Genomic DNA, 132,208 nt, shown 5'->3' with positions numbered 1-132,208 from the left:
CCTGTGCTTCATTTAAATCCTGTGCTTCATTTGCAATTTCAGTCACCCTCATTAGCCTCCCTAGTTCGAACTAGGGGGCTAGTGTAGAGATACCCTAAGAGATTTGCCCAACATTGCAAAGGATGTCTGTGTCAGAACAGGTATTTGCATCTGGATCTCCTCTATCCTAAGCTAATACCCAAGCAATTGGACATTTTTTCCTCTCACCAGGATGACCCTCATTCATCATGGGCCAGGGTGTTTTATCAGAGCAAAAGCCAAGTGAAAAGCTTCAAGTAGATCCTCGAAATCCTTGAAATCCAGCTTGACATCATCTGAAAAAATCGCAGAATAACCCAAAACCGTAAGTATCAAAATGCCCAGCTAACTATTTCTGAAATAGCGACTCAAAAGGGAGCTAAAAATGCATCTGATCAGCCCACCGAACTCAAAGATCACCTTGGTTCTGGGATTCAACCGCTGCTGAATGCATCTTCAAGCTCACTGTTGGTTAAATTGTAGGAAAACGAGGCAGGAACTGCTCAAATCAGATTAACCCCAAGACATTAATTATCTAATGATTACCTGCACAGTGCGTAAATTCATCAGACCAATATTTTACTTTTTCTATGGTAAGAGAAAAACTTAACAGTCATGAGATTCAAATGATAGCGATGCGTACTGAATTCGTGATCTAACTTCCCACCATTATAAATGAGAAATCGATGAAGCAATTACCTGTGACTCAAATGCATACCTGTGCCGTGACCTATACAGCTTCATTGTAACTAATATTGCTGAAGTATTCACTTGTATCCACTCTCTATAAACAAATAATTGGTTACTAAAGAAACGATTAACATTAAGGAAGACTGAAAGGAAATAGTATTGCACAGGAATGTCTCTCAACTTTGTAATTAGTGGCTGTTGCACAGTCAATAACATCTTGTATCTTGCAGAATCCTTTCTTCCTGAACTCACCCAATCATCAGCTTGAGTCTGTTCCAGGTGCTTCTCTTTCCGGAATGTTCATAATCTCTTCACACATGTCAAAGTCGAGAGCGGCCGCCTCTACATCACGAGATAAGGTCGAACTTATTAAGGTCGATTTCTTGCCACCCAATTTTGTAAAAGTTGAAGATCCATGTCCCCTTTGTGTGCAAGAATTCAACGTAGTTCGAAGTAGCGCATCCCCTTAGGGGAGACTGCCATCGACTTTGAAAGTGATGCTCTGTGGGTAGTTATCCCACAGTGCCTGTGCTGCTTTACATTCCGGGTTATGCCCCCAGTGCACTCTGGGACCAAAACTGCACCGTGGGTGGTTCTGGGTTCATGTCATCAGTGTCCCATAATGCTCATCTACTCCCCCTGCCTTGCTTGACATCAACAGGAAATAGTCTTTTCGTGCCCATTTTGGCCCTGGTTACCTGTGCAGATGCCATAGCAACAAGCATGGCCTCCCTCGTGAAACCCCTTGTGATGTTGATGTCTACCTTGGTGTGCCTAATGGTGGAGTATGTCAAGAGCATGTGTACTTCACTCCAGAAAGAGGACAAGGAGGAATCTCAGGATACCATTGGCCTGCTGTGCAGACAAGTCCTTGGGTTGAGTGAACTGGAAACATGGCCAGCATCTAATCCTGTAGAACACTCATTCTGGTGCCACCAGGCAAGCACAGACTGGTGGGACCGCATAGTGCTGCGGGTATGGGACAATCAGCAGTGGCAGCAAAACTTCCAAATGCACAAGGCTTCTTTCATGGAACTTTGCGCATGGCTTTCCCCTGCCCTGACACGCAGGGACACCCGAATGAGACCCACTCTGACAGTGGAGAAGCGCATGGCAATTGCCCTGTGGAAGCTTGCAACGCCAGCCAGCTACTGGTCAGTTGGGAATTAATTTGGAATGGGGAACTCTACATTGGGGGCTGCCGTTATACAAGGTGATCAATGCCCTTCTGTTACAGAGGGTAGTGACTCGGGGAAACTGGAGGGCTTTGCTCACAGTGGAAGGCTTTGCCGTGATGGGGTTCCCTCACTGCCGTGGGGCGATACACAAAACATACATCCCCATCTTGGCACACCTTGTTGAGGAGTCCATAAACCACAGGGGGTACATCTCGATGGTGCTGGTGGATAACAAGAGCTGTTTCACCAGTGTCAACATGGGATGGACAGGAAAGGTGCATGATGGGTGCCTCTTCAGAAAGCTGCAAGGTGGAAGTTTTTCCCAGGCTGGGAAATTAGAATCAGAGAGGTAGAAATGCCATAGTGTGACCAAGCCTACCCCTTGCTCCTGTGGCTCATTAAGCCATACACAGGCAGCCTGGAGCAGTTCAGCTACAGACTGAGCAAGTGCAGAATGGTAATTGAATGAAGCCATGCTAGCCGCAGAGACAGCAACTAATAGCTTCCCCCCTTAATCCAGGTTGCCATGCCAAATATCAGTCTTCTCCGAATCACACAGAGTGACAAGGAGCTGATGCTGATTGAATGTGTCCAGAAACCTGGGCCTTATGCTGCACTGCTTTGTGCTGTAATGAAACCAGGCCACTTACTGCTGGTGTGGCGTGGGAAGGTGTCCTAACTGTGGAGGGAGAAACAAAGCTGGTCACCCCAGCAACCTTGTGAGAAGGATCAGTGAGTTCCTATCTGAGAGCTTCATGATGATGTATACAGAGAGTTCCCACTCCATCTCCAGACACATTAACAAGCTGTTCCAGTTCCCCTACATTGTGTAGGCCCAGAGTATGCTACACATCACACCCAACTGCCTTAACGTGCTTGCTGTAGATTGTGAACTCACCAGAAGTACCTGACTGGGAGCGGGGAATTGTCACCAAAGTTATAAAAGTTCTTGGCTCTTGCCACTCACCAGCTGGCCATTTTCCTTATCCTCATCCTCCCCCTCCACCAGCACACTGTCCTCCATGCTACTACCCTGAGCCTCTTGGGAGAATTCCATGGTCTGGCTTGGGAAGCTGGTTGGGTCATCCCACCCTCCTGTTCCCCCCTCCAGGATTGCATGCAACTAGTTGTAGAAGTGGCATGTTTGCAGCAATGAACCAGACTGTTCATTTGCTTCCTGTGTCTTACGATAGGGCTGCCTCACCTCCTTTAGTTTAATGCAACACCACTGGACATCCCTGGCATATCCTTTTTCCACCACGCACTTTGTAATCTTCACATAGATTTGGAGTTTCTTTTGCTGGTTTGGAGCTCAGAGAGAATGAATTCTTCTCTGCACACCTCAGTGAGGTCCAAGATCTCCGTCACACTCCATCCTGGCGCTCTTCTGCACCCCTGGAACCTGGAGCCCATAGAACTTGAACTCATAGAACTCATGGCTACGTGTGCTGCTCAGATTTGCTGCCTGCTCTGAGGGCTGCTCGCAACGCTGGCCACACGGGAAATTAAATTCAGATGTTCACAGGGCTTTTCCTGTTCACCTGGAGAACAGTAGAGGCGCAAGTTCTGGCCAGAGTGATCCAAGAGGCCAAGAACATTGATTTTTGCAACACTGGGTCTTCACTGTTGTAAATTTGACCATGCAAGGTCGAATTTTTGTTACTCTTCATGAAAAGGAGGAGTATTGAAATTGACTTCAGTGGTCCTTAAAGGTGACGGAACAGCCTTGGTAGCGTGTATTCATTGTTTAGAAAATCAATCTTTTGCAGCTACATTTGACCTCAACTCCTAGTGTAGACCAGGCCATGAGAGAGCCTTGAAATCTAAAGTTCACCAGGAATAAGACTGACCCTATTTGAAATCAATACTCTTGGGAATACAGTCATTGAACAGTCACTGATGTATGGCAACATTCCTGTGTTAGTATTTTAACTGCATCTTAAATCTGTGCTACCTAGTCTACTATACCTAAAAGCACACGGATTTGAAGACTTGTGAGCTGAAGTCTGCATTTCATCCATGGGTCAGTCGTGTACACTTTCCCTACCCCGTCTGTGGTCCCTATTCCTGAGAGACGTTAATGGGGGCTCCATTCATCTTAGGATCCAGTATTCAAAAAGGAATTCAAGGAGGAAGACATCAAGTTGGACCCCCTCTGAAGAAGCACTGCCTCTTGCTAGCTGACTCACTTTCTTTATAGTACCAGCCAAATCCATGATAGAGACATGATCAGATTAATTCCAGGACATGGTTCAAGTTCAAACACAACCTGGGTTTTGAAGGCCAAGCTATGATCCGGCTGGCTTGTGTATTACAACCGCTAAGAGAGACTCTCCTGCACATCAAATTTCTCATTCCCTTCCGACCAAATTCAGCTCCCATTCAATTCAATGGAGCAGCTCTTGTTTAATTCAATGGGGCTCAGTCTGTCCCTCACATTGTTTGAGCCATTCATCCCCACTAAGAATGGGTAGGTGTAACTGAGGGCAGAATTCTGAGCAGAAAGTTTGATCTCTAAGGGTACGTCTAGACTACATGCCTCTATCATCCCAGGAGGCATACCTGGGTGGTCGACAAATGCCTTTGATGTCGACACCCGCGCGTCCAGACTACTGTGCTAAGCCGACAAACAGCTGATCGGCTCAGCACGGCAGCCATGTAAATTTAAATGAAGCGGCGATTATTTAGTGTTTGATTTTGTGATGCTAATGTGAGTGAAACCCAAACACTTTCTTAGCAAACTTTTCTTCCAGAAAATAGAGCAGATCGTGCACTGAACACACATAGGGGAGGTGTCTGTTAAGTAAGAAGCTGCTATTTTTAACACAATAACTTTACCTGTGTAAATTTCACACCCAGACACCATTTATATTTAATCAGTGGAAAATATCAGAGCATAAAATATGAACTTAAAAATCCTTTTTTTAATGCAAGAAATATACATGGGCAAAAAGGAAACTGTAGGAAAAAGCAAGCTATTTGTATCAGCATAGTCCCCTTAGTACATCCACCTGGAGATAGTTACCAACACAACAAATCATGAAACAGACTATTGGTGATGTAATCCATTCTTTTTGAATGATCAATAGTTTAGTGAAAGGTGCCAAGTAGTTTTTAACTGTGATGATGTGATCGCCACAGGAATTTTTTAGATGATCTGATATGTCCCTTATAAGGCAAGGAGTGATTGTCTGCGTGACTAATCTGCCCTTTCCTTTCCCCACTGAAGCACACCTTGCCTGTTAAATTGTCCTGTAAAGAACAGAGAAGGAGCCTATTTTTCTTTTTGAAATAAGCATGCTGGTGCTGGGGCGTATGAGTCACTCATGAAGTCACCCTGGCCATGTTCTGTAACATGCATATTCTTGTTCATCTTCCCACATGTCCATCAGTTTCTTTCCTCATTCTTTGCTTCTGTGTACCTCCTGCTTTGCATCGGGAGCAAGTGAAGGCAGGATCCTCAGAGCCTTAGGGTCAAGCTGCTGGAGTTGGAGGAGGCCTGGATTTAGCAGAACAAGTCACTGTGTAGCCTTGGACAGATCATGCCACCTCTGTTTCCTCTCTTGCTATTTTCTGTCTTGTCTGTTTGGACTGTAAATTGGTCAAGGCTTGCAGGGACCATCTCTCAGTGTCTTTGACCTGTGGATAGCTCAGCAGTGATAAGTAATAGATATGTAGCCGTGTTAGTCTGGCCTAGCTGAATGAATGATCATTTAGCAGAGTGAATAACCTCAGCTGGGACCTCTAATTGTTACTGTAATGCAAATAATAATGACAGAGCTAGTTCCTGAGAGGTGCTGACCACCCCCAAGTCACAGCAAAGTTCATTCAGAGGTGATTTTCTGCCAAAAAAAGTGGAGGTTAAGATTCCCCCAGTGTTGCATCTTTGAGTGTCCAGAGACTAAAATGAAACATAATACATCACTTTAAGGTCAGAAACATCCCGGACGGACGAGGGGAGAAGGGAGAGCTAGCTCCTGTGATTGCAGACTTACTGGACTCAGGGATCAATCAGGCCTTTTCCATCTTCAACGCTTGGGCGTTTAAAGTATTCAAAGAACAAGCAAACCCAAAAAAGCAGAGGGAGGCAGCTCTATGGCAGACCCTATCCAGCAGGGAACTATACTATAGATGAATATCAATGCTCCCAACTTCCCTAAGGCAATGGATGGGGTAGAAGATGGGTGTACGGATTAGCAAGGCTTAATTGTCTGGATCTGGCAGAGAAAAATCAACTGCCTGATTCTGTTCGGAGGTAGTGAGTAAAATCGTGGCCCCAATTAAAACTCCCAGGCTGTGTCTAGACTGCAGGGTTTTTTCGAAAAAAGTAGCCTTTTTTCGAAAAAACTTCCCCTGAGTCTAGACTACAGCCGCATTCTTTCGAAATTAAATCAAAAGAACATGGCTTTTCTTTCGACGGTGGCACTCCTCATTTCACGAGGAAGAATGCCTTTTTTTGAAAGTGCTCTTTTGAAAAAAGGCGTTCTTGAATGCAAACAGAGCTTTTTCGAAAGAGAGCATCCAGACTGCCTGGGTGCTCTCTTACGAAAAAGTGGCTTGCTTTTTCGAAAGTACTGCTTGCTGTCTAGACGCTCTTTTTCAAAAGAGGCTTTTTCGAAAGTATCTTTCGAAAAAGCCTCTTTCGAAAGAGGCTTGCAGTCCAGATGTACAGTGACTTCTATGGGGATAGAATTTCACCTGGCATTATTTCAACTGCAATGACAGAAGGACAGAGGAAAGGAGGGGGAACAAAAAAGTTGCTCAAAGAGAGTTTTTTATTATTAGTCTATGGGTATGTCTACACTACAAAGTTAATTTGAAATAGCACTGTAGTGTAGACGTACTCTATGACATCAGCCCACAAGCACTGAAACGAGGGGTTGACACCACTGGGAACCAAAGGGACAACTGAGCCCTTCTGTCTATAGTGGCTACACTTTTCCTAGCCTCTCACTTCCTTTGTGCGCTCCTATAACCAGTGTGATATTCAGAATTACCTGGCTGCAACGGAGGAGCCGAGGAAAGTGAACCGAGTCCACAGGGGGTTCTGCTAGACCAATACCTTATTTTTAGGAGCTGATTTGGAAGCTAACTCCCTGTGTATACAGGATGCGGAGCATCACAGGCAGGTTTGAGCTGAGATTTCTTCAGGGACCACCTCCTTCTTCACAGAATCCTTGGAAGAGAGCTCAGGAGGTTTAGTCCAACCCCCTGCCCAAAGCAGGACCAACCTCAACAATGTCCTACCAGGACAGCTGTGATCAGATGAGGTACTCAGGCTGCTGGACTCAGGGTTAAATGGAGATTTCTTCAACTGGACAATTTTGAGGATGTTAATCCAGGATTTTTTTTTGTCTGTATCTAGAATCTAGAGCTTTAGGAACTGAAATAGACAAATACTAACTAATGCTGCAATATACACACACATATACAAATATATAACTAATGGACACTCCTTTAAGTGTGTGTGTGTGTACTCCTTTAAGTGTGTGTGTGTGTGTGTGTGTGTGTGTACACACACACACACACACACACACACACACACACACACACACTTAAAGGAGTGTCCATTAATAACTAACAAAAATATAGTCCTATAATAATTACTAATGGACAGTCCTTTAAATGTGAAGATAGATAGATAGATAGATAGATATTAGTTACCAATGGACACTCCTTTAAGTGTGTGTGTGTGTGTATGCACACACACTTAAAGGAGTGTCCATTGGTAACTAATATCTATCTATCTATCTATCTATCTATCTATCTATCTATCTATCTATCTTGACATTTAAAGGACTGTACATTAGTAATTATTATAGGACTATATTTTTGTTAGTCTCTAAGGTGCCACAAGATTCGTCATTGTTTTATATCTATATGTACACACTTAAAGGAGTGTCCGTTAGTAATTAATATAGGATTCCTGGGCTCTCTTCCCAGCTCGGCCTCTTTATAATTTTAAGCAAGTCACTTTCCTCAGTGAGTGCCTCAGTTTCCCCATCTGTATAATGAGTGTAATTATCTCCTGTTCCCTACAGAGGCTGAAGGAGAAATTTGATGAACATTTCTAAAGTGTTTCCGGAGTGCTGAAGAAGCACATACTATCATATGTCATCATTAGTATCTCTCCTCTAAAGCTGTTTGAAAGAAGCCTCACGATGTCTTGTGAGGTGGGTAAACATTAGCTCCATTTTACAGCTGGAGAAACAAAGGTTCAGAAGGGGAAAGAGGCAACCTGAAGATAGAGCAGCAAGTCAGTGGCAAAATCAGTCTGCTTATCCATTGCCCTGCACTTTGGGCAGCCAAGACCTGGGCAAAGCAAGTTAAAATAGCACACTGTGGTGTAGATCAGTGTTTCTCAATCAGTGGTACGAGTACCCTTGGGGGTACTTGAGAGAAGTCTGGGGTGGGGGGAGTACAACGACACAATTGAAATTTGGAGAAAACTGAATTTTTGTTTAAAGTTTTACAGTACTTTATTATTTTTGTACTTTTTACACCCAAAAATTGTATTGCCTGCCCGGCTACAATTAAGTTGTTTAAACAAATGTGTTGCACTGGTAGAAAAAAAGTTGTGTGTCTGAAAACTGTAGGTATTGGGGCTAATTATAAGGGCTTTTTTTTTTTAAAGGGGTACTTTATATATAAAAAAAAAAAGGTCAAGAAACACTGGTGTAGAATAAGGAAAAGTCCAGACACTAGGGCTACGTCTACATTGGCATGATTTTCCGAAAATGCTTTTAACGGAAAAGTTTTCCGTTAAAAGCATTTTCGGAATAGCACGTCTAGATTGGCAGGACGCTTTTCCGGAAAAGCACTTTTTGCGGAAAAGCATCCATGGCCAATCTAGACGTGCTTTTCCGCAAAAAAGCCCCGATCGCCATTTTCACGATCGGGGCTTTTTTGCGGAAAACAGAACTAGGCCGTTTACACTGGCCCTTTCGGGCAAAAGTCTTTCGGAAAAAGACTTTTGCCCGAACGGGAGCAGCATAGTTTTTCCGGAAAAGCACTGATGATTATACATGAGATTGTCAGTGCTTTTCCGGAAATTCAAGCGTCCAGTGTAGACAGCTGGCAAGTTTTTCCGGAAAATCATCTGATTTTCCGGAAAAACTTGCCAGTGTAGACACAGCCTTCGAGTCTTGACTCTCAGTCCCTGTGGGAATCACTGGACCATATTCTTCTTTGGATAAAACAACTGTAATACGCTGGGTTTGTATTAATTATGATGATAATTTTATTTTTATTTACTTATTAGAGAAGCACAGGTTCAGCCAGAGAGCTATTTATAACCCAAAATCTTTCCTGCCCATTTTCCTTTCTCTCCCGTTCTATAAATGCTACTCAAAACACCATTATTTAACGCAGCTATTGGCAGGCAGTAGAGATCCTTATAACTGAAAGAATTAATGAAATCCCGGTAGGAATGTCCTCCGCAGTAATGGGGTATTCCGTGAGTGGTTAATTCTGCACTGCAAAGGGCTTTTAAACAAATAGACTCTCGATAACTGTGGCTGTTGGACAGAAATTCTGTGGCAGCGTGTTAGATCTGTGGTTGCCCAAATCCTTATGAAACAAAGCTTTCTGTTTCTCGGAAGAATCTGAACCTCATCCTAATTCATTGTTCCCGGGGTCATTCATTCAAAATGATTCACTTTCAGGAGACAAAATGAAACAGTAGCCCAGTTAGCAGTAGCTTAATACTACCCTCTTACTGAATGGGCTTAATTGTCTCCCTGCCTCCGAGACCCTTTCAATTCAACTTGCCAGAGATGGAGTGGTTTGGGAACCCAGTTCAATTTGTGATCCGCATCTTACATGAACACTGCTACTGTTTGGGGGAAGGCATCACATCCTCCGGTTGAATTGTTCTGTGGTGCATCCAAGTGTGTTTCCACATACTGGACTGTCGTCTGTGACAAGCTGTGACATTGGGCATGAAGGGCCTGATCCAGAATCCATTCAAGTCAATGGAAAAATACTCAGGGACTCAATGGGCTTTGGATCCAACCCCAGATTTTACAGTGATGGGTGCATCATAAATGTGCCTAATAGACAGTAAGGCTACGTCTACACTGGCATGAATTTCCGAAAATGCTTTTAACGGAAACGTTTTCCGTTAAAAACATTTTCGGAAAAGCACGTCTAGATTGGCAGGATGCTTTTCCGGAAAAGCACTTTTTGCAGAAAAGCGTCCGTGGCCAATCTAGATGCGCTTTTCCGCAAAAAAGCCCCGATTGTCATTTTTGCGATCGGGGCTTTTTTGCGGAAAACAGTACTGTGCTGTCTACACTGGCCCTTTTCCGGAACAGTTTTCCAGAAAAAGACTTTTGCCCGAACAGGAGCAGCACAGTTTTTCAGGAAAAGCACTGATGATTTTACATTAGATCGTCAGTGCTTTTCCGGAAATTCAAGCGGCCAGTGTAGACAGCTAGCAAGTTTTTCCGGAAAAGCGGCTGATTTTCCGGAATAACTTGCCAGTGTAGACACAGCCTAAGGGCATGTCGACACTACATGGCTCTGTCAATGGAGCCATGTAGATTTGTTTACTGGGCATAGGAAAATGAAGCAGCAATTTAAATAATCGCCGCTTCATTTAAATTTAAATGGCTGCGACGCTGTGCCGATCAGCTGTTTGTCAGCTCAGCGCGGTAGTTTGGACACTTTGTGACATCAAAGGCATTTGTCAACCTCCCTGGTAAACCTCATCCCATGAAGCATACTGGGGAGGTCAACAAATGCCTTTGATGTCGACCGTGGAGCATGCAGACTAGCGCGCTGAGCAGACAAACAGCTGATCGGCACAGCACGGCAGCCATTTAAATTTAAATGAAGCGGCGATTATTTAAATTGCCACTTCATTTTCCTATGCTGAGTAGCCTAATCTACATGCCTCTGTCGGCAGAGGCATGTAGTCTAGACATACCCTTATAGTGCACATACTCTCAAAGGACAGGTACTAAAGCTTACCATCAATTATATTGATTAGTTACATTAGTTAACTGACCATTTTGACACCCTCCCACACAGGGAGATGGTCTTGATTTCTAATGGTTTCCTGCCTCCTGGAAAAAATGCCAGTTTTCAATAGGAATTTCCTAGGTTGTTCACAGGGCTGTGATGACGCAGTCGGGGTCATTCACAACCCACAACCCAAGCACAGCAACCAGCAAGGCACTGACACTACATCACAACATGTGGGTGAGTCAGTGGGAATCACACATCACAGTGCAGGGGATCCTGGGATACAGAGCAGACAGCCCCCCCGCTACGCCATAGAGGCTAATTTGCTTAGGACATTTCCTCCTTAGATCATTCCTCTCTCTCTAGAAGCGTGTACACCATAGTCTCCACAGATTGCATGAAGAAGACCTAGGAAGATTTTTGGAGGTAGCTATGTTTTTCTTCATGGGTCCAGTTCATCCCTTAGATATGCAGAAAAGTAAAAAGCTCCTTTGGTAATGAAAGCTTAAATTCTGGGGAATTACACAGATCACTGAGAAAAGTCTAAATCTTCTGAATTAATGGCTTTTGATTGTTCCTGCTAATAACTTGAAATGTATCACTTGCAGCTTTACTAAATCCTCACATTTTGTAACCATTATAGCAAATTTACAGTGCAACACATGCAGAGGATAAAACAGTTCCCTGGTGAGCTACTCCCTTTGCGTAGTTGTCTCCTAACATGTATTGTCCTGAAATACCTCAGAGCTACGAGGACAAGAAGTTCCCACAATGGCTACGTCTAGACCGCACGCCTTTTTCGACAGAGGCTTTGTTGACAATATCTGTCGACAAAGCCTCTGTTGAAAAAAGAGCGTCTAGATTACGTTATGTGGATCGAAAAATCGATCCACTTTTTCGAAAAAGAGCGTCCAGGCTGCCGGACACTCTGTCGACAAAAAAAGGCACCTGGAAGTGCTTCTGGCAGGGAATGGGGGCAGCCTTTATTTCCAGGTGCTGCTGCCTGCCCTTTGCAGAGACACCTGCTTAAAGGGATCCTTCTGGACAGCTGTTGCTCTGCTCTTGCTTCTGGCTTGCCTACCTCCTAGAGGGAAAGCCAAGCTGCTGCAGTGCTTGCTCTGGTTGCCCTGCTTCCTTGGACACCACAGGAGTTTATTTGCAGGGTTTTTTGCTCTTCACCTTTTATTTGGCCGTGGAGCCTGAGCTGCTCCTAGGCAGGCCATGGCCCCACGCTGCCATACTGCAGCTTCTGCTGCATCTGCATGACTCTGTCATGAATCTCCTGTCTCATATGGACCCGGACTGCATTAAGGAGACCCTCCTCTGGGATGCAGGAGCTCTGCCCTTGCCCCCAAGCTTTTTTGGGGACGGACAGATTTGGAGGCACGAGACGAGTTCGGACTGGTGGGACTGGCTTGTCGTGCAGCTCTGGGACGATGACCTCTGGCTCCACAACTTCTGGATGCGGAAGGCCACATTCCTGGAGCTGTGTGCCTGGCTCACCCCTGCTCTGGAACACCAGGACACCCACCTGCGGCCCGCCATCCCCCTGCAGAAGCGGGTTGCAATCGCCCTGTGGAAGCTGGCCACCCCCGACAGCTACCGCTCTGTGGGACACCAGTTTGATGTGGAGAGGTCTACCATCGGGGCCGTCTTGAGGGAGATAAGTCACTTTCAGAGGACAGGCCCTGTTGAGTGGGGAGCTTGAGAAAGGGGGACTGCCAGGCAAGGGCAAAGGGGATTGGGGATGGAGTGGCACTTGGAGGCTGCTCCTCGGCCACCTCTGCACTGATGTGGGGGAGGGGGCGTCCTGACAAGGGGAGGGGTGGGTTGGGAGCGGGAGCACTTCGGTAACTTGTCGAACTTCCTGGTTTCTGTCTGTCTGTTTGTCTCGTACTGCGGGTGGTGAGGGCCATCAATGCGGTGCTGCGGAAGAGGCTCGTCCATCTTGGGGACCTGGACAACACCCTTGCCGGATTTGCCGCCTTTGGATTCCTGAACTGCGGAGGAGCCCTTGATGGGACACACATCACGATCCGTGCACCGTCCCATCTAGCAACCCAATTTACAAACCGGAAGGGCTATTATTCGATGGTGACCGTCCCATCTAGCAACCCAATTTACAAACCGGAAGGGCTATTATTCGAGGCCCTGGTTGACCGCCAGGGACACTTTTATGGACATTTGTGTCTGGTGGTTGGGGCGGGCACATGATGCCCGTATATTCCAGAACTCCTACCTGTACCACAAGTTGCAGGCAGGAACATTTTTTCCCCCAGTGTGCACAGCGGCCGACACGGCCTACCCCCTGATGCCGTGGCTCATGAAGCCCTACACTGGCCACCTGGATGCGAGCAAGGAGCTTTTCAACACGCATCTTAGCCAGGCTCGCATCCAAGTGGAATGCGCCTTCGGCCGTTTGAATGGGAAGTTCCGTTGCCTCCTCACACGGCTGGAGATGGGCGAACACAACAGCCCGGGGGTGGTGGCTGCACCTTGTGCCCTCCATAACCTGGTGGAGAGGAAAGGGGAGGCCCTCATTCCAGAGTGGGGGACAGGTGCTGATGGCGAGGACAGGCCATTTCAGCAGCCTCAGACGGCTGCCATCCGCCAGGCTCACTAGGCTGGGGTCCAAATCTGAGAGGCCCTGAGGGAGAGATTCTCAGAAGGAGCCCACTGACTCTCCCCAGGGCCTCCCCTATGGGGGGTTTGGCCTGGCCCACCCCTACCTGTCCCTCCACTACCCTCGCCCTCTTCCCATAAAGAATACACGCACACCTGGTTTTCTTTGTACACAGACATTAGTTTTTTATTAGAAATACTGTCAGTAAAGAAAATGTGCTAACTGGTAAAAAAAAAAAAATTCTCTGTGTACTGTTCAAATGTGTAAAGGTAAATCTTTCACTCAGAAATAAAGATTTTTGTTATATAACTGAAATGACCTTTACCTAGGTTGACGGGGGACTGAAAACCTGGAGGGGGGAGGGAGACTCAAGTAGGCCGCTGCTTCCCTGAAGGGTCCTGCCACCTTCCTGTGTCCTGGCATCGCCATGGCCTTAGGATCAGGTGGAGCAAGACCTGGTCCTGGCCTGGGGGGGGGGGAGGAAGAACAGCTGTTGGGCTTGTGAGGGTTCGGGAGCAGGAGGGGCTAGAGGGTCTGGGAGGGCTGGAGGGACTGGGGGGAAGGGGAAAAAGGGGGGGCTGGAGGGGAAGAGGGGCTGGGAGGGTTGGGGGAAGTAGGGGGCTGGAGGGGAAGAGGGGTTGGGGGAAGTGGGGGGCTGGAGGGGAAGAAGGGTTGGGGGGAAGTGGGGGGCTGGAGGGGAAGAGGGGTTGGGGGAAGTGGGGGGCTGGAGGGGAAGAGGGGTTGGGAGGGTTGGGGGGATGTGGGGGGCTGGAGGAGCAGGGGCCTGGCGTGCAGGAGGAGCGGTGCCCGTGACAGGGGCAGGCAAGGTGAAGAGCTCCCTCATTGTGGCACAGATATCACTGCTGGACCAGCTTGTTCAGCATCCTGGTGCGCCACTTGGCCTCTGCCTGTGTCCTCTGCTGGAGGGTCCTGTTGAGGTCCTGCAGGGCCACTACGTGCTCCCTCAGCAGGTCCGTGTAGACATGCCAGTGCCTGCGCGCGCCACGGGTCTGGGATGGTGGTGGGGCGGGTGTGGTGCTCCCCTGTTGGGTAGAGGGTCCAGCTGTGGAGTAAAAGAAGAGGAGACAATCAGTGTCCGTGTGCACCCCTGCTGTCCCCGAGGGCATGCCGTGGCTGTCAGGGGCTCTCTTTTGGACAGGAGACTCAGGGGTGTTGCACGTGACATCGTGTGTGAGTTGGGCAGCGGCCTGAAAGCCTCACAGGGGCCCCACAGTGGCAATGGGAGTAGATGGCCCCCCATACTGCCAACCCACCCATGTGTGGTGACCCCTCAAAGCATTCACCTGATGATCCCTCCCCCATGTCCACAGACGCCTGGGAGGCCTCTAGGATCTCGGTGCCTGCTGCCTCCTCTTCTTCCTCCTCCTCCTGGTGCAGCTCTCCTGCCTCTGCTGCCTGATCTTCCTCCCTCAGGAGGGGTCGGTCCATGATGTGGTGGGGTAACCCAGACTCCACCACATGCAGTGGTCTGGGTTTCCCCACCGCTCAGGATCTGCTCCAACTCCTCGTAGTAAGGGCAGGTCTCGGGGGCTGCCCCGGAGCGGGAGCTCTGGTCCCGGGCCCTGGCATATCCCTGCCGCAGCTCCTTTACCTTGGCCCTGACTTGTGCCATGGTGCGGGGGTGATGCCCTTTGGTGGCCAGTCCCTGGGCCAGGTACTCATAAATGTCTGCATTCCTGCGGCGTGTTTGCAGGGCCTGCAGGGATTCCTCCTGGGACCAGAGCTCCAGGAGGTTTTTGATTTCTGGCCCTGGCCAGGCTGGTGGCCGCCTTTTCATAGAATCATAGGACTGGAAGGGACCTCGAGAGGTCATCGAGTCCAGCCCCCCGCCATCAAGGCAGGACCAAGCTCCGTCTACACCATCCCTGACAGATGTCTATCCAACCTGTTCTTAAATATCTCCAGAGAGGGAGATTCCACCACCTCCCTTGGCAATTGATTCCAATATTTGACCACCCTGACAGTTAGGAATTTTTTCCTAATGTCCAATCTAAACCTCCCCTGCTGCACTTTAAGCCCATTACTCCTTGTCCTGTCCTCAGAAACCAAGAGGAACAAATTTTCTCCTTCCTCCTTATAGAATCATAGAATCATAGAATAATAGGACTGGAATAATAGGACTTTTGGGTCCTCGTCTCTGTCCCGCGAAAGGTCAGGGGGGCCTTGAGGCTGGGACATGGCTGTCACGACTGGCATGGGTGCTCTGGCTAGCTGCCAGACAGCAAGGCCTGTCTGGGTGCCTGTGCCTTTAAGAGGCACCACAGAGGTGCTGTACCTGTAAAGGCTAAACTGTCCATCAGAGCTTCTTCCTGGAGGCCTTTTTTGTCGACAGAATTGGCTCCCTGCATCCACACTACTTTTTGTCAACAGCTCTCTGTCGACAAAGGCGTTCTTCCTCGTAAGAGGAGGTTTACCTCTGTCGACAGAACGCGGTGGTAGTGTAGACGCAGATATAGTTTTGTTGACAAAAGGCCACTTTTGTCGACAAACCCCTGTAGTCTAGACACGCCCAGTGTCTCCTGCGTTCATACAAACCGGCAATGAAGGGCAACCAGAAACACTAGCGACTGGAGCCCAGATCATGGGGAAATTACATAGGAGGACCACAAGTCAGCTAGTATCTTTGGAGATTTTGTGGCAGCATGGTGGTGATGGCTGCCTCCCATGGAAAGGACAGGATCTTCCGAACCTGAAAGTCTCCTGAGATGGATGTTCCAGTCTTTGAACATATATGGAGAACCAAGGCATTAATATGGAAGCCTAGCATGCCTGTAGACCTTAGGACTTCAGTATGATTTCTTCAGCCTTCCCAATTACCTTTGGGCCAGTCATCCCCCACTTCACTGCACAGGATGGAAGTTTGCTATCATAGTGCCGACAGGGTCAGCGTTATCTTATAGCCGTAAAGTCCCACAGGTTGATGTTCATGTTGCTCTAGAGCACAGGTTCCCAAACTGTGGGGCCCCCCGGGGGGCCATGAAGAAATTCCGGGGCGGGGGGGGGAGACACAAGGCGACCCAGCCCCACTCCCCCGGTCAATCCTCCTCAAGAAAGAGCCTGGTTCATCCGGTAAAAAAATTCAGAAAATAGCATGTGAAGTGTCCTGTATTTTCTGTTTTTCCTGGCTTGGGTGTCCGCTGGAACACACATAGCTCAGGCTGGCTGGGGTGGGGGGGGGGAAAGGAGGGAGCACCCCGGGCAGACTTCAAAATGGCCATCCTAAAAGGGTAATGCCTGCTCTGCTCTTAAAAGGGCAACCCCCCCCCCCCTCCGCCCGGAGTACGGGCATCTTTTTTTTTTACACTGGTCCCGAGAATTAAAGGGACCATGACTGTTTTTTGAACCCGGTCGGTTCCTTTATTTTTTGTCTCAAATTTTGCTGCTTTTTTGGGGCTGGAGGTGAGGGTTTCTCAAAAAGGGGGTGTGATGCTGAAACGTTTGGGAACCACCACTCTACAGAGTGACACTTGTTCCGCGTCATTCGCACAGCCACGTCCTCCTGCAACCATCATGCTCCAGGAATTTGCAACAATTGACTTCAGTGAGTGGAGAGAGAAGATCCAAGGTGCTCAAACCCCCCACCCTTCAACACAATGTTGATCATAGCAATGGATTTTTTGTGCCCTTTCAACATCTCATTGCAACAGTAGAGAGGAGGATCAGTCATAGATTATAAATCAACGTACATAACAAATTCAAATGCATAGGTTATTTAGTTGGATGCATTCACTTCTCATCAACACCATTAGTTCTAGGTAGGGATAGTTTACATATCAAACAGTTAAAGGTGTTTTTCTGTAGCCTCAAAAATGAGTAAAACTTCAACGTACATTAACTGGGTTTTATGTTTAATGAGAGATAATATTGTTAAAGGGCTTCTCTGAGCCATCTCTTTAACACAGTGCATCCACCCAGCCCAAATGGAACCACAAAACCATCACTTTCCCCCCTCCCAGACTTGAGGCAAGTTGCAGTGAGATTATGGACTAATAATGATAACAACCCTGCACTCTGAATGCCTTCCTGTTGAGGATCTGTGAAAGTACTTTGCAGACAGGGGTTGAGCCATAGAATGTAAATAGCTTCCACTGCAATTGTAAAGCAACCTGTGCGCAAGCCCTGTTGCCCTATTGAAATCATCAGTCTAGCTCCATTGATTTCATTTGGGCTAGGATGTCTCCTGAATTCCAGTTCAACGCTGTATGCCAGAGGTGGGGAATCTAAGGCTTGGGGGCTGGATGTGGCTCCTGGCTTGCCTAGATCTGGCCCCCAAGGCTCAGGACTTCACCACCAGCATTGGGAGCCCGGGCTGGCACTCCAACCTCCTGCGGTCCCCTCTGGGGCTGGAGTACACAAAATCTACTAGCCTGGGCCTCCCTAGGCTCTGGTGTGTGAGGGGAATGTGGGGACAATCTTTCTCCTTCTCAATTGGGGTCACATCAGTGAGGGTTAGGTTGTTTTTAGGGGTGTTTTTTGTTGTTGTTTTCTTTGCTTCTCACTTGCGTGCAGCCCCCAACCCAATAAAGATTCCCCACCCCTCCTCTATGCACTAAACCACGCTCCTTTTCCTGTGCAATGTAAGGTCTGTGTGAGTTTGGAAGAGACTTGGGTCCTTCTCTCTACTTGCACCATCTCTGCAAAGGCAGAACTGCTGATCTATTTAGAAGTGATCTAATGTTGGTCCTAGCTGTGATGGATTGAATACTGTGTTCAAATTGTAGGCTGCCACTTTAAACTCCTTGGGGGCTGCCTGATCCCCCACTTGGGGGCTTTGTCAGGGGAAGCTGTGCTCTGGCCCTTGCAGCAGACAGTCAGTAACCAGCTAGAGTAAGGTAGAGTGAGTTGTGGCTCTCTTGAAGGGCTAGTTTTGTGGCTCTGTTCTCGTTGGTTGTCATTCAGAATTCGAAGAAATGAAGTCGTTATTTGCAGCCTTCCAGCAAGAATATTTTATGCTTTTATCTAACTTCTCACTCTGTCTATTGTGAAACGTACCACCACCTGGCCTCTATGCCCCCTCCATTCTAATAGCAAGAAAGCTGCAAGGAGCACAAATCTGCAATATACCAGGAAGGAGGAAATGGATGTATTTGAGCAGGTTCTCCATATGTTGAACTATTTCTCACGAGCAGACTCATAGCAATCAGTGCTTTTGATGAGATACAGGATTTAGTTCTTTCGTGGCAAATTCTCCACTGCTTATACAATCCCACTGACTTCTATATGGTCATAATTTCACTAGGAACTTTTTCTATATGTGACTTGCAGGAGTGGACTTTAGTGTGCAAATATTGTTTTGTGACTGATTCATTGTCGTGTCACTATGTGGCAGCGCACGCTAACCTCACTGAAAAATCAGCAAAATGCTTGTGAACTAAGCTACCAAGGAGAAAAAATACTTTATGATAAAAAGATCCCATCTAATGCCTGAGAACAAATGTGACTACTAATGCCTATACAGCTCTATGTAATTTTTGCCAATTACACAGGTTTAGCATATCCACCCTTAATAATTAAGTAGGCAGACAGAACAAGCTTTATTTTATGATAAATGTTTGCATGCCTAAGGTGAACTAAGATGCACGAGGCAAAACTGCACGTGTGTGTGTCTGTCCACCTGACAAGGTATTATATTTTGAAACATCTTACCTAGCATGTCTTATTGCCAACATGATATACATGGGTTGATTTCTCAAAGAAAATATTTTGTTTGCTTATGATCCGTTGAAAGGAAAGGTATGTTTCAAATATAACACTATCACAAAAACGACACTTTATATACATAGTTTTTTAGCGCACTATATTTTTTATAAACAAGAAGCAGAATAAATCTTAGAGTGGTAGCTGTGTTAGTCTGTAACTTTAAAACAATGAGTAGTCTGGTGCCACAGTACTGTACTACAAGAAGCAGAATAAAAATATGAATATTGTCACCAATTGTTTTTCTTAAATGAAGTGAAAATACATAGGTAAGCGAAGCCAAAAATCTGCTTTTATTTACACTGAAGTAAATCTGGATTAACATTGCTAACTCTGTTAAAATTAATGGAATAAATCCAAATCCAAAACTATTGTGAAGATCAGAATCTTGCTCCTAAGACTTGTATTTGCCTATAAAGTGCACACCTATGGTACTATATGTATAATAAAATTAAACTATATCCTTCTGATTTTTGAGCAGCTCAGATGATCATCTGGAGATAACAGATCTGCAGCGGAAGGGAATATTTAAATAATATAATTTTAATAGAATAATATCAAGATTATTTGGCACTTAAACAGTATTAAGTAAATTTGTCATTATGTAATCTAACCTAATGAAATAATTGTTATAAGGCTAAAGTTAAATAGTGAAGTATGATAAACATTTCATAAACCACAGTTCTATTATGTGACTTTTGTAAACCAACTCCCAACTCTTCCAGGGCATGATTCTGTGAGCTGCTAAATACCTCCTGACCACTGTCAACTCCCAATACGGCCTATTTTCAGCATGAAGCATTTTTCTGGCCTTAAAGGCAAAAGGTTCCATTAACTTTATTGGGAACAAAATCATGCCAGTGGCCTATTACAAAGCAAACATGCCATTCCTATTGTTAATTTAGGCAGGTGCACCCTAATATCTACTCCAAAACTGGATCTGAAAGGCAACACCACAGAACAACAAATACTGGGACTGAATTAAAACAATAAATAGCAATTTACTGCATTATTATAATATGCGTGTATGATTGTTCCAAACACTCCTTCTCGGGTGGGTGAAAGTAACTTAAAATTTCTTACAGGTACTGTCCTATTGTAATCTGAGTCCCTGTCAGCTCTTTTAATATCTCCCTGCTGGCTTTTGCCACAGCTCAGCCAGCTCTTGCTGGAGCTGCACACCAGAGTGCACCTGCTTTCACCTCTGCTCCTCCAATTTCAAAACTGTTAACAGTGAAGTACTATAAAAATCCATGTCCTGTTAAGCATTCTGATAGCATAAGACCAAGCACAAGGGAACTGCAAAGGAGACAATTACTAATAAAACTGCAAGCTGACACTACAGAAGGCAAATAATGGGGGGAAATGTTTATTTCATAAGCAAGACCAGGTTTTGCAGCTACAATAGGTCTGCCAGGATTTTAATTATGCACTAGGCAGAATCAAAGCCTAGATCTTGAATCTCTGTTTACATCAGCCAGGGAAAGTAGCAGTTTCCTAGTGAATCTTACAAACAGGGCAGGCTTTAAACACAAGAAAAACAAGAGGCTATTCAAGGCTCTAAATCCTATGCATGCGTCACAAAACATAGGTTGCTCTGTCCCCTCTGCAGTATTTCATGGGTGACTGAGGCAAGGTTTAGCATAACTTATTTGACTTAACTAGTTACAACATATAAACTAGACATAGTGTAGTCATATTGCAGTGATTTAGGTGGCGTGCACTCTCTGCATTTCTGCAACTGGTTCTTGACTCAGTGAGCATCCATGAGGAATGTGGCACTGCCTAGGGATCTGAAGGCTGCATGGCAATTTTAAGCACCCTGATCATATTTAGCCATGTATTATGTATTCCCTTGGATTGAGAAGTAACCTTTCGGTGGGTGTAAATTAATGGCCCGATCACCACTTCCACATGAGGTGGAGGCATATCCCTTGCCAATAATGAGGGCAGCCCTTGTAGGTAGGGAAATCATAGTAGCATCTTAGCCAAGAGGGACAGTTGTGCTCAGCATGCTAGGTGTCTCCTGCCCTAGGGGTGTTTGATGGTTCTCCACTGAGGGCATGGATGGCTTCCTCCATGGGTCTCAGGCGTGACCGGGACCCAAGGCAAAGTGCACTGTTCTTTTCAGCTGTTTGCACGCAGCACCAATGGGAATGCTCTAGCTCTGTACCCCCATCCCCTCTTTATGACACGGGCTGGCTGCTCCTCTGGACTCCTGGCAGGCTGTGCATCCCTGGCCGGGAGCAGCCGAGGCTGCCCTGCCCCAAGAGCAGGGAGTTCAGTGCAGACTCCCCACGGGACCCAGGTGCAGCCTGCCTCAAACCATTACGCTCCAGGAAGCAGCCAGCCGGGAGTGGGACCTTCGCCTGCAGGCAAGCACCGTACCAGCGAGCAGGAGTCACCGCGTGCACATGCAGCGGCATGGGGAGGGGAGGAGCCACCCAGGGTGGGCGTGGCCATTTCAGAAAAGATTCCCTTGGAGAGGGCGTGCGAACGTTTGAATGGGCAGAGGAGGAAGAGGGCGGGGCCATGCGGGTGGCGCGGATTGGGCAGAGGAGGAAGAGGGCGGCGCGGATTGGGCAGAGGAGGAAGGGGGCGGGGCTCTGCCTGAAGCCGGCCGTGGAGGGGGGGGGGCGTGTCTCGTGCGGATGCCGATGCCGAGTCCCGCCCCGCGTCGCCGGCCTCAGTCAGTGCCCGGGCAGCGGCGCTCGATGCGGCAGTGGCAGCTGGCGCAGGAGCAGGAGCAGGAGCGAGTGGCCGAGACTGGGCGCTTCCCCCCTCCCCCCGCTTCGCGAGGAGACACCCGGACTGCGGGAGGGATTCGATTTTTTTAAAAAAAAAAAAATTTTTACCTCAGAAATAGCCTCCCCTCCCCCCACCCCGGCTAACCGCCACTTCCGGTCCCATTCGCCCTCTCGAGCCGGGTCCCGAGCCGCCGCTGGCTGCTGCGAGGATCCCAACCCCCGCCCCCCTCCCCTCGCTGCTGCGAGGGCCCGGCTCCCCGGGAGGATGATGAACTCCCTCCTCTTCGGCGAGATGGCCCGCGCCTTCTCCGCCGCCGGCCCGGCCCCCGGCCCGCTGGGGCCCGGCAGCCCCGCGGCTGCTTCCCCGCCGGTGACCGCGGCGCTGCGGAACGACCTGGGCTCCAACATCCACCTGCTGAAGGGGCTGAACGTGCGGTTCCGCTGCTTCCTGGCCAAGGTGCACGAGCTGGAGCGGCGCAACCGGCTGCTGGAGAAGCAGCTGCAGGCGCAGCAGAGCGAGCGCGAGCGCCGCTTCCGCTACAAGACCTTCTCCCGGGACCAGGCCGTGCAGACCGACTCGGGGCCGCCGGCGGCCGGGCACGGCGCGCTGCCGCCCGGCCCCGCCGCCGCCGCCTCCGCCTCCCAGCCGCAGCACTACGGCCGCCTGCCTGGCACCATCTGGAGCTACACCCAGGTGCGCCGCACGGGCGGCGGCGGCCTGGAGACCCTGCAGGGGCCCGGCGTCTCCTGGACCCACCCGGACGGCGTCGGGGTGCAGATCGACACCATCACCCCCGAGATCCGGGCCCTCTACAACGTGCTGGCCAAAGTCAAGCGGGAGAGGGACGAGTACAAGAGAAAGTGAGTGTGGGGGGGGAGGGGAGCGGCCTGGGATGAGCGTGGGGAGATGTGGGTCGCCCTCAGGCCCACAGGTGCTGGAACTTGAGGTGCTGCTGCTGCATCTCCGGCATGGCAGTGGGTTCCGTTCTCTGCTGGGTTTACAGTTTGGCTGAATGGGTCTCAGCATCCCCACTACGTACATTGTTCCAGCATCACTGCTCCAGCCCACTTGTGGGGTTTTGGGGTTTTTTTTTCCCCCACGGGAGGGAATTGATGGAAGAAGAGGGTTTGGGGGATCTCTCAGGGCAGACCTACCAGGTTGAGGACTCTTGAGACTCATGAGAGGATGTGGCTTCCTTTTCTCCAGACTTCCTGTCTAAGAAGAGGTGAATGGATTGGGAAAACTTGGTGGTGTGAGGGACAAATTCTCTCGAGGGGCCTCCAACTGGGATGATTTTCCAGGGGAGGGAGGGTGGTTTTTGGAAAACCTAGAGGTCCTTTGGAGGCTGAGGGCCCACTTTCAAGCTTTTCTATATAAGCCTGTCTCAAAAGGTGTACTGCAAGCTTAGCATACTTTCTTTTTTAAGAAACCATCCTTAGCTTGGGATGCAGTCTGCTTTAATGTTTATTTACACAACTAGCCCTCAATTTATCTTGAGTGATGAGAACAAGTTAATTATTTTATTAGTCAATTTCACTTTCTGTTTCTTGTGAATTGGTTCAGTCCTGCAATATGTGGGTAAACACTGCAGGGGAAGGTTTGCATCCAAACAATGCTTGGTGTTGTAACTGAAATGTGTTGAAAAACACAAACAACCGCCCTCCCCCACAAAACACACATACAGGTTGAAAATTTTAAATTAATTTTAAGTTTTTAAGATTTTTACATAAAATTAAATTTGTCCAAATAGGCATAGCTGCATGTATACAATCTAGCATATGTGCACCCAGAATTAGGGGACAGTAAACATTGGTAGTTTGGATCCCGGAGACAGATTGTTAAATGCAATAGGGCACCCACTGCTAAATTGTATTGCCTTTTGGTTTAAATGGGGTCTGCCTCTGTTAGTTTGGTTTTGTAGGAGGGCAAATTAAGACAGACAGGGTTCTGGCTGTGTGGCATACAGCACATCCTAATTGCAGTGCTCTGGCTGGATTAGTGTTCCTTATTAGTAGTTTGTCACATTTGTGGTGATGTCCTTGCAAATTTATTGATTTTAAAAAAACCTTTAAAATGTGGAGGTGCGTGATACATGAAGATACCTTTTGAGGCTGATCTAGGTCAATGATTCTCAAACTGGGGGTTTGAGAGAACTCCTCAGGGATTGAGAGGTTATTCTAGGGAAGTAAAAATGTGGGTTTTTTTACATAAATGTGTTAACTACTGAGATTTTTCAGTGTTTACATGTTTACATGTGCGGGGCGGGGGTAGAAAGAGAGGGTTCCTGTGAAGCTGCCTGCCTCCCTCCCCTGTGCTGTATCAGAAGCAGCAGTATGTGGGGGCAGGAAGAGGCAGGAGTCGAGTGGAGCTCGCAGGGTGTGTGTTTGTGGGGGGAGGATGTGGCTCTGCAGGAGCTGGTTTGTGCAGGGAGCGTGCTTGAAAGCTGGCTTCTTATTTGTGTGCCCCCGTCCCCTATGCTGAGCAGCCACAGGGGCAGGAGGGCTTCCTGTAACTATGTACGGTAACTGATGAGCCCAGGCTCATTGGTTAACCATGTAGCCATCATTTATAATGGTGTTTAAATATGTTTTAAAAAGTGGCTTTTCAGTTATAAGAGGGGGATCCTACTTGGATGCTATATGAAAAGTGTTACCAGAACAAAAGTTTAAGAACTCCTGCTCTAATTTGTTTCTATATGTCCTCTTAAAGAGGCTGTTTCTAAGTAAAATTGGAGACTATATAAGGTGAAGCTGGAAAATGGCTAAATTAACAACATTCAAAATGGAGGAAAATATATTGTCTTAAATTGGAAATTATGCAGTAAAATCACTTGTAGATGAATGACAAGTGCTATCTTTCTTTGACTACTTTTAAAAATAATCTTCAACTCCAGGTATTTCCTTGCATCTGGCTGTGTGGTCCATAAAATTAAAATGATCTGGGAAATCCCAGTTCCAACTGGTTACTGCTGTTAAATGGTTTTCAGAAGTATGAGTTGTCTGGAGTGGTGACTCAGATGTAATGCTGAAAGTGGTTGATGGCTTCAGGGACATCACTCATTTAGTGAGGCACCTTTTTTTTTCCTTTTTTTTCTTTGAGTCATGTTCAGGTAACCCAGTCTTATCTATTACTTGCTCAGTTATCAGTAAATTGTACCACTTATGATTATGGTTATGTGACAGATGTCTGTACACTATGAAACTACTATCCCATTTGAGGATGTCTTTTAGAAACAGGGTAACAGACCTTTAGAAATGTCAGTGGAAGCTTATTGCTGTGGCAGGAGTTGATGTCAAAATGTGATTAGAAGAGAGCTTGTGTGTGTGTGTGTGTGTGTGTGTGTGTGTGTGAAAAAAAAAAAAATATTGTCTGCAGTACTGTAGTAGAGACATCATATCATGGCCTTGTTTTGTTTTCATGCTCTCTTCTAAGAAGATGGAGTGATGACACTGGGGGGAAATTTATGTATTCAGCCATGTTTCGTTTAAGAAATGTATGCCTAGGGTGTGGGTCATGTTATCAGTGTCTAAAGCTAAATTTCTTTTTTTAAATAGATGAACAGTGGTTTTCTTCTGGAAGAAGAGGCCTAAAGGGGTAATCTACACAGAGTAGATTAACTGCTTTAACTGTGTTTTAGAAATGGATGAAGTTAGAGGTACAACCTCTAGTGTTTATATCTGTAGAACTGCTTGTGATTTCATCCTCTTTATACCAGTATAACCTCATACGCTGTATGGGGGTTACTTCTTTAACTAGATCTGTTTCTAAACTAAGGCAGTTGAAGCAGTATAAAAATCATGTAAACAAGTGCTAAGTGTGTGTGGTTGTTGTTGTTGACACCTCGACGACTCTTAGACTTTTTTAAATCAGTTGGAATGAACAGCTTAAACACCACAAACAGGATAAAAGTATAATAAAATATTAAATTTGCATTTAAGCTCCTTCAATATGTGTGTCAGTTACTAAGTAACTGATGAGTACAATTTTTGTTTGCTTTCTGGGCTCCTTTTGCTTGTCTATTTATGACCTTCATCTAATCAAACTTAGACTTTGTGACCTGCTCTTTGTGATTGATTCTTTCTTGCGAAGCATCCAGCAAATTGCGTGATTAGAAAATATGTATGTGGTTGACTCTTGCATTCAGTGCCAGTAATAAAAATAGATTTCACTTTTACGTGTACTATAACAGTATTGCGATTAGGGATGTTAAAGATTAGTCGACAATCCGATAAGCATTTGCTTATCGGATAGTCTTTTGACTAGTTGATTTTCCCCCCCCCCCTTTGCTGCCTCTATGTTATATGGCAAAAATGGCAGCTTTGTAGCACTGCTGGTTTGAAACCCTGAGGTGGCATTTCAGAGGGGCAGCCGCTGCACAGCTGATCCGCGAATCAGCTATGCCGTGGCTACTCCTTTGAAATGCCACCTCCACTATCTTTCTTGAAGTAGAAAGATAGAGCATCATTATATGGGAAGGGTGCTCTAAACTATTTTTGGCAAACTTCAGCTTCCTTGGATGAAGATAATTCTAGTATTTAGTTATCAGATGTATTACAGAACTCTTAGATGCATTTGTCTTAGGACAAGATGGTGGATCCTTGAAAATAAGTGTCTTGCACACTCATGATGGTAGTTAGTTCTGAGCCTTTTTGATGGGATTCTGTGTCTTACACTCTGTAAGATATTACTCTCTTATGCAGAATGTGATTCTGCAAGTAGGATTTTGTTGCCCTGTCACCTTTCCTCAACATTCTAAAGGAGAGATTGGGAAGGAACAATAAGGCTGTAAAGTGTATTTTCTGGTGATCTTCCTTTACTTGTTTTGTGGTTAAAAATAAAATGAACCCCATGGGTAACACACAGTTTTTAAAATTGTTACTTCAAAATGTATCAGCCCCAAAATATACATTTATAGGAAAACACACTGGTCTCAAGATATGTGACTGATGACTACATTAGTGAGTTTTGCAAATACCATTGCTAGAGGTTGTGTTTGTTTGTTATACAGTAGTCATAAAATCTCTGTGCCAAGCAACCCATTCACGAGTCTTCTAAGTCTGTGACAACAATATTGTCCACTGTTGAAATAGATGACAATTTGCATGACTGGATTGCAAGGCGTGGCCAGAACAGCTTCCTTTTGAACTTCAGTTAAGTTCATGTGTAGCCTGTTTAATGGTGCTGAGGGGGAGGAGAAGATTCATGTTCAAAATTAAAACTGCCTTCTGCACAAATATATTCACATACTCAGGTTTGTGGGGTGGGGGTGGGGGAAGGGAGAGGAGCTAAGGGGGAATGGCTCCTGAGCCCAGCTATGCACAAGACCCAGGCTGGGGCTACTGGCTGTCACCGTTACCCTATAAATCAGTGCTATAATCACAGGTGGTGTACTCCCAGTGGCTCGCAGGGCTCATGGGGCGGGATGTGTTTGTGGGGGGGGGGGGGGGGGGGGGAGGGAACAGCATGGCATGCTGAAAGCTGGTTGCCCCAGCCTTACACCTTCTATCTGAGCCCCACCCCTTCTCGGAATGCAGAGCTCTTCCCCTCTCCTTCCACCTTGCCACTGGGTCCAGCAAGTATGTCAAGCCCCTGTACATGCTCTCAATCCATCTGCTTTATTTTTCAGCAACTTTTGGTAAAGAGGGAAAACAGTCTTCAAAAATCTGAAGGTCATCAAAGATTCTTTATTAGATAAGATTCTACAAGCTTATGGACCTAAAGCAAATTTTGAAATTACAAATGGCTTCTGTTTATTTAAACGTCCATATACCATCAGGAGAAACTATACCGGGAAACTGAGATTCTCTGGTTTGACTGAAACAAAAGACAGAAGTATGTAGCACTTTAAAGAGTAACAAGATGGTTTATTAGGTGATGAGCTTTTGTGGGCCAGACCCACTTCCTCAGATCACCTCATCACCTAATAAACCATCTTGTTACTCTTTAAATTGCTACATACTTCTGTCTTTTGTTTCAGCTAGACCAGACTAACACAGCTGCATCTCTATCACTATTCTGGTTTGACTGTGTTTAAAGTAATCACTTTTGTAATCTTTCAGTAATAGTCACATGAAATTTTACTTCTAAAAGTTAGAAATAAAACTTGCTATTTGTTTTTCTTCCTTTGACAAAGGACACGTGCTTGAGATGTAAGAAGAAAAATAATCTTCCAATAATGCTTTTAAAGGCAGTGCACCTGTAGATGTTACATGAATGTGAATTTTTAAATTGGATCAGTGTGCATGCACACACAAGTATATAAAATAACACCATTTGCCTGGTTACCCAAAGGATGATCAGCAGTTTAATTGCAGTGATATGACTGCTGTATAACTAAAAGGGAATTCTGGCTTCTCTGATGAGCATCACTTGTTATAAGAAGCATCCTGTTTCAGAAAAATAGTTAATGATTTAAAATAGTAAAAAAAGTATAGTTTAGTCTAGTTACTGAGTTACATAATAATCTTTTTAATAAGCTAACACTTCAAGGTCCTGGTTAAGTTTTAGTAACTGAAGTATTGTAGGTGGGATCTAATCAGTGTCATTCAAAGAAATGAACTTAACCATATACCCACACAGTGAAATGCATTCTCTGGAATGGTAGGAGAGCTTTTCTCTATTTGAAGGAGTGTTACAAATCAAGGCTAAACATAGTGACATCCCATGTTATAAAAAATTATGCACTGCACAGAATTTGGTTTCTAGTATGGTATTCAAGGCAAAAATGCACGTGTTGAGTTTTTGCTTTATTTTGAGGCAGGTAACGCTTTAGATTGTGAGATTTGTGTGTGGAAGTCCACCATTAAGATTTGAGTGCACTGCTGTGCATTGTGACTGTCCAAGTATTCCTGTGTGGGGCCAACACAAGTTTGCTGACTTTGTGGAAACTTCCTGAAGCCATTCCATATTCTACTTTCTGAAATAGCTTTTAAAAAAACTTCTGCAAGAAACCTGCTGATCATTCTGTCCCAATGCTTTCATTTGAACACTTAGATGGGTTTGTATTATGTGTCTAAAATTTGGTTCAGATATTTAGTCTACCAGATGTTGCGGTTTACTCTTGCTGCAGTGGAAAGAAACTTAACAGTTGAGTTGGAATAGTTTTGACACACTTTGTCTTTGACAAAGGAAATCTCTGCCCAGCTGCAACAAATTTTAGATAATCTTTTCTTTTAATCTTCAAACTGAAAAGACCTTCCTGGAAAAAAAAACCCTTATCTATTTTTAAAGGAACTTAATAAAATGATGCTTAGGACAAACCCTGGAGGAATGTCTAAACTCTTAAGTTAAAATATCAAACATTTACTACGTTGTTAGGTCCCCATAGATTACAATATGGGGGGAACAGAAGAATTTCTTCAGGGTACTAGATTTTTCTCCTCTCCATGTTTGTTGCAGATCTAGTAATACTTACTACCTGTAAACTAATGTATGTCCCTTTAATGTGTAATCCCAGTATATTTCTGCTCTCCTTTTTACACTTTAAAAGGTCCATTTGGCTCTTCAATAAAAATGCTTATTTCATTAGCAGTGGGACAAACTGAATTGAGAACTTCCTTCAACAAGGGTGGATGAGAAGTTCTGAAGTAAATGCCCATGCTTCTGAAATTGAATGTTAGTGTTAAAGGAATTCTAGAGGTTGGCAAGAGAGAATTTCTGCTTGAGGAAGGGACACAAATATCATCTGATTAATGCGAAAAACATTAGCTGTGCTACAGAATATATCATTAGTTATTGTTATTACAGGTTGTACCTCCATAATCTAGCACTCTCTAGTCTGGCAACATCCAAGGTCAAGCAGGACCACAGATGCTCTTTATCCACAGCGCCTAAGGGCAGGAGGGCCAGGGCAGGGCATCAGGGTTGGCATCCTGGCTGGGGGCAATGTGGGACTGGGACCAGAGCCCCACAGCAGCCTCCAAAATCCCCAGGAGTGCGGGGCTGATTCCAGAGCCCCACAGCAACATAGGACCAGAGTGCCTGCGGTAAACCCCCGTAGGGACGGGCTGGAGTACCAGCCCCACTGCTGTGGCTATGCAGGACCAGGGCTAGAGCCCCAGACCTGCGAATGCTGCTGGCTGCCCCGGGACCAGAGCCCCATGGCAAGAGCCGCAGCCTGTGCTGCCCAGGGAGCCAGCAGTAGCTAGGCAAGCAGCCCAGACAGGCTGGGGAGGAGGGGGGAGGGTAAGGCAGGTGATGAGCTTGGGGGCTGGTGGCAGGAGACCTCCCTTGGTCCGTGTGGCAAATTCTCTTGTTTAGGACTGGTTATGTCCCAATGATGCCGGATCTGGGAGGTCCAACCTGAAGAAATTAGAGAAGCAGTTTTTAGGCTCCTTTAACTCTGCCCTTGATCACTTGCAGTTTTTAGGCTTTTTTAATTTGTGGACCCCTAAACAATTTTAAATGGACTCTCAAGTATCTTCAGGTTGAAGACCACTGATTTAGACTTTTGGTAACCTGGATGCAAGAAATGTATTTGTCTCTGAATTGTGCTACTATGCTATCCTTAATGTTGATGTTGGATGTTTGTTCAGTATTTTATTAACATGATTTTTTGAGAAATCTGTATCAAATCTTTGATTCTAGATTCTAATACAAATAGAAACTAGAGTAATTAGCCAAGGAATAAGGCACATCCTTTTAGAAAGAAGGCGGGGTACTCTTCCACTTCAGTCCTCCCTTATTTATGTTGTAGTGCCATGAGGACTGGGTTCTTTATCTTGAAGAGTTTAGTCATGTGTCTTGTTTAAATTAGACTATCCTCCCTCAAATAGCTTTGTACATGGGTGATCTCAACAGTATTATATGGTACATAGATGAACAGTGTAATTTTGAATTACACTACTTAAATTTCCTATTGCATTACAAACTTCTCTGGGCCCTTTTGTTTGCCCACTTGAAAGTCATCCATGGTTTGCAGTTTATTGTCCCCAACCACCTCTTTAATTGTCACTAAAGGGATGATTGGAGCAGGGGTGGGTCTTCTGGAGCTCTGGATTGAGGGCATCCCTCTTATATTCTCATTAGGCTAGTTGATCTAGATTCCGTTTCTTTGAGGGGGTGGCTGCATCCATGAAAAGCACTGCCTTCTAGGTTCTTTTTTGTGTGTGTGTAAGGTAGCTCTACAACTCAGGACTGTTCATTTTTTTTGGGATGTCTGTCCCACAAATGGCCAGCTTGGTGGGGCTTCAGGGTCAAGTGTGTCCCTGCAGCTGTCAGGTACAAAAAGGAAAAATCTATTGATGAGTTATGGAACATATGCTCTGCCAACTATGGTCTGGGATTGTGGTGGGCTTGTTACATCTGGGGTAGCTCTCTCTCTGGGAGGTGAAAGGGGTATCTCCCTTCAACACAGCTGGCGCTGTGAGATGGAGGCAACTAGGGTATTCTCCTCACCATGATGCCCCCCTCTAGGAAAGCTCTACTTGGGCTCCACACTGGTGCCAAGTTTCCACTTTTTTCCCCTGTTAAGCCTAGAGCTTTTTCAACAGGTTATGAAGCTATGCTTCCTCTATCCCCCCCATGAGGCTAAGGCAGGGGTGAATTTTCTGGGGCTCTGGAATGGAGGGAATCCCCTTTATATTTTGGTTAAGGTGATTGAGGGAGACTTGAACTGGGTTCCATGCCTTTCAAGGGGGGGGGGCTGCATCCATGGAGAATGCTGCCCCCCTAGTTTATAGGTTTAATATACCTTTCAATGTTTTGACAGTCCACATAAGAGAGCTCAGGATTTCCAAAGGCTGGAAAATTGGATTCTGAAATACACTTGATAGATTAAAACAAGTTATTTTAAAAACTTTAAACCCAAATTGTCTTTGAAGACTTGCACAATTTAGGAGTCAAACAAAAACAAACCCTGAAACAAGATATTTCTAGCTATTCATTATGTGTAATCATAAGTTTAAATTGGTATATAGTAATGCAATTCAAGTGCTTGGCTTTCTGTAGCTAAAGAAAGAATGAGACTGGTGCAGAGCTCAGCAGCTGCTTTTTTTGTGGTTCAGATTCTTGTGGTGATACTCTGCCAGGATTTAACATTGGCTTCCTGCATGGTTGTTTTTGTCCCGTTAACTGCTTGCTGAAATATTCTCAGGGTTCTGTTTTTAAAATGTGTAGGTTCTAGATGACAGTAAATGCAAAGAGGATGGAGAAACCTTTTTTCCCTATTCAGATATGAACTGGAAGTGTTTATACCCTTTCAGTTAAAATTCTTAAACTAAATTAAAAGTGCTAAAATTGGGGGGCCATTAGCTGAAGCCATTTTGCAGCTTGGAATGCCATTAAAGTGTTTCCCCAAACACGCCTCCTTTGCTTAGTAAAAGGTTATCTAGAACTGTCCTGTAACTGCTGTAGTAACAAACAGATCAGCAGGCTTCTGCTGGGATTTGCCTCAGTGAGCAGGGCAAAGAACCAGCATATCCCAAGGCTGTGCTTACAACGGTCAGTTCTCAAACTAGCTTCTCTCTCAGATACTCTGATGAATCCTTTTCTCCTCTTCCTATGTCACGCGGAATCCCCACTCTCACATGATATCTACATTTATTATTAAGATCTTAGCATGTTAGACAGAAAATCCTCTTCTTGCAATTTATATGCAGACTTTTTATGGGAAAACTCTCCCTTTTTAACCTCAGTTTTGACAAGCAGAACAATATAAGATTATTGTAGTGTATGCTGGCTGTAAGATGAGCACATAGGCCTAGAGTTCAGGTATAATGTTAAGAAACTGTCTTGTTTGGGATCCATGAGTGAAAGTGACTAGTGACCCAGAAATCAGTATTCATTTTAGTTGTGGAGAATTTTTATAGGAAGAATTGGTGGGTTTCTTCTTAAAATGAAAGAAGGGATAATGCTTTTTGGCTAATTCTCAGACTGAACTTTATACAGGTTGTCTTGTTGCACCTGGCTCTGTCATCTAATGCCAGTATGTAGCAATCCAGCGATTTATCAGATTTTTCAGCTTGTTTACACATGCACAGGTTCAGAATTAGTGCGCAAGAAGACAGAACCTTCAGGAATGTTGTGTTGGAGGAACAGTTATACTGCTTTTTGCAATAGAGTGGATTCTTCAGGAGCAAGATCCTTCACTTTATAACTGTCTTTGCAATTATGATACTAATGGCATCTGGTTAAAATAATTTTTAACAATTTCCATCTCCAGCTATAATATTGAAAAGTGTTTAAAATCTTGCTATTGTCTTGTATGTATTAACTGAGTTGTTGATCCATATATTTAAAACATTACATCAGTCCTGCCCTGGGTCTACTTCAATAACAACATAGAGAGGCTAGAAAGAATGGCGCTCTGTGCACATTAATGATGTGTCTTGCTTATTAGTGACCACAGAACTTCTATCCAGTTGAATTGTTACTGTGTGAAACTGAATCACAGATGATGCATGTCTTGAATCTTTTTGTTTGGGCACTTCTGCCCCTGCATAATTCATAACCACGTGACTGACAATGACTGAAATATCCTGCTAGAATTCACGTATTCAACTTGTCTCAGAGATCACTGCTTGGAAGAGGGTTTAAACGAACAGTCTAGTGAAAGAAAATTAGTTGCATCTGTCAGGATGAATGTTTTTATTTTAAAGTTTTTATGAACGAGAGCTTGCAAATAAGCCTTTGTGTTTGGATGAAGCCTCTGGTTAGATTGATGAAACCCAGTATTTTTTTAGGGCTATAACTCTATTGTATGCTAATATGCCCAGTCCTTCCAGCCCTGTCATCTTGGAAATTCCAAGGTATATTGACTTAGATCCCATAGATCTAGACCCTTTACTAACACACAATTTGCATCATTGCTGTTTGTAATGTGGTTAATCTGATGGTAATGACAATGGAGTAATTTTGGATATGTATTAAAATGATAGCTGAAAGCAAAGCATTATGGACAATCTGAAAAATGTAACTTAATTTTTTTTCTTTGGAGGCTAAATTCAGGATACATAACTTTGTCGCTGCCCGGTTTCAATTGTTTCAGAGCTGAGAGTTCAACATGCAGAGTTATTGAGAAGTTGTTGGCATACTCCGTTAGTTTACAAAACTAACTAATGGTACAAATGCAATCACAAAGAGTTACTCAGGTATGCAGAATTTTTTTTTTTAAATTTGGGCAAAGGGAGAGGAAGCATTGACAGTATGCTGGAGCAGTCAGGTGTAACCTAGGCTTTATTTTTATTCCTAGGCTGCGTCTGTGTGATAGAAGTCAAATGACTTACTCTTTGTTTCCTTATTTGTAGAATGGGGATAATGCTTAAATGCACTTCTCGTAAAAGAAGGTGAGATTCTTAAAGGAAAAGCAATTGAGTATAATGATGCACAGTAAAACAGTTTTTCTGCTAATCTGCATTTTTATCCACAGTGCAACAGCTACTAGTTGTTAGTGGCTGTTAAAGTTTTATTGTAAGGACTCCGCTACACTGGAAGTCAAATCCCATTTGGAGGGACGCTGCTTGTGATTTGTCCTTTAAAGAGGCATGTTTTGAGGCTGAAATAAGGTAGTTGTCTCCCTACTTATTACTTTAAAACATAACAATCCCCTCAATAGTAACATTTTATCAATTTGCAGATTAAAATATTCTGCTCCATAAATTCATTTGCCTCTTTTTTTTTTTCTTGGTGCTGGATTAGTCTCTTTTGTACAGCATATTGTGGGAGTTTAATACATTTCATGTAGTTGTTGAAACTTGATATAGCCTCCTCCATCATTTATTTTATTTAGTAATACATATCAGATTATTTCCCTGAGATTCCAAAATCACAAGAAGATATTGCAAGGATAGGCCATATTATTCCTGCTGCTTTGAAATAAGTGCACATGTACAGAATGTGTAACTGCTGTAGAAAGAGGCAACTTTTCAGTTCTGCTTTCAAAGGCACAAATCAGCTTTATTTCTAAGAAATGCATGGATTATTTATTGTGTTACTCGGTTTAGAGCAACAGGGGAGAGAGTAGTAGCTTGAGCTAATTGGATAGGATTTATTTCCTGTGCCATGCTACACGGCTTTCCTGCTCAGTGGACTGACTTTTTTGTATTTTATTTATATATATATACATCTGGGTTTTGGACACATGACTTGAAGTGTAGCACTCTTGAATAACATGCAGTTACAAAACACAAGGGAGTGAATAATTGTCCCTGGTCTCCTTGTCTATCTGTACATTAAAATAAAAAGAATCCCAGACTGTAATCCTTGTTACTTAGTATTAATCTTCCTTAGGATCTTTCATTGAACCCTGTTAATTTCACACTAGCACAGTATCAAGATATTCTTGATAATTCAGAAATAAACAATTCCTGCACAAGTAATTCACATACTTCTTAAAGTGCTTGTTCATGTCCATTCCGGTTGAGCTGGTGTGCACAAGTCATGAGCCCAGATGGCAACCTTTTCCCCAGTGATCTGATGGATAAGGCATCAGCCTCCGGAGCCTGGAGGTGGTAGATTCAAGTCCCACTTGTGACCTGAGAGTAGCTGAGCAGCCACTACTTTTTCATAGGGTCAGCCCCCAGAGTAGTGCTGTAAGTGGCACTATATATGACCCTGCTGACCCTCCCCTGCCTTAGTCTTTTCTTACTGTCCATGATGATGTCAGCAAATCTCTTGCTTTCTCTGCAAGTGTCATTCCCTGGCTACAGTTAGTTATTCATTGTTCTTAGTTCAATGTCACAAGCCCAAAGCGGCAAGACTTGTAGTTCCTGCTGTAAGCCTATGCCCAACAGATACCCCCATGACTTTTGGCTACGTTTTTTGGCAGAGATTGATCAGGCAGCTCGTGAAATCTTTCAAGGTGTCTACAAAGGAAGAAAGACTTTAGCCTGCAGCAGTTATTGATGGAGGCAGTACACGGGCCAGTGGCACCAAAACAGCCAGACTCGAGTTGGTTGGTGTATAGCACCCTGGCATCTGTGTGGGATATGGCATGATCTAATGCCACCCCAAAGAGTCCTAGTACTGCAGCAAGATTCACTATTGCTGCACCATGCTGGAGGGGTCTTGGGCAGACTTTGCAGCACTGATTGAGGAAGGGAAGGCGGTGGTGAGACTGGCCCTCCAAGCCTTCTTTGGATATGGCTTATTCTGCAGCCTGTTCCTTATCTACAGGCAAAGTTATGCATATATTGGTGTGGTTACGGTCTTCAGGTCTCCCTCTGGAGGTTCTACGAGCCTTGCAGGACCTCCCTTTTGATGGCTTCTGGCTGTTTTCCAAACAGACTCTCATCTTCACAGCTTGAAAGATGTCAGGGTCAAAATGTGCTCCTTGAAGATGCACACCCTAGCCATGCAGCACAGTCCCTTCAGACTGTTACAGCAGCGACAACACTGCCAGTTCCAGTTCCACTCTCACCTTTGCCAATACTTACTGGTGCAGGGACTGCAATGATAGACAGAGAATCCCTTTCAGGTCAGGAGGGCCTTGCTTCTGGCCCGACAAGTACCAGCCCGGCTCCAAACCTGGATTTTGATGGGAAGCTTGAGGACTGTGGACCAGTCTCTATCCTGGATCCTTTCCCATGTTTTTGCAGCCACTTATCCTGCTTCTACCGGGCATGGAACCTTATTGCTTTGGACCTTTGGGTCCTTCGAATGGTAAGCATGGGCTACGTGCTCCAGTTCCACTCCGCGCCACCCACTCCATTCTCTTCCCTGTACCTCTTCAGGGACCCCTCTCATGAGCAATTCCTTCAGCAGGAAGTTCAGTCGCTCCTCACCATGGGGGAGGGGGGGAAGCACAATAGAAGTGGTTCCTCAGGAGTTCGGGGAGAAAGTGTACTTAATATTTCTGGTATTTCCCTATTCCAAAAGTAATAGAGTCTCGGCTCCAACTTGGATCTTTGCAGTCTCAACAAGTTCCTGTTGAAACTGAAGTGTTTTGCATGCTTTCACTAACCTTGAATATCCCCTCCCTGGATCCAGAGGATTGGTACACACCCCTGGATATGGAAGATGCCTATTTTCATGTTGCCATTTATCAGCCACACACTTTCCAATTCATGGTAAGTCAGGCACACTATCAGTTCATGGTGCTTCCCTTTGGCCTATCCACAGTCCCCCATGTGTTCACGAAGTGCATGGCGTTGGTGGCTGTGTTTCTCCACAAGAAGGTAGAGAGGTACCTGTACCGCTGTGACTGGCTGTTGAAAGGTTGCTCCAAGGAGGAGGTGAAGGCACACATTTGCCTTGTCAGGGACATATTCTAGAGACTGGGCATTCTTCTCAACTTGGAAAAGTCCACATTCATTCTTGCCCAAATAATAGAATTAATTGAGGTGATCCTCGGCTCTGCAACAGCCAGGGCCTCCTTTCTGGACACCAGATTCCAGGCCGTGTGCTGACTTATATAGTCATTGTACCATTGTCACACGACCACTACTAGGAACTGCCTCAGCCTCTTCAGGCATGTGGTACTGTATATGTACGTAATTGCGCACACCAGATTTGGCTTTCTTCACTCTGCCATTCAGGTCAAGAGAGCCTGAACTAGGCAATAACCATTTCACCGAATGTCCTGTCTGTCACAATTGCATCTTCTGTTTGCTCTTGTCTCTGAAATTAGCGTGAAAATATTCACTATAGATAACTGATGTAAACATAATTTATTTGCTTCTAACTTGTTTAGATATTTCAGAGAATTTTTAAATGTGCTGATTTTTTTCCTGCTCTTTTTTACTAAGTTGTATAACCTCTAGTTTTTCCAGCAATTATAAGAGTACCAGAGATGAACTGTCGAAGTGAATCATACGGCATTACTAGGGCACCATGATAATAATCTACTGTATTCCACCAAAAAAACGTGGAGTCTGGTGGCACCTTAAAGACTAACAATTTTATTATGGCATAAACTTGCCTGAGTTGCTACTTTCTTTCATTTCATGTATCTGATTAAGTGGGTTGTAACTCCCAAAAGTTTATGCTGTGATAAAACTTAGTCTTTAAGGTGGCACCAGACTCCTTGTTTTGCTGAAACACACTAACACAGCTACCTCTGAAACCTGTATTCCCCACTACACCATAATCAAGCACCTTCCCCTCTGCCTGTGCTAGGCCTCTGGAAACTTGTTTCAAGCTTTTCAGTTGTAGGAGGTCTTAATTCAGAAATTTTTACACATTAACACTTGCAAGCATGTTATTTCCATATGTTGTATATTCAGCTGCACAAATACTAAATACAAAATAGTTCAGAATCACTGGGTTAAGTTTCCCATCTCTGAATAGTATTAGAGGTTGGAAACCGACTGCAAAAAAAAAAAAAGAAACTTTGCTCCCCAGTTTCCCAAAATACAGAATGTTTGTGCATGCACAATGTGATAGCTATCATTAATATTGAAACTTGATATGAATTCTAGTTATTACAGGAGGATTATTTTGATAGTTTGTCTCGAGCACTGAGATTTAATTGCTGCCTTTTCCTTCCCAGAAAACAAAGCTGAACCAGTTTAATATAATTATGTACCTTTATACTATTCAGCGATATGTTTGTCCCCTTAAACCTTGCAGTTTAGATAATTAGACAGAGTGGTGTCACTATCCTACACTCAAATCTTTCTGAGCAGATGACACGTCACCTTCCTACCCACCAACTTCTTTGCTGGTGATGTAACTTCACAAACATAAAAATACATATCTTCAGGGTTTTTAATGTCTATTTTATGTTTACTCAACCTCTCATTTTAAAGTGTATAACACCTTTTGTGTTGCTCTTGAGACTTTCCCATTTGAAATAATGACCAAGTCAGTCCATTTGTTAAACAGTTGATCTTTATATATGTGGTCTTTCTCTATAACTCTAAGACCAAATTGTTGGAAACTCTCTCATAAGAACATTATTCTTTCGATGCATTAAAATATTTCAGAAGCAGCCAGCTTATGGGCAAGTAATAAAATGTATTTTAGTATTCATTTATATGAAAAGCATTTGGATTAGCAGACAAAATTTATCTTAGTGCTGCTGTTTGAAGGATGCATTCTGTAAAACATGAGTTAAGGATTTAACATGCATTCTGGATATTTACAGTAATTTAATCTTCTACTTTTTAGATTATCAAAACAATAAACGGTGTAAAACTGAACCAAAAGAATTCTTTTGGATCTCCAGTTATGAGTTACATCCCACATTGTTCCTATTGTATGGTATTTTTTTTTGCCCTGATGTATGATAAACCTTGATGGTGATTATTTACATAGGACTTACATGACATTTAGCTCTATGTACTACTGTACCAAATTAATCTGCGATGAGGTGGACTAACTCGAATTTGAAAATAGGTGCTTCCAGATTATAAGGATCATGACTTATCCTGCAGATGCTTACTGGCTGAGCTCTTTCCCAACGTGAGGGTTACAAATGGCTTCCATTTCCTGTTGGTCAGTCAGTATGCTGCAGCACTGAATTCACTACAATGCATGTGTAGCAGGAATCGGGAAGTGGAAGGGAGGTAATCCCTAGCATCCTGTTGCCCTGTGGTCTATCAGGTGTAGATGGGAAGTACTGGAAACTGGTTGTCAGCCGTTCTAAATGTGTTATCACTCTATGATGCTAAGGCCGTGCACCTAGGTTGGGAACCACTCTTTTGAACTACTTACCATTGTAGGTTGCATCCAATACTGCCTATATGGTCCTGGGAGTGCCACATGGGCTGCATCTGTGTATGGATTGGACCACTTGGTTTAGAAAAATACAGGTTTGTTGAGATTTTTACAGGAATAAATGAGCCTATAAACTGCTTCTCCCAAGGAATTGTTGGAATTGGAACCCTTCTGTGTGTGTTAATTTCCTTATTTACATAATCCAAAAGATACTTTCTAAACACTTTGCCACCACAATTTATTTTTAAGTCAAAATACTAGACGACAGTTGAGTTTACAAAAGGGGAGAGTGGAGATTATAATGCTTTCTGTACTTGGGTCCTGATCATACTCTAAAACTAGATCGTGCCATCGGTTTTCCACTCCCCATTATACAGGAGTGGAGGAGTGCTTCTAACCTTCTCCCTCCAAAACCAAACACCCTTTTCCATCTCGAGTTTTTTGCATGTTGCTTTCTTTTATTTCCCTAAGGGTACATCTAGCACATATTGCATATCTTATTTCAAGTTTAGGGTGCTGTGTAGATGCACCGTTAGTTACCTAATCCATATGAATCAATAGCCCACTCTGGCATTGAAACTAGTGTGTTTCTAAGCACATAAATATATCTGATGAGACTTATTAGTGTCAGTTTTCCATTTCTGTGACTGTCAAGAAGTGTCTCAGATGTCTAAAAGAATCTAGCCAATCTAGTCTCAAACTTGAGACTTCAGTATTACTAGTATTGCTAATAATTCCAGCCTGTCCCTTAATGTGCAGGCTCTCAGTGATACTATTGTATGCTGTGAAGTAAATATAGCTTCTTAGGGAAAGCAGTAAGTTATATTATAGACGATGTTTTTGGGTGCACATATCTGCAATGTCTTTTAGCAGACACAAGAGGAAGTGGGTTGGAGGAATTATATCTAGCTAATACTTTGACTACTATACTTCAGCTTTCTTAGTTATCAATGATATAGTTTCAGTATCCACAGTTGGACAATGTTTTATCAGGATTTATTCTTTATTAATAAAAATTATTTTACAGACATAATTTTCATATGTACAGTACAACTGTTTAGGTGAGGAGAGGAATTACATTGGAAAAAATTGGAGTAGATCTCTATTTTCAAGAGGCACTCCTTCATATTCTGTTGCGCTAGTAGACCTCTGGCATAACTGCACTGACATGAATAGATGCCATAGCATTACATAAACTAGCCCTACCAAATTCACAGCCATGAAAAAGCAGGTCATGGTCTGTGAAATCTGGTTTTCCCTTATGAAATCTGTATCAGATACAGGGTAAAAGCACAGAAATGACCAGACTTCATGGGAGACCATCGTTTCTCAAATTGAGTCCTGATCCAAAAGGAAATTGCAGGGGGCTCCCAAGATTATTTAGAGGGGGGAGGAAAAGGGGAAGGAGAATCATAGATTAGCTATCCTTACTTCTGCATGGCCTTTGGAGCTGGAAGGTTGGAGAGCGATGGTTGTTAACTGAGGATACATCTACACAGCAGTGTTATTTCGGAATAACTAACTTGATTCCTAAATAACATAGTGCATGTCTACACTACAAGAGATTATTTTGAAATAATGTCAAGCTGGAGGGCTTCTTACTCCTCCTCATGGTAACCCTCATTTCACAAGGAGTAAGGGAAGTCAAAGGAAGAGTGTTTTTATTGTGTACACAGTGCCAAAAGGTGAATTAAGCTATTTTGACTTCAGCTATGCAATTGACTTAGCTGAAGTTGCATAGATTAATTCAACTTGAGCCTTGCTGTGTAGGTGTAACCTCAGGGTCTCGCTCTGCAGGCAGCAGCACAGAAGGAAGGGTGACAATACCATGCCATCTTTGCTTTGTGTTGCTGCTGGCATTGGCTGTGCCTTAAGAGCTGGGCCCTAGGCTGCCAGCCACTGCTTTCCAGCTGCCCAACTCTGGAAGCATCACCAGTGGTAGCAATGCAGAGGAAACACCCACCACAATAACCTTCCCAACATATTTTTAGGTCAAGACCTCTACAGTTACAACACCTTGTAATTTCAGATTTAAATAGCTGAAGCTATGACACCTTTCTTTTAAAAAAAAAAAAAAAAAATCCTATGACAATGAAATTGACCAAAATGGACTGTGAATTTGGTAGAATCCTACATGTCACATTTGGTTAAATGGTATATACAGAGAACTCTTGCTATCTGGCCCACTCGGAAACAAGGATTGGCATCTTGGCTTCCTACTGACTTGAGACATGTACATGTATTCTGTAGCATGCTTAACATGAACTTGCCTGGCTTTGTGTCCATTTAACTACCGAGAATCCTATGAAGTAGTAGGAACGGGGGAGGACAGGAAAGAAATTTGATATACCGAATAGCTTTCCCAGACTTGATGAAGAGTTGTATAAGCTCAAAAACTTGTGTGTCTTTCCAACATAAATTGATTCAGTAAAGACGTTACTTCACCTATCTTCTCTCCTACACTAGTGAGTCTAGTAAAATCTACCTCCCAGAGGTTCTATGCACATTTCTATAGACCGAAGAGCAAATATTCCCAATGTATGAACTATAAACTTTTGAGACAGTAAAAGCACAAACTTTTTCTTGGGAAAAGCTTTAAATCAATTGGTGGCTGAGGCATTTACAGTCAAGATCTGAATACAAGTTGACATGGATCCCTGAACAAAGTAACATAGATAATAAGAGACTGGGATCTGTGAATTCGGTCTCCTGCTAAAACAAGGCCAGCAGTACAGACGACTTGATAGTTCCACAAGTTATCCTTTACTACAGTCAGCATAAGGGATTGATTTCTTGACTTTCATTTGAGAGCACTATTGTTTCCAAGTAAATTGCTCTTGCTGTTGTCTCCTGCTACGAGAATCTATCCTAGATGTTAACCCATGAATTTGATGGTAAATTAAGACTTACATTTTTGGCTGACTTTGTCACAATGTTGGCATCAAGTTTTCTCCTTTGCTTTTCTGTTTAAGAAAGGTAACTGTTTAACTCAGGTAGGGGGCTACTTCAGCCCTGCAGGGGGCCTGCCATGAATAGGGGCTGCTTCAGTCATCTGGAGCACACAGTCTCTGGGGTGAGCCCTGGCACCCTGCAGGTAGGAAACGCTCCAAGTGGATTGAAGCAAGCTGCTGCCTGCAGCAGGGGGGCTGCTCCAGCCTGGTAGGCCCATACACAGGGAGGGTGTGAAGGGTGCAAAAGCACCTCCCTCCCATGTTCCCCCAAATAAGCATGCTCTGGCCGCTACCCAAGCCTGACAATCCAGGGGAAGGCTGGGGCTGATTTCCCCGCTTACTTGGAGGACCATGGAGGGTGCATTCACACCCTTGCAGTCCACATTTACGAAAAAAGCACCCCACAGAAATTCATACAGGCGTGCTGGTCTCGGTTGGAGAAGCCCTCCCCAACCCATGCCCCCTTTCAATTAACCAGTAAAACATAATGCTTAACTGGTTAACCAGTTAAATGGGATTTTACATCCCTAGTAGCTGTACAGCAGGTTATCCTACATTGTGCCCAAAAGCCTTTTTGAGTAAGCAGTTACTACTTAAATGACTGGACTCGCTTCCTTCTTGTGCTGGAAGAATTCGGGTTTGTTTCTGTAGAAAAGGGACAAATCATCCATGACGTTACTTCCCTGGATTACCATAAAGTTCCTTTGTTTTGATACTACTCTTAAAGCTATTAGCAGGAGCATTTCATGCATGAGACATTCATGTGGCTTAAAGTAGCTTGAAATGATTTTAACTAGTAATGAACTTTACATATTAGCCACTGGTGGGTGTTTCTGTGTGGTATAAGTACCAATGATTATTTTGCAGAATGTAGCCAAGATTTTTTGCATCCATGTGACATTAAACTTTAAATACTGATAACCTGATGCTGTGGTTTTTCTCAGGAACCAGAGTGCTGGCAGAAGTAAAATCTGTTTAGCTGGAAGAGACTTATTTTATTGTAATTCCAATAGCATAGTTCAGAAGCATTTTTCTACATAAGTTTAATCATACTACATAATTGCACAACTTACCTGATAAGAGCTTGTTTCTAAAGAATTCCTACTGTTCAAAGGTCTGCATTCTAGTATATACATCACATGTCTCAAACGTGCTTTTATATTGGTCTTTAGTCAGGGCAATTTCTGTGGTTATGTACAAACAGAAAGATGGAGAGAGACAGAAGCTTGCAGTTAATTGTAAAGTTCACTGAATTTACCCAGATATCTGGAGTATCACTTTTTAGGATTTATCCCTCTTGCATATACCTGTCTGGTAACCAGGGTTGGCAATCTTGCAGGAATCTTGGTGGTCCCCACAATACCAGAGCTTGCACTCAAACTTTTCTTCCCTTCCCCCAGTACTTTTGATAGGAGCCTTCAACTTCCTGAAGGGAGGTTCCAAAGAGGATGGAGAAAGGCTGTTCTCAGTAGTGAGAGATGACAGAACAAGGAGCAGTGGTCTCAAGTTGTGGTGGGAGAGGTCCAGGTTGGATATTAGGAAAAACTATTTCACTAGGAGAATGGTGAAGCACTGGAGTGGGTTACCTAGGGAAGTAGTGGAGTCTCCATCCCTAGAGGTGATTAAGTCTTGGCTTGCTGGAGCTCTGGCTGAGTTGATTTAGTTGGGATTGGTCATGCCTAGAGCAGGAGTCTGAACTTGACGACCTTCTGAGGTCTTTTCCAGCTCTATGGTTCTATGATTCTACCTACCTATGACTCTGAGAGGGAGTTTGGGTGGGGTGGAGTGAAGGTTGTTATGCTTACCTGGGGCACCCTCCCTCTGGCAATGGTTCCTGGGGGTCAGGGGTCTTTGGATGCTGCTCCCCCTTTTCCCCTGCCACACTGTATGCTCCCCCCACCCCATGTCTCCTGGTCTGATCTGCCACCTCTGGGCGATTTAACATGTTCTGGGGTGCCCTCCAGCAACACAGTGGAGTTAGAACAGCTTCTGGACACTGGCTCCTCACAGCTGCCAGCGTGCTGCCATGTTTGTCCCTGCAGCTGGGGGTATATGTCTGTGTGCTGGCATGGATATAGGGCGCATCCTCCCTTGAGCTGCAGGGACACTGCTGTAACCCTGCTGGGCTGCCAGAGGTGGCAGCGCGGTCTTCTGGGGAGTTTTGAATTGCTCAGGGGTGGGAGGCAACATGCGTGGGGTTAAAGGATGGCTGGAGGATGCAGGGGGCAAGGAACGCAAGCGGGCAGTGAATTTTGGTGGAGTCTGGCCCCAGGCCAGGAATATTGCTGGGGCACCACAAGCCCATATAGCTCTCCTCCCATGATGGTAGGTAGTAGTCCTGTTTGCTTGGTTATAGCCAGCAAATCTTAAGCAATACAGTGATTATATGTCAAAGAAAAAATGTATAAATTTGTGGATTGAAATATTTTTACTACTTTGCTAATACAATGCATGTTTACTCACTCAAATTCTTTCTTGGTCAAAACAAAATACAGGACTATGTAGCACTTTAAAGACTAGCAAGATGGTTTATTAACTATTGTTAGTCTTTAAAGTGTTACATAGTCCTGTATTTTGTTTCAGCTACACCAGACTAACACGGCTACATTTCTATCACCTTTCTCTTAGTCAGAATTTCTTTAGACACACATTTTCTCTTGAATGCACTATATGAACAGTAATTTTGCATACATACATCTTATAGCATGTATTTCCCAGCAGTGATTTGGTAATTAGCAACTCTCCATGACTTTATTTGTAAATCTTATATTTGTTCTTGAAGTTCCAGCTTCTAGAATCCTAACTGGATATGAGTATTTATTTAAAATTAGATATTTTGCTCAGGTTCTTAACTCAGTTTTTTAAAACAAATGGAACATGTACGTGGCTTTATTTAAATGATTGTATTTTTAAAAAATATAGTGTTATTTTTATGAAGTTAATTTTCCATTTTGAATTTTTTTTTTAAAAAGAGATTGTGAAAAGTGTTCCATTTAATTGTTTTTGTAAATGGGATTTCCATCAAGATAACTTTTTTCTTCATCCCTGTAGTTACAGTTGCTATGTTAACAAAAAAGGGCTATAGTTAATGTGGTTTGCAATAACACTTCCTTGTTTTCAGACCTAGAGCATTACTCCACAGTACTGTTTACCTTCTGCTGTGTAAGGTTTATTGAGAAGTAGTCCTATTGCAGGTTTATCTTATTTTTCTGGGTTATCTTGGTTCAGTCCAAGGGTGAAAGTAAACTTTCTTACAGGTACTGTCATAACACAAGGCGGGAAGTGGTAGTGTGTGATACGACAGTATCTGTAAAAATTTAAGTGGGGGGCCCTCCGGGCAGGGGGCTGGGCTTGGGGGTCTCAGGACTAAAGGTGTGTGGGAGTGTAGGAGTCCAGGTTGAAGGGGGCTCGGGGCAGGAAGTGTGGGGTTCTGTAGGGAGGAGGGTGAGGGGCGCCTCCCCAGACTTGTACCAGGGCTGCTTGCTCTTTCCCCTTCATGTCCCTGTCCGGGAGCGAGAGCCATAACGGGGAAAGCCAGAGTGAGGAATGCAGCAAACTGAACTTTCCTCTTGCTCCCTAACAAAGGGGATCAGCCAGCAGTGTCCCCATACAAATCTGGGGCAGGAAGTGGGTATTTTCAGCTTCTCCCCACCCTCCCTAAAGGGTGCCTGGGGGATGGGAGTCTTGGGGATGGGACAGTCCCACATGGGGGGGCATGCCCCCAGCTAGCCCCTCTTACCTGCCTGGTGATTCTTTGACTTTTCTGTTTGGAATGGGATTGCTTCTCAAAAATCCAGGTACAACCAAACCCTAATCTTGCTTTAAGTTATGATAAGAGGAAGCTGCATACCAAATTTGGTGGCCTTAGCTCTTACCATTTAGGAGCAGTTCTTGAACAGACAGACAAATGCTATCAAATATATAGAAGATAGATAAAAGGAGATATGCTAGCCTTTGTGGTTGTGGAGAGAAGATGGTAAAAGTGATTCAAGTGTACTCAAAGGTGCAAAAAACAGAAGGCAAGTAAAAGAACCCTAAATATATTTTTCTAAATACCGTGACTCTTTGGGGCTTGACTAATGATTCTTGAATGGTTGGGGTTGGCAGTACAATGTAGAATTATTTAGATGGTTTGCCACACAACCTTCTGTGGCATATCTATTGAGGTTACGTCACAACAGCTCTCTAGACTCATTATGTGTTAAAACAAGGTCAGAAGATTACTAAAACTGATAGACCAAGAAATTGCCTGCTTAACATGGAGAAAGCTTTTGGCAATAGTTGTGAATATTTCCACCAAAAATAGGATGTCTGCTCCTCGCTCATATACAAACAAAGTGCAGAGGTCGCTGCTCTATTCTGAGTTGCTCTGATTTGCTACAGCCTCCTGTACGGTCTTTAAATGTGCATTAGTGCTATCAGTGCTGCATGTCCAAACTGAATATGGACTAGTAAAATTGACCTAAACTACTGATAGCGGCAGCTATTGGTGAATGTGAGTGAGGTGCAATGATTTCTGAATGAGCAGAAGTGCTATATAGTCCTGTATTTTGAATGAGCAAAGGCATTTCTTAATGATTGCTTCCCATCTAGAAAAGGCATATGTGCATTTTTGTACCAAAACACATTTATTGGGATTCAGTCTTGAGGATATACAATAATCTGTCTGTTTGCAATACAAAAACCAGTTGGGGGACACTTGCTGTCCTGAAAGGTCTGTTTTGGGAATATGTTGCTGAGATGAAGGAAAAAATTTTTTTTTGTGTGTGTGTGTGGGGGGGGGGGGGGGGGGGGGGCGGGGGGAGAAGATTACAGATTTCTGTTTGGATGGGCAGTATGCAATTGAGAAGTAGCAAGCCACGGATAACTTCATTTAAGAATGCTGTACTGTTGTGGTAGAGCCAGGCTTTAATGGAGTCAGACATTCAAATAAAATTGGCTCCATGTAAAATGTATTAATCAGATAGCATTTAATTTGTATTTCAGTAGGAAACCAGGGCTCTTGGGTCTGAAATTGGCCTCTTTGGGATAAATCTGAAGAATCTCTATACAGCAGAACCTCATTAGTGCTCACGTAGCTTGTTCACAAATCCCAGCTCTTGTCCCATGTCCCAACATAATCTGAGTATTTACTACATGCTCAGTGCTATAGAGAGCATGGAGTAGGTCAGTTTCCTGTCTGAGGATCTTACAGTATAAATAGGAGTTTAATAACAGATAACACTCTGAGGGTTAATATTACTAGACAATCTTAGTAACAAAATACAGAACAAAAGACTTAGTATGGCTTTGTAAAAAACAAAAAAACAAACAACAACTTGATCATTGTTTTGTTTTGACAAAATGTATCTTCTGTTGCAATATTTTTGAGTCACCAATATTTTCTAGCTTGCTAATTCAGATTTAGCTGCAGCGTATTTCACTAGTTATTGCAATGGGTTGGTGGGATTCTGGTGTACATCTTATACACAGGTTCTTTCCCCAAACTTCCTACAAATATGGGATTCAGGATGGGGTAGAATTTATTGCTACCATGGGACTAGGTTGCTGCAAACTCTTAATTTAAAAGATTAAAAAAAAGTTTATACACTTTCATGTTAGAAAATTTGACCAAGTGATCTTGATATTTCCAATTGCTAAAGTACATTTCCCTCATAAGCAGGACCATCCTCTATCCGAAGTAGTATAATCAATGGTCTTTCTCTGACCAAACATTGGATTTCAAACTGGATTCCAATGGCATCATAAGTCTGTGGTACTGCTGGGACATTATGCCAATGAGAATCGAAACCAGTGTATCGTAACCACAACTATAAACCATGGTGGCAATACCTAGATATCACCGGATAATGTGGGGAGACTAGTTTAATGGGCATGTTTCTGCAGACCCACACAGAAAATGAGTATGAGATTGCTATGACTAATCTCAAACAATTAAATTGGTTGGGCTTGAACATGCTAAACATCAAATCTCATGCCAGCATTAGCGAATGGTGGGGCCTGCCCTGCCAGAGTATACTTGAACAAAGTATGGGCGTTAAAAGGTGCAAAACCACAGAAGAACAAGTGATGTTGCCACGAGAGAGGAAAATGTGTCTCTAACTTGTGACCGCTGAATGCACACTTTTTTGGGCAACATCTGTCAGCCGACGGTCAGGGCAGTGAGACCCTTATGACCGGCTGAAGTTCTTTTAAATTGTGCTTGGTTCTGTTACAGCAACTGAAGGAGTCAGGTTAAAGCTTAAACAGTTACTATTTTATTGTTACAGGGTAAACTTAGTTGTTAAATGCTACTACTGTGTTACAGATAACACAGACACTACAAAGGACAGGACAGAAATTACACTAATAAGTCACTTACAGGTACCATGAAACCTTTTTGGTTCTCTGAGCTCTTATTAAATGCATGCAAAATAGACACATAGCAGGTATATTCTCACCCCTGCGTTCCAGACTTGGCGTGGCCAGCGTCTTTCTCTCAATCCCTCGGGAAGAAGTAGGGCGAGGTTGGGCGTCCCACAGACCTCGGGAGACAATCAATACCTGCCAGCAGGTATAGATGATTGGAGCTCAAATGGGGTGGGCTGCTGAACCTCTTTTTATACCCCTTGGGTCATGTAGGCTTCTTCCTGGTTTCAAGTGGCCAATTAGGAAAAATGGCTTTGAATGCCAAGTTTCCCACGAAGGGTGCAAAGCATAATTTACACCTGGGAAAATGCAGACAATGGGCACCTCTGGTATGTGATGGGCGAAGATTCCTCTCCTGGGACAGTGCAGGCGTGTCAATTACTGGTACTAGCCATCAGGGCGACGGGAGGCCCCGGGTCATCAGCTAGCCCGTTTACTGTCTGGTTTCTGTTTATGGTAGAGTCAGGGACAGGCAGCAAACCTGTGTTCCCAGGGCATCAAAGGCTGACTGCCTTTCTCTTGCTCTCTGGGGGGGGGGGGGACAAGATGGGGTTTTGTGTCTGGCTACAACATCTCAAGTGTAATTAACTAAACCTGGTATAGATTGCACATTTTGATCATCTTTGTCCTTATAGGTGGGGCACATCATAGAATCCTAGGGCTTGGAAGAGACCTCAGTAGGTCATTGAGTCTAGCCCCCTGCCCAAAGCAGGACCAACCCTAACAGAATCATCCCAGCTGGGACTTAACCTCTAGGGATGGAGATTCCATCACTTCCCTAGGTAACCAGTTCCAGTACTTCACCACCATCCTAGTGAAATAGTTTTTCCTAATATCCACCCCAGACCTCCCCCACTGTAACTTGAGACCATTGCTCTTCGTTCTGCCTTCTGTCACTACTGTGAACAGCCTCTTTCCATCCTCTTTGGAAACTCCCTTCAGGAAGTTAAATGCTGCTATCAAATCCCCCCTCTCTTTTCTTCTGCAGACTAAATAAGCCCAAGTCCCATAGCCCCTCCTCATAGGTCATGTGCTCCAACCCCCTAATCATTTTGGTTGCCCTCTGCTGGACCCTCTCCAATGCATCCACATGCTTTCTATAGTGGGGGGCTAAGAACGGGACATAATACTCCAGATGTGGTCTCACTTATGCCGAATACAGTGGAATAATAACTTCCCTAGATCTGCTGGCAATGCTCCTCCTAATACACCCTAATATGTCCTTAGCCTTCTTGGCTACCAGGGCACACTGTTGACTCATATTGAGCTTCTCATCCACTGTAATCCCCAGGCCCTTTTCTGCTGAACTGCTACTTAGCCAGTCAGTCCCCAGCCTGTAACAATGCTTGGGATTCTTCTGTCCTAAGTGCAGGATTCTGCTCTTGTCCTTGTTGAACCTCATCAGATTTCTTTTTGCCCAATCCTTCAATTTGTCTAGGTCTCTCTGGGCCCTATCCCTACCCTCCAACGTATCTACCTCTTCCCCCTAGTTTAGTGTCATCTGCAGACTTGCTGAGGGTGCAGTCCATCCCCCCCTCCCCCCCATCCAGGTCATTAATAAAGATGCTGAACATAACCAGCCCTAGAATCGATCCTTGGGGCACTCCGCTTGAAGTGGACCGCCAACCAGACATCGAGCTGTCTTAACATATGAAGGATGAGGAATAGTAGGCGTGTCTCATGTGCCAAAATGAAATATTGACATCTTTGAGTGTTTCTTATTTTCTGTCTTTATATGATGCTTCCTGTCCTGTGAAATGGCATTGGCACTGAACTGAATTCTTAAGTCAGAATTAATTGTCAGGCTTTTCTAGCCAGTATTTTCATTGGTAGCATAATAATAGTGTTTAGGTGAACGTTTGTACTTTAAAGGAATGTTCTTTTATGTTCTCCCATGTACCATGACAACAAGAAAGCATAGCAATAATCAAGCTCAGGCAAGATTCCTGTATGGTACCCAATAGAGATGGAAGGACAGAGGAAAAGTCTCAATAATTTACAGTGTTTTTTTCGTCTTCACAACATCCTATAACAGTGTTTCTTTGCTACATTTTTTCATATCAATGAAAGGTATTTTTTAATTTGAAATTCATTTGACTAAATAGTAATTCTTATGTAATGATGCACAAGGAATACTTTTTTACCCTTTTTTTTTGGGGGGGGGGAACTTTTGGCTTATCAACATACTGAGTGCTTTTGACAATCTGGCTATAAAAGGCAGTTTCCTCTACCACTCTGAATCCTACCTAAACTCTGTATGCTCATACTAGTAAAGAGACGGTGCAAGATCACATTGCTTATGCTTGTTGATCCCCACAGCGGGAAGCTGGTTTAGTTATGAATTGTTTGTTAAAGATTTGGTATGGCTGTCTCAGTCTAATTCCAATGAAAGTTATGAGTAGTAGAAGCTTAGAGAAATTTACACTGGGTACTATTAAATTTCCTTGATGTCTCCACCCATTTTATTTTGAATAGTAGCTCATCTAAGTGTTGATGATAATCTTGTGTACTGTTCTGTTTTTCTAAGGAAGCACAAGTTTGAAATGTGACTCAGCTGTATCATAAAAGCAGTGTTAGTTCTTTGCAGGCTACTCAGCATCCTGCTATTTTGTTAGTTCAAGATTTCATACTTTAGCTGCTCCCTTTCTTAAAAGGCACACAGTTTTTCACTTTCTGCCAAGCTATGTAAGATTCCTAATCACGTGATTGTAGAGGCAGCTTGAGGCTTGAAAATGCAGTGATTGAATACATTTGGAATGTAATGTTGCATCTGGGAAAAAGGGGAATGTATCCTTAGTTTTATCTTGACTGGCCCTTCATGTTCTAATAACTATAATAGGAGCCTGTAAATCTGTGAATGTGGAAGGTAGTCATAACATTGAAATGCCTGCCTTCAGTAGGGAGAAGGGAAAGAGTATAGTCAATGCTGAAATTGTGCTTTCTGAATTTTATGTTAACAATTCTAGTGGCCTTGGTCTAGACTAGCAATAGCCTTTGCTCAGTCGGTATGTTCATTTTAAGTTGGCAACATTTGCCTCTCCAGCTCTGAGAACTACTTTAGCTGCAGCTGGAAATCATAGGAATTGGTGTTTAAGCCAAGAACTAATTTTATATTTGAGACGGTCAGAAGCAGCTGTCTAGTTAATATCCTGCAGCACAAATGTGAGGACCTGGTTGCCTGTAGTCACTTCCCTTCTGTGCATTATTGTCTTGGTAATTCCTGTTACCCCTGTTTCTTCAGAGCAGCAAACGTCAGTGCTTCAGTGAGAAGAGCTGATTTGCTTTCCCACTCTAGTTCTGCCAGGAAGACTCTCATTTATATTGCAGAGGTGATGCTGATTAAGCAGGCTGGCTTTCTCCTCTCTCTCCCTGGAGAAGAGGGAAAGAAACAACATATGTGTTGAAGTGCTACAGAAGTATTTTCATAGGCCTCTCACAGTAACTCCTGTTACATGCAGAGTCCACCAGATTGCTTAGAAGCAAAAGAGTGAGGGGGTAGAGAATGGCTAGCATAAAATTGTGGATTACTACTCTGTATGTTTCATATGTCTGCTCTGCACCAACTGCACAGTATTTAGCACCTTTCCAAAGGTATGCTGTCATTTTGTTTGCTTACTGCTATACTCAAATGTAAAATAGCAGCAATTCCCCAAAGTCCTTTAAAATGTGTGCTACTGCAAATACAGAATGATTTTTTGACACCATCTAATTTGCTTGGAAGCATCAATAGAGGATTTAATCTTCAATTAAATCCTTCTCATCCTTCTTGTTTCCCTCCTCCCCAAAAAACAAAAGTCTCAGAGGTTTGTATTGAGTGGTGGGGAAAATAGACTGATTTTTCTTTTCCAGATGTCAGTTCTGACAATTTTTCCAGGCATTACATCACTCACCAGCGTGGCAGTATTGAATGCATTCTGAGGTGTAGAGCAAGATGACTGTACTGATCAATGATTTTGATGAGGACCCTGATTTGTCAGACTCTACTATAATTCCTGATTTATTTTCAGAAGAAAAAATAACTTTAGATAAAAACTACCACTGTTTCTCTTGGAGAAATGGATAAGTATACAATGAAGACATTTTAATAATCAGTTATTTAAAAGATGGCATTCTTTCAGTCTCCACAAAAATTATCTTGAGTTTCTACTTAAAAGAATGGGAGCTGTATGCTTCCTTTCCATGATATGCAATTAAATTATGGCATAAGGATGGAAAAACTAAAACAGTGAGATTGCTGTGGAATGATGGAAGTTACCCCATAGGCTGTATATATATTATGAGTGATAATTCTGACTGTTTTCCAGAATGACTGAACCTTTGAGGATGGAAGCTAAAGCATTTTGCTTGCTTTTTGGGCTTACAATCAGTAAAAAATATAGGGATGTAATATTTACCAAAAATATATTTTCCTGCAGAACTGTGTTTGGCGTGAATGCAAATAATGGGTTAAAACTCTACCTAAATATAGCTATGTTCACAATTTAAGTAAAAAATTTCAGATCTCTTGAGGCAGCTCACTGCAGTTTTCCTAATATCTAGTTACACTATCTTGTATTCACAACTGACAGCATACTGGCAGCAATGCAGTATGAATGACTAAAACCATATGACACTTCCTTAGTGCAGAAGGGAACCATATTATAGGTAGTGAATTTAATATTAAGCAGTCACAGTCCAGAAGTTGAGATGACCAAATGAGGTTTGAAAAAATAATGAAGTTACTTTTACATGTGATTAGCAGCCTAAATGCAAATAGCACATTGGTGAGGAAAGCTAAAATATTTATGGCAAATACAAATTCCAAACTAACTATTTCAGTGTGTTTGGCAATAAATCATTGGCAGAGAAAAAACTATTGGGAACATCCTTCTGTACCACTTGAGCATTCAATTACATATTGGAGAGTTCTCCTATGCTACTGTGCCGTGTATCTCTGCCCTGCAGAGACTGGGGAAGAGTAAATGTAGTCAGCCTGCATTACAGGCTGAACCTCTAAAATCAGGGTCTGTGGTCTGGGAGAAGCACAGACATTGCTGGACCAGAGATCCCCAACTGGTCAGATTCAGAAGCACAGCCTGGTTTGGGCTGGCAGTGGGGAGAGCATCCCCAACGGGACTGGCATGGTGGGGAGCACAGCCCTGGCCCTGGCAGCAAAGTCCAGCCCCAGCTGGGGTCGGAAGCAGAGCGGGATTAGCGACCAGGAATGCAGCTCTGGCTGGTGTGGTGGCAGCAGAAGTTCTCTCAGGACTGGGGGTGGGGAGCAAAGCCTCAGCCAGGGTTGGAGGCAGCATGGTTGGCAGTCAGGAGTGCAGTCCTGGCTGGGCCTGGTGGTGAAGAGTGCAGCCCCAGCCAGGGCTGGTGTTAGTGGGGCCGGCAGCTGGGCGCACAACCTGGGCCAGTGCCATGTGGGGTGCAGCCCTGGCTGGGGTTAGAGGCATCTGGGCTGGCCCCTGTCCGGGGCTGGTGCGGTGGGAGATGTAGCCCCAGTCAGGGCTGGCACAGTGGGGGGCTGGAGGCAGTGGCAGGGAGCACAGCCCTAGCTGGGAGCACAACCTACAGCTGAGTGGGGAGCTTAACCTCCCCTTGTCTAACAAACTCCATTGTTTGGGGCCACTCAGGTCCCGAGATTCCTGGACAAGAGAGGTTCTACCTATGGTGCAGGGCCTAGTCAATGCTGCTGTTAATGCAACCTGAATGTATAATATTCTAATGCATTAAGACTGAAAACTGCAGCACACCCACATCTGCCTTTGTTCTTCCCTTCTGAAATGATCAATTTTGGCATTCAACAGCATTTGAAATACATATCTACTAAAATCTGTGGTGGGACTTATGAAACAGCAGTAGTTCCCAATCTTTTGTACACGTGACCCTTTTCACATAGCAAGTCTGAGTGTGATTTTTCTCTCCTCTTCTCCCCCCGCCATAAGTTAAAACACTTTTTTTAACACTATTATAAATATGGGAGGCAAAGTAGGTTTTGGGATGGAGGTTGACTGCTCACGACTCCCATGTAGTAACCTCTTGATTCTCTTAGGGGTCCCAACCTCCAGTTTGAGAACCCCCCCCATGATACAGTATGTGAATTTAGAGTTGTTCAATGTGACATAAACATCCCATAAAATCCAGTCACCTTCTCAGGATTCTTTTGTAAACTGAAAATATGGTGAAATTATTCATATTGGAAGACTTAACACTGTGCTGGCAAGGTTATGAAAGTGACCCAGAAAATGCGCACACCCTCTCATTGGAACATTGCTAATCCTATCCTATTTGGATTAAAATAAATATTTTTTGGGGGTAGAACTCTACATCCATAAGTTTCATCTTCTGATTTACTTGTACAATTATTTTCATGGGAACAAAAATAACTTTCTTTGTATTCCTTGTTATATTTAGCAAGTACAGGAATGTTTGTCATTTTGTAGACAGTATTTACTGAATTAGTGCAAGCAAATTTCTTAATGGTAGCAATCAGTAATACACTATAACTAGGCTTTCAAATTCCCAGGCATTGTCAGAGGGTTGGTTTGAATGAAAGGTCTGAGCAGATTTTATGACCTGCTGCATTCCATAGGATTACTTAACGGAAACTTTCAGTTGAATGTTTAGCTGACTAAGTCAGTGGACCCTGGTTCCTTTTAACTGATCGTGCCAGAAGCCAAGCTTCTGTTAAACTATAAAAAGAAGCTTTATTCTAAATCGGAGAATCCCTTGTTGCCTAATGAAGCTACTGCTTTTTGAGGCTTAATTGACTTTAGTGAGCCAGGAATGCTTCAGTCAAATTTTCCAGAGATAAAGATTCTGCTTTTATTAAACCTGAGTGAATAAGGAGCATTGGGTAGAACGGTTTCTCTTCAAGAATAGTTGCACAAGCTTGGCCCAAGGAAAGGGATAAACAGCAATCCTGTGAATGTTAAAATCCACTGAAGGAAAGCAACTTTGATGCCATCCTCTCCAGAATTTACCTTGCATAATTCTACAATACTTTGTTCAGCACATGAACTGGGAGATGACTGCTAGATATTTTCACATTAATTCAGAGATGGAGTCATAATTCAACAACATTAAAGTGTCAGTTATAAATTGTAGGGTTAAATATATAACTTTGGAATATATCCTTAAAAGGGCACAGACTTAAATTTTTTCAAATGCCTTAATGTTTATATTAGATTAGGATTATCATACAGCATTCAAAATTTACTAGGTATCCTGTTTAAAAATAAATTCTCAATTAAAAAGGTGGTGTACTAAAATGTACACCTTCTGTAATAAAATGGACTTTTTAAAAAAAAAAAAAAAACTTTTTACTCTAATTGCTCTTTGATCAATGGAAACATAATCAGTGTTTAGTTGATTCAGGGTTGCCTAAATTGCAGAAAAGGTGTAGCAAATGATGAAAAGCTGCAGATATGCAACATGAGTCTTTGTGGAGAAAATGGAATTCTGTTTCAGGACTGATGCATATCGGCCATTAATGAAGCAACTGTTTCTCTTGACCTAACAAAGTCTGTATTCCTATTAGACCTGACTGGGTTGTTTGCAAACTAGATAGAACATAAAACCATGTAGTAGGGTGACGAAATCTTTAAGTCTTAAGAAATTGGTGTGTGTGAAATAATTAGGAATGATTTGAATAGAATAGGAACACCTGGTAGATGAGTTGCAATGGATAAATCAGAAAAGAAATGGAGGGTAAGCTTATTGGTGGAGTACTTCCCACCAATACCATATGATATGTGATAAATGTAGGGAAATTATTGGTGACCATCAAGAATGATACAGGGGCTTAAAAGGAGAATAGTCTTCATCAGAAGACATGGAAGATGAGAGGGAAAACTTGAAAAAGAAACGAGAACATAGAAGTGTTAAAACACTTAAGTGGGAGAGAGGTGCTAAAAAGGCATCTTGCTTAATTCAAACCTCCTTTGATTTATGTGGGATATCAGCTGAAAGGATAGTATCTATTAAATTAGTACTACCAATTAGCATTTTAAAAATAAATGAAACCAACAACACCAAGATCTTCTTCAGAAAGTTGCAATTGGAAAGGACTGGATCTGAACCTGGTGACAGACTTCTTGGCATACTTGCTTTCTTCAGTGATTGTGCTCTATTTTTTTTCTTGCTGACCTCCTGTGCTTCTCCTGTTTATTTTTGTCAGACATGTCACAAACAACAGTATTTTTCAGATTTATGAACTTGCTGCTGCTATTTAATAGGCCTTAAATTTGACAGACCAGGTCTATAAATTTACACACAGAAATATTCATTTTGTATATATTTATACTCAATATCACATCCTAAATTGGTCCTATTCACTAGCATCAAAGTATATTTAAAGTACTGACTGACAAGACTTAGGCAAAAATAGACTAAGCTATTTAAAACTAAGTTAGTTCTATGACTTTAGCGTTTTCTACATGTGGTAATGTTAAACAATTTTCATCTCTTCTTCTCTCCTGGACAACCAAACACCTTGTTGTCACTTACCACCTCCCCATTTCCTGTGCTTGGGAACTAGAGTTTTGATTCATAACTATGCACTGATGAGATGGAGTGTGCAAAAAAACTTTCTGTAGTGGCCTTCCTCAAAATGCTATTCTTTTTAAAATAGCGTGTGCTCACCAATCTGAGACAGATGGAAAGCTTTAACTCCCTTAATGCCACGCTTGTGCTTCTAGCATGTGACAGTAACGAGGCATATATGTTATGTATTATAAAGCATTAAGGACATCCTTGCAGCATAGATCCTCTGCTTGGAACTATACTATGACTGGAAAAAAATAGAGTTATTTGAAGATTGTCAAGACAAAGACTTATATTCTCAGGGGTTTATAGGGCTACATTTGCTGACTTGTCTAGATTTTCAACCTATTGTTGTTGCAGTGGAAGTGTTCTGTTTTTATATATGTCCACATGAAAATAGTGTTAACTGGTCAGCTAATTTAACTCTAATGACTACTTTGAAAATTGGCAGTTTGTGTGTGCGTGCACATGTTGCTGAGACGGAGGGAAGCTTTCCAGTTGACGCCTACAATAACTGATTTTTTTTTTTATTACAAGTGGTAGAATAAGATCTTTGACTGGAATAAATTATACCAGAAATGTTGATCTAATCTCTGTCTGCAAATCGTTTTTTTCAGATGGGAGGAGGAACTGGCAAAGCGAATGAGTCTGGAGTCTACGGTAGAAACCCTTCAAGAGGTGGGTTATGAGTGGGATTTGGACTTTCCTAGTACTGTTGCTCTCCCCCCCCCCCCCCCTCCCCGATTCCTCCAACTCATGAGCTAAAATATTTGTATAGTGTAGGTTTTCCCCCTTTAATCTGATCATTTAAAAGTAATACTTTGACTGGATTAATTAATCCTGTAGTTATGGCATCTGAATTATATCCTCTGGATAAAGCTGTTAATATTTGAAACCTTAGGTTGCTTGATACTCAATTTTGTGAGTGAAACAAGAGGAATGTCTCTATTCACCTAGTTCAATCTGCAAGCAATGCATCTTTTTTTCTTTAGCATATACAAGAAATGGGATGTAAATCATGTATCAGTTGTTTGTGGATGGCAGTCTCTAAATTAATGACGGTAAAAGGGTACTTGTTTGGAGTGTTCAGCTGCAATAGCCCAAACCATTAGCCTCTATCTAATCGTTATGAGAACCCTTTTAACAGAACAAAACCAGCCCTTGTAATTTTTTTCTCTTAACGTTGTAAGTATCTAGTGTTCAGATTTGAAGTAGGGGAAAATATGCAGCTATGACCCAAATTTTGGACCATATTCCATTTAAATATTCTCCTCTTCTTCACTCTCATTATACTCTTGGCTGAGCAGCAAGGTAGCCAGTCTTGAAACTCACTCATGCCCCCCCCCCTCCCGCCACTTGCATTTTTGTAGCAGTGGGGCTAATGAGGTTGGTACAGGTAGACTCAAGCCAATATTCCATACCAGCTCTTTTCCATATTTGTGAAACTTTGTAGCTAAGTAAATGCTTCCACTTATATAGCTCTTCACTGACTCTCTCTCTGTCTCTCATAGAATGCTCAAGAAGCTGAAGCTCTCCAGGAAGAGTTACATGAAAAGATTGAGCGGCTGAAAGCAGAGCTTGTTGTCTTTAAGGGTCTGATGAGTGATGTAAGTACCCTGGGAAATAGTGGCCTATTCCCACCTGCTTTTGTGAAATCTATTCCTGTCATGCAAATGGCTTCATTCATAAAAAGGTTATGGTCTTAATGAGTGCTGCTTTGTAGTTAGTATTATGGCTGCCGTTATGATCTAATGCATCAGACAGATCACCCTCCCCCTGCTTCCTGTCTGGTCTGTGTAGAGATGCATTAACTTGCTGCTTAGCCCATAACCTTGACTTCCCATTCCCTTTTCACCAGCTAGCAATAATGGCATACAAACTTGCAGCCACATGCTATTAGGGTAAAAGTTCAGCCGTTATGCAGCCATCGGTACTCTTATTATACAGATGGATTTTGATTATAGGTATACAAGCAGTTCTTATAAAAAAGGAAATCTAAAATGGCTCTCCCAATTCTACCTTTGCGAAAGGTTCTTAGAGAGACTATCTCAGTTTCTGTGTCATTGGATATGGATTTGTCTGCAGTGCTGCTGTCACCTTTTAGAAAACTTTTATAAACTGTGTATATCTCTGGGTTTCTACCATAGTTCTCTGAGTCTATAATTTCTCCCAAAGATGGGGGGGTGGGTGGGGGGGGCGCACATGGTAGTTCTGAGAACTTCACTTCAGTTAGACAATATGCTATGACTATAATCAATCAGTGTGTAGGAGTACTATTGAAATATAGGTGAGTGGAAAATGTGCAAGATGAAAGAGCAGGATTTTAAAGTACACTTGGCTTCTTTTGAGTAGTGAATGCCAGCAGTGTAGCTATGATTATTCATGATGCATATCCATTTGTAATTTTATAAGAATTTTCTTGGTCTGATGCAAACTTGCGGAACCTGCTACCTGAAGTCCCATCCATTTTCTCAGGGCTGCTAGGTCTACTCTTATAAAATTCAGCAGTTCGCTGACCACCTCTTTGGATGGTTCATTAAGAAAAGAAATATTTGCTGGATTAAATACAGTCTGAAGGAGAGCAATTTAGAGAGACAAGATGGGTGAGGTAAAATCTTTTATTGACTCCTCTTCTGTTGATTGAAGAGACAAGTTTACTTAGAGCTCTTCAAGTATGGGAAAGGTAGTCAGTGTGAACTATTTGTTAGAGCCGTATCTGTCACACACAATAGAAAATTAGAGTGGATAGAGGGAGGTAGTGCTTCCTCCAGCCTGTTTGAGCTCTGCAAATTAGATGTAAATAGAGTGGTAGAGAAGGCCACAAAGCTGTTGGGGCAAGTGGTAACTGTTTTTATATAATTGAAGACGCAAAAAAGCCTAATTAAATGACTTGCAAGAGGTTTATTTAATCTGTTGAAAAACAGAATGACAAAAATTTTGATAGACCATTTAGTTAAATGTTTTCATTTTTGTGTAGACATTTTTCTGAACCCAAACTTTGATTTAACAATTCCCCAACCTTCCCTATTCTACTTGTATACTTTGTGTGTGTGTGTGTGGGGGGGGGGACCAGGGGGGGGGAGGAATTGCTAAGTAAATCAGAAAGGTTTTATTTGTAAACATATTTCCTCTTGGAAAGTAGTGCTTACAGCAGGGGTGCAGAACGTTTTGGCTCAGGGGTTACTGACCCACAGAAAAATCCTCATGGATATGGCCCCCGTCTAATAATTAGGAGAATAAGATATGAAAAATGCAACTGGTGGCAGCAGGGCTCCGCTCCTCCTCCAATCCCATGGGGGTCCAAGGCTCATGTCTTCCCTCCAGGCTCTAGGGCTCTTCTGGGGGCCCGGGACTAGTGGATTTTGTGGGGGCCCCCAGGGACTACAATGTGGCCAAAAATGAGGGGTTGTAGTGTGGGGAGGAGGGAGGGTGCGGGATCAGGCTGGGGTTGGAGGATTTGGACAGGAGAGGGTGCAGAAAGGAGGCAGAGGATGGTGGTGCCTACCTGGCAATCACTCTTCTCCCCCCAATCCTGCAGAGCTTCCCTGCGCTGCAGTTCCCGGCACAGCACTGTTTCCTTCCTCCGCCAGGCAGAGCCTGCAAGCTGGATGCCAATCACTGCTTGTCTGGATCTGGCTTGAGAGGCTCAGAGCTCTCGCCTCCATTCCCCTGTAGCAGGGAGTCGGCACTGGAGCTCTAGCCACACAACCCCCCCATGTGCTGGTTCAGTCCACCACAGGAATGGAGGCAGGGCAAGCCAAGCCTTACGGGCCAGAACCAGACAGGCCATAGGTTTCCCCACTCGTGGCTTATAGGGTAATACACATCTCTCAGTATTTTCTCAAATATTATGCAAAAGCAAGCTATGATTTGCATTCGGGCGAGTTCTGTATCCCAGAAACTCTACTGTTGTAAATGGAGAGCATCTCGCAGTCATGCAGCAACATTGCCTATGGGGGAGAAGGAGAAGCTACATAATATAAATAAATGTCCGTCTAATCAAGGGCGCTGTTTCAGGAGAGCAGGGTGGGCAGCAGCCATGCATACTGGGACATGGCTTGCTTTTCTTCCTGTTCCCCTGAAGATAAGGGAGCGAGGGGAAAGTACTTGGATTCTGTAAATTACTCCTCTGCCTCCTCCCTTCACTAGTCAGGAGTGAGAGGCATGTACAGAATCCAAGTACTTTCCCCTCACTCCCTTATCAGGGGAACAGAAAGAAAAGAAAGCTGTGTCATCATAGTAAACTTGGCTGCTGGTCCTCCCTGCTCTCCCGACATAGTGCCCTTGTGTCTGATGTGCAGCATGATGTGATGCAGTGGCATACAGTTCTCTACTGGGACAGAAGACAGATTCATGAGGGTATATCTTTTGCTCTGTATCAAACTCACATGAACTTCTATAGATCTAGTCCTGTTCTAACTTTTTTTGTGATAGACGTTGAAGTTGGTGTACAATTTTTTCAGCGCAGAATCTGACTAAATTTTCTTTAAAATGAAAAGCTAATTTCCTATCTGAAATGGGTAAAAGTGAAGTATCAAATCCCACACCTTGTTCTTAAACATGTTTCAGATTTTCCCCCATTGTAAACCTTCACTGAGTCCATAAAAGTTGACTTTTGCTGGGTCTCTAGGAATCTTTGCTGTGGGACTGAATATCTCAGTAGCTAGTGTTCATTCTTACATTTGCATTTATTGGAATCAGATTTGAAAGTGTTAATTCCAGTAGTGTCTAATCTAGACTGTCCTTGTGCTGCCTTTCCCTGGGGAACAGGCTCAGTGTGGTGTAAGAAAGATGTGCTCTGGGTTTATAGAGATACTGTGGGTATCTCTTCTCTCCTAAACTGTATAAAAATAGAAGATAATCCACTACTGTCCTTCCTGCAGCCCATGACCGATCTGGACACAAAGATCCAAGAAAAGGCCATGAAGGTGGACATGGACATCTGCCGGCGAATCGATATTACAGCTAAGCTGTGCGATGTAGCACAGCAGCGCAACTCTGAAGACGTTTCCAAGATATTCCAGGTGATTAGGCCCTGAATTTTCTCTAGGGCAGGACAAGATGGCAGTGGGAGGGGGGAGAGAAGAGGGAATGTTGGGGAGTTTGGGCCAGGCTCAAACTTCATCCAACTTTCTCAAATTCTTTTGAAATTTCTCTCCAATAGACTTCTTTTCGTTCTAAATCTGTTTCCAATTGCAGCAATGATCCACATACTCTGCTGAAGTATTAAGACTTCAGAGTTTATAGGAAGTCTTCAGAATGCCCCTTGAAAAATACTATTAAAGCTTGGTGTGATAGTTTACAAGTAACTAGAGAAAAAACATCCTGAGATTCCATGTTTGTCTCCATCAGATTTGCTCTCTTCACAAGTAAAATGATTTTAACTTCATGCACTGCACTTGCATCCTGCAGTCTCCAAGTTAAGTTCTTTATTTTTAGCTCATACATTGATGAAAAATAAACACATTCTGGGACTGATGGTTAGTCAATGACACTTTGATATGTGAGGGAGAATCAGGCCCGGTCCTAGGGCAAGGCGAGCAAGGCAAATGCATTCACTATACATTGGCCAGGCCTGGGGCCCCACTCTAAGTATTCTGCCTTGGGACCTGCAAACCCTTTGGCCAGGCCTAGTGAGAATAGAATACCATTTTCTTTCTCATAGCTGCATTGGCTCTGCAGTACTAATGGGAAAAATGGTAACTTATTTTGCTTCAGAAGTGAGCAGCTATAACTCAGAATACACGCACGCACGCGAGCTATTAAGCAAGCAAGTGCCTTTAGCATAGTCACTTTTTTAATCATTGGCCCTTCCAACTTGCCTCAACTTCCCTTTCTGTCTTCTGACTTTTGTGCAGCCCTTAGTGTCTACTTAACAAACATACACTTCAAAAAGGGAAAAAAAAGTCCTTGTCCTTCTCTTGAGCCTTCCACGTGGATATGTCTTAAGTGTGATGAAACTTTCATTCCAAATCAACTTTTAAATGTCTTATAAAATGCTTAGCTAAGGTAAACATGAGTTTTTGTTACATTTTTTAAGTAATCGGGACAGAAATTGATTCAAAGTACCTATTTGATAGTGGAAAAAACTTTCAGCTCCCCTGTATACAGCAGCATTCCTTTTTTCTAAAGAGATCTTGTCTTAACTTTGATAAGTGGTAAAACGGTGCTATTGCTCTAAAATTTTGACAGTTTTGATCAAGTATACAGTGGTTAAAATCATCAGCACAAAGAGCAACGCCAGTATCAGATCTGAATGGTTCATAGTTAGCAAAGTAGTGAATATTAAAGAGGAGATTTGGCATTTGTGTGCTTTTAGAAATGTGTTTAGACTACTGCACAAACGTTCATGAGTATTTAAGATGATGTAATGAAGATCAACAGAACAAAAGAGTGATCCTTCACTTCGCAGGGGTAGCTTTTCATTATCTTTGCACATCTATTTGCAAATCTGTCCAAGTACTTTCACAGTTCAATTCTTGCTTATCTCTTGTATTGTCAAACTGATGACTAGCCATCTGTGACAGTGGGGGTGAGAGTGGCAAAGGAATCTAGATTACCTTTTAAAGAGTGTTGTGTATTTTCTGTGAGTGTTCAGCTCTGAAAGCATCAGGCTTATGATAGTAGTGGCAAGAGAGGGAGAGTACTGTCATTGCTCTCAAGCCTGCCGCCTGGGCATTTTTGCCAGCTTATGCGTGGTCCCTGTATTGTTCTAGCCTTCGCATGCTCTTCTGTAGTCCTGATAATGTCAGTACACGCTATGTGTAGAGCTCTGGCAGTCTGCAGCTTGCTTTGCTCTGTGCTGTTTTTTAACTGCTTGCTTTTGTTCTATGTTCACCACTTGTTAATAGATCTGATTCCTGTCCTTAATGGGTGCAGTCACTCATGTACCTGAATGACTGAGAACTGATGAACCGTTATCTTTCACTCAACCTAACACTTTTCCTTTCTTATCTCTGCACCCTTTGGCACAGTACCTAAGTTGAACCTTCTAGTCACTGCTCTTCTCTCTAATTAAGGTGGCTTCCAAAAAGAAAGAACGCAAGCTAACATCTGATGACGACCTTTCTGAGCAGGATGGAGACAACAGCAGGCTTTCTGATGATGAAGTCAGCTGTTCTTTGAACATCACAGATGAAATGAAGCGAATGTTTAACCAGCTGTAAGTATTCTGGAGAGTAGGATATCTTTAATGTGGGATTTTCAGGTCAACTGAGGCCCCAAATTTAGATTTGTTGTTACACTCCAAGACCCCAGAATGCTTCCTCTAATTTTCTAAACAGCCAGTAAAAATAGTTTTTCACCAAATATTCAACATTAGTTGAACTGCAGAAGTTGAAGTGCATAAGACTTAGTGAAATTTAGATATTAACAAAAATGGAACTGAACAGTTTATTTTCCCTGTCCACATGCTGTAGAATACAGAAAGCAAGCAGCAGTAAATAGTGAAATTAGACTTTCAATAGGCATCCTGCTTGTAGCTAATGTGTAACATATTAAAAAACAAAACTCCTGCCATTTTTATATGGTCTGGCATAAATGTTAGAGATTTCCAGAGTTGAGAGATTTTTTCCTCCCCTATATCTGCTATTGCCAAAGTGGAGTGTGACAGAGTGAGCTTTGAATAGATGTACTAGTTTTCCCTTTACAACTTTGCTAAAAGCTCAGTTCATAATACAAATACAGGACTTCTGTAGGAGGGCTTGGCATTAACCTTAGTCAACAGTCATGGTGATTCTGCCTAGGAATTCCAACACCAAAATACTTAATACAGAATCCATAAATGTTAAGGGCCACTAATGCTGGAACAGTTTAGCTCAGGACTTGTATGTTCTTGCTGATTAGAATTAGTAAGGCAAATTGCTGTTTTAACCCCTACCTCCAAAAATTGGGGGCGGTGTTAGCAGATCGATAGCTCTGCTAACAAAGACCTTAGAACCATCCTGCTGTTATAGGACAAGATAGTTCAGGAAGCCTTGGGCAAGAAGCTCTGCAGTGCTTCTTCAGGAAAAGATCGGCATGTGCTTCTAGCATCGGCCACCAACTGTGGCAGGCATGTTCTGAGGGTTTTGTCACATCTTCAAGCTGGCTGACTGTGTCTCCTTGAGAGGAGGAACACCAGCAGATGCACAAGCTCTGTCCTTTCCTGGAGTTGAAATACCAAGTGAATCCTGCTTGTCTCATGAATAAATACATTGGGGAACGTGGATGGTGCTCTGTGCTTTCCTATCCAACATAAGACAAAATATAGTACTAGATAGCAATGTTCAATCTCTAGGGTTCAGCCTCGTTGCTTTCTGTCCTGGTTGGCTGCTACCAAAATAGTCACTACATGCCTTGTATAACAGGAATTTCCCAAACTGGACTGTTGTAAGTGGCTCCCTTGTTAATGCTACTCCAAATTTGCACTTGATGGGATTGGGGCTCTGGGCTACAGCCCTGTGTGGTGGGGCCATAGCGAGTCTAATGCTAGCCATACTTGGTGGACCCTCTGAAACCTGCCCATAGCCCTTCGAGGGGATCCCAGACTCCTGGCTGAGAAATATGAATCTAAATTACACTGAATGGTCATAGGTTTCCCTAAATGACCCTTGATAGTCAAAGGTATTTCAAACTTGCATCTGTTTGTGGTAATGGACTTGTGTATTGGGTTACACACTGCCCAATAACCTGACTCATATCAACACCAGAAATGAAAATAATTTGTTTTTGAACTGTAATTAATGAGGCACATCATTAAAGCACTATTATTGGTGAAAGGTCCTGAGTGTTCAAATAAAACAAATAACCATCTTCGAACAACGAACATAGCTGAAGCAGGCAGTAGTTTAAATTGAGAAGTCTTTGTCTTCTCAAACCGTGAACTCTTAAGAGTGAAAAGTACTATGACTGAACAGACCTGAGAAGGGCATTTAAACTACAATTTTTAAAAATAAGCAAGGCTGGTAATCAGTAGACATACAGTCCGTGTTTGTCCTCTTGCCAAGTTTTTATATTTTAGTAAGATACAGAGTTGGACTTAACTTCCGGCTTTATGTGATCATCTTAAAAGGAAATGAACTCAGGAAACAAAAATGTGTCTAAACCTGAATGAGAGACTATAAAACAAGAAGTCTTTTATTCATACTTCCCTTTAGCAAGGAAAAGGAAAAAAAAAGTAGCTAGAATAGAATTTCAATTCTGCTACTGTTAGTGTCTCAAGTCTCTTCTTTCTTGTAACTTTAATTTACTTAATTAACCAAATTAAAGGAATTCTGCCAAATTAATGATTGCAGGCTATTTTTAACCTATGTTAATGAAACTTTTACTCAAAATAGAATTTTAGAGATCTTGTTTACTTTCTCATTCGCTCATTATGCAGTTTTGTGCCTCTGTTTAGAGAATGAAAAGAGTGGAGTCAATTTCATTTGTTCCACAGTTGGTCTCTTTCATGGAACTGCAACATTTTATTTGCAAGTGCTGCAGGCAGAATGTTTGTATTAAAACTTTCTATTTGACACTTTTATTTTCTGTAAAAATGTGTGGGAACCATTCTACTAGCCTTTGCTTTTGGAAACTTTTAAAACTACATGTTCAGTCCTACTTGATTTCCTTCTGAATAACAGAGTATAGTTCAAACATTTTTGTGGTTTAGCAACTGTTTAGTGCTGAAATAGTAAAGTTAAAGCACCATCTAGAGCCCAAAACTGGAATTGTATGCATAAAGTAGAACTCATGTCAAGATTCTCAGACACTATTGCAGGGTGGGGAGAGGTCCAGGTGTGAGAACCTTGCAGACAGAGCAGCAGAGCCTATTTTAATAGCCTATACATTCTCTCCCTTCTGTCCTATTGTTTTAATGTATTGCTTTAAGCCTGTTCTTTTGGAGAGCTTTCCAAGGCCGTTTGAAATAATTTTCATGCATTTTTTTTTACTGCTTTTTTAACAGGCGTGAGACATTTGATTTTGATGATGACTGTGACAGTTTAACATGGGAGGAGAATGAGGACACCCTCCTTCTCTGGGAAGACTTCACTAACTGCAATCCATCAATTGATCTGCCAGGAGAAGTAAGATGAGTTGTTTGATTTCCCTCCCCTCCCCCCCCCCACTTGTTTCCCATTTATTTCCTTTAGGGGATGGCAAACTGCAGCTTATCGTGCGTAGTCATGCTCAGCTTTTGGATCCTTGGCTGGTGATCCAGTTTGCCAGAAAACTTACTTTTATTCAGATCCTCTAACAGTTGTTGCCTTTGGCTTTCTTTCTGATACTGATCTACTCTCCATCTTGTCTATTTGCTCCTTCAAAACTTCAATATAATGTTAAATAAAATACAAGATATGTCTTCTCATGACTTATTGCTTTAAATTTTATCCTTCCCATGCTGACACTTGCTTATTATCTATTGAAGACATTTAACTACCTTTGGCTGTAAGCTCCTCCACTTAGGGGCTGACATATGTCTTTGTGAAGTACTATGTACATCTTTGGTGCTATGGAAATAATAGCCACATGTCACAGATGTGCTGATCTTGAAAACCTTGGCCATCCAGGTATTTCTATAACATTGTATTTGTTATATGTGGTCCAGACAAAGTGGAAAGACTGGAATTAATAGGCGGGATAAGGTCTCTGAGATTTTCTGAAGTGATGGATCCTTATGTTTCCATCTCTCCTTCAGATAAGGCCACCTGTCAAGAATTTCACCAAGTTTGTTAATAAACAGTTGCTTTCAAGTCTGTCTGTTTGAAATGAACCTAGTTGCTACATGCTTCCTCTTTTATAAATTTTTGCGAGTGTGAGGCTCTGAGAAATAAGATTTACACTGGGGGGACCCTAATGGTGTATACGTTGTTATACATTATTGTTATACATTGAGTAGCATGACAACTCAGAATGAGTAGGAATCTTGCCTTCCCACATCCCATCACCACTAGAATATAAAGGTGCTGAGGCAGCTGTCTCCTGAATATTGTCTTGACTGCCAGTAGTGTGTTTAATTTACATCTTTTCATTTGTGTATCCTATGGCACTTGCTGAAAGTGCAGAGATTACTTAAAAGAGCTAAGACTGCATATTGTGTTATATGTCTGCTGGTGAGCAGGGATAGTGCCAGAATCATAAAATAATGTAGCTATGTGCTGGAATTAGTGACAGATAATTTGCATATAGCCATGTGTGCATGTATAAGCTCAATTATCAGTGGTATATTATAGAACTCAGACCTTCTGTGGTGTAACTCTAAAGGTTTTAAGAGGCTTAAATCCTTCTGAATGAATTCTACACAAGGAAAGGGTAGATTTGCCTTGTAGATGGATATTTTGAATAAAGACAGGCTGTTGAGTATGTGCCTTGGCTTTTTAGCATCATAGTGCTTTACATACTGGGATCTCCCCCCAGTAGATTTCTTGACACCCAAGCCACCTTCATTTGTGGCCTTCTTTTTTTAAAACTCTTGTGCATGGGGAAAAAAAGTAAATGGGATGACTCTGGTAGATCATAGGTCCACTAGTTTGACATCGATCCCTGGCAAACTCATAGAAATGCTGATATGGATACCATATTTAAAGAATAAAGGATGGTAGTGTAATCAATGCCCATCATAGTTTTATGGAAAAAAGATTGTCAAACTTTATATCAAGTCAGGATTGATGGTATACTTGGCCTTCTGCAGGGCATTTGATTTAGTCTTTTTGACACTGATTTCTGTGTTTTTTCTTAAAAAAAAAAAATCAATGTTACTCATTAAATGGATTAAAAACTAGTTAACACATAGGTCTCAAAATAATTGCAAATGGGTAATTGTTATCCAATTGGGTTGTTTCTGGAGCATCCTATAGGGACACTCAGGCTGTGTCTACATTGGCACCCCTTTCCGGAAAAGGGATGCTAATGTAGACTTCGGAATAGCAAAATCCGTGGGGGATTTAAATATCCCCCACGGCATTTGCATTTACATGGCTGCCGCTTTTTTCCGGCTTGGGGATAAGCCGGAGAAAAGCGCCAGTTTAGACGTGATTCTCTGGAAAATAAGCCCTTTTCCGGAGGATCTTATTCCTACTTTCAAGTAGGAATAAGAGATTCTCCGGAAAAGGGCTTATTTTCCGGAGAATCACGTCTAGACTGGCGCTTTTATCCGGCTTATCCCCAAGCCGGAAAAAAGCGGCAGCTATGTTAATGCAAAAATTTTGCTATTCCGATGTGCTACATTAGCATCCCTTTTCCGGAAGGGATGCCAGTGTAGACGTAGCCTCCATGTTTAATGTCATTATCAATGTTTTGGAAGAAAATTGCAAATAATACACGAATTGGCATGGTAAATAATGATGGGAACAGGGTGGTTACACAGCCTGATATTAACTGCATGGCGAGGAGAGTTCCTTTGAAAAATATGAACTAATAGTCAATGAGACCATTATTGGACTTTACTGTGTCTACTCCTGGTGTCAATACTTCAAAGAGAATGTAGAAATCTGGAAGGGTTATTTAAAGAGCTAAAAACAATGTAATGTCTGAAAAATACACCCTTTTGTGAGAAACTCACAAAGCTCAGTTTTGTTATCTAGGAGAAGATCTAGAGGTAATTTGATTATGGTTTTCCTACATGGGGGACAGATTTCTGATGGTAGGTGGCTTTCTAATGTCAGAAAAAACATAATGGAATTAAATGATTAGAAACTTAAATTGTCTAGTTTCAGCAAGGGGAAAATTACCCTTAAGCACAGCTTATCTAGAGATGTGACATACTTCATTCAAAATATCTTTAAAGACTAGATGCCTTTCTTTAAAAAAAAAAAAAAAAAAAAAAAAAAAAAAAAAAAAGTCCTAGCTCAGACAGGAGTTATGGGCTTGGTTCAGAAATGTAGTGGCTGAGATTCCGACCTGTTACACAGGTCATCAGATTAGATGATAAAAATGGTCTCTTCTGGTCTTAAAATCTATTAATACTACTTCGTACAATCTCTAGCACAGTGGGGTCCTGGTCCATGACTAGGGCTCATTAAGTGCTATGGAAATACAAGAAGGTATAATCTTGCATCTTTTTGTGTTGGTCCTCCTCTCGTGTGTGGAGACCCATTTGCTTTTTAAAAAAAAAGTCTTCCAATAATCAAAATATCTCCATATTATTGGTTTTGTTTAGCACTAGTTACAGTGCTAGTGTCTGTGCAGCTCCTTGGAGCAGTAAATAAGAGTGATTAAGTTAATCTATAAACCAGATTTCCAAGAGACTTTATTTGTAAACAAGGAATACTAACACCTCTGAAAAATTATTTCAAACCATAATCTCTTCAGAATCTGCTGCTGAATGTGTCATTTAATACACTAGCATATTTCGTAATAGTAAATTCCTCTTCGCTTGGTTGTCAGGTGATGGGCATGTACGTGAAGAATCTAAGCTCCTAACGCCTATTGAAATCAAAGAGCTTTGGGCACTTTAGTGTTTTTGAAAATTCTTCTAGTACCTAAATACCTTTTAAAAATGTGACCAATCCTGAAGCCATTATCTATAAGCAGTCATTGTGGATTAAGGGTGGAGTAGGGAGCTAGTTGTGTAATTGAAGAACTACATGATTTTGACCTAAATGAGCTATTCCGTAAATGGTTTTAATCTGTCCTAACCAGCCTGTAATCATCTTCTCTAGCAGGAGGAGAATCTGGGAAACTTAATCCATGAAACAGAATCTTTCTTCAAAACAAGAGATCAAGAATATCAGGAAACAATAGGACAGATCGAGGTAAGAAAAGTATTCTGCATGAGAATTTATTCGCCATCTTAAAAATCTGTTCTGAACTTCAATACTGTGGGTACACCCATAGGCCAAATTGTGTGTTCCATTACAAATCACTGAAGATGATGGATTGTAAATATGTAACTTCAGAACTCTACCCTCAGCATCCTATCCCAGTATAGTACATCCCTCCTCTATAGTGCCATATCCTGCTTGAGACCCACTGTCGGGAATGAATGTAATGTTGTTGTAATTAGTGGATAAAGGGCAGCCCAGGCATTTATAAATAAAAAATGCATTCAGGTTTTGCCAGTTTTCTACAACATTCTCTCTTTTTGTCTCTGTGGAAAATCCCTCTCGTTGCTAAGGAATTATTTCAGAGAACACCAAGATGCACTAGTATAGCTTTTGAAGATATTTATGCTCGTTCTGTGAGTCATAAAATACAAACAGCATCTCAGACAGTTTGCAAGGTTAAGGAATCACTGGACATTAACCAACAGGATGCAGACTATTAATAGCCAAGAGCTGTTAAAAGCAGCAAAACTAAAAACTGGATTGCACTACTGGGCACAAGCTGATAAATATGGTAATCTCAGACAAGATGGAAAGTAAGGCTGCCCAGTGGACTTCACAAGGTTACTAGGGTGCTTATGTGATATTCAGTATGCCAACAACCCATAAAACTGGCCAGGACAGGGCCTTATCAAGTCACTTGTTATATGCTGACCACTATCTCTTGTTCATGACAGCTGGAGCTAGCCACAGCCAAGAGTGACATGAATCGCCACCTCCACGAATACATGGAAATGTGCAGCATGAAGAGGGGCCTGGATGTACAGATGGAAACCTGTCGTAGACTTATCAAAGGCACTTCTGACAGGTAAATAAGATGTTCTTTGGCTCTCCTGTTCTCTAAACTCCTTCTACAGAGACACTGCCAAGCAGTTAGTAAAATACTTCCTATTGATGCGTTCTTCATTTTGGAGAAGAAGTGTTATGTGTCTTCCAAAGAGCCTTGATGTTCGCTATTGCGTTGGAAGACTTGTATGTCATTGCTGTTGTCTGCTTCCACATACCCATCAATAAAATGGGGCTAGTGGTACTCAAAGTTTGTACAACACTGAGATTCTATGGATGAAAAGTGCTAGATATCACTGTTAATACTCATTAGAAAATGAACGTTGAGAGAGAGTGACATAGAACACCTTTTACCTGACTTGAGGATGGAAATTGGTCTTTTTTTCTTAAAAATGAACAGTAAGAGAGCAGTGTTTAACAGCATCACTTACTACACTGTGTATCTAAATATTTTTCTTTCTCTCTGCAGAAATTCTCCATCTCCCAGTTCTGTTGCCAGCAGTGACTCAGGAAACACAGATGAAATGCAAGATGAGTTTGACAGAGAGGTGGATGCAGAGCCTATGGTCAGCTGATAATCAGAGCATTCCAGTGAAAGGGAAAACACAGGAGAAAAAAAAGTGGGAAAAAATAGAATACTGACCGAATAAAGACTAATAAGCCCTTGCAAAGGGTTCCTGAGGACTTGTTCCGATATGCATCCCCACCCCACCCAAGGATTGGTGCTGTACATTTCTACTGTTCTACAAATTACAAATGCAGAATTCTGTAAGAAAATATGGTGTTTTAATTGTGCCTTTGCCCCAAGCTGAGCCTCTTTGAGCTCTAATGGAATATTAATAACAGGTGTTTTTTATAAAAAAAAAAAAAAATTGGGAGCTGGGGCGGCAATCTTGCAGCAGCCGAGAATGGTGTTGCAAAAGTCTTAAGTGTTTCAGTAGGCTTATACGACTTACTGAAGCTGCACTGATTGGCAAAAGGAACACTGTGGCAAAATGAGCCGTGAACACAACACAAATTACAGTATGACAACTGCTGTTGTCTAGCAAAAAAAAAGTGAACACCTCCAGTGAAGCTGTTAACCCCATTTAAACATAGCAGTGGGTTAGAGGCAGACTCGAGGCTCATGCAGTTATAAACTATTTAAAGAGATCTCTTTATGCCGTCTGTGTGTGTGAAAGAGACCTTTGGAATCTGCACAAGCTTAATGCCTGAGTCTAGAATCTCAAGAAGCAGTTCTCAGCTTGGTGGCAAAGCAGATGGACAGGGTACATTGGGGTGGGAAATATCACCGTTAAACTACTATGCAAAAAAAAAAAAAAAGCTCGCCTTATTTATACGGAATGTTTGGTCCCTGCTGGCTCTTGGTGGAAGGAAAGCTAAAAAACACAGTTGCGCGTGTTAATTATCCGTAAAGCTTCCTTTGTGGAGGAATGTCTGTTACAATGCCTTTATTTTCTGGGGTGGAATTAGAAAGGGATCAGCCCTTCAGTTCCTGATTTTTTTTTTCCTTCCCCTCTTCCCCCAGTGTATATATATGTATTTTTAACCATAATCATCACAGGTCTGTCTTTACTGTCTGGGAGATGAGCAGCATAAAATACAGTTTCATGAGCATCATGGTTGAGGCATCAGGGTAAGCTGACACACAGTGTTATAGATGTAGACTTGTGATGTGACATTAGAGATGACTGTCCTTTGGAAAACCTGAAAATCAGAAAATAGTGTCCTCCTTTTTAGGGCACAGTAAAAGGAATCCCAACATACTCCTGCTCTGGAATTAGGGAATAACAGCCATGTGCTTTCTCTGTGAGAAAGCAAGTAGCCCTAGGCCTTAGGTGTCTGTTCCTCTATTTTTTAAACCAGAGAAAGCAGCATCAAAAGTCTAATGAATTTACTTTCTATTCAGGGAGCTGGTGGTGTTCTTGGTTATAATTAGAAATTGTCACAACTCAGCCAAGACACAATAAGAATGGAAACCCGACTATAAGCAAGCAGAAGACAATACAAGATTGGTTCGCAGGCCACTGTTGAAGACACTATTAATGGCTTGTAGCAATAACTATGTAGATAGTGACCATTTTAAGACTGGGGCTAAATTTCAAATTATGACTTCTCCCCTTTCATGAAACTCCTCCCACAGGTCTTTGAAAATGCTAGGGGTGGAAGTTGTTTTCTTCCCATATTATTTCGTAAATATTGGACAAAGAAATGTTAGGTTTTAGCATCCTCTCGATTTTAAAGTGCTAAGATGGCCATTGTTCTGTATCCATTAACTTGAAATAAAATGAGGGGAATGGCATTGTGAGCAAACAAAATCCAGTACACATCAAAGTGCTGCTTTCTCCATAACCGAGCACAAGTTTCACTAAAGTAGTGTCTGTATTAGGCAGAAAATGCCTGTTGGAATTTTGCACAACTTGCTTAACTTTGGGGGCAGTGTAATCCTGACAGATTCTTGCTTGTAGAGTAGCTTTGTGTACAGTACCATCTTGGGAGTGTCTATACTGCTGTGGAGGTCGATCTTCTGGGGGTCATTTAACAGGTCTAGTGGGGACATGCTAAATCAAATGCTGAGGGTGCCCCCGTTGATGCTGGTACTCCTTGCTGTTGTGAGGAGTAAGGGAAATAGATGGGAGCAGTTCTCCTGTAGACTTCCCACAGTGAGGATGGTGCCCTAGCTCAGTTTAAGGTAATTCGACTCTGGTTCCATGCACTGCTGCCTGTAGTTTTTTCATTGCTATTCCTGTTGAGTTTCCTGCAGCTGACTGCTTAGACCCAGATTGAATTTTGTGGGCCATCAGAACCATCTGAAACAGATGACCCCACCATCTTTCCAGGTGGGAAGAACTACTGTGATGAGACCCTTCTGGATCCGCAATGTGACTTAAATTACTCCCGTCCATGAAAACTGTAATGCAAGGATATGCTATTAATTTTATTTGCTGTTTGAAACATTCAAGCCATTATGCATATATCACTTGTTAAGAGCTCTCTTATTCATCATACTGTACCTCAGTGGCCTTTCTACAATGTTTCATTGTGTGTCATTTTGTGCTTAGGTCTCCCTCTTTTTTTTTTTTTTTTTTTTTTTTAAGTAACCTGTATTCCAAAGTGCTCATTCTTAGCATCTCTTATTTAGCCAAAGCAGTAAATGATGTTCACAAAGAGTTGGGTTTGTGTGGTGGGGGTGAAAAATACATGTCTGTCATGCCCTTTTTGATAAGGGAGCGGGACTCCATGTTTTCAGTTAAAGTATTTTTAAGGTTACCAAGCCTCTTTGAATCTCAGCTGCTAAATATATTCGGTTTCTCAAAAGGTCGAGACACCGCCTGCCAAAGCTGTACATTTGTAGTTAGTACTCCAGTGACTTTTGAGGACACACTGTCTCCTACAGGAGCAAACTCCTCTTATAAACAGCCTTCCAGGAGGCTTCCAATCAACTCTCCTCTGACTATGAAAACCTCTTTTGTAGTGGAGAAGTTGAGCAGTTTAAACAGCCGTCCTACTTAGCTGCTACTTTCTTTGTAAAATGCAGTGTCTGCGAGGAGAGTGGTTCAGTGTTTTACTTTTAATGGTTGGTATGTCGAGGCAGGGAAATAGAAGAGAGTGTCCTGTGTTTAATAGAGTGAGTGCTTGAGGAAGCAACCCTTAGTTGATACAAGTAACCTACAGTTCATCTCATAGCTATAATTATGAGGAGCATCTGTAATGAGGTTGCACTGTTTGCAAGTGCAAGAGGTGGGGATACCTGTATAGTAAAGAATAAGAAATAATGTGTATGATGATGAAATGTGTATGATGGTAATAGCGATGAGCATGGTTGTTGTCTGTTTTTTCTATAACCATATGTAATCCATTTTTAAAATTTGTCTTGATACTTGGGTTTGGGGTTATTTTAGTCAAGGCAGTGACTTGATAGCTAATGGGGTCAGCCCCATGTCAGTTAATGAGTCGATCCATGGTCATTTTCCCATGAGGTTTTTTGTTTAGTTTTGTTTCAAATGATGCTGCTGATTTTAGCTGACAGTGGTCCCATTTTTGTTTGTATTTATCACGTCTTTAGTGACTAGATCAAAAGCTTGCCAGAAGAAAAATTGTGAAAATGCTGGAAATCATTTTGATTACCTCCTTTTTCCTTTGTAAAGCTGTAAATACTTTTTTTATTTTCTATTCTTAATGCAGTGTCATATTGACACTTTTTTAGAATTATCAGAAAATCCTCATCATTGGTTTTTTCTCATATTTTTTAAAAAGAGGATTTCAAGAAAGCAAACTTTTTTGCTTGTTAGCAGTGTAATAAAGTAAATTCATAAAATGGGTTTGTACACAAATAGTGTTTTCAGTGACTAAATCTCAGTGCTTTTGTGGTTGCATGTTCTTCAAAAAGTCCAAAGAATCCTGTGGTACAAACATTTTTCAATGATTTAATAAATACCACGTTAGGTCAGGCAAGAAACAAGGAATGGAATTTTTTGTTTAAGTAAAGGTTGATAAATGCAACTAAAGAAAATGTGTAATCTATTTATAAATAACACCAAATATTCTATTTTATTAAATTTTTTTTAAATGCATAAACAGCAGTCAGCAAATACAGGTCTTCCTCTGTAAAGTATTCTCTGCTTTGATGGGACTCTAAATTCTCAGTGCTTTCAAGTAACTGCAATGAAAAACAAATGTAACTGGTGTGGCTGGCTGTGAAACATTCCTCCCATCTCTTCCTCATAGCAATAAAAACATTTGTTGTGGATGTTACTGTAACTGCAGAATTATTTTCTCTCATCTTCACTGATTCCTGTGTATTCTGAGAGGCTGAGCATAGACTGACATCTGTGTTGCTTACCACAAATGATACTTCAGATGCAATTTTTATATTTAAAACTTTATCTAAAGATTTGTATTTTACCCTCTATCAGGGTAGAATATACTAAGACTGCAATTCAAATGGGGAAGGGGGGAAGCCAATTGCCAATTTCTTTGCACCAGTATAAATAGGGAGTAATTCCATGCACATTGTCTCAGAGGGATAACCATGTTAGTTTGTATCTGCAAAAACAGTGAGGAGACCTGTGGCACCTTAAAGACTAACAGATTTATTTGGCCATAAGCTTTCATGGGTAAAACCCACCTAATCAGATACATGGAATGGACCTAACAAAATGTTTGTGTTTTGTGGTTGTTGTTTTTTTTTTTTTTTAAACCCACCAAAACTTATGCCCATATAAATGTTGGTTTTTAAGGTGTGTCAGATCTCCTCATTGTTCCATGGAAACTATATGATTTGGAGATCAGAATCTTTCTGTATGTGGGAAGGCTTTTCAGACCTTTTGCAATTTCTGTATGGTAAAAGGAAATACTAAAAACACATTCCTACCAAAGTTGAAATTCCCATGGTCAGTCTGACTTAGGGCTGGTCTACAATGCTGCAGTAAATGGATCCAATTTACACAACTTCAATTATATGACTAACATAACTGAAGTTGATTTTGTTAGATCCACTTACCGCAGTGGCTATCCAGTGCTGTTGATGGGCGAGTGTCGCCTGTCAACTTCCCTTACGCTTCTTGGGGAGGTAGCATACACAAAGAGATGGGAGAGTGTTTACCTTTCAATTTAGTGTGTCTTTACCAGACTCGCTCAATCAACACTCACTGAATCGATTGCAGCAGTTCCATTCTATGGGCAAGTGAAGGGTATGCCCTTAGCTGAGTGAGTGACCAAACAATTGATGGTACAGGGTGCTTACAGCCATGCCACAAATACCCATAAACCTGTTGAAATTAAGCAAAAACCTGCTTATGCTTTCCTTATTTCTATCCCTTGGAAAGATCATATTGATGGAAGAATGTTTGTACCTAGAACATGTAGTGAAGAACATCTTAAATGAAAGATTTCTGACAGTGCTTCATTTTTGTGAATGCTACATTTTTGAGCAGCATAATGTTTGAAGGGGTGTGCTGTTGTCTAAACTCTTAATGCTATTAATGCTTATCACAGTGGAAAACTTTAAAAAGGTCTTTCACCTAGGCTGTCTTATTGAAGTTTTAAACTCTTCTTGGATACTAATGCTGCCCAAGGATTCAAAGTAATATTCAGGTCATTTTTCACATTTTGTTTCTAAACTTTCATTGAAAGCTTCTGGTGCACTAGCACAGAGACACAATGTTTGGATTGTAGACACAAAGATGACCTTTTAAAATGTTCCTTTGAAATTATATAAAAATCACAAACATTTGCCCTTAAGTTTTTTATCAAATCTTATTTTTACAAATTGTAGACAAGCTTTGGTTTTATAGGTTTTTATATCAGAGGTCAGGGAGGAGCACTAGATGTCAGACCCCAAACCATCAAGTATGCAGGCTTGTACTCAATACCATTTTTAAAAGTGGCAGATAAGTCTTTCAAGTTCAATCTTAGACGTTAGCTCCTTACTTGATCTTCAGTTTCCCTTTTAATATGTCTTCACATGCATTGTGCATAGCTTTGGGGTCTTGAGTCCCTTGTAAAGTAGCCTTTCAAAAAGCTAATCTTTGAAGGAGAGATTTTAAGAGGCTGGATGAAGTTGACTGCTTATGAGGCCCTCAATGCTTTTAAAAGAGCAGGTCAGGTCTCCTTATCTGTGATCTGTGGCACTCCAATAATGAAGCACTTTCACAAATGAGATACTATTTGAAATCTGAATAGGTCTGTTTTTTCAGGCAGGCAGTGATGCCAACATCAGAAAAACTGCTTTAAGAAAGTTACATTTCCCACTTCATTGGAGTACTTGTCTAAAGATTTGGAAACTAAATAATTCCCATACACATACCATTGTGCTGCAGATCTGGGTCTTGTTTAGTTTGCTGGCTGCCTGAACTGACAGAAGATTTAATCTTAAATCTTGTTCTAGAAATGTTGAAGATGGTTTAAAGCTTGGACACATAACTGCACTTCCTTTGTAATAGGGTTTCACTGAAAGGAATATGCAAAATTGTCTGTCCCTTGGCTTAAAAAACTTAGCTAAATTTTGCCAAAAATGGTATTTATTTTTAGTGTTTAAATGGGAGACAATTAACTCCTTTCCATGCCATGTCACTTTGTGTCTGTTATTCTTTGGATTATATAAGAGTTTTTTTTAATACTCATTAAAACAGACTACTATTCAGAGTGGAAATGAAACTGTTTACTGTATTGTTGTAAATATTGTGCTTTATATTCTGTATATTAGCTTATTTTAAAAGGAAAAATGACTTAAGTGATAATGCTATTTGATCTCTGGTAAGGAAAGATCCAAGGATGAACCAATTCCTAAGCTTGCTCCGGAAGAGTCATGGTTTCTTGCCTGAGTTCAGTTTTGAATGGATTGCCCCTCTGCTTGGAAGTCTGTCATTAAGTTTTAAAAGCAGACCAATTGGTTTATAGACGATCCAAGATTTTTGAGTTCCCTGTTTTGAAAGGAGTACTAGAAACCTGCACAGCAAGAGCCTAAAGTGTTTGAACTGTTGAGGTAATCTATTGGAACTTGTATTTCAAATATTAGTGCCAAAATCTAGTGACTGTTTAGTGTTTGTTTTTCTTGTTCTCCCTTGAAAGGGCAAAAGTCCAATCACTTGTCTGCCTCCATTTTTCTCAACCATCCTGTGCTGTAGCACTGCTCTTCCAAGAAGCATTGTGATATTGGTTCATCCTTCCACTCTTGATTTTTATAGAAATTCAACTATGAATGTTTATTTCCAAGTCACGTACCAAATGGGCTTCTCTGTGAAAAGGGGATGTTCTGAAGCTCGTTGATGAAAACGGGTTACGGTAATTGTCTGGTTACAAGGAAAAAACCCTTAAAATAAATGCCAAACTTCCTGGTTGTCTGTTTTTTGTGTATCAGTTATTGTCTTCTAACACTGTTCTTCCAAGACACCCAACATAAATCAGCTAAAGATTTCCCTGGAACAGAAACTCATTAGCATGGAGTTACTCAGTCCTTCAAAGGAAAGGGCCCCTCCATGTCATTAGTAGTCCCTTCCCAATTGGTCTAGTGTTGGAGCTACTTTCTATCTTTATACTATTCTGGTAAATAGCCTCTAAATTTTAAATACTCTCTAAGCGAAACAAAAATGCCACTGACTTAAAGCAACAACAGGCCATAATGTTGAAGTATTTCTGTTAAATTCCTCCTGGTTGCTCTGCTGCTGATTCCTGTGCAAAGTTAGCAAGACTCTGACCCTTTTACTTTTCAAGTGTGTCCTATTTTTAAAGGACAAACAAATATCTAAAAGAGTAGGCAAGCTCCTCTTAACCACTTAGAAGTACATGGATCATGCTGGTGCATAAAAATTAATCCATCTGTATTTTATGTTCTCTAGTCTCCCTCCTTTCCTCCCTCCACACCCACACTTTTTTCCCTCCTCTACCCATGGACCCTACTCATTCAGGAGAGAGAACTGCATAACTGATGGTGAATTAATTCATTTCTCGTTTGTTTTTTCTACTGTCGTGGATTAGTAATGGCAAAGATGGCAGGAAAATTCAAGGCACTCTTGTTTTCACATGCATGTGAATTTTAAAGTGTCCACACAGAGAAGGGAATACTTTAGAGCCAAAATATAGCTGTAAAGGGACACCAAGAATGTAGTTAAATTTATAACAAACTAGCCTAGGTGCCTTGTCAGTTACAAAAAAAAAAAAAAAAGACTGGAATCAGCAGTTGACCTTATGTGTAGCTTGACTTCCACCCCAGCCGAAAAAGGGAAAAAAAGTCTAGTAGATCCCAGGGTGCTGGTGGGGGGAGGAGTTGCAGAGAGGGCCATCCAAAAGGGCATGGAGGAGGCAGGAGTGGGCACCCATTTCAAATTTTGGAGGGGACACTGGGATGATGCACTTCCTGAGTGCTCCTATGAGTCACCTATGTCAGGCCCCCCCCCCCCCTTCTTCCTCAAAGCTTGAAGGGGGGAAAAAAAAACAGGCTTTGTGTAAAGCCTGGAAGCTGTGGTTGCTTTGGGTTTTTTTGTTTTGTTTTAATCATTTCAGAGGGGGAGATGAGCAGGGGTTTGTTAAAATTCCTCTGGCAGAGGAAGAGATTTTTCTTATTTTAGGTGAGGTCAGCTGAGAGCTCCTCTCAAAATATTAAACAAACAATGGAATCCCCTCTGCTGGCTCCTGGCTCCACACAGTAACTAATGGTGAACATTAACTGGCTGTTCTAGACTCAAGAAGTCCAAGATTTTCCAAAATGACTGGTGCTTTTGGCTATCTGGTTTGAACAATCAGAAGAGAGAGATCTTCATGGTGAAGGCTCAGCATTTGTTAAAAATCAGGCCTCTCTCAGACATCTCAAGATACCTAAAGTGACCAGTTGCTTTTGAAAATCAAACATTTGTCCAATTATGCCATGTTAACCGGAAACCCTGTTTTCATATAAATGTTTAAAGAGCTCAGTAACCATGGGAAAGTACCCAGGTAACTCATGGGAACACATTGTATGCGTGGGCAGCCAGTTTGCTCAGATTCAAGGTGCCATTAATATTTTGATACATACAGTTGTTTTAGTGTCTATTTTTTGTTCCCTTAAATGGGGACCTGGGGGGGGGGGGGGTTGGTGCAGTGTAAAGCTGAGAAGCTTGAGGCCTTCCACCCCTTTATTTGGTCTTCCCAAACTCTCCCTTTCCCAACCCCACACATTTCGTTGGGGTCCCCCAACTCTGCCTTCTCCAGGCTCCTGAGTGACCCTTTAAAGAACTTTGCTGACACCCCTCCCAGCGTCGGGTTGCAACATGAAGTAGCAACTGATTGGTCAGAAGACCCCAGCGTTATAACTTGATTGGCTGATGCAACCCCGCCCTAGGAAGGAACGGACTGCACCATGTGCTGGGGGGGGGGATAGGGGTAACGGTTCCGTATACGACCCCGGGCGAATGGACGTGGGGGGGGTAGGACACCCCCCACTCAGCGCCTGCTCGAGATAGCTCCGCTGGATGCACTCATCTAGAAAGTGAGGGCGGAGACAGGGGGACCGCTTGGGAGATGGAACCAGCCCTCCCTGCTCTGGAGATGGTACAACCCGGATCGAGGTTCCCCGCTCGGCGTGCGCTGCTGGAAGTGTCCGATCCGTCCCGCTGCCCCAGAGGCGATGCTGCGGAGAGCGCTGCTGGGCTGCCCCCGCGCTGGGTGAGTGGGGGCGGGGAGTCCCCGGGGCTGGGAGCCGCTCACTGGGGGGGTTTCCCCCGGCAGCGCCCCCCCCCCCGGAATCTCCCGGTGTGCAGCCCTAGTCCCAGCCTAGGGCAACCGCAGCGGCCGTCCCCTTCCTTCCCCGGGCGCCCAGCTCACCCCCCAGCCCTGGGCGCCTTGGCGGGCCTGGAACTGGAGCGGAAATGGGGGGCCCCCAATGTCCCCCCTCCTTGCCGCGGGGCGGGTGTTTGTGTGAACGGGACAAAGGGGGCAGCCCCATCGGACCCGCCTATGGGATTTAACCACCTGGCAGACCCGCAGCCGGGAGTCCCCTTGCCCCGGCAAGGCTCCTCCCTCTTTCCTGCGCGGGCTCTTCCGGCGGTTATCGGCGACCCTTCTGCCCTCCCAAGAGGCGCCTTCTGGGAGCTACCTCTTGGCCCGGCTTGCCCCAGTCTGCTGGCCTGGCAGCAGGTCCTGCTGCTGCCCTCTGAAGCTCAGTAGGAGGGGGTGTGACTCCCCTCTCCGTTGCATGGGTGCGAGCTGGGAACAGCTGCCCAGAAGTCAAGGGAAAAGCAGGGGTGCCAAAAAAAAGGGGGGGGGGAGAGCAGAGAATCTGCTGGGAGGACTCCCCTGTGACTAGGCTTCTCCTCTTATCTCCTCTGGAGCCGCTTATCTCGGTTAGATTTCCTTGTTCCCACCCACTCTGCAGCCTGGCGTGCTCCCCTTATCTGCCCAACACTGCTCCTGCTATCTCAGGTAATGAGGGTTTACACTTATCTACACTTCCAGAGACCGGAAAACAGTAGCAGGAGCCAGGCAGGAGTCTCTTGGGGAAAACGGATGTGGGGAGGTTTAAAGGGGTCCTTCTCCTCTTCCCTCACCCCCTGCATTCAAAGTCGGACACTTGCAGAACTCCCTGTGCCTTTTTCTGGTGCCCTACCCAGTGCAGAGGTTGTGGCACCTTTCAGGAGTAAATGGCCGCTCCCATCTCTAACTCATGCAACACCTGTGCCTTGGCCACCCCTTCTAAACTAGCTGCTTATTGGCTGCTTTGCGGACATGCCCATGTCACTTGGGGGGGATGTGGTATCCTTGGAAGGCTGGTTCACGGCCAGGTTTGCTGGTGGGATCGTATTGTCACAGGTTGTGCAACATATTTAACTGGCATCTGCAAGCACCAGGATTCATCAGGGCAGGCGCACGCAGGGAATGTTTAAATCCAAACAAAATGCGGCTTCCCTTGGAATTCTGACAAAAGAACACGGAGAAGCGTTTCTCTTCGGCCGAGGTTTTATCCCATCTAAATCAGTTCAAAAGTTTTGACATGCCCAGCACCTGAGCAGGTGGTGACTGCAGGGTTCTAATATCTCTCAAACTTCCAGGGCGCTGTTTAGGGTTGAACTCGGAGGTAGGCAGGCAGCGCTAAAGGATTTTGCAGCAGTAGCGTCATGTTTAACATTTCACAGGACGTAGGCTGCAGCTAACGTTCTTTGCTCCTTTCAGGCTGGAAGGCCTGTGATGTGATTGCGATGCTCTGTCTTGAGCTGAGCCAGGCTCTGCCTCCGCCGAGATGGAGCACTGCAGACTGTACAGGTTGGACCTCCCTGGTCTGGCACCCTTGGGACCTGACCTGTTCCGAATGAGGGAATTTGCTGGATTAAGAGAGGTCTCCTACCACTGGCCTCCCAGCCAGATGCCTCTCTCTGTGGTTAGCTCCGCTCCAGCCCCTCTGCCACTGGGCTCAGCCCTGCCTTTTGCTGGGCTTGAGTGCAGACGGCTGGCTGGGGCTCCCCAGCCACTGTGGCCCCCCTTGCTGCCCTGCCTGGCCGGGTCTCCTGAGGGCAGCGCTTGCCAGCTGTCAGTGGCCCCACCGCTGCTGTGAGCATCCCAGGAACAGGGCTTGCCAGCCCCGCTGCTGCCCTGCCTATCCTGGGATGGATACACGGCCCCGCTGGTGGGGCTCCCCTTTGCTGGACTCCCAGCCAGCTCTCACTTCCCAGCACCAGAGCTCTCTGGTCCAGTAATATCCATGATCCTCCTGGACTATGGATATTGGTGGACCAGAGAGTCCTGGACGTAGCAGATTTAACTTGCGATCAGAGGGTCGCTCCTCTCTATTATAGCTCAGTGGTCTTGATTTACAGGCCAAACTTGAACCATCCCTGTGCTAGTTACTGCCATTAATTCATCTTTCACGGCCTCTGCTTCCTCCTGGCACGTCTGCCCTCTCTTCCAACCCACTCCTGGGTCAGCATCTTTTCTCTCGCCAGTCTAAAGGCTTCATCCTTTGGCTTTTGGGGGTTTGTTTTCCTCTGGGAAATACTGCTGAGACAGGATTTAATGCCAGGCTGAGCCTGGGAAATCCCAGCGCCCAGGGTAATCTGTAGCTACCTGTTCAAGCATGCACAGCGCTGACACAACAAACCTGCCAGCTTCTGCCCTTTGAACTCTTCGAAAAGCAGGCGCTGTGGTGTAGATCTGTCACTCCCATGCGGAAGGTGGCGCATTCTGCAGCAGAGAACCTCCTACCGTGGGGTCGTTGGTCCAGTAGGAACTCAGACGGGATAAAAGCCCCTGCTGAATTGTGAGCACCATGTCCTACATCGCTCTTCCCCTATGGGAAGTCTCCTGTCTAAGGCCTTCTCTACGGGAGGAAGTTGTACTGGTTTAACTTAATTTTTTTTGTAGCAGAAACTGTTCTTGCATCTATACTTGCACTGTTGAGTTGGGTTGATCTGAACTCTGTTCCAATAGGAATTATATTGGTGAAACATTTGTGTGGGCACAGCATAACTCCGACACTGTTAGGCTGTGCCTATACTGGTGCGATCTTGCGCCAGAGCTATGCAAATGAGGCTCAGCGTGGAATATCGCCGAGCCTCATTTGCATAACTAATGAGCTGCCATTTTTGCAGAAGAGGCTCTTGCACAAGACGGAGCTGTCTACACTAGCCCTTCTTGTGCAAGAAAAACCCTCTTGCGCAAAGCCGTTATGCTGATTATTTTCAGGCATAACGGCTTTGCGCAAGAGGGTTTTTCTTGTGCAAGAAGGGGCAATGTAGACAGCTCCATTTTGCGCAAGAGCCTCTTCCGCAAAAATGGTGGCTCGTTAGTTATGCAAATGAGGCTCGGCGATATTCCACACTGAGCCTCATTTGCATAGCTCTGGTGCAAGATCGTGCCAGTATAGACATGGCCTTACTGTTAGTCTTCCCATTGGCATCCCATGATGCATTGATTCACCTAGCCTGTTTGGTTATCTGTGCTCACTCCACTGCACCGGGAATATCCAGGGCATGTCCCAGCCCTATTCAGATACCACTGGCACTTCTAAAAGTATCTGTCTGTGACTCTAGGTCACTGCAGGGATTGAGGAACATGATCTAGTGGTTAGGGCACTAGCCTGGGATTCAGGAGATCCAGGATCAATTCCCTTCTCTGCCCCAGTGTGACCTCAGGCAAGTCATTAATCCTGCTGAACCTCAGTGCTCCATCTGTAAAATGGGTATGATAACATTGCCTCACAGGAGTGTGAAGATAAACACATTCTAGAGTTGAGATGCTTTGATATGATGGCACTAGGGGCAATGCCTAAGGTAGATAGAAGGACATGGATCTAGACTCCACATCAGGTCTTGTACTTCTTTGCCTCCTGGGAAGAGCACACTAAGTCCTGCCCAGCCTGCCCTGACTTGTTCCCCAGATCAGCACATAGGGCTGCTGGCTGTACTGAAAAGGCAAAGGTGCAGTGAACAACGCCCCTGTTTGGTGGAGCCAGCAGGGATACCGCCCCGGCTCTGCTTTGCACTGGCAGAAGGGCCCTTCTCCTGGGCCCTGAGACGGAGAGCTGCGCCTATTTGGAAAGTCGCTGTTTCGCCATGTGAAGCAGATGCCTTCTCTGCCTCCAGGTTACCGAAATGGCGCCATCTTCTGATGGGAAACTTGAACAGTATAAAGCAGTGGTTCCCACCCTTTTTGAGCATACGGATGCCCTTTCCATCTCTTAACATTTCACAGCCCTCTCCCCGTCCCTGGGGGAGAAAAAGGAAAAGGAAGGATGGGCCCGATCCTTATTTTTAAACTTTCCATGGATCCCGTACCATCACGGACCACCAGGGATCTGTGGACCACAGGTGGGGAAACACTGGTATAAAGGGCCTGTTTCCCAGTGATGCTGACTGTTTCAAAACTTTCAAAAGTGACGCTGTCTTAGGCCCCGTTGTCTTTCAACAAGATTCAGGGTTCTAAGGGCCTGAGTCGCTTTTGAAACTAAGACTTGGCTTTTGGCTACAATTCTGTAGATCAACGTAGCTGCATGGCTCCGGGCTGTGAAATTATCACACGCTGGGGGCTGTAGTGAGGTTGACCTCACCCCTAGTGTAGCCATAACTAGGTTGATGGAAGAACCCTTCCGTTGACCTGGTGACAGCCAGTGGGGGAAGCGGAGTGCACATGACGGGAGGGTAGCATCTACACTCGGCCTAGGCAGCGTCTACACTGGAACCCTGCCGCCGTCCAGTTGTAGCGTTTTCAGTGTAGCCAATCAACAGGTGGATTGACCCCAATGGAAAAACACTTTTCCTCACTGTAGGATGTGTCTACGTGGCAAGTGCCACAGAGGCACGATTGCCCGGCGGCAGCTCTTGCAGTGTCGTTGTAGCCTGGGACTGCTCCATGACTTGGCCTTAGTCGGTTTCGCAAAGCAAATCTTAGGGTTTTACATTCACATCACCTTGCTCTTTCAAAGGGGCTTTTCTCTCTCCAGTTGCGTGAAACACACGGCCCGTGGGAAGCCAACGAGGCAGCGAAACTGATTGCTCACAAAGTGCCCTCCTGCGTAACAAGCTGGAAAAAGAGGGAATTGAAGGTGTTGATGGCGTGTACTCAGCAGCCTTGTTTCCCTGGGAGCCAGTCTCACTTCACTGGCCAGGGATGTCGCGGGAGAGGCCGAGTGAAGACTGTGGTTTCTCAGCGTCGCTCTTGCTCTTTTCCTTCCCAGGCTGCGATGGCAACACCGGTCCGCAGTAGAGGTGACCAACGAGCCCATTCTGGAGTTCAAGCAGGGCAGCCCGGAACGAGCGGCCCTTCAGAAGGTACTGTCCAGAGCAGAGTGGGGCAGCTGAGAAACCAGGGCTCTGCCCCACGTGTGCGGCCTGGGATCTTTGGCTGAAGTGGTAGGACACCCTACCCGACCCCTGCCTTGGGCAGAGCCTTTCACCTACAGCACCCTTGTTATGTCTCCCCTAAGGCTGCAAGTGGCCCCCATAACATGGGGCTGCTTTCTGTTTGGACAGCTCTTGGTCCTGGAGAATTCCAGGGTTCCCTTTCCCTGGGACATGAGCTCAGTGCTGACCTGCAGGTTGGTTCGAGGGGGACGCCGGCACGCGCCCGTGGCAGGGCTGTGTCAGGTCACCGGTTTGAGTGTGTGGTGGGGGAGGGAGGTGGCTCAAAGCCACGGCTGGCTGGAGACCCCTCCCTTGTCTCGGGGGCTTCCTTCCGGTCAGCTGCTGTGCTCTCACTGGTGCGTTTTTGTGCTGACTCACCCGATAGGCGCTAGCCGACCTGAAGGGCAAGACGGAGGCCATCCCGTGCGTGGTGGGGGGAGAAGAGGTGTGGACGTCTGACGTCAGGTACCAGCTGTCGGTGAGTCCCAGTGGAGAGCACCCAGTGGAGAGCACATCCCTGCCCGGGCTGGGAGGAAGCTATGACACAGCCGGGATAAACCCCGTGTGGGGCAGCTTTGTTCCCTTCCTGGCAGGCATTCCCCTTCCCAGGGAGGGCTCCAGCCCGTTCAAGTCTCTCTCCCCTGGCATCCTCGTTGAGCAGCGCCTTGTAGCAACTCGGCCTGGTACGGAAATGTGGGCGCTCGCCCTGAGACTTCCATAGGGCGCTCTTGTGGCCACCAGTGGACGGCTCTTTGGGGAGGTGCCTCGTGGGAATTGCCAGACTGGCTTAGACCCGCAGTCCAGCTAGTCCTGAGCCCTGTGTCTGAGAGTGGCCAGTACCAGCCGCAGAGGAAGGCGCGGGAATCCCGCTGTGGGCAGACGGCGGGTAATGGGCCATCCCCCTTGGTCTCACCCTGATGTCTGTGCTGCCTCTGGCCCAGGGGAAACTCCCTAACTGGGGCCCAAGAGCAGCTCCTGGGAATTGCAGTCTAAGTTGTTTCCCTGAACCATGGAGGGGCCGGCGCTGCCCACGCTCTTTGAGAAACGTGGAACAGAGCCTCAAACCAAAGCCCGTTCCAGGTGAGCGTCCCCACACGGGTCGCTGAAGCCTGACCCAGGCCTCGGGGTGAAACCAGGAACAGTTGCTGGGATTTCACCCAGCTGCCGGGTCCTGCTTCAGTGATCCGCACTGAGCACACTTGCGTGCAATGTGCTTTGTTCAATGGAAATTGCTTTGGAGCAGGGCAGGGAGATGGGCGCATGCCTTCTGTCCCTGGGTTTGAGCCTGTGCCACTCGGTGTGAATGGGCGACTGTTCCATGCACAGAGATGTTGCAGGGTGTAGGTGTGGGTGTGGAGAGGCTGTGGGGGAGAGGGAGGGCTCTTCCCAGCATTACTCACCCCAGGCTCTCCTCCTTTCAGCCCTTCAATCACTCGCACAAGGTGGCCAAGTACTGCTACGCGGACAAGGTGAGTGTGGCCCAGCGTGGTACCCTGATCTGCCTCCTGGCATCTATCCAGCAGGGGGTAGGCTTGAGGGCAGCGGGTCATGGCGAGATGGAGAAACCGAGCTGCCTTTGGTCGCAGACTGAACCTGGGGAGGTTTCCCAGCACCTGCAGGTGCAAAGCGACAGTGATTTGCGGTAACAAGGCTGAGCTCCTGTCACGGGCCTGCGCTGCGGCCTCTGGCTCCCCTACTGCCAGTGAGAGCAGCAGTCAGCGGCTGTGCTTTCAATAGTATAAGCTAGGCTAGTGCCACATGCCATGTGCCAAAAGATGCCGGGTCTGTGCCCCGCCCAGATCCATCCGCACCTCATACGCCGTGTGGTGGCAGCTGCCGGGACTATGCTCCACCCAGATCCATCCGCACCTCATACGCTGCGTGACGGCAGCTGCCGGGACTATGCCCCGCCCAGATCCATCCGCACCTCACATGCCACGTGGCGGCAGCTGCCGGGACTATGCCCCGCCCAGATCCATCCGCACCTCATACGCTGCGTGACGGCAGCTGCCGGGACTATGCTCCACCCAGAACCACCCGCACCTCACATGCCGCGTGACGGCAGCTGCCGGGACTATGCCCCGCCCAGATCCATCCGCACCTCACATGCCACGTGGCGGCAGCTGCTGGGCCTGCCCCATCCAGATCCATCCGCACCTCATGCCTTGTGTCGGTAGCTGCCGGGCCTGTGCCCCGCCCAGAACCATCCGCACCTCACACGCCGCGTGGCAGCAGCTGCCGGGACTATGCTCCACCCAGATCCATCCGCACCTCACACGCCGTGTGGCAGCAGCTTCCGGGCCTGCCCCATCCAGATCCATCCGCACCTCATGCCACGTGTCGGTAGCTGCTGGGCCTGTGCCCCGCCCTGATCCATCCGCACCTCACATGCCACATGTCAGTAGCTGCCTGGCCTGTGCCCCTCCCAGATCCATCCGCACCTCACATGCCACATGTCGGTAGCTGCCGGGCCTGTGCCCTGCCCAGATCCATCCGCACCTCACATGCCACGTGTCGGTAGCTGCTAGACCTGTGCTGGGGGCCGGTGCTCTCGGAGCTGGCATTGAACCAACACTCCCCACTGGCCAGCTCCTGCGTTGGGTTGTTGTGGAGGGAAAGTGCAAATTTCCTTAGTGGCTTCAGCTGGACACGGGCGCCTTCTCCACTTCCTGCCCTAAAATGGCCGTGTGGAATGAGGCGACTGCTGCCTTCCATGCCAGAGGTGGTGGCATGACACTAGTGGCGGAAGAGACCCTGGTATCGATTCCTTGCCTACCTCCCCGAGATCATGCCGCTTGAGGGATGCATGTGGCGTGCTCTGAGGTCCCTGGCAGATGGCGCGGTAGTAGCAAATATTTAATGTTGTAACCATTAGCAGGGAAGCTGGAAAATCCTCAGGAGTCCAACCTGCCAGCCTGAGCGGGTCTTAAACTCCTGGTGTTCAGAGTCCTGATGAGCCGGGCCTAATTCCACACTTACAACCACGGCTTCAGTAAAGTCTTTGGGTTGTTGTTGGCGAGGCCTCTGCAACAGAGCTGGGCTAGGGCCGGTTCCTCCCGCCTTCAGCCATGAGGCTGCCGCGAGCCCCCAGGCTACGGGGGACGGAGTCTCTGAGAAGCCCTGATCTGTGATGCCTCCTTCTAATGCCCAGGACTTGCTTAACAAAGCAATCGATGCCGCCTTGGCGGTGCGGAAGGAGTGGGACCTGAAGCCCGTCCAGGACCGGGCGCAGATCTTCTTCAAGGCGGCCGACATGCTGAGCGGGCCGAGGCGAGCGGAAGTGTTGGCCAAAACCATGATTGGGCAGGTGAGGCTGCAGGCGGCATGGTCCCCAGAGCACCTGCTGGGACAAACCATGCTGAGGAGGCCGGGGGGAGGTGGCAGGAGGAGCGGCTGGGCCAAATCTTGATGATCGGGCAGGGGTAGGTGGCACAAATACGAGGAACGTCCTGTGATTGAGTGCCAAGGGGCTGTAGCCTGACGTCTTCCTTTGCAGCTGGAGCCTCGGATCCTTGCTTCTGCTGGGGACGTTGGCCGGCTGTGACCTAGCAGGACACTCCCGGGGCGTAGGGAGCTGCGGGGGGATCTATTTAACGGAGCAGGTGGTTTCAACGCCAGGTGTAGGGAGAAGAGGCCATTGAGTGGGATGGAAATACCCAGGAGGTGTGATTGGCTCCGGTAGCACTTTCAGTGCCACCTTTGGGTCACTTCAGCAGCAAATCTTCCCCGGCCAGCCCGGGTGAGACAGTGGGTGAAATGGGGGAAGCCTGGTTAGTGGGAAGGTGGTGTCTTGGATTGGGCTGATCGGGGGTGGCTGGTGAGACCTGCGATTAGGAGGTTCGATTCGAGTGGGAGCCTGGTTTCTCCTTCCCCTTGTGCTGCAATGAAGGGGCTGTAAGAATCCTGCAGGCACATGTCGGCAGAGACTAGTTCCGCTCGACTCTGCACTGATTAGGCCTCAGCTGGGGTATTGAATCCGATTCTGGGCACCACATTTCAGGAAAGATGTGGAGAAATTGGAGAGGGTCCAGAGAAGAGCAACAGAAATGATTGAAGGTCTAGAGCTGTGAGGCAAGGCTGAAGGAATTGGGCTTATTTAGCTTAGAAAAAGAGAAGACCGGGAGGGGACATAACGGCTTTCAAGTATCTAAAAGGGTGTTACAAGGAGGAGGGAGAAAAATTGTTCTCCTGGGCCTCTGAGGATAGGACAAGAAGCAATGGGCTTCAACTGCAGCAAGGGCGGTTGAGGTGGGACATTAGGAAAAACTCCCTAACTGTCAGGGTGGCTAAACACTGGGATACGTTGCCTGGGGAGGCTGTGGAGTCTCCAACACTGGAGATAGTTAAGAGCAGGTTGGACAGACGTCTGTCAGGGATGATCTAGACCGTACCTGGTCCTGCTGTGAGGGCAGGGTATGGACTTGATGACCTCTTGAGGCCCTTTCCAGTTCTAGGATTCTATGATGAGCCCGCTCAGGAGCATGGATGGTGTCTTTGCCTCCTCTCCCCGCCAGAGATAAGAGCATCCTGCCCTCAAACACCTGGCGGTGGAAGAGAACCCTTGTTCTGTTCTCTGAATCGCAGCAGGCTCCTGTTGTGTCGACCCAGCGAGGGAAGCAGAACCCAGAGCCTGCACTGAGTGCTCTCCGCCCTTTAAAGCTGCCAGCTTGACTGCTTCAGATGCTGCTAGTCACCTGAGCTGTATGTGGCGGGGAGGGAGAGAAATAGGTCCCGAGAACAGCCAGGGCCCAGGCTACGTACTGAACTTGCTTATCAGACCGCGCCGTAAAAACCTGGGAAGGGCGGGGCCTGGGGGGGAAGAGGATTACCCAGCTGCAAATGGCTAACGCCTGGCCTGCCCTGTTCTAGCATTGCTGAAACTGACGGGGGGAGCGAGGGGCAGTTGGAAAAGAGCTTTGGGGAACGGAAGGGAGAAAAGGGGATTTCCTGGGCGCTGATGGAGCCACGGCAGCGCTAGCAGTTGGTGGTAGGGCCTGGTCTGTGTTCATTGCACTGTCTGAGACACGGTCTGAAAGGGCTTGTGACTCATTGGTGTGCTAGCACCATGTAGGGCCGTGAGGGAGACCCGGGTTTGAGTCCCGGCCCTGAGCCTTCGCCTGGTGCTTCGGGGAGAGGAGAGAGACAGGTGCTAATAAAGCCAGTGTGAGTCTGAGAGTCGGGTTTTCGTACTGCCCACTGCTGGTCGTCCCGCAGGCATTGCGAGCAGGGGGCAGTGTAAAGCCACGTCCCTGGATCCGTCAGCCCTTGGGGAGGCAGCAGGGGGTATGTGTTCAGGGGCTGCTGATCTTTCCCATTCGCCTTTCAGGGCAAAACAGTCATCCAGGCGGAAATTGACGCAGCGGCGGAGCTGATAGATTTCTTCCGATTCAACGCTAAGTACGCCCTGGAGCTGGAGACCTCTCAGCCCATCAGTGTGCCCAGCAGCACCAACAGCATGGTCTACCGAGGGCTGGAGGTGAGGCGAAGGCGGCTCAGAGACGGGGCGTGAGCAATCTCTGATTGTTCTGCATTTGCGGGCAGGCTGAGCGCTCCCTCTGCCTCATGAGCCTCAGAGGGTGGCTTTTCCGTGCGCCTGCAGCCTCCATTGGGGGTGTGCCCAGCGCACCGCGTACATTCTCCTTTCTCCCCCCCATGCAGGGCTTTGTGGCAGCGGTTTCACCCTTCAACTTCACTGCGATTGGTGGGAACCTGGCAGGGACTCCGGCGTTGATGGTGAGTGTGGAGGAGGGCGTGTGGGTTTTCTTGAAGGGGTTTGGGATTTAACGGCTCTGGGCCCAATGCATCGGCCATGTGTGCTAGCGCTGGGGGAGCTGAGCAACCAACCCTCCGCAGTCAGTAAAGAAACTTGCTTTCTTGGAATGCTAAGGTTGCAATGTCAGGCACCCCAGTGCTAGGAAATGCAAACAGCAAGGTGTAATAAACCCCATTCCAGTATCCCGTCGTTGATGTTACCAGAGGTAGGAAATGCTGTAACGGACAACTGTGGTATCAGCTGCCTGTAGGGGAAGCTTCTTCCTGATCCCCATCCGGTGGTGACTGTCTTGTGCCCTGAAGCATGAGGGTTTGTACGCCTTTTGGTTTTATTTGACTCTCTCTGTGTGGAGAATGGGAAACCGTAGCTAAGATCTTGGCCTCAGTGACATACTGTGGGGGTAAGTTCCACTTGCTAGCTATGCACGGCGCAAAACCCTAATGAACCTGTTTTAAATGGGTTGCCTTTGGCCGTCCCTTTGCTCTTTTATGATCAGAGGCGGTAAGTCGGAGCGTCTGGCTCCCCTGACCTATTCCTGACGAGGCTGGGGTCGAGACTGCCCTATCAGGCATTTATTGGGGGCAGTCCAAGAGGGCAGACTTAGCGCCGGGCCCTTGCTGAACACTGCCCAGGGAAAGTGCTCTGCACCCTAATCAGCGCCTGCTGTAGAGCAGTGGTTGCATTAGGAGAGTGTGAAATTGGCTTGTTAATGAGGCTGCTGATTTCACAGCCGGGCGGTGTTACACAGGCGCTGAGGTCAGATCGGGCCGGCACGGCGGGCTTTGTGGGAGCAGATCGGATTTCTTAGCGTGGAAGTGCAGCGCGCTGTGACTTGGCAGCCAGACCTACCATGGGCAGTGGGAGCTGAGGGAGTGAGGAGGGATATCCCCGGGTTCTCCTAGATTGTGTGGGGTGGAGGAAGAGCAGAAGCTGGGGTGGGTCAGAGCAGTAAAACGGCGGCAGCTCTGTGAAGCCAGGTGGGCCTGGAGTTCCAGCCTTGCTTGGCTGTTCCGCTGTTGCCTCTCAGAGATGTTTAAAAAAGAAAGGGGGTAGAAAGAAGGGGGGAAAAGCGAGAGGTGCTAGTGCAGTGTTTCTTAAACTTTTTAAGAGCGAGGAACACCAAACAATTTTTTTATGAGGCACACCAGGGATTTTTTGTTGAGCCCCCCCCCCCCCCCCCCCCCCCCCCCCCCAAAAAAAAATCACCTGCCCCTTTAAGGGTGGCCATTTTGAACTCTCTTGTTCTCTGTGGCACACCTCTGACTGCCTTGCGGCACACCACTGTGCCGTGGAACACAGTTTAAGAAACACCGTGCTAGTGTCTAGAATTGATCTTCTCCATGCCGCTGTTCCCCCATGTGTACCGTGGGGCTGGCCCCTACGGAGCCAGGCTCGGCTGACCTGCGAGCTGCCGAGGGACGGTGCTGGAGACGGGGGTTGTGGCGTCTGCCTGGTTTCAACCTGAGTGGGACAAAGTCTTGAGGCTTCCACTAAGTTCAGCATTAAACTTGAAGCCCCGGGCGGGGTGTGTGTTTATATCCCTCACGCACCAGCGTGGCTGGAGCCCCCGGGCCCGCAGCTGCCTCTCGCTGCTCTGCCCCTACCGGCTTTTGGGGGCCCTGGGGCCAGTGCTTAAGGGGGGGCCCCACTCTACACCCAGGGCCGTCTGTGAGTCATTGATTCGTTCCTCCTCCAGGGAAACGTGGTCCTGTGGAAGCCCAGTGACACCGCCGTGCTGTCCAGCTTCGCTGTGTACAGGATCCTCCTGGAAGCCGGCCTCCCTCCCAACGTCATTCAGTTCGTCCCGGCTGACGGGCCTGTCTTCGGAGACACGGTCATGCGCTCCGAGCACTTCTGCGGGCTCAACTTCACGGGCAGCGTGCCGTAAGTGGGCTGAGGCTCGGGGCGGCGGAGAGGTGGCTGCGCAGGGCCGTGGGGGGCCCTGATGCTGCAGCACCATCTGCTAAGATGCGAGGCAGCAATGTGGCCGGGTGTGGCAGGCAGGGCCTGTCCTAACCAATTGGCGGCCCCGGGCGACTGCCCGACTCGCCTGTAGGATTGCCAGATGGTTTAAAAAAAATACCCCGGACAAAAATTTGTCAAGCAAAAAAAAAAGGTCAGGGAGTAACCATGGAAACCGGGGGGAGGTCGGCCTGTCCCTAAGACCGGCTCTGTTGGTGGCCCCTTGAAAATGGTGGCCCTGGGTAACTGCCCGGCTCTCCCGTCCCTAAGACTGGCTCCGGTGGCAGGTGCCGGGACTGGTGAATGGCCTGCAAAAGCAGGGTCAAGGCCTAACCTAGTCCAGGCAACAAACGGAAAGCCTTGGGGTATCGATAATTTTCCCCCGCAGTGTCGCCTTCCCCTCTCCCCAGCCACGCAGCTGGGAGTCATGCAGGTAAGAGCCGCCAGGCGGGGCAGACCTGACTCTGGGGTTGGCGTAGCTCTTGGAAAGCGCCCCCCGGAGCGAAAGCCCTCCTGGCACACAGCCCCTGGCAAACCTTCTCCCTGCAACCTGAGCTTCACCCCTCACTGCCCCCGGCCCCTAACCCCTGAGTATTTTCAGACTTTCTGAACTAAGTCTCCCCTTTCAACTCTATTTTTTGGTTGCTTCCCCCACCCTCGCGGCCTGCTGAGGGGAATGGGGGTGGAGGTGACACTCCCCACCTGGACCATGCTGTGCGGAGCTGGCCCCGAGCCCCACCAGCCCTTGTCTCCCCCAAAACTGAAGTCCAACTACACCTGTGCCCCAGGATCCCAACCCGGCCTGGAAGCTTGAATCCACCACTCTGTCCATGGAGTTTATATAGCATGTGGTGCGGAGCCTCCGCAAGGGGAAAGGTCGAGACGCCCTGCTGAGGGAAGGGCTGTTTTTGACGCTCGCCCGGCTGAGGGGCATTCAGGGGATGTGAAGTAGCCACGTTGAAGGCCTCCGCGTCCTAATAAAGGGCATTTCGAGCCGGCGCTCCCCTTTGTCCATGTAGATTGGCAAACGCACTCTCGTCTCCCAGTACTTCAGGGTAAGTTATTCCCTCGAAGGGCTCCGCTCGCCCTGCCCGGAGCGCCGCTCCCAAAGATGACAGACTATTAAAATCCGGGGCCCCCGCTAACCAGCCGAATGACATGGTCTGATGAGCATTGGGCTTTAAAGGTGGGAAGCTCATAAATTAGTATTAGCGGCTCTCTCTCCTGGTGGGAATGTATTAGCATTTTTATTGTTTTGCAGCTCAGGGGTTTGTCACAGTCTGAACCAAAAAGGAGGGAAAGAAGAAGAAGGGGGGGGGGGGGGGAAAAGCCTAGAAGCTCCTGCCACACTCACTCTACTCCTTTATTTTCTTCCATGCCCCTTTCTTCTCTCTCCCCTCTGTCTGTCCAGCTCTGCCTGTCCTCTTGTGCCTGGGCTCTGGTTCTTCGGTTGTCTCCCCTCCGCTCGCCAGGCGGTTCAGAGCCTGTTGAAGTCAGTGGGAGTTGTCTCCAGTGGGGTTGGATCAGGCCCCTTGGCTGGAATGGGGAGGTGGCATTTCTGCAGCTCGTGGGTCTGGGGTTTTGGGTTGGGAATCACCCCGAGCCTGGAGGGGCCTGAGAGCCGGAGCCGGCCTCCCCAGCTCTACAGATGCTCCGTCCAGCGTGGTGCCAGAGTCTCACTCGCCTCCTCTTGCCTTCCAGAACCTTCAAGCGCCTTTGGAAGCAGGCGTCGGAGAACGTGGACCGGTACCGCACCTTCCCGCGCCTGGCCGGAGGTAATGCCCGGGCCTAGCTCTGCAGGGAGCTCCTTAGCAGGACTTGAGCCGCTGCCGGGCCATGCCGAGCCCAGTGGTGCTGTATCTCAGGTGGCTTCCCACCAAGCTCCTGCATTTTAAATACGACAGGTGCCCGGAGACCGACCTGGGAAGGAGCCAGCTCCAGTGGGGGAACCGGGAGTTGTTAGGACTCCTGGGTTCTTCTCCAAGCTCTTGCAGGGCATGTGGTTTCATGGCTGGAGCACAGGGCTGAAAGCCTAGGGCTCCTGGGTTCTAGTCCCAGCTCCACTAGAGCCTCGATGGGCGGGACACCTCCTTTAACTGCTCCGTGCTGCTCAGAGTTTAGAGCAGGGCAAAAGATGGTGATGGGGGGGCTGCGCTCGGGGTCCTTGTCCGCCCAGCCGTGCAGAGTGGTGTGGGGCAGTACAGGCCCCTCTCCCACACACGGCCTAAAGATCCTCAGATGGCTCCTGCATTTGGCATCTCAGAGATGTTTTCCTGCCCTGGACCGGTGAGCTATAGCCGAGCTGTGCTCCCGTATTCCCCCGAGCCGCTCTGACAGGGCGCATCTGGCGGGGCTCACGGGCCCAGGTATTGAGGGATCCTGCTGCTATGCTGGAAAGAGCCACTCGCGCCTGGCACAGCCCGGCCTCAGCTTGGAGTGGGGCACAACCAGCAGCGGCCCCTCGGGTGGGACATGCGTGAGGAGCTGAGTGGAGGGCTGAGGACGGGGGGTTGTGGGGCTGCAAGTGCTCTCTGGGGCAGAGCATGGGGGTGCCTAGGGCTGGCTGGAGCTGTTGCAGCTCTTTGGGTGGATAACTGTGTAAGGCCGGAGACGCTCCTCCATGTTTCCTTCTCGGCTCGCTTGCAGGAGCCTACAGCAGATGCTGTTCTCCCACACAAACCCATTGCTCGCCGCCTGCCGATGGGCCCTTTGCTCTGTACCAAGGGGGGGAGAGCCGGGGTGAACAAGGCTGGAGGGACGGCTAGGACTAAGGGAGCAGGGTTCAAACTCCGGTTCCACCAACAGGGCCGGCCCACGACATGTTGGCACCTGAGGCGGGGAGCTCAAATGACGCCTCCCTGCCCCCTTGCTTGGGCCAAAACTTTGAAAGGTCTCAATTCTCTGGGTCCTAGTGGTGCCCCCCCACAGTCGGGCACCTGAGGCGGCAGCCTCAGTTCGCCTCATGGTAAGGCCGGCCCTGTCCACCAGTGACCTTGGGTGAGTCACTTCTCCTCGCTGTGCCTCAGTTTCCCCCGATGTAACATGGACGTGATGATTCTGACCTACCTCACAGGGCCATGCTGGGCGGGAACTGCTGGGGAAGAGCCAGGCAGGTGGCTTCCACATTATTGCTCCCATGTGCCTTGGGTTAATCAGCCCTGCATCCCAATAAGCTGGGTAGGCCGAGGGCAGGCCCGGTTGCTGCCGCCCCACAGCTCCAGCATTGAGCGGGACTCTCCATCAAGTAGAGGGGCGCCTGGGCCCGGCTGTACGCCGCCAGCTCCCTCAGCGCGGGGTGGGTCGCTCCGGGTCTCCCCTCAGAGTGCGGCGGGAAGAACTTCCACTTCGTGCACAGCTCGGCCGACGTGCCCAGTGTGGTGAGCGGGACCCTGCGCTCGGCCTTCGAGTACGGGGGCCAGAAATGCTCGGCCTGCTCCCGCCTCTACGCCCCCGACGTGCTGTGGCCCCAGATCAAAGCGAAACTGCTGGAGGAGCACGGGAAGATCAAAGTGGGAGACGTGAGTGGAACTGCTGGGCTGCTGAAGGGCTTTGCGGCTCAGCGGGTGGCTGATGGGATTAGAGGCTGCAGAAGCTGGCTACTAATTCCTATTGAACCGAGCTTTTTATCCACTGGTTCTCCCCCCCTCATCTTTTTAGTGATTAGAAATTAACTTGTAGCCAGCACTGCGGAGCCCCGATTGTAAGGAACTGTTAACGCCGCCGCATAATTGAAAAAGGCCGGCTGCTCCCTCTTAGGGGTGTGGGGACGCGCGATATTAACGAGGGGACAGTGTCGCCTGGGGGATTGAGATTCTCTTTCTTCCTCCTCCTGCCTTGCGAGCTACCTGCCTGGCGCTCAGAGGCAGGCGGTGGGGCGAAGCGGCCTGCTCATCCCTGTCACCGGCTCCTCTTCTTTCCGCAGCCGACTCAGGATTTCGGCACCTTTTTCTCAGCGGTGATCGATGACAAGGTAAAAGATCAGTCCCTGGCCCCAGTGACTCAGCTGTCCCTCCGGGGGCAGGGGGGGCGGCCGCCGGCTGCAATGGGGCGGCCGTGGCAAGCACGGTGGTTCACAGACGGGCCTTCTCATCTATGGGCCATTGTTCCCCTTTGGCTTGCCTAACTCTGATCTCCTGAGCCAGCTTTCCTGCTGCTTCCCCAAGCCAGCCAAACCCTCCCAGGTATTGAGTCTCCCTCGCCCTGGGCCTCGTCAGTGCGGCGCGTCCTCCCTTTCCCATGTTCCAGATGAAGCTGAGCTGGGGGATGCTGCCTGAATGTGTGTCACTCATTGGTGAGCAGCCAGCTGGCCAGACAGGTGACTTTTTGGCTGCAGCTCCCTCTCCTCCATCGCCACGGCAAGGAAGGGGCCTGTGCGCACAGAGCCTGCCCCTGGCTCTGCCTGCTCCCCCAGCCCTCTGCTGGGGGAAGAGTCCATCTCCCTACTCTGTCCTTGCCCCTGGCCTGGCCAGGACTTGTCCCGTCTGAGACTGCAGTTACTTGTCTGTAATGCAGAGATGTGGCCGGGCATGCTCCAGGTCCCAGCCTGCAATGCTCCACCTTCCTGGGCCCGTGTCTCCCAGGCCAGCTGCAGTGCGCACAGCAGACGTGGCTGTGGGTTCCTCAGCAAGTCTGGACCCCGCTGCCTGACAGCAGGGGCACTGGGCTGAGGCCACCTGTCCCAGTGACAGTCGTCATGATCTTGGCCACAAGGGCCTAAAATTCTAAGTACAGGGATGCTCAGGGGGCATCTTCCCGGAAGCAAAGACAGGGGCTCGCAGTGAGGTACGAACCCAGCGCTGCCTAGGTCCTCGCCTGCTACTCGTTCATCCTGCGGCCGTTCTAGAGAGCGAGGAAGTGAGTCTGCCCCATGGCTGGTGTCGCTGACCAGCAGGGCCGCCTCTCAGCTGCCTCCTCGCACTGTGGTTTTCAGTCTTTTGCCCGCATTAAGAAGTGGATCCAGCATGCCAAGGCGTCGCCCAACCTCAGCATCCTGGCAGGGGGGACGTGCGATGACGCCGTGGGGTATTTCGTCCAGCCATGTATCGTGGAGAGCAAAGACCCGAAGGATCCCATCATGGAGGAGGTGAGTGCCCAGGACTGGCTGGCGAGGCCCTTGTCTCTCCTGCCTTGGTTGACCCGACAGCGAGAAGACCAGGAGGAATATCCGTGGCAGGAATATCTTTTGAGAGAGAAAAACCTCGGTCGTGTAAGCCAGAGATTCCCAAGGGTCTGGAACCGATGGCTCTCAAGCCAAACGTGGCTCAGTGCGGAACTAGGGATGTGAACGACTAGTCGACTGTCCGATAAGCAAAGGCTTATCGGATAGTCGACGCACTAGTCGACTAATAGCTCCCTCTTCCCCCCCCCCCCTCCCCCCTGGCCTCAATGCCTGTATCAGAAAGAGGAGAGGAGGGGGTGCTTCAAAACGGCAGCGCTGCGTGGAGCCTGGGGCCAGCTGGGGACTCCCCCGCTAACCCCAGGCTCTGCGGCACTGCCGCTTTGAACCACCGCCAGGAGCACAGGGTCAGCAAGAGACTGCTTGAGTCCCCCCGCTGGCCCCGTGCTCCTTGCAGCACTCTTGCAACTTCAAAGGCAGACGCGCCCTTATCGACTAATCGAATAGTCGATGCAAATTGCATCGACTCTTCAATTAGCCAACTCATCTACATTTAACATCCCTGTATGGAACCAGATATGGTTCTTTTGTCATTCCCAAAATACATGCAACTTTTTAAATTAAAATGAAAAAATGAATTCAAAAATTTAAAACCCTGAAATTACTCGTGGACCTTGAATGCACGCGTGAACCTGAATTTGACCAGTTATGAGGTAAACTTCAAAGAAATGTGCGAAAAGATGCAGCAGCAGAAGTCCTGTTACATAAAATCTGTGAGAACAATGTTTCGTTTCATAGAATCATAGAACATTAGAACTGGAAGGAACCTTGAGAGGTCATCGAGTCCAGTCCCCTGCCATCATGGCAGGACCCAGTACCATCTAGCTCATCCCAGATAGGTGTCTATCTAACCTGCTCTTAAATATCTTCAGAGATGGGAATTCCACAACCTCTTTAGGCAACTTATTCCAGTGTTTAACCACCCTGACAGTTAGGTAGTTTTTCCGAATGTCCAACCTAAACCTCCCTTGCTGCAGGCAGTTTAAGCCCATTGCTTCTTGTCTTTAGCCTCTGAAAATAGGACAACAATTTTTCTCCCTCCTCCTTGTGACTCCCTTTTAGATACCTGAGAACTGCTATCCTGTCCCCTCTGTCTTCTCCTTTCCAAACTCATAGACTTTAAGGTTAGAAGGGACCATTATGATCATCTAGTCTGACCCCCTGCACAGTGCAGGCCACAGAATCTCACCCACCCCTCCTAGAATAATCCTCTCACCTATATCTCAGATATTGAAGCCTTCAAATACTTTGAAGACCCCAGGATGAAGAGAATCCTCCAGCTGTGATCTGTACCCCATGCTACAGAGGAAGGCGAAAAACCTCCAGGGCCTCTGCCAATCTACCCTTAAACTAAACAAGCCCAGTTCTTTCAGTCTTCCCTCATAGCTCATGTTCTGTAGACCTTTAATCATTCTTCTCTGGACCTTCTCCTCCAATTTCTCCATCTTCCTTGAAATGTGGTGCCCAGAACTGGACACAGAACATTTATGTTAGCTTTAATCATCCTGTCAGTTACCAGTAATACTAAGTTGTATATTTTCAGCTATGTAAATGGGCATTCTGAGACGGCTCTTTGCTGACCACTTGTTCTGAATGTCGATGTAGTTTGGCTCTTGGGTCCTCCGCCACCCCTCCGCCGTAGGGCTGCCTCCCCTTAATGAGTGAACTGCACCACTCCTCAGTGCGAATGGTGCTGCCTCCTGTCTAGACTGTCCTCCCATGGGCCTGGGGGTATTCCCAATGCCTCAGAGCAGTGCAGGCTCTGTGAGGCGTGAGCATGCAGCTAAATAGGAGGCCGTGGCTGCAGTGTTGCAGGATTGTCCCTCACAATGTCTTTGCTGCTGCGGTAGTGATGAGGCAGCCACCGGTTCTGGGAGGGGTCTGCGGTGTATGCGAGGAAGCCCTTCCTGATACCTAGTGCCAGGTCCTACCGCTCCTCTCGGCTCAGCCCAGCGATGGACGGAAACCACAGCTACCCAGCAAATAGAGCCCGAGGGTTGGGTCTGTGGTTAAGGCCACCTGGGCAGCTCCTCAAACGCTCCTAAAACTACAGCCCATAGAAGTGGAGGAGAAGCAGCAGCCTCCTCCCAGCATCCTTTGCTTCAGCCCCCTCCTTACCTGTTCTGTGGGGGCATGTTTAGGGCTGGCTTCTGTCACTCTCGGCAGCCCTTTCCCACACACTGCCACTAACAAATGCAGCAGAGAAGCAGGCGCTGCACGGAGGGCCATGTCCACACAGCGAAGGAAGAGCCGCGGCTGGCCTGATACAGCTGACTTACCCTCGTGGGGCCGCGTAGCCTCCGACGGACCCTGAGCTCTGGGACCGTTCCACTCCCGAGGCTCCTAGAGCCCAGAGTCCAACCTGAGCTGAGGTCTATCCACAGCAACGAAAGAGTCCCACGGTCCCGCGTCGGCTGCTACAGGCCAGTTGTGTGTCTGATTGTTGTGTAGTCACATCCCAGCCCTGTACCACATGTGCAGCGGTTTCTTTTCTTCATCCTCTGCTTCCCATGCAATCCTGTAATTCTTTCCTGAACCAGAATAGCTCTGATCCTCCGCTCAGGACTAACGGGGATGGAGGTGTGTAGGGGAATGTCTCCAACAGGCATCCCTCCAGGCAGGGAAGGATGTGAGGGTAGCGAGGGTTCGTTTAGGAGTCTGGCCCAAGTTCTGCGTACAGGGCCCTGCACTCCTTGGGTCGCAATGAAGGCCCCCTGCTGGGAACGGCCTGCCACACGCATGCGACACTTGAGCGGCCATGATGGGCTGGGGGACGGTGCCTTGCGGGAGCGGATTGTCGTCCTGCGTTCACAGCGCCCGTCACTTCTCCCGTTTCACACCAGCTGTTGGTTGGCGCAGCCGGCCATCGCAAGCGGCACTTGTGGGCCACGCTCACAGGCGCGCAGCCCCGGCCCTGACGGCCTTGGTTTGGCTTTGCAGGAAATCTTTGGCCCCGTCCTGACTGTGTACGTCTATCCCGAAAAGCAGTACAAGGAAATCCTGCAGCTCATAGACACCACCTCCCCCTACGGCCTCACAGGGGCAGTGTTTGCCCAGGAGAAGTAAGTGCCTGTAATTCTCACCCGAACAGCTGGCGCTCTGCTTTCCCGCATGCACTGGGGGAGAAACACTTCACCTGCCGGTTCCTTTCCTGCGGAGCCAGCACATTTGCATCACGGTCTGATAGAAGGAAATCCTGGGCCGAGGGCTGCATCCCCCTTCTGAGGCCCTTTGCACGGCGCCGGCCTCCTCGCGAGTTAGGGCAGGAAGGCTTCTTGTCTGAGCCCCTTGCCCCCGAGAGACTCTGAAGTGTAATTCACGGGGATTGTTGCTGTTCAAATCTGAAGGGATTTCCCCTCAAGACGATGCTCCTATATTCTACCCGCTGGTTAGTGCTGCCCCGTGGCTGTCAGAGGGCGTGAGCTTTAAGTGGGGCAGCTCTGTGAGGCTCAGAGGCCTAGGACAGTGTTTCTCAACTTTTTTTTTTTTTTTTAAATAAAGGACCCCCTTAAAAAAATTATGAGTACCCCTCAGTACCTACAGTTTTCAGACACAACATTTTTTCTCCCAGCGCCTCAAAGTTGTTTGTTCAAATGTATTTCAGTCAGGCAGGTGTTGACATTTTTGGGTGTAAAAAGTAGAAAAATAATAAAGCGCTGTAAAACTTAAATCAAAAATTCAGTTTTCTCCAAATTTCCGTTGTGCTGACGTCCCCCCAGACCTCTCTCGAGTACCCCTAAGGGTACTTGTCCCACTGGTTGAGAAACACTGGCCTAGGAGATGTGTTTGGAGCAATAACTCATTTCACATCTGGAGCTGAGCCCAGCCGAGGGCAGCGGTGGCTAAGAGCTGGCCAGGTTTGTCGCCAGCTTCACCGCAGGGTCCAAGGATTGACGGGGCCCCGCAGAGTGGTGGGGATGCTGGATCTTCTAGGGTGGAGCGATACTGGACGGGTGGGTTGCGTTGCTTTGCTGGGGGTAGGGGTTGGCGCTGGCTGGCGGTCCCAGCCTGTGTTCCCTCGCACACCACCTGAGGCCAGCAGGCACCTGGCTGCTCGAAAGAACGCTGCCCTGAGCGTGGCGCCCTCCGCTGGCTCACCTCCTCTCTCCTAGGAGCGTCATCCAAGAAGCCAGGGACATTCTGAGGAACGCCGCCGGCAACTTCTACATTAACGATAAATCGACCGGCGCGGTCGTGGCCCAGCAGCCGTTTGGCGGCTCCCGTGCCTCAGGTGAGAGCGCCCCCTGCTGGGGCACGTGAGAAGGGAATAGCTGTCAGCTGATCCGTACACAAGGGGCGGGCTGACTAGAGCTAGAGGTGGGACATAAACAGGCCTGAGTTTTACTCCGGCCGCTTCTGCGCTGGGCCACTGTCCTCCCAGCTGTGGGGTGGGGAGATCTCTACAGATCCTTCTGCAGGGCGAACACTAGAGTCCGCTCCCTACTGGGGAATGACTCCTAAGAGCCTTTCCTGGCTTTCCAACAGGAACCAACGACAAACCCGGCAGTCCCCACTACCTCCTGCGCTGGACGTCTCCCCAGGCCATCAAGGAGACCCACGTGCCCCTCGGAGACTGGAAGTATGCCTACATGCAGTGATCACAGCTCAGTGCCTTGCATGCCGGGAGAACGCCGCCTTGCTGCTGCCTCCAAACGCAGAGCAGCGCGGCCCGTCTCCTGTCGAGAGCACGGCAGCTGAGTAGTTAGAGCCTTTCAAAGAAACATTTAACAGACTGTTACCCAGCAACAGGAGCTGGCCTTGTGATTTCTCCGTCCTGACGTAGAGGGTTAGTCCAGGGCAGGGTTCTGCTGTAAGCGGTGGTGTGGTCACAGTCCTGTGGCAGGAGGAGGCTGCGCGCCAAGGAAGTCAGGGACTTCTAGAACAGGAATGCAGCAGCAAGAACTGTAGGCCTGAGGGGCGGTAGAGGAGAAACGTTTGGGAAAGAATGAAAATCACTGGGGTTCCTCCTGATCCGTGCTAAACAAATCCACCCCGCTTGCCTGCCAAGTCCCATCAAACCGTAGAGGGATGTGCCTTTGGAGATGTTCTCGTCCATTTCTTTTCCTGCATTGGTCCATGCATAGTTGTGTTTTTCCTCCAGCTGCAGCTATGAAGCAAATCTGCCACTGGAGAGGGAACACAAAGGGCTGGGCCACATGAATACTTATTTTGCCATAAGCTGCAGTGTAAACCTACCCCATGCAAGCCTGCTGGGCACAAAGTGTCTTGCTGCTGCCTGCTAGTAATTCCCTCCTGTGCTTTAATCTTCCCCAAGTGGGGCAGATCTAAGCTCACTAGGGAACTTGTGCATGGTAGATTTGCATCCCGGTTAAGTGTTCGTGTGGATGGACCGTATGCTCTACCACCAGACACGAGTGCTCATACAAGGTATCACCTACTTCTGCAAGGGGAGTTGGGAGGGAAGATGCATTTGGGGAAGTAATGCGTGAAAACAGAGCTTCTGAGCTGAGACTTGGCAGAGCCCTTGTCTTCAAACTTGGCCCATCCTTTTCTAAGCGCAGGCTGGAACACCCAGGCCCCTCGCCACCATAACTGGGACAGATCTTGCTTTCCCCCCCCCCAAGCAGAGTTTCCTGAAATAATTTAAGCGCGAGATAGGAATTGTACTGGAGCAGATAATGGCATTAGTAGGATGGGCTTACGTTCAGAGCTGTATTCTTTCCCAAACACTTGTTTTCTGTTAACGCCTGGGCCACGTTACAAATCGTGCTTGTTAAGCTCGGTGTTTAGATTGCTTGTTGGTTAAGAATTCCTGTGCCATGCGGCGGGGGGAGGGGAAATGCACATGAACGCTGCCTTGAATTGATCCAGAGAGTTATGTGGTTGGACTCTAGCTGCACATTTTCCCAGAGTTCCTTGGGGTGCAGATCAGAGGCTTTGGTTTGGCTGAGGTTCTAGTTTGAATAGCGTTGTGATGGTAGCTCTGCTTTGCATATAGCACTGAGGGGATGCTGTTACTGTGCATTTGTGGCTTTGCTGCTAAACCCTCTGGTTTCCAAACGTATTCAGCGCTAGCCACATGTTTCACATTAGTGCAGCCACTAACTGTGTAAAACCAAGGCAACGGCAAGGGTTAGCCATACAGATACTACTCTGCAACTGCCTCCGTAATAGGCTCATTAAGCCTTTTAGGTCGGGGATTCACTAGCAAAGTGGCAGCTGGCTAGTTGGACAGGCTCCTCCCTCTCTTGTGTGGCTACCTGAATGGATCCAGAGAGCATCCCCTCTTCCCTGGAGTAACAGGTGTGTGGCAGCAGCAGGAATCTTATCAGTTGCTCAGAGGGAGAGAGACCTGTTCAGTGATGAGTCTCTTGCCCGGTGTGCAGCAAGCATCTTGGCTTACGTCCATGTACAGCATATGCCAGGTCGGAGGCACAAAACTGCTCTACATTGCAAATGCTACTGCAGTCCTATTGGTAGGTTTTCACTGGACCTTTCCCCTAAGATTTTGTATCCAACTTTCCACGTCCCGACTGGACTGTCTAATTAATTTAAGTTCTAATTTAGAATGTTACGTCAGTAGCAAGCTGTTACGGTTGACCGTTCTATAGCCAGAATGGTGACGCTGTAGATGATTGACAGGTACTGATGTTAGTTGTCTGAGACGTACAGTCACTTCCATGTTGACTTCTACTGCATCTTGGCTAGTTTTTTAGCTTTCAGGTCAATAACTGGACACCTCCACTGAAGTCAGTATCCATTTATTGCAAATCTCAAATGCCGAATCATGAGCTAAGCTGTGACCTTAACTGAGTTACATAGACTTGTGTGCTTCTTTACAAGGTAACTCTTGAAGCAGAGGTTTGTTAATGGCTGATCCTAGCACGTCTTGGTTCTACCTGTGTAAGGTGGAAGGAGTCACCGTATTCGAATAAAGTATTTCATTCAAAGAAACACATTTTGGATTCTTATTTTATCACTACGTAACATTATACAGAAGTAATGTTAGACCAGATTAATAGAACAATAGCAACAAAGTTTTGCATATTAAAAGAAATCAGTAATATATCCAGTAAATACAAACATGCGTGTGATGGTTACCTGGAACTACTCTATTTTATATAGGCTTGGGAGGTAATTTTGCATAAAGCTGCCGGTGAGAATAAATTTTTTTTCCTCTGCTTCTGCTTTTAGTGCTTGTCCACATTGTAGCACACACTGAAGTTTTTGTGCTGTAATTGCACATTCATTTTTGCGCTGAAGCTCGTGCTGAGAGAGACCCAGTTTGTGTGAGCACAGGGCCATTTCTGCACCATGTTCATATGAACTAGTTTGTGCCAGCAGAGTCAACCTGGGGCCGTTACAGCACAAAATGGGGTGTGCTGCAATTCACACCCCTGCCGTCTACACTGTGGGTGGATCTGTGGAAGAAAACATTGTCCTCGCTCTGCGTTTGTTAGCAACAAGTAGCCAGAGGCAGTTTTATTATGAGCTACAGCAAGTGGAAAAACTGGTTCGGACAGGGGGGGGGGGGGGGGGCACAGGCTTGGACTAGGGGGCTATTTAATTCTACTGTAGCCATTTGGGTCTGGCCTGGAGTCCAGCTCTAGTGCCCTGTGAGGAGATGGGGCTGCAGCTTGAGCCCCAGGGTCCACACTGCAGTTAAACAGTTTTTTACCTGCGCTGAGTGGCCAAGCGCTGTTTTTTAACCGCAGTGTTGACCTACCCTTAGTGCTAGAGACTCGGGTCGCTCTGTCCTCCCAGCTCTTCCCTGCCTCTCAGCTGTCCTCCTCATGCCCTTCCATTGTGCTTGTGACAGCTCTTCCCTCACGTGCTCGCTACAGAATCCCCGCCTGCTCCATCCCCTCATTCCTTATTAAACTTGGATCAGACCTGCCCAGCATTATGGCTCCTAGTTCTCCCAACTTCTTGTTGCCCTGCGTGTCGTTTCCCTCATTTGTCCCGTTCTTTTCCATCTGCATGGACTGGAGTCTGGGACGTGAGATGACCCAGCTTCGTACCTCATAAACAGGCGAGTTTTAAAAGACCCAAAGCTTTTAAGCATGGAATGACCCTCTTGGAATTTCCTAGGATAAGGGTGAAATAAGCAAGGTTTTCTTGGACTCACTGCTGCTGTCTTGCAAGAAAGCACCTGGGTTTGTTTTTAGCCGCAAACTCAGTCCTGCTTCAAGCAACCTTGCCCCAGGTGGGAAGCCAGTGAAACACATCAGCTTAGCTACAGTTCCACTTTGGTTTGGATGCATGGGATTTGCAGTATTTGATTCTATAAGTGCAGGTTCTTTAGACCCAAAGAGGCTGCTTGCGTGCAACGCTGTGGATACAAACTGAGCCGCTGCCGGCTGCTACCCACGCTCGTGGCCCAATGGATTATCAGGGTAGTGATGGAGGCGTGTGGAAAACAATTGAGTTTTGTTTTGCTCCTTCCCAGCGATACACGAATGTCTCTTTCCAGTATTAGAAACCGCTGCTAAGAACCTTTTGCCATGGCTGCCTCCCTGCCACCCAATTGGCAGAGGTAATTGTGAGTAAAATCTTGTTTAATCCAGTTTGCCCATTAACTCTGCCTTCCCGCTACAAACACTGGGCTTGCATGATCTGTAATGGTGAATCTCCGCCTCCAAAAGCAGTGAACGGAACGAGCATTTTCATACTCTCATTCTAAGGCGCTGGGGTTCCATTTGGTTGATTTCGTCTTAGTAATAATTTGAATGCTGTTGTCTACACAAGACCGTGGTCTGTATCCTGTTGATGGTGTATTAGCAAAATGGGTCTTACCTGAAATGCCTTGTTCAGAGAGCAGCACTGATCAGCCAGAAAGCTGAGTGGGTGAGCAGGTTATTCATCGTGCATGGACTTCGGCTTACGCGGTGATTGGTCTGGCTGATCCAAAAAGTGTTTGCAAATGATTCTCTGATGCGCTCCAGTTAGAGCTCACTATTTGCAGCATTCATCCTGAGTTGATCTGCAACAAAGAATTTTCAATGTGAAAAGTCCTGCTGCTGTTAGCATCCTAGGGTTGAAGAGACCTCAGGAGTCATCGAGTCCTACCCTGTGCTCAAAGCAGGACAGACCCCAACTTAATCATCCCAGCCAGGGCTTTGTCAAGCTGGGACTTAAAAACCTCTAGGGATGGAGATTCCACCACCTCCCTAGGGAACCCATCCCAGTGATAGAGTGGTCTCTATTGTCTCTCAGGAGTTGGAGAATGTATAATGTTATTGGCTGAAAACAACACTCAGATACTGCTAATAAAAGACTCGCAAAGCCCCCTCTTCCCATGTCCTGGAGAATTCTTTCCTCTGCCACACATCTCCGTTTGGTCAGGCAGGAATAACCCCAATGCCTCTGGCCAAACAGCTGCAGGACTAGCTTCTCTAAAAGTGTTCCAGCACCTCGAGAGGCAGATGGATTGAATATTGGTGCCTGTCTGCTTGTTTAGGTGGTGAAATGCCTTTGGAAATCTGGCCTGCTAAGAGACAGCTCCTGTGAGGCACTGAGCTCCCCAAAGTTGCAAATGCCACCCCAAAGCTGCAAACCAGTAACCAGCACACTGTGGGGGGATGAGAGATGACATCCCCATCTATACATACTGCAGCACTTCCACTAGTAGGTTCAGTTAAATGGCTCCTCTACAAGCCACCTCTCCCCAAGTGAAAGGCAACATGCCACCAAGCTGCCGTGGTACATTGCCATGGTTACTTTTGATGACATCATCTGTTAGTTCAGAGGGTTTGGAATCAGAGACAGAAAATCCTAGCAGTATTTACCGAGTGAGCACGAGATGATGTACCAGGCCCTGCTAATGCTGGATGCAAGCCAAGAACCATCAGGGAGCATCTAACAGCTCCTTCTGGTTTTCATGCTCCTGTCAAATCCTTTCAAGTAGCATCTCACCCTTTTAATTCACACATTAGGATGATAGACGTTAATGGCACTGCAATCTCGGCTAACACCTTCTCGGCATCCGGCAGCGGGTCGCTCAGTGCTTACGAGAGAAGCCGATCTGCATACCGACATGTTTCTCATCTTGAGGGCAAAATGAAGATGCAAGGAGAGCTGGGCTAATGGATTTTCTGTTTGTTTGTTTGTTTGTGGTGAGTCTGAAAAAATACATTTCTGGTCGAACCAGCCCCCTCCCCTTTAAGTTTTCTGAAATGTTGGCCGGACCATTAAGAAACTTAATTTCCTTAATTTTGTTTTAATCACAAAGTTATTTTCTACAAAAATCAAAACATTTTATTTCGAAGCTGTAACAAAACTCTAATTATTTTGGAATTTAAGGCTTTTTTAGGGAAGCTGACCCAAACCACTTTTTTTCTGAATAATTTTTTGGTTTAAAAAACTCCACCCAATTCCAGGTACATGCAGTGGCTGATCTCTCTTCCCCCCTCGTCTCTGAAGAAGAATTGCTAGCTCACCTCCCCATACTAAACGAGCGTTGACTGCATGCCCTAGATTGTGTGGGTAACAAAATCTAGCTTAACCACCTGTTGAAGTCAGTGACCTAAGCCAAGAATTTACGCACTAGAAACAAGAAAACGATATTTCTCTATACACTGATTGGCAATAGAGTCTATGCTCACTTTTCACCAGCAGTATCATGGCCCATCACTAATCAACTGTCAGACTTTTTAAAGTACTTAAATGGTAGGTGACAAGAGAACATTTTAACTGGTATATGCAGAACAGCTATTCCAAGCTTCCAGAAGCCCTTCAAAAAGTCCAGGGCAAGTGGCCATCTGCTTCCTCCTAGCTTTTAGAACATAACGTAAGAACATAAGATTGGCCTTACTGGGTCAGACCAAAGGTCCATCTAGCCCAGTTGCTTGTCTGCCGACATTGGCCAGCGCCAGATGCTCTGGAGGGGGTGGACTGAAGACAATGATCAGGTGATTTGTCTAGTGCCATCCATCTCTAGCCTCTGACAAACAGAGGCCAGGGACACCATTACAACCCTCTGGCAATAGCCTTTTATGGACCTAACCTCCATGAATTTATTTAGCTTCTCTTTAAACGCTGTCATAGTCCTAGCCTTCACAGCCTCCTCTGGCAAGGAGTTCCACAGGTTGACTATGCGCTGTGTGAAGAACGTTCGCTTATTAGTTTTAAACCTGCTACCCATTAATTTCATTTGGTGTCCTCTAGTTCTTCTATTATGGGAACTAATGAATAACTTTTCTTTATTCACCCTCTCCACACCACTCATGATTTTAATATACCTCTATCATATCCCCCCTTAGTCTCCTCTTTTCCAAACAGAAAAGTCCCTGTTGCTTTAGCCTCTCCTCATATGGGACCTGTTCCAAACCCCTGATCATTTTAGTTGCCCTTTTCTGAACCCTTTCCAAGGCCAAGGTATCTTTTTTGAGGTGAGGAGACCACATCTGTACACAGTACTCAAGATGTGAGCATACCATAGTTTTATAGAGGGGCAGTAAGATATTCTGTGTCTTATTTTCTATCCCTTTCTTAATAATTCCTAACATTCTATTTGCCTTTTTGACCACCGCAGCACACTGTGTGGACGTCTTCAGAGAACTATCCACGATAATGCCAAGATCTCTTTCCTGATTTGTCTTCTTTTGGAAGACTAGCTTCCACACATGGCTAGCTTCAAATGGAAATGCTTCCCCTTCCTACACTTTGGGGCTGTGTCTACATTGGCGCGATCCTGTCTACACTGGCCGCAAGTTCTTGAGCAAGAACACTGACGTTCTAATGTATGAAATCAGTGCTTCTTGCGCAAGAACTATGATGCTCCCGCTCAAGAATAAGCCCTCTTGTGCAATTGTTCCTGTGCAAGAGGCCAGTGTAGACAGGCAACATGAATTTCTTGCACAAGAAAGCCCTATGGCTAAAATGGCCATCAGAGCTTTCTTGTTCAAGAGAGCATCTACACTGGCATGGATGCTCTTGCGCAAAAGCACATCTCTTGCACAAAGGCACATGCCAGTGTAGACGCTCTCTTCTGGAAGAGTTCTTGCACAAGAAGCTGCCAGTGTCGATGTAGCCTGGGTGTGCCACTCAACTTTATACTGACTAGTGTTTTCTTTCAACTCTCTGCCCTTGGGTTACCAACTTACCATTGGGGGGAGAGATTTCCCTTGGGCTGGTAGGATGCCTTCTCTCCAACCATGTCCCCAGTGCTACTGAATTGAATCCCAACACCTGTGGCACGCCCGTCCCCATCAGCCCATTTTACTGAGGGAGAAACCAGCTCAAATTTTCAAAACTGGGCTCCAAGTTTGGGTGATTAACTCATGACACCCCAGGCTTGATTTTTTCTGAGCTGCAGAGCAGCCACCGCCCCTGCTGACTGTATTTGGAGTTGGGGCTACTCAGAGTGTCTGAAAGTAAGATGCCTCATGAGGGGCAACCCTCCCCAAAGCCATTTTTCAAAAATGCGGGCTAAGGAACTTCTAAGGTCACAGGGCATGTCCAGGACAGAGACACAAGGAGCCAGTGTCAAGTCTAAGCCCACTTTCCTTTTAAGAATATTAATTACATTTAATTTAACCATACACTTCCCCAGCTCTGCTGCATGGTTACAGTTGAGGGCTCACCTTGAAGTCTTTTAGGAGGCGCTTCTCCTAGACTGTAGACTGGTTCACAGTGCGACTGGAATTGTAGTTGGTCTGAAAAACGGTATTTCAATTCACCGTGCAAAGGTGTCCTCAGCCCAAAGACCGTTTAGGATTCCTCTCGCAACCGCTCACACCTGGCAGTCCCAAGACGAACAGCAAGGATTGTGCTTGTAGTAAGTTGAGGGTCAGTAACATAGAGTCAGCAGGCTAAGGCCTGCAACATGAAAACAGCAACAGGCCTGCAATCTAGTGAGCAAGACTTTGGTTCAGTAACAGGAACCAAGAAAGAGGCCGTACTGATAACTGTGCGATTGTGTAAGTTAGGTCGAGCATGGAAGGACACAGGGAGGCACTGGGTACAGACTGTAAGCCAAAGGGGAGTAATGGAACATCTTAATAAGAAATGTCTTGGTACAAAAACTCCCTAAAAACGAATGCACAGACCGACCTAGGTTCAGGACCAGGTTGGAATTGACAGCATGAAGGATAGTAAGTGAGCCCCCCTTCCATAAGGTGAGGGGTGGTAACTAGGCAACAGAGGGTGATAACCTGGTACGTAAAGAAATGATGTAAGTTGTTTGTACCTGTCTATAGAAGTACACCGCAGAGGGTGCTCTCCGGCCGACCTTGGGGGGGGGGGCGCACTAGGCGCCTGAACGGCAGGTGTCATTGCCTAAACTTACAGAATGCACAGTAACTTAACTTTGACTAAGTGCTGTTAATATCTGTTATATGGCAATAGGCCTGCCCGGTGTTGGTACCTTGTCAACGCGGGCCATAGTGCCCAGTGGTATAACATTGTACTGATCTCTGTTACCAACTGGTAGAGCTTCGCATTTGACAATAAACCTGCTCGATTGATTTCAAACCTTGCCTGCATCTGTCGTTTCCGGGGCCTCTCAGAGATCTCTTGTGTTGACCCAAGTGAACGGGGTCTAACACTCTAGATAAAGGGAGTACCGATTGTTACGCACGCAGCCGAAAGTTTATCAACGGAGTAGAGGTCCTGTCAGGAGCGCTCCAGGACGACCCTGAGCAGACAACGCTGACACTGACAGTCCAGACCACCGAAGGTACCGAGGTACGAAACTCCGAGGTACGACAGTGCTGTTTCTTTCTTCTGGGTATAGCACCTCGCATGATGGGGTACTGGTGTAAGACTAGAGTGGTAATGATAATACAAGCAACAATAAACTGATATTGTCTTATCCCTGGAGCAGGAAACTTTTTTTGAGGTGGGGGCCACTGACCCCCAGAAAAATCAGCAACACACCCCTCACCGGCAGAGAGGAAGGGTGTGTGCTGGGGGGAGACGTGATCTTCATTGCTGCAGCCTGTTCTTCCATTAGCATGAAGTCTCCATGGCTGCTGGACTTTTTTTCTTCCCCCTTTTAGAGAAAAAGCATCCGTTTCCTGCTCACACGTCTTGCAAGACAAGAGAGATGACCCACCCCTTGGGCAGCAGTCTGTGGTCTGTCCGATGCCAGTTGTGCAAGTAAGCCCAAGTGGAACCAGATTGCGGGTAGGTAAACTCAGAAAGCTTGTAGTGAAGTTTGAAACTACGGGCAGGGGAAAGCCAAGAGGAGCAGAGGAGCACCCAGTTTGAACAGTGACATCCCCCAGGGGAAGATTTAGGAAAGGATATACTCTGTATCCTAACAGAGGGGAGATGGACATTGAGCAAAGCAGACAGACGAAAGAGTATCCTATTCAATTACATCACACGAAGGCAGATAACAGTATAGAATCCCAGGGCTGGCAGAGACCTCAGGAGGTCATCGAGTCCAGCCCCCTGCCCAAAGCAGGACCGATCCGAACTAAATCATCCCAGCCAGGGCTTTGTCAAGGCAGGACTTAAAAACCTCTAGGGATGGAGATTCCACCCCCTCCTTAGAGAAGCCATTCTCATGTGTCACCACCCTCCTGGGTATCAAACGTCTATATTGAGTAGATACCTGTAGGCTGTGTCTACACTGGCAAGTTATTCCGGAAAATCAGCCGCTTGCCAGCTGTCTACACTGGCCGCTTGAATTGCCGGAAAAGCACTGACGATCTAATGTAAAATCATCAGTGCTTTTCCGGAAAAACTATGCTGCTCCCATTCGGGCAAAAGTCTTTTTCCAGAAAAGTGTTCTGGAAAAGGGCCAGTGTAAACAGCACGCGAAAATGACGATCGGGGCTTTTTTGCGGAAAAGCGCGTCTAGATTGGCCACGGACGCTTTTCCGCAAAAAGTGGAAAAGTTTTCCGTTAAAAGCATTTCCTGAAAATCATGCCAGTCTAGACACAGCCATAGTGTGGTAACCGAAACTACAGCCGGATGGGGAATCTCTAAGGTTGAGGGACATGGCCAATGTGCCCTCCTGGCGATCTCTCCATCTCTCTGACCCTGTCTTTGGAACAACCCAAAGGGGAGAAATGGTGCCACTTTCCCCCACAACTCCCAGGGAGGCCAGCGCGGGTTTTGCACGGCACCCAAGGCTGCCCTGTGGGGCTCTGAAAGTCCACGTGAGGCAGTGTGGTTCCCCACGTGGTTCAGATGTGATAGATGAAGCTCCAAGTCATGAACCTCACTATTGCATCTCAGCAGCTGGAGTGAAGGCATTAGGTGCAACTGCTTGGAGACTTCCATTTGAGCTCCCTCTATCCCTCCCATACCACTACCCATTTTTCACAGCTGGTCCCCATCTCCCACAAGCGTGGGAGCGAGCAAGCGCACAAGCGCAGTCACAGGCATGCATCCATTCAGCCCCATAACTGCCAGGCTCTGGATACAAAAGAGCCACAACTGAGCCACCTGCCTCTAGAGCAGCAATCCCAAAGCAAGAGGAACAGCATGGCCTGAGCCTATCGCTAACAAACCAAGGGACCCGATGTCTAGTCCTCTGCTACTGGCCTCAGGCAAGTGGCTTCACTGCTTGCTGATGCGACATCTCCTGTCTGCAAGAGATGAGAGTGCAATATTTCACCAGAGCAGGCTGCTGAGAGATTTACCAGATGTCCCCATTTTTATATGGACAGTCCAGGTAGCTCTTAACCCTCCACTCCCTCCCAATGTTTCACACTGGCTATCTGGTCACCCTGCTGGTTCAAAGCACTGTGAGTGCAGGTCCACAGGCTAACCATGTCCCGACTTTTGAGTTTCTGGCTGTTCCGTCACGTTATTTTCTACAGCTAGTTCTGGTCATGTGACCGCACCATCTCAAACCAGGGGAATCTGGAGATCAAAGGATAAGTCTCGGCAGTTTGACCAAAGCAGGTGCTGCAGTCACATTCTCGCTAGACTGGGCACAGAGGTGAGCCCACACAACTGTGATTTATAATAAACCTTGCTCTGAGAACCAGACCACCCCTCCAGGGCCCACGTCTTATACACTCAATCATGTAGGGCTACTCATGGGATAAATGAACTGGCCCTAAATTAGCATCTCCCACCTTTTAGGACCAGCCATTCAGATGCTGGTCTCCATTTTTGTGAACAGACTATAGGACACTTAGTTTAAGTGTATACCATATCTACTGCCTCCTGTGCTACCATAATGCAGATACATAATAATAAACTGCCCAGTTTGTTGGTGCAAGCCTAAATTCTCAGGCATCTAAGAGCCCAGTCCCTCTTCTGAAGTGCTTATAGGCTAAATAGCCAAGACAAAAGGGGAAACGGAGGAAGTGATTTGCCCAAGATCAGAGCTAGGAATTGAACCTATGCTGCTGACACTTAGCTTAGTGCCCTATCAGGCAGTCCAGCCTGGCGTTTCAAGTTCCAGGGATAAAACAGTGTCTGATAAAGGGAAAGCCTGGTTAAAATATAGGCTTTAAATGTAGGGAACGTTGTTGTAGAGCATGACAAGAGGCCATATCGGTAGTTGTGGTTTAGTCTAGTCCCAGCCTTTACTTAAAGGACAAATGTTACCAGCTCATGCTTCTGTTTACCATGCACACAAACAAAATCCAATGCAAATGTGAGCTACTCATACATTTCCATGGCGAAGACCCCGGTGCTTTGCATGCAGTGGGTAAAAAAGGAAAGGGGCAATTTAGGCGGAACACTTTGATTTTATTATTGTTGGCTTGGCCGTAATGTCTAGGAACTCAAGTCATGGCCCTGCACTGTACACAGCACAAAAACCCTAACGTTTAAAAAAAAATAGCCTAAAACCAAGGGCATTAAAAAGCATTCTGCCTTCAAACCATGTGATTTAGTTTCACGTTTTACCATTGAGGGAGGAAGAGGGCAGGATTTGGTGCTGTGTGATACGGGAGCAAGGTGGGAATGGTCCAGCTATTGTGGGGACCTTTCCTGGCTTTTTACATTACCTTGGTGACACGGGGTCATGAAAGGATTTGAGTCTGTGCTACCATGTCCTTTCCCCAGAGGCCTGCCTGACCACAAGGACTCCCCTTCCACTCTGCTGAGTGGCACAGACCTCGTAACCCTGACAAGGCTGCCTTAGGATTCCTGGGGGGTTTGACCTCCCAGTACTTAGGTCAGTGGTTAGGGTGTCTCCACTTCAGGGTGGGCTTTCCACGCTGGACCCTTCCTGTCCCCGATCAATGCATACAGTGCAACGCAAACATAAGTTATTAAACCGTAATAAGGTTTAATAAAGGGAAAATGGAAAAATGAGGGGAAAATGGAAAAGGCTAGCAGAAAACGCACAACCCTGCTCTGGCATGGGGGCATCACACTCAGCCACAGTCTGTCCCTCACAGGCCTCAGGCTCTGGTTGTGCTGCAGGGAGGGGGTCAGTCGGACACTTGCTCATGCAGTGCCCATGAAGGCTCTAGATGGCAGGACCCTGCATCAACCCCCCCCCGCCCCGCATTGGCATTATGGCCTCTTGGCAGAGGGCATCTTCTGGATTGCTCCAGTCTGCCCCAGTGCTGCTGCTGCCCTGCCGATAGGGCATCTCCCCGGGTTGCTCCTTTGGCTTGGGTTTCTGCAGCTCCTCTCACAGGTCTGCTCTCTGGCTGCTTCTAGGTCTCTTGCTTGCTCTCCCTCGCTCAGGCTGCTTATCCCGGGCTCTCTGGCTCTGCTTCCCAGCTCAGCCTGGGGCCAGGTTCCCGCTGCTTTCTCTTTAGCCCAGCAGCCCAGGCAGTTCCAGCTTACAAGCAGGTAGGAACACCTGGCCTCCTGATGCTGTCAGTCGGCTGACCTGGTGCACTGGCTTCTCCCCATTGCTCTAGGCCAGCCTTAGGACTTCTGGGGCCCTATGGAGTCCTGTTAAGCTGGTGCCAACTATGCTCGACGGCAGGCCGGGGGAGGGAATGATGATATTTTTTTAGCGGTGGGACTGTAGAATCTTCAGCAACATGCTAATGAAATAGGCCCTTCGTTGAACACTGGCTATGTACTGTCATTGTACTGTGAGTCGACAGTTTCAGACATACGCCTGTCCAAGGCTCCATTACCCTTGGCTGGCTCTTTCACAGGTTCAGCATTCTGCTCATCGCTAAGGCAGGCTTTCTGCCTTGTAAGTTAACTAAATCCTCTCCAGAGCCTCACGGGGACTGTCAGGCTACGTCTAGACTGCAGGTTTCTTGTGCAAGAAACTTTTTGCGGAAGAGACCTTCTGCAAAAACGTCTTGTGCAACAGCAGGTCCACACTGCAAAAGCGCATCAGGAAAGTGATGCGCATTTGCTCAACAGAGCATCCAGACTGCATGGATGCTCTCTCGCAAGAAAGCTCTGATTGCCTTTAGCAGACTGGCCATCTGGGCTTCTTCCGATAGGCTGTTTTTGCACAAAAAAACCCCATTTCCCATCCACGCTCCCCTTTTTGCGCTAGAGTTCTTGCACAGAAAGGAGTTATTCCTCGTAGAAAGAGGACTCCCTGTACTGCAAAACCCCCTCTGTACAGGGAATCGACAGAACATTTTCTTGCACAAAACCACGCTTGAGGCGTGGACGCTGCACGAGTTTTTGTGCAAAAACTCTGTAGTGTAGACATAGCAAGAGGAAGGATCAATGGGAAATCAGAACCCTGGGTCTGAGGCTTTTAGTCCTGGGAGCTAGTCACGCAAAGCTGCCCAGCCCAGTACACAGGGGTTTGGGATAAGGGCTTCTACTTATTAACTGTACTAGCTACTACCTGGAGCTGCTCCGGTCTGAAACTGAAGTACTTTTTGTTTGTTTTTTTTAAATGCAAAATGCCCATGCGTTACTTCACTGATGGTACTTTTTGAAAAGGAAGGAAAAGGAGAGCTGCAGGTTTTGGGGTTGCCTCCTTCCAGTTGGCTCTCTCCCCCCGCCCCTGCAGCCTGCAGGCTGTCTGGTGGGGGGAGGCAGGCTCTGGGGGCTGCCCCCTTCCATTTGCCTCTCTTCAATGGCCCCCTGAAATCTCTCTTGGGAGGGGGAGGTGAGGATCTGGGGGTTGGCCTCCAGCAGCCCCCCCTGCAGACTTTCTGGGGCAGAGGCTTGGCTTGGGGTCTGCCCCCAGCCTCCAGCAGCCCCTTCACAGCCTGCAAGCTGTTGGGAGGTGGTGAGGCTCAGGGAGATGCTTCCCCCTCCAGCTGCCCCCCACAGCCTGCAGGCTATAGAGTCATAGAACACTAGAACTGGAAGGGTCCTCGAGAGATCATCAAATCCAGTCCCCTGCCCTCACGGCAGGACCAAGCACCATCTAGACCGTCCCTTGTTCTACCCTGCTCTTAAATATCTCCAGTGATGGAGATTCCACAACCTCCCTCAGCAATTTAGTCCACTGTTTAACCACCCTGACAGTTACGTTTTTTTCTAATGTCCAGCCTAAATCTCCCTTGCTGCAATTTAAGCCCATTGCTTCTTGTCCTATCCTCAGAAGCCAAGAACAATTTTTCTCCCTCCTCCTTGTGACACCCTTTTAGATACTTGAAAACTGCTCTCATGACCCCTCTCAGTCGTCTCTTTTCTAACTAAACAAGCCCAATTGTTCCAGTCATTCCTCATAGCTCATGTGTTCTAGACCTTTAATCATTTTTGTTGCTCTTCTCTGGACCTTCTCCAATTGCTTAAGCTGGGAAAATTGTAGCAAGAACAAACAAACAACATGGGAAGTGGAAAGGCCATTCGTTTTTTTTTTTTAATTCTATTTTAATTGTTCAAGTGGTTCTTGGTAACACAGGCAGCGAATTTGAACCAGGCACTGTCCTTTTAAAACCCCTTGGTGTCCCGAAAACTTTGCTGTTGCTAAACATAAGTGGTCAGTTGCTTGTTTTGTGGCCTGGTGGATGCCAATGGCAAATGCCAACACTCTACCTCTCATGGCTTCGTGACCTTCGCTCTGGAATTTGAAGAACGATGATTTATTGTGAGAGGGAGAGCTGCGTGCCCTCAGCACCTCTCAGGAGTTTATCATTCATATTAATGTGGCACCTAAAAGTCATGGGACCCTTTGTGCTAGGCGCTGTACAACCACTGAGCTAAAAGATACTCTTTGCCTCCAAAGAGCTCACCATCTAAACAAGAGTTAGCAGAAGTCTTAGCCCTTAGTGACCTTCGTGTCAGGCTGCTGGCGAGCAGACACCTGGAAAACACAAGTCTGACTCCTGGCAGAGCTGGTTCAGTCCTTCATATTTCAGAGGCAGAGTCTACTCAGTTTGGCTCGGCTGGTAGGAGAGTGACAGGTGCCAGTCTTAGGGGCGGGTGAGCTGGGCCGTCACCCGGGGCTGCCATTTTCAAGGGACCTCCAACAGAGCTGGTCTTAGGTGCAGACCACGATCGCATTTCGGCCCGCTCTCTCGAGGATTTTTTTTTGCTTGACAAATTTTTGTCCGGTATTTTTTTAAACCATCTGGCAACCCTACGGGCGAGCCGGGCAGTTGCTCGGGGCCACCAATTGGTTAGGACTGGCCCTGCCTACCAAATCCAAGTTCTGTGTGGCCATTCAGATCTCCGAGGCCAGCCTGGATTTTAGCATCCCTCTCTGGCCAGATGGACCCTGCAGAACTCAGAAGTGACTCTAGATCCATGTGACGGGCTAGCGGGGATAGAAGTGCTCCTAATTTCTTGTGGCTGGAAAGGCACTTGCCCCATTAGCAGTGGGGCAATAGTGAAATCTTGTGATGATAATTAGGTGCTAGGGTTGCCAGGTGTGCAGTATTGGCCTGGACAGTCTGGTATTTGCAGCCTCTGTCCGGTTAAAAAAAAGAAAATACTGGACATGTAAAATGTCTGGTATTTTCTGTTTTTCTCAGACAGAAGGCTGCTTGGGACATTCCTCCCCTGCCGCATCTGGTGGTGGTGGTGGTTGGGGGGGGGGGGATTTAAAGGAGCAGTGACTCTTTTTTTTTTTTTTTTGCTCAACAACTTTGGTCCCCTTTTTTTCACTCAACCAATTTTTTTCCCGCCATGTTCAGTATTTTTTGTGAAAGTATCTTGCAACCCTACTAGGCACTTGTGTCTCAAAGTGCTGTACAAAGAAGGTCAGTATCACCACCTTACCGATGGGGGAAACTGAGGCACAGAGCGGAACAGCAAGCTGCCCACGGTCATGCCGGAAGTCAAGGACAGAGGGCTAGGAATAGAATCCTCACTCCCCTTGCCTCTGACCCATGCTGTAGTTGCTAGCCCACACTGCCTCCCATTTCTCTCAGGGTAGATCCCGGGGCCCTGTTCCCTAGAACACAGGAAATCACACACTTTACACAATTAAATCTTCCTCTGTCGTTGTCCAGGAGTCGGACCTAGCACAATGGGGCCTGGATCCTAACTGGAGGCCTCGGAGTACTACCAGATACACACACTCAGAGATGGCCCTTTACAATAGGGGCACAACTATGCAGGAGCCACAGGCATTTGATAGTGAAACGCAAATCTTCTAGCAGGGATTAAGCTCCTGCTCTTTCTCTTCATGCGCAGGATGAATTTAAATCAATTCCCTTCCACGGCGAATTGGTGCTGCGTCTGCTTGCAGGGTGAGTTGCCTGTGTGAAGCTGGCAGCTGCAGCACTGACAGGCCGGCATATAGAGAGGAAGAATTAGCAGGGTGTGTGTGAGAAAAGACCAGATATTGTGGCAAGTTATCGTGGCCTTGAGAAACCAGACTCAGGGAGGACACTCCCCTCCCCAACCTCCACCCCTTGATAACTAGATTCCTGTCTACAGGGAAGAAAAAGAAACTTGAGCTAATTCCGGGAGTCAGATGACCCCCAGGCCCAATGGCGAACCTGCCACGCTGGCCTTTCAAGAACCGTCTCTGGCCACTGCTCACCAGAGCGGCTTTCAAGAGCTGTAGTTGATCAGTGCTCAATATCCACCTGCAATTAGCATAGGATATCCTGTGCACAGAGTCCTACGCAGAGCCACTGATCCAGAAATCCTAATTTTCAACCAGATCTCTCACCCCTTGCAGGTGTTACACGAGGAGCTCCCCCCCAGCCATATTTACCATCACAATTCAGCCCAAGCTTTTGAAAGTGACAGGTGGTGGCGGGTGCCTGAAGTGGAGGGAACCAGCATTTCGAGTGGCTACACTCAGAGGCTGTGTCTAGACTGGCCAGTTTTTCTGGAAAATCAGCCGCTTTTCCGGAAAAACATGCCAGCTGTCTACACTGGCCGCTTGAATTTCCGCAAAAGCACTGACTTCCTACCGTAAGAAATCAGTGCTTTTTGCGGAAATACTATGCTGCTCCCGTTCGGGCAAAAGTCCCTTTTGCGCAAAAGTTTTGCACAAAAGGGCCAGTGTAGACAGCTCAGATTTGTTTTCCGCAAAAAAGCCCCGATCGCGAAAATGGCAATCGGGCTTTTTTGCAGAAAAGCGCGTCTAGATTGGCCATGGACGCTTTTCCGCAAAAAGTGCTTTTGTGGAAAAGCGTCCGTGCCAATCTAGACGCTCTGTTCCGAAAATGCTTTTAACAGAAAACTTTTCCGTTAAAAGCATTAGTGGAAAATCATGCCAGTCTAGATGTAGCCATAGTGTTCTGAAAAATCAGGCCCCTTTAAAAGTTGCCTCGGAGGGTATGTCTAGACTACATGGCTCCGTTGACTGAGTTTACTAGACATAGACATAATCGCTGCTTCATTTACAGCAAAATGGCCGCCGCGCTATGCCAATCAGCTGTTTGGCGGCATAGCGGGACAGTCTGGATGTGCCGCGGTCGACAAGGGAAGCCTTTGTTGACCGCCCCAGTAAACCTCATTTCACAAGGCATACCGGAGCGGTTGAAAAAGGCTTCCCTTGTTGACCGTGGCGCATCCAGACTGCCCCGCTGTGCCGCCAAACAGCTGATCAGCACAGCGCGGTGGCCATTTTGATTTAAATGAAGTGGCCGCTTCATTTTTCCTACGTCTAGTAAACTCATCTACATGGCTCCGTCGACGGAGCCATGTAGTCTAGACATACCCTAGCTGTGAGAAAATCTCTGGTCACTACTGAAAACATAAACCCTAAGCCAGGGGTGGGAATCTTTTTAGGGTCAAGGTCTGCTGACCCACAATAAAATCAGCCGGGGCCTGCACACAAGTGAGAAGCAAAACCAGACAAAGAAAATAAACCCAACCCCGCCTCACTGATGTGGCCCCTGACTGAGAAGGAGACCGACACTCCCCACATTTGCCTCTCACAGCAGAGCCTAAGGGGGCCCAGACTTTTGGGTGCTCCAGCCCTGCAGCGGGGCAGTAGAGAGGCTGGAGTGGGGCAGCACAGGCTCCCCAATGTTGGGGGGAGCCCTGAGCCTTGTGGCCGGATCCAGGCAAGCTGGGGGCCACATCCGGCCCCCAGGCCTGAGGTTCCCCATCCCTGCCCTAAACAAATAAATCGTTGGGTCCCACGCCTGCTCCTGGGGCTCCCCGGGGCTTTGGAACCGTGCTTTTCTACTGTAAATTATATACGTAGTTCTTGGAACCAGAGGAAACTGACTGCACAGAGACGGGGAAATGACTAGACACACCAGCGTCTTCCAATTTGTCAATCCCAGTCTACCCTTGCCCACTGGAAGTCTCAGCTTGGCCAGAATCCTGCAGCAGGCCAGTGGCTAAAGGAAGACCAGAATCCAGCTCTCCAGGCCAGTAACCCTAGCAACGAGGCCCTGTTGCCTCCCCATGGATAGGAGCCTGATTGATTTCTGCTGAGCGCCGGCCCAACGCACAGGCAGAGCCATCTTTCATCAAACACCAGCCTCATGCCCGCCGTCTCTTAAAAAGCATTTCCTTTTCCAGACCAGGCGTGTCCCATCCAATGCATAGCCCTGCCCATGGCAATGCAACAGTCCATGCAAAATGTAAACACACACAAATCCATCTGGCCCAGCCCTTGACATGTATGGAAATAAGTCAGGTGAAATTTGTGAACATAGGCACCTGATTGGCAGTCCCAGCACTGGCTGAGCCTGGGCAAGAAACCACCCCCGGGTGCTCGCTAGCAGCTACTTCGAAAGGCACCGTGGAGCCATGAGGAGCACCCTGGCGTCAGCTGTGTGCATTAGTGTCATGCTGGCTATGGTGGGCTCAGAGACGCAGTATTCTGATTTCCATCTGCCTGGGGATTACCTGCTCGGGGGGCTTTTCTCGCTGCATGCTGAAACTATGAGCAGCCCCCATCTCAGCCACTCGGTGGTGCCCACGTGTCAAGCGTAAGTTGGAAACAGGCGTTGCCGGGGCTGGGGGTTTATGAAATAATTTTGAGGCTCATGGGTTTGTTCCTGGGGAAGGGGGAGGAAGGAAGGAGTTTGGGGCTGAGGCATCTTTCTGGGTGTTGTAAACCTGGGTTCTGTTCCTCCCTTGGCCACAGACTTAGACTCCTAGGCTACGTCTAGACTGGAACGATTTTCCGCAAATGCTTTTAACGGAAAAGTTTTCCGTTAAAAACATTTGCAGAAAAGAGCGTCTAGATTGGCACGGACGCTTTTCTGCAAAAGCACTTTTTGCAGAAAAGCGTCCGTGCCAATCTGGATGCGCTTTTGCGCAAAAAAGCCCCGATAGCTATTTTCGCCATCGGGGCTTTTTTGCGCAAAACAAATCTGAGCTGTCTACACTGGCCCTTTGGCACAAAAGCTTTTGCGCAAAAGGACTTTTGCCCGAACAGGAGCAGTATAGCATTTCCACAAGAAGCACTGATTGTCAGTGTTCTTGCGGAAATTCAAGTGGCCAGTGTAGACAGCTGGCAAGTTTTTCCGCAAAAGCAGCTGCTTTTGCAGAAAAGCTTGCCAGTCTAGACACAGCCCTAGGGTGGGAAGAGACCTCAGGAGGTCATTGAGTCCAACTCCCTACTCAAAGCAGGACCAACCCCAACTAAATCATCCCAGCCAGGGCTTTGTCAAGCTGGGACTTAAAAACCTCTAGGGATGGAGATTCCACCCCCTCCCTAGGGAATCCACCCAGGGCTTCACCACCCTCCTAGGGAAAGAGTTTTTCCTAATATCCAACCCAGACCTCCCCCACTGCAACTTGAGACCATTGCTCCTCGTTCTGCCATCCGTCACCACTGTGAACAGCCTCTCCCCATCTCCTCTGGAACCTCCCTTTAGGAAGTTGAAGGCTGCTATCAAATCCCCCCTCACTCGTCTCTTCTGTGTGCGACCGGGGACAAACCATTTAACTTTCACGCCTCGGTTCTGGACAGCAGGCACCTAAACTAGCAGCCCCTTTGTCAGAAGTGGTGAGCTCCCACAGCTGGGATGGACTGAGTTCTCATAAAAGCCTATCAGCTGAGGAGGCCATCAAGTGCCCAAAATGAACCACCCACATTTGAAAGTGACCCAATCAGTATTAAAATATCTCCAGGGCACAGCAAATGCTTCAAATGACACAAAAAGTGATCCGCTGTTTGATAGTTTAAATGAATAACATAAGAACAGAACAGAACAACGGCCATCCTGGGTCGGACCAATGGTCCATCTAGCCCAGTATCCTGTCTCCTGACAGTGGCCAATGCCAGAAGCCCCAGAGGGAGGGATCACAACAGGGAATCCTCACGTGATCCCTCCCCTGTCACCCACTTCCAGAGAAACAGAGGCTAGGGACACCATTCCGACCCATCCTGGGAATGAAGCCCAGAGCGGCTAAGCACTCAAAGTCATACATTTGCAAAGTCAGCAGCTTGGCTCCCCCAGAAGTCCTGGCTCCCGTGATCTTAACCAGACGCTAATCTTGGCCCAGTTGGTGGAGGAAAACACTGTGGAAATCCTGTAGCAATCATAAGAAACTAGCAGAACGTGTCGTCTCTCCCCACTTTCGGATAGCAGGCTACTATACTAACGGAGGACGTTACTCCCGGAGTTCCACCGGTAGAGGCCTATGCTGAAGGGTTGTGGTTCAAACCCCCTCTCTCTCATATAGAACTTTTCATCAGTAGATCCCACAGCATTTAGGAAAGGATGTAACGATCCCTATCCCCGTGTGACAAATGGAAAACGAGGCCCAGAGAGGGGAATGGGATCCATGTCCCTTTTGGACAGAGCACTGGACTGAGACTAAACACCATGTTGCTTCCCGTAATCTGGGCCCATTATGCTCCTGGCTCCAACGGACTCCCTGGTCTTCCAGGAGTGCCATATTCAGGGAAGAATTTGGGCCCCAGTCCTGAAGCGAGAGAGAGTTCCTCATGCTCAGCACGTACAGAGTTGGGCCCAGGGACTTAAGACTACCCTAAGGGGGGAGAGGGTATTTTGGCCCTCTTTGAAGCTCTGCAGAACCCCAGAGCCAGACGTGGTCTCTCCTCGGATATGCTCTTGCACCCACCGCTCATTGTTTTACACCCCTCCTAGGTACAAACTGAAGATCTCAGGCTACAGCTACCTCCGGGCCATGAGGTTCGCAGTGGAACAGATCAACAATTCCAGTACCCTGCTGCCTGGTGTCTCCCTAGGCTACGAGATGGTCGACGTCTGTTACTTCACCAACTCCATTCACCCCATCTTGTATTTCCTCTCCAACCAGCACGCTGTGGTGCCGCTGCACAGTAACTACACTCACTATCTCCCACGGGTGCTGGCTGTCATCGGCCCAGACTCCTCACAGGCAGCTGTCACAGTGGCCCACATATTGAGCCTCTTTCTCGTGCCACAGGTACGTAGGTGCCCATACTAGGGCAGGACAAACCTTCCAGGGCTTGCCCCCTAACGACTGCCTGAACATTTTCCCTGGGCATTGATTGGAAGGGAGAGCAGCAGCCCCCAGTGGCTTCAGCATGCTCAAACCTCCCAGTGAGGCGTGCCCAAGACACAACTGGCTGGTCTCCTCGCTTGGGCATCTCCTTAACTTTCTGGAACTGGGACATCCTCCAGTTCTGTAGCATAGACCCAGGGTCGGCCCACAACATTTTGGTACCTGAGGCGGGGAGCTCAAATGATGCCCCCATGCTCCAAAACTTTGAAAAGTCTCAATTCTTCCCTTCTTCCTCCAGCACAGCACTTCACCATCTCTGTGAATCTAGAGCAGAGAGACTACGTATTCACCAGCAGCAGACACAATTTCTACACTCTGGGTCCTAGTGGAGCCCCCTCAGTCTGGCACCTGAGGCGGCCATCTCAGTTCGCTTCTTGGTGAGGCCAGCCCTGTGTAGACCAGCCCCTAATTTGCGCAGTGGAACAGCATTAAGGTGACAATTCAGAGAAAGCCAGTCCGTAAGGCGGGGGCGGAGAACCATTTTTGGGCCACTCACCCACAGAAAAATCAGTCGGGGGCTGCACACAAGTGAGAAGCAAAAAACAAAACAAAAAAAAACCCTCACTGACCTGCCCCCCCCCCTCAGCTGAGAAGGAGAAAGACACTCCTCACATTCTCTTCGCACACCAGAGCATAGAGGGGCCTAGGCTAGTAGATTTTGTGAGCTCCAACCCTGTGGTAGGGCGGCAGGGGGGCTGGAGTGCAAGCACAGGCTCCCTAATGCTGGGGGGAGTCCTGAGTCTCAGGGGCCAGATTCAGGCAAGCCAGGGGCCACATCAGGCCCCCGGGACTGAGGTTCCCCCACCCTTGCCCTAAGTCAATACACCCTCTACAACTCAGACATGACTTGCACCCTGTACAACATCTTTGGCTTTGTTTAACAGATTCCCTTCCCTGTTCTTCCCTGCCCCCAGATCTCTTACACAGCCACCACGGACACTCTGAACAGCCATGAAACCTTCCCCGCAGTCTTCCGCGCCACCTCCGGCATGGAGCAGCAGATCGTGGCCATGCTGCTCCTGCTGAGGAAGTTCAAGTGGAACTGGATTAACGTTCTGTACAGCGACGATGATTACGGGCGGCAGAACCTGAAGCTCCTGAGGGCCCGGGCCAGGGGGATCTGCGTGGCCTTGCAGGACATCATCCCCGTGCCCCGCAGCAGCCAGCTGCTCCCGCAAGAGTTGGAAGTGAAGATCCAGGCCATTGTCCGCAACGTCATCGCCAGCACGGCCAACGTGGTCATCGTCCTGTCCTTGGAGATGACGCTGCCGTTCTTCTTCCAAGAAGCCATCCGCCAGAATGCCTCGGACTTGGTGTGGATCGCCAGTGAAGCCTGGGCCATTGAGCCTACCCTGCACAACATCACTGACATCAGGAGGGTGGGCACCATCCTGGGGGTGGCTGCAAAAGAATTCTCCATCCCTGGCTTCGGTGACTTCAGGGTCGGCCAGGCAAAAGGAACCAATTGGCAGCCGGGGGACCAAAACACGTGCAACCAGGAGTGTGACCAGTGCATCAGAGCTGCCCGAGCTGTAGACCAGAGTCTGAGAGCCCAAGGCGAGCGAATAGACTTCAATGTCTACTCTTCTGTCTACATTGTGGCTCATGCTTTACACAGACTGCTGGGCTGCAACGCCACCGGATGTCACAAGCGGCCAGTTTACCCCTGGCAGGTTGGCCACATGCTTGCACTGAGAAATCCAAGCCATGTTTTAGGGGTGTGGGGGCAGGGGGGCTTGGGGCATAGGAAACGTGCTGTAGAGTCTTTCACCTTCAGCCCATGCGGCTAGGAACAGGAAGGTGTTTGTTAGTTTCTCATGGCTGCTTGGTGATTTGCATCAGAGAAGTCAGTTGACCCAACCCAGTTCCTAGCAGAATAGTCCTAGTCTAGAGTGCAGAGAAGCTTGCCCCAGAGCTGTGTGGCTGTCCAAGAAACACAGTGTCTTTGAGCATTTCTACCAGCTGCCTGCCAAACAAACTATAAATGGGTTTCCATAAGAACAGAATAAGTTCAAGGAAAATATGTCCATGTATGGCTACTAGCCAGAATGGGCAGGGATGTGGAGATGGATCATCTGATAATTGCCTCCTCTGTTCATGCCTTCTGAAGCATCTGGCATTGGCAATGGTTGGAAGATACTGGGCTAGACCCATTATGGCCATTCTGATGTTCCTGTATAGAACTTAGATATAGCTGCCCCCTGCTGTAACCTGAGAGACTCCATTCCCTTTCCAGAGCTGAGATAGACAGACAGACAGACACTGTGAGACTGTCAGGATTCCTGGGCTCTGTTTCTCTCTTCATAGAGTTAGTAAGAAAGTAAGAATTTACATTAAAATTGTAAGGCTAACCAGTGTCTCTTAAGTGACTTGCCACAAGATGTCAGTTATTTAATTTTCTTTATTTTATATAGGAATTAGATACAGTGCTCCTGCCAGCTAATTGCTAAGTTATCGGCCCCCACTTCCCCCGCAAAACAAATCTAGAGTTTTTTCAGTGCCATAATAGCCTCTGGAAAGAGGTGGTGTGTATGTGTGTGTGTGTGTGTGAGGATGGATGGAGTTGGTCCCCCTCCATTTGCTGCTTGGCTTGTATTGAGCATACTCAGTAACATTGCTAAAGCTGCTGTCCTCAGTCTGCTCCCCCCCCATGCTCTCCCTTTTCTTCCCTTCCCATCATGACATGCACAGATCAGCCTTCCCTTATCAAAATTGGAAATGGTGCCCCTGCGTTGCCCTTACTCTATCTGACCCATTGTGATCAACAGGGTGCAAGACACAGAGGTGTGAACATAAAATCTTGGGGTTCTTAGGTCTCTTGCAAAGCCAGCAGAGTTCCTGGGGAGTGAGCTGGCCTCTCTTCCAACTCATGCATCGGCCTGATTGATCGAGTTGTAGGATTTTGGGGAGGATACGTAAGCCAGAGGAGCCCAGTTTGACTTTTAGATCCAAGGGCGAGTTTGCCATGCTGGCTCTGTCAACTGAGACTATTGACCCGGGATGACTGAGTAGAAACGCTCACGACTGCTCTTTAGGCAAAACTGCACTTTCAGGAAGTGCCACCAATCTAATAACTTCATCGCCTAGCAGTGCATATGCGTTGCTCATCTCCCCTTTCTCCATTTGCAGCTAGCCCCAGAGGTGAGTCGCGTGAACTTCTCTCTGCTGGAGAAGAGGATCAACTTTGGAGAGAAAGGCGACACTCCAAACGGCTTCGAGATCATCCAGTGGCAATGGGACCAACCCAACTCCCCTTTTAAGAAAATTGCCTCTTACAGCACAAAGAACCGGCAGATGCAGTTCGTTACGTCGAACATCTCCTGGCACACCCCAAACAACACGGCAAGTTCCCTCCACCCATTATCACCCACCTCATGAAACTATGGCAAATCGTGGAACTACAAGAGCAAAATCCAGGGGAGGCGGGCTTAGAGCTAGGCCCCTCTTTGTGCCTCAGTTTCCCCATCTGTAAAACAGAGAATGATACGTACATCTTTTATCATGTGCCTTGAATGCAGCTAATGCGAAGTGCTAGATTGGAGTGAGGGATTATTGTGCCAGACTTACCCACATACACGGGACTGGTGCATGTAAATCCTCTCTCTTGGGCAACAAAATGAACAGTGACAAGAAAAGGGGTCAGCATGGGCTGCCGGTGCAAGACTCGTGCATACAGTAACAAAGCTTGAAAATTCAAAATTGCTTTAAAATTCGAAATTGCCTACAGCCAGAAGAATGTTCCTCCAGCTCTTTGTCTGGCTCGACAGGGACACCCAGTGGTTGGTTCGGGTACTCCCGGATAAGTGCTATGCCCATCCCTCTTCTCTGCTTAAAGGTCAAGCAGTGGCTGGATTGTTCTCAGGAATGCTTTGCTTATGGCCACCCCAAGAAATCAATGCTCGTCTTTTTGCCATTGGAACATGGGATTCAGCCATCAGATATACATACCAGTTATAACCTTCCCAGCAAGTTTACCAAGAGGGGCACAGTCTAACCTGTCCCCAGCTTAAAGGAAAAACTCAAAAAACAACTAATATTCTAGCAGCACCTTAGAGACTAATGAAACATGTAGATGGCATCATGAGCTTTCATGGGAACAGCCCACTTCTTCAGATGAATGGCGTTATGAAAGGTCTAGTTTCTAAATAAATAGGGGATTGGGTGTTATAGGAATCAAAATTTCAGGCCAATTTCACACGCCAACTCCACAGGGAAGCCTTAGAATTTAGCTTCATTTACAAGTTTATTCATACCTCTGTGATAGGAATCAAACACAAGTTCTAAGGCTTCCCTGTGGAGTTGGCTTGTGAAATTGGCCTGAAATTTTGATTCCTATAACACCCCATCCCCTATTTATTTAGAAACTAGACCTTTAATAATTCCATTCATCTCAAGAAGTGGGCTGTGCCCATGAAAGCTCATGATGCCATCTACATGTTTCATTAGTCTCTAAGGGTACGTCTAGACTACATGCCTCTGTCGCCAGAGGCATATAGATTAGGCTACCAGACATAGTAAAATGAAGCGGTGATTTAAATAATCGCCGCTTCATTTAAATTTACATGGCTGCCGCGCTGAGCCGACACACAGCTGATCAGCTGTGTGTCGGCTCAGCGCGATAGTCTGGACACGCGGGTGTCGAGATCAAAGGTATTTGTCGACCACCCAGGTAAGCCTCCTGGGATGAAGTTTACCTAGGATGTCGCCACCCGCGCGTCCAGACTATCGCGCTGAGCCAACAAACAGCTGATCAGCTGTTTGTCAGCTCAGCGCGGCAGCCATGTAAATTTAAATGAAGCTGCGATTATTTAAATCGCCGCTTCATTTTACTATGTCTGGTAGCCTAATCTACATGCCTCTGGCGACAGAGGCATGTAGTCTAGACGTACCCAAAGGTGCTGCTAGAATATTAGTTGTTTTTTAAGTTTTTCCAGTTACAGACTAACTCCACCACCACTCTGACCCTATTTAAAGGTAAAGCTTATTATGTGGTTGGCATTATCCTAGCTCTGTATCCCCTTGTCTGTCTCTGGTATGGCTGAATTGGATCGTAACTGTTATGGAGCATTTACAATCCTTCTGGCTCACCTGGAGGTTGCTATAAGGTCATCATTGTTTTCCTCTAATTCCCTTTTACCTAGGTCCCGATTTCAGTCTGTTCCCAGGCATGTGCTTTTGGGCAGCGGAGGAAGCCCAGAGGTGGGAGCAGCTGCTGTTTTGAGTGTATCGATTGCAAAGCAGGGACTTTCCTCAACGAGAGCGGTAAGGCACCTGCAGCATACACGCCTGCACACCCTTTGTTTTCACATCATCCTCTGGTGCTTGTTCCCAGCAGAAGGTGGTGTCAAAC

At 46.5% G+C, this 132,208-nt stretch overlaps 3 protein-coding genes and 1 long non-coding RNA gene across 8 annotated transcripts in view; 3 read left to right on the top strand and 1 right to left on the bottom strand.

Annotated features, from left to right (window-relative positions):
• The first annotated feature begins 21,832 nt into the window (after nucleotides 1-21,832).
• On the top strand, nucleotides 21,833-79,836 carry IFFO2 (intermediate filament family orphan 2). Of its 2 annotated transcripts, none has more exons than XM_075906468.1 (9): nucleotides 21,833-22,802; nucleotides 58,043-58,103; nucleotides 58,937-59,032; nucleotides 62,309-62,449; nucleotides 64,445-64,587; nucleotides 67,354-67,474; nucleotides 71,051-71,140; nucleotides 71,887-72,017; nucleotides 72,465-79,836. In XM_075906468.1, exons 1-9 carry the CDS (start codon nucleotides 22,207-22,209, stop codon nucleotides 72,568-72,570), a joined length of 1,485 nt encoding a protein of 494 aa, XP_075762583.1. In that variant the 5' UTR covers nucleotides 21,833-22,206; the 3' UTR covers nucleotides 72,571-79,836. The 2 variants fall into 2 exon arrangements, with proteins under 2 accessions (XP_075762583.1, XP_075762582.1); XM_075906467.1 differs by having other exon boundaries at nucleotides 21,839-22,802; nucleotides 71,048-71,140.
• LOC112544486 (uncharacterized) lies at nucleotides 76,553-109,862 on the bottom strand. 3 transcript variants are annotated; one of them, XR_012897305.1, is made up of 4 exons: nucleotides 109,784-109,862; nucleotides 108,969-109,155; nucleotides 79,721-79,788; nucleotides 76,553-76,655 (listed from the first exon to the last, which is right to left on the bottom strand). It is a non-coding gene; the product is annotated as an uncharacterized LOC112544486 (long non-coding RNA). The 3 variants fall into 3 exon arrangements; XR_012897306.1 differs by lacking the exons at nucleotides 76,553-76,655; nucleotides 79,721-79,788 and adding an exon at nucleotides 83,629-83,765; XR_003087836.2 differs by lacking the exons at nucleotides 76,553-76,655; nucleotides 79,721-79,788 and adding an exon at nucleotides 107,166-107,593.
• On the top strand, nucleotides 81,981-107,128 carry ALDH4A1 (aldehyde dehydrogenase 4 family member A1). 2 transcript variants are annotated; one of them, XM_075906469.1, is made up of 15 exons: nucleotides 81,981-82,135; nucleotides 87,135-87,228; nucleotides 87,686-87,778; nucleotides 88,722-88,769; nucleotides 90,452-90,607; nucleotides 92,627-92,776; nucleotides 92,959-93,033; nucleotides 94,770-94,957; nucleotides 96,737-96,810; nucleotides 98,357-98,553; nucleotides 98,877-99,005; nucleotides 99,966-100,118; nucleotides 103,152-103,273; nucleotides 104,324-104,442; nucleotides 104,697-107,128. In XM_075906469.1, exons 1-15 carry the CDS (start codon nucleotides 82,098-82,100, stop codon nucleotides 104,807-104,809), a joined length of 1,749 nt encoding a protein of 582 aa, XP_075762584.1. In that variant the 5' UTR covers nucleotides 81,981-82,097; the 3' UTR covers nucleotides 104,810-107,128. The 2 variants fall into 2 exon arrangements, with proteins under 2 accessions (XP_075762584.1, XP_075762585.1); XM_075906470.1 differs by having other exon boundaries at nucleotides 81,982-82,135; nucleotides 98,958-99,005.
• Nucleotides 109,863-124,143: 14,281 nt separating the features above from the next.
• The window catches only part of TAS1R2 (taste 1 receptor member 2), a 10,748-nt gene continuing 2,683 nt past the window's right edge, over nucleotides 124,144-132,208 (top strand). The window contains exons 1-5 of the mRNA XM_006115098.2: nucleotides 124,144-124,325; nucleotides 126,459-126,759; nucleotides 127,773-128,531; nucleotides 129,988-130,200; nucleotides 132,000-132,120. Of these exons, the coding sequence (XP_006115160.2) occupies nucleotides 124,144-124,325; nucleotides 126,459-126,759; nucleotides 127,773-128,531; nucleotides 129,988-130,200; nucleotides 132,000-132,120 (1,576 nt within the window). The remainder of the gene's footprint in view (nucleotides 124,326-126,458; nucleotides 126,760-127,772; nucleotides 128,532-129,987; nucleotides 130,201-131,999; nucleotides 132,121-132,208) is intronic.

This window comes from Pelodiscus sinensis, chromosome 23 (assembly GCF_049634645.1).
Source record: "Pelodiscus sinensis isolate JC-2024 chromosome 23, ASM4963464v1, whole genome shotgun sequence".
Lineage (NCBI taxonomy): Eukaryota > Metazoa > Chordata > Testudines > Trionychidae > Pelodiscus > Pelodiscus sinensis.
This window is presented reverse-complemented; position numbering and strand designations above follow the sequence as displayed.

Bases quoted from the DNA above. Each gene is read 5' to 3' on its own strand.
- IFFO2 (XM_075906467.1), top strand. From the start codon at position 22,207: ATGATGAACTCCCTCCTCTTCGGCGAGATGGCCCGCGCCTTCTCCGCC. The intron at 22,803-58,042 runs GTGAGTGTGGGG...CGTTTTTTTCAG, and splicing joins AGGGACGAGTACAAGAGAAA to ATGGGAGGAGGAACTGGCAA. The intron at 71,141-71,886 runs GTAAGAAAAGTA...TGTTCATGACAG, and splicing joins AAACAATAGGACAGATCGAG to CTGGAGCTAGCCACAGCCAA.
- ALDH4A1 (XM_075906469.1), top strand. From the start codon at position 82,098: ATGCTGCGGAGAGCGCTGCTGGGCTGCCCCCGCGCTGG. The intron at 90,608-92,626 runs GTGAGGCTGCAG...TTCGCCTTTCAG, and splicing joins CCAAAACCATGATTGGGCAG to GGCAAAACAGTCATCCAGGC. The intron at 92,777-92,958 runs GTGAGGCGAAGG...CCCCCCATGCAG, and splicing joins TGGTCTACCGAGGGCTGGAG to GGCTTTGTGGCAGCGGTTTC.